General features: G+C 41.1%; 10 protein-coding genes across 18 annotated transcripts in view; 5 read left to right on the top strand and 5 right to left on the bottom strand.

Moving 5' to 3' along the window:
• The window catches only part of sertad2b (SERTA domain containing 2b), a 42,847-nt gene extending 22,629 nt beyond the window's left edge, over nt 1–20,218 (bottom strand). Inside the window, exon 1 of the mRNA XM_085297633.1 lies at nt 20,035–20,218. The gene's annotated coding sequence lies outside the window, so the exon portion shown is untranslated. The remainder of the gene's footprint in view (nt 1–20,034) is intronic.
• Nucleotides 20,219–27,879: 7,661 nt separating this feature from the next.
• On the top strand, nt 27,880–33,048 carry LOC146561500 (alpha-internexin-like). The gene is made up of 5 exons (XM_085297630.1): nt 27,880–28,215; nt 29,093–29,323; nt 29,628–30,155; nt 31,897–32,021; nt 32,421–33,048. Exons 1-5 carry the CDS (start codon nt 27,922–27,924, stop codon nt 32,593–32,595), a joined length of 1,353 nt encoding a protein of 450 aa, XP_085153756.1. The 5' UTR covers nt 27,880–27,921; the 3' UTR covers nt 32,596–33,048.
• A 1,210-nt stretch (nt 33,049–34,258) lies between these two features.
• Nucleotides 34,259–43,308, bottom strand: pcgf6 (polycomb group ring finger 6). Its single transcript, XM_085297631.1, has 10 exons — nt 42,820–43,308; nt 42,477–42,576; nt 42,121–42,217; nt 39,427–39,482; nt 39,273–39,332; nt 38,583–38,700; nt 37,829–37,856; nt 37,313–37,411; nt 35,264–35,350; nt 34,259–35,145 (listed from the first exon to the last, which is right to left on the bottom strand). The coding sequence occupies exons 1-10, from the start codon at nt 42,892–42,894 to the stop codon at nt 35,095–35,097; spliced, it is 771 nt and encodes a 256-aa protein (XP_085153757.1). The 5' UTR covers nt 42,895–43,308; the 3' UTR covers nt 34,259–35,094.
• Nucleotides 43,309–47,666: 4,358 nt separating this feature from the next.
• LOC146561498 (uncharacterized) lies at nt 47,667–49,038 on the top strand. Of its 2 annotated transcripts, XM_085295849.1 has the most exons (5): nt 47,667–47,912; nt 47,998–48,083; nt 48,161–48,415; nt 48,531–48,623; nt 48,745–49,038. In XM_085295849.1, the coding sequence occupies exons 3-5, from the start codon at nt 48,191–48,193 to the stop codon at nt 48,916–48,918; spliced, it is 492 nt and encodes a 163-aa protein (XP_085151975.1). In that variant the 5' UTR covers nt 47,667–47,912; nt 47,998–48,083; nt 48,161–48,190; the 3' UTR covers nt 48,919–49,038. The 2 variants fall into 2 exon arrangements, with proteins under 2 accessions (XP_085151975.1, XP_085151976.1); XM_085295850.1 differs by having other exon boundaries at nt 47,667–48,083.
• A 3,839-nt stretch (nt 49,039–52,877) lies between these two features.
• Nucleotides 52,878–64,616, top strand: LOC146561497 (RING finger protein 122-like). Its single transcript, XM_085297629.1, has 6 exons — nt 52,878–53,845; nt 57,629–57,785; nt 58,934–58,976; nt 59,101–59,142; nt 61,026–61,108; nt 61,975–64,616. Exons 1-6 carry the CDS (start codon nt 53,821–53,823, stop codon nt 62,087–62,089), a joined length of 465 nt encoding a protein of 154 aa, XP_085153755.1. The 5' UTR covers nt 52,878–53,820; the 3' UTR covers nt 62,090–64,616.
• Nucleotides 64,617–67,365: 2,749 nt separating this feature from the next.
• LOC146561496 (uncharacterized) lies at nt 67,366–81,147 on the bottom strand. Of its 2 annotated transcripts, none has more exons than XM_085297628.1 (6): nt 80,959–81,147; nt 69,674–69,789; nt 69,496–69,588; nt 69,164–69,418; nt 68,956–69,048; nt 67,366–68,834 (listed from the first exon to the last, which is right to left on the bottom strand). In XM_085297628.1, the coding sequence occupies exons 2-6, from the start codon at nt 69,764–69,766 to the stop codon at nt 68,661–68,663; spliced, it is 708 nt and encodes a 235-aa protein (XP_085153754.1). In that variant the 5' UTR covers nt 69,767–69,789; nt 80,959–81,147; the 3' UTR covers nt 67,366–68,660. The 2 variants fall into 2 exon arrangements, with proteins under 2 accessions (XP_085153754.1, XP_085153753.1); XM_085297627.1 differs by having other exon boundaries at nt 69,674–69,838; nt 80,959–81,145.
• Nucleotides 80,264–105,064, top strand: xpo1b (exportin 1 (CRM1 homolog, yeast) b). Of its 4 annotated transcripts, none has more exons than XM_085297617.1 (25): nt 80,264–80,666; nt 82,110–82,241; nt 82,466–82,567; nt 86,578–86,650; nt 88,001–88,062; nt 90,192–90,236; nt 91,905–92,086; nt 95,155–95,203; nt 95,313–95,432; nt 95,561–95,689; nt 95,779–95,937; nt 96,057–96,254; nt 96,744–96,882; nt 97,987–98,168; nt 98,301–98,457; nt 98,573–98,736; nt 98,849–98,983; nt 99,071–99,254; nt 99,942–100,048; nt 100,477–100,671; nt 101,286–101,454; nt 101,721–101,855; nt 102,344–102,503; nt 102,583–102,679; nt 103,618–105,064. In XM_085297617.1, the coding sequence occupies exons 2-25, from the start codon at nt 82,116–82,118 to the stop codon at nt 103,762–103,764; spliced, it is 3,216 nt and encodes a 1,071-aa protein (XP_085153743.1). In that variant the 5' UTR covers nt 80,264–80,666; nt 82,110–82,115; the 3' UTR covers nt 103,765–105,064. The 4 variants fall into 4 exon arrangements, with proteins under 4 accessions (XP_085153743.1, XP_085153744.1, XP_085153745.1 ...); XM_085297618.1 differs by lacking the exon at nt 80,264–80,666 and adding an exon at nt 81,091–81,936; XM_085297619.1 differs by lacking the exon at nt 80,264–80,666 and adding an exon at nt 87,473–87,521 and having other exon boundaries at nt 82,203–82,241.
• Nucleotides 105,065–106,712: 1,648 nt separating this feature from the next.
• sanbr (SANT and BTB domain regulator of CSR) lies at nt 106,713–129,832 on the bottom strand. Of its 4 annotated transcripts, none has more exons than XR_014894889.1 (21): nt 129,141–129,832; nt 128,043–128,194; nt 127,716–127,890; nt 126,402–126,498; nt 125,983–126,221; nt 125,731–125,789; nt 125,148–125,308; nt 124,009–124,095; nt 123,775–123,885; nt 123,485–123,608; nt 123,205–123,357; nt 121,536–121,678; nt 121,350–121,446; nt 121,222–121,254; nt 120,989–121,088; nt 113,564–113,649; nt 113,136–113,164; nt 108,712–108,785; nt 108,525–108,613; nt 108,231–108,377; nt 106,713–108,154 (listed from the first exon to the last, which is right to left on the bottom strand). XR_014894889.1 is itself a non-coding variant. In XM_085297624.1 (21 exons), exons 2-21 carry the CDS (start codon nt 128,190–128,192, stop codon nt 108,118–108,120), a joined length of 2,127 nt encoding a protein of 708 aa, XP_085153750.1. In that variant the 5' UTR covers nt 128,193–128,194; nt 129,141–129,832; the 3' UTR covers nt 106,713–108,117. The 4 variants fall into 4 exon arrangements, 3 of the variants coding, with proteins under 3 accessions (XP_085153750.1, XP_085153749.1, XP_085153751.1); XM_085297624.1 differs by having other exon boundaries at nt 108,231–108,313; XM_085297623.1 differs by having other exon boundaries at nt 106,713–108,313.
• On the top strand, nt 117,180–120,442 carry LOC146561494 (uncharacterized). Its single transcript, XM_085297621.1, has one exon. The coding sequence runs from the start codon at nt 117,229–117,231 to the stop codon at nt 119,824–119,826; it is 2,598 nt and encodes an 865-aa protein (XP_085153747.1). The 5' UTR covers nt 117,180–117,228; the 3' UTR covers nt 119,827–120,442.
• Nucleotides 129,833–129,955: 123 nt separating the features above from the next.
• Nucleotides 129,956–135,771, bottom strand: pex13 (peroxisomal biogenesis factor 13). Its single transcript, XM_085297626.1, has 4 exons — nt 135,415–135,771; nt 131,446–132,164; nt 131,058–131,180; nt 129,956–130,889 (listed from the first exon to the last, which is right to left on the bottom strand). Exons 1-4 carry the CDS (start codon nt 135,486–135,488, stop codon nt 130,504–130,506), a joined length of 1,302 nt encoding a protein of 433 aa, XP_085153752.1. The 5' UTR covers nt 135,489–135,771; the 3' UTR covers nt 129,956–130,503.
• Nucleotides 135,772–141,698: the final 5,927 nt, after the last annotated feature.

Genomic DNA, 141,698 nt, shown 5'->3' with positions numbered 1-141,698 from the left:
TTGTTCTGTGTAGAACGCCTCATTCAATAAGTTTATGCTTCATTCTTGTGGTTTGAATTCTATTATTAAAAAAACAAACTACAAAACTCATGGATTGATTCATTGGCTACTCCATCATGCATATCAGAGTATCTGAGGACAAAATACTGATCCTTGAGTTTCTGCCAATGTGTGTACATAAATGGGTGGATACTAGTAAGCAGTGATGGGAATAACGGCGTTACAAGTAACAGCGTTACAATTAACGAGTAATCTAATTACTATTCCTATCATTACAACGCCGTTATCGGCGCAGTCGCGTTACTATTTTTCAACAAACAGACGGTTGAAGCTGTGTTCAGCTTACCGCATCTTATATCAGTTGCACGGAAGTAGCTGTAAGTAATCTGGGCGCTACAGCTTTAAGCAGCTGTGCGCTCCCGACAGCGGCAATCACTTTCTGGCAGACGATCACTTTTTGGCAGACGATCACTTTCTGGCAGACGATCACTTTTTGGCAGACGATCACTTTTTGGCACAACACCTGGAGCTAATGGGGCAAAACAGTCGCATGAGTGCTGCTGTTTGACTGAGGAAGAATAAAGTAGTCGTGGTAAGCCAATCACATGACCACTTCAAGATGACAAAGCAACAAGGTGATATATACCAGTTTTTAAATTGTGTTGATAGGCCACGTAAAACCAGAGTCATGATAAACAATATATATGCAGAGTTTTGCTTATGAGCAACCAAAAAGCAGCCCGTTCGTGTTGGTGGAAAAATGCACCGTGTTGACCAATCAAAAATGATATGGCAACATGACATTTGGTTGTTTAGGAAGAGGGGAAAGTTTTAGGAGTGACGGTGAGAGAGAGAGAGAGAGAGACAGCAGAAAAAGAGAGAGAGCGAGTTTTGAGATGTGAGAGATTTGTGACGTTTAGCATGTTTTCTTGTGTAGTTAGTGTGCAGTGTTGTGGATAGTTTTGTGTTGTGTGTTAGAACAATGAGGCGACTGCTGTCTCCAGGTAGAAACAGGCGCAGTGATACACCTGCTGCTGTCAGACCTGCAGGTATCAGGCTGTGATGTTCTCCTTTATAGTGGACAGAAATTAATTTTTTGGAGCGGCAGAAATAATTTGTGTGGCGTCTTATTGAACAGCTGGTTGTTGTGTAAATAGTTTGAAATGGTTATTTTAAAAAAAAGGTAAAAGGTATATGGCTGCAAATAACTTTGTTGTTTGCAAAACTTGTGCATAGGATTTTAAAATTGGCAACTGCATTTAAAGTTATGAAAGTTATGAAATATGATTCATTAAACATGTTTGTGGTTGTTACAGTAAAAAAATTAACTTTTTCTACTCTGATTTTATGTTTTCTGTCTGATTTTAGATCAATTGTGTTAATACAGTGTGTCAAAATAAAAACATAACTGTTAATTCAGACACGTGAGGTTGTGCTGAAAAGAATGATGCCAAACAAGACAAAGTAAATAGTTTTTAAAGGTGAAATGTGGAGGGAAAATCAAAAGTAGTCAGAAATGGCCAATTATACCCTGGACCCCAGAGGGTTAAACTTTTGTTTTTTAAGTAACACAATAGTTACTTTTCAAGTAATTAATTACTTTTAGAATATTGTAACTCAGTTACTAACTCAGTTACATTTTTGAAGCAGTAACTAGTAACTATAATTAATTACTTTTTCAAAGTAACTTGCCCAACACTGCTAGCAAGCAGCTATTTTGATAGAGTCCAGTTAAGGAAATCCGAAGAAGTTGATTCTGTTCATCTGGACGTAGCGTTTCACTCCTGCTCCAAAATTCAACACGGCAGTGACCAAAACACAGACAGCAGACAGATGCATCCATCTTTTATATACAGTATTTAGAGCAACAGAGACACCATCTAGAAGAAGTTACTCTTCACGTTATACTTTTACATTTGTTCTCGTTCAGCTGTGATTGGATAATTCAGGCTATTTCAACCGGATGGTTTCACATCCCGCCCATTAGTCATGCAGTGAGATCAAATCCGCACACCTCAGACTGCTGTGAATGCAAACATCTGCTCATAACCGTCTGATTTCTTCCTTCTCTTCATATTGCCATTCTTAAAAGTCAAGTTAGTCATGTTCTATTACTGTATGCACTCTCTATACTGTATACCACGTTTTGGCTGGAAATTGGTATTTTTATTGGCAAATCAAGATAATCCTCCAGTTTTTATGAGCGTTGTGATGGAAGGGTCAACCAGACTATATTTAATATATTTCTTATCGTCATATTTCCATCACCAAAACAATCAAACGTTTCCTGCTAATAGGCATGTCTAATATATCTCTTACCTCTGTGCCATAAAGCTCTACTGTTATTCCAAAAATTGTAAAAATTAATTTTTATTACAATGGTTTATTACAGTAGACTTAAATTACTTAAATTAGACTCAATTACTGCTGTAAATATCTAACCAGCCTACAGCACGCAGTACTGTCAGCGTTAATCCACAGCAGAAAAAAGCCACATTGGTACAAACTGCAGTACCTCAGTTTCAGGAAACGATTTCTGCTTTTTTATTCCTTTTTCTTTAAAAATAAAAAATAAAAAATTCAGATCTTAAAATATTTTGAGGCTTTTTTTCAAAATTGCATTTGAGAGGAGTAAGCTCGAGGTTGAGATCCAAGAGCAAGGTGACCATTTCTTGTAAAACAGACACATTTTTTTTTACTTTTTCAAAACACAAAATGCAAAGTATGATCTTTAAATAAAAGACATTTCCGAGTTGCCATTTTTCCCAAACAAAATAACACCGCTTTTTTATTTTCTGTCCAGTGACTGAAGAATTCCGAGCGACAGCTCTATAAATAGAAAAGTTAGGTCGCTCTGCACAAAACTTTTCATCTTGCAAAGAGAGGGCTTGTGACTTGACTTGAGCATGGGTGAGAGAGCCATACAGAAAAACAGAGACAAAGAGAAAGAAAGGGAGGGAGGGAGGTATGTTTATTCACGACTGCTGTAACGCCTCCAGTGTCAGGTGACTTACAGGAAAGAAGTTGTTGTTCTCTCTCCCTCTCTCTCTCGTTCTTGCTCTGTTTCTCTTTCATTTGGGAACTTTTCTCTGTTTTCCTTGTTTCATAACTTCTGACATGAATTGTTTTTCTCTCTCAAGTCCCTGACTTTACTGCCCATGTTCTATAACGGATTAACAAATCAGAGTACGAATGCCAAAAACAGGCAAGAGGCAGATTACCAAAATTATATATGATAATGGCCTTAAAGCGAAGTTGAAAGGAAAATAAAGCCATTATTTGAGGCTAAAACAACTATTTTAGATGTATCTTAGACCGTACTCAGTTATGTGTTTAATGAGGAGTTTCCCCAAACCTTTAATGTGTATGTGTGTGTGTATACCCATCCATAGCAAACCAGTGAGTGTGTGAGTGTCACACATTCCAACAGAAAAGCTTACCATTAGTAGTTAGGACACAGAAACCTCTGTCCACCAACTGAAAACACTGAATTCAGTCAGGGGTTAGCTCTAGCATGACTAGTCTGAACAAAGTTCTAAGTACAGAAAATAGCAGCTGATGTGAGAAATACTGAAAGTGATGGCAGTCATAGCAGTAAATGTGTTAGTCATAGTAAAAAGAGGTGGAGTAGTAATAGTAAAAACTTGAGTGTTATTGCTTTTACCAACTCACTGCAGTGTCATTTCATGTGTGAGTGAATTCCTCCCACATGCATATCTTTGACGCTTTGCCTCCAACAGTAAATTCTGCAGCATTTTCTTTCTTTCCTTTCCTTTTTTTTTTTAATGCACTTCATGTCAAAGCAAACTGCACTGAAAACTCTGTGGGGGGATATTGTAGCTGAAAACAGGAAGGTCATTAATCTTCGAGAGAAAGCGAGCTGACACACAAGTCAGGGCACACAAGGAAGCAGCTTTAGAGACTAGCAGCTAGTAGCTATACGGCCTAGCTGGTTATCCATCTTTCTTTTTCTCCCGATTTTCTGCTACCAAGCAGCTTCATTTTATGCGCCCCTATTCCTTCCAGTCACGAGATCCACAGAGAGATATTCTTCCTCTCTGGTGTAGCTTTTGAAAAACCAGGATGCACTCGGAACAATGTACAAAAGTAACAAGCAAAACAACGGCGATAAATTTATCGCTTAACACCCACCAAATCGCCGGGGGACTTGCCTGGGGGTTAGGGTTTCGTTTTTGCCACATGCAAAAATGGGCACATTTTGACAAACCTTTCTGTTAAAACAGGGGTGAAACATAAGGCCTAGGGAGCCAGAATTGGTCCTGCAAAGACTCCAATCAGGCCCACTGGACAACTTTGGAAAATGAGAAGGAGGGCATCAATTTTGGACTTTTTAACTGTATGTTAACAAATTTTACACCTAGTTAACAAAGACCTCCCCCACAGCCATTCATATAACAGCAATGAAGTGATAGACAAACATTTAAATTACACAAAAAAATCATGTGTTTTCACTATATAAGTATACAACAAAAATGCTGTACTATAGAATAATATGTAAAACAGTAACAGTAAAGTATCGCATTTTATGTGGATCATCTATTTTATTTAACAAAAAAATTCTGCTTTGTGATTACAGGAAAGTCCTTGCAGTGAGCTGCATTTAGACATTTATTTCTTACAACTTAAGACCAGTGAGTCATGCTGACAGGTTTCTTTCAGTAACTACTTCAGCATTTCTGTATTGTGTAAAAAAAATTGAGATACCTCCAGGATTAAATGAGCAGTTAAACTTCTTTACACTGACAGAAAGAGGAGTTTCACTGGTCCGGCTCGGCTAAGATCAAAGTGGGCCGTATTTGATTCATGAGGTAAAATGAGCTCCCTCTGACATCTGTCTGTTAAAGGATTTTCCATTTGGGTGTTCCAAAGAGACAAAATTATTGGAGACAGATGGAGATTAGCCTAACCCTACCTCTAATCCTAGATGAGTTGCTGGTGACTCGTTCAGTGCTAAGACATTGGAAAAAAAAGAAATTTCTGCCTTACACTTGTTTGCCACTGTCATCCAGACAAGTGTCAGTTTACTTCCATGTCCGCCTGAACTCACATGAAAACTTTGAAGTGAAAGCTGAAGGACAAAAGTCACGTCCACAACATCAAGATGTTACCAGTTCAGTGTTCCTGGGTGTTCCTGGGTTATCGCATTAAATAACAGCCAGAAACTTAACAGAGTTCCTTCTACTAATATGAATGTGATGGACGGCCATGGTTATGAAAAACAAAAATCACACACTTTCACATCTCCTTAACAGAACCACCCCTCACACCGCTTTGATTAAAATGTGCTTCTTTGGTTTTCAGTTCACACGATACACTTCCATCAGCAAAAATGCCGTCATATTTAGATGTTATAACAAAGTCTTTCACTTCAATTCAATTCAATTTTATTTATAGAACACTAAGTCACAACAGCAGTCGCCTCAAGGCACCTTATATTGTAAGGTAGACCCTACAATAATACATTCAGAGAAAAAAAAACCAACAATCATATGACCCCCTATGAACAAGCACTTTGGCGACAGTGGGAAGAAAAAACTCCCTTTTAACAGGATGAAACCTCCAGCAGAACCAAGCTCAGGGAGGGGCGGGGCCATCTGCTGCGACCGGTCGGGGTGAGAGAAGAAGAAGAAGACTTGTACACTTTTGTACACTTGTACAATACTGTCTTATTTTGTTTTTGGTCACACAGCACTGCAGTTGCAAGCCTGGTGAAAACCCTCACCGAGCCAACGGAAGCATCTTAAAATCACCGCTGTACACTCGTTTCCGTGACACCTGTGTGACACTGACAGAGAACAAAACAGAAAGTCACAGGGTGAGCTCGAGGTGTCAGAATATGAGTTTCATCTCTTACAACCAAGTGGACTGACGGCGTTTAGGGAGACAAAAGGTGGATTCTTGTACTGTTCACTCCGAACAGTGCTGCTTTCTGAAAGTCCAAATTTCCCAAATCTCTCCAGGGATCATTTATTAATCGGTTTACTGGAATAATCTGGCAATAGGAAAATGTTTGCTGTGTCGACAAGAAAAAAAGTGCATCAGAATTGTGGTTATAGTAATCCATCCTCAGTAATCTATTACTTCTTTCCGTACTGCTGCCCTCCTACACCAGACCAGACTGGCTGAGTCAGCTCCACTGCTCTATCACGATTCAGCCTGACACACTTTCCCTCCCTCCGTCTCTCCCCCCCAACTTTCCTTCATGAATCTCTTCATTCATCCTGAGCTGGTTCAAAACTTCCTCGCCTCTCCACTATTGCTGCGAGCCTCTTTCTGTTTCGCCTGATTGCGTTTGCTCCTTTTAAATCTCATGCAGAGATCCTGCGTCCACATACTCTACGGTTCTCTCCTCTTTTTCTTCCCCCCCAAACCTCACCATCTCTCTCCATCCCTCCCTCCCTGCTGGCTGCCTTCAGGGTAGCAGAAGGGAAGTGAATGGCTTCAGCCCTCCCAGCTGGTCCCATCACCCAGCAACCCAGAGCAAAACAAAAGAACACACACACAGAAACACACACACACACTTGCACACAAGCCTCCAAACAGACAGGCAGTGTACACACGCGCACGGGTTCACCGGCAGATGAGTCTGCATGTTCTTAGACACATGCAGACAGATATGCAGATGTATGCACACACCCACACACACCCACCTTTGCCCTCACAAACTCACATCTATAAACATAGCCAGCCAGCCAGCCAGCCGTCCCCTGCAGACTCCCACCCATCATCCTTTCGTCCAGTCCCCCACCCATCACCCATCGTCCCCTTCTCCCCTCCCCGGCACCTTCTCCAGACACCCAGTCCTTTGTCCACATTCTGCTCGGCACATACACACAAAAAAGACATATTTGGGGGAAAACAGATGAACATGTGTTGACCCCCCTGCTCCCCTCCCACAAAAAAGAAGTCGACACAAAGCACATTCACACACATGCATAAAAATTGCGTTTGAGCAACAAAACAGAGCTCAGTTGTTATCTCAAACTCTGTAAGTAGTCTTGTAGCAAATCACAGCTCCAGAAACCTGCATGATCATGATGTGTGTGTGTGCACTTTAAGCCAAACTGCCAGACATCCTCTGCAATATATCATAAGTGTGCAGGTCGGCGCATTCCAGCAGATATGTTGTGATTACGTCTCTGACTACTCTGTTTGTTTTTCCACTGCCTGATTCTTCTGCCTGGCCTTTCATAGTTTCACCGGATGACTTCTTACAAACCCCAGAGAAGAACTAGCAACTTAAATGTGCCTCTGTTAGAAATGAATATGATGCAAGCAGAATACAACTCAATGGGAAATCAGCTTTTATCATCAGTGAGATTTTTGTTGTCATGATCAAAGTTAACGACAAAGTCAGGGTCACTTAATATCTGATCGTGGCCATGTTAACCCACCAGGGGGCCCTGAGTAAAATGTTCTTTTCAGAGTTTTAATGTAAAAAAGTGTTTTATATGTGTAGTCGTCGTAAATATATGGATCTACAAGGTTAGTGCATGTTTATAACTGTACTACAGCACACCATCTACAACTGTACTGATGCTGAGGTGGGATCACAGTTGAACTGTGTTTTACACACAAGCCAAAACTTAAGGTGAACAGATGAAGTGAACAACAATAATTACACAATAAAACTGGTCCAGGATACCCATGTGATGGCGTGTGAATAGTTGTTCCCTGTGCTGGATGTGGTAGAAAACAGGCACATATAAAGGACCTGAGTCACAAGAGCCGTGTCATCATGACCATCTGATCTGAGCAACTCTGAAGCCCAACTTGGTAAGCAGTAGTCACAATCCACCGACAGAACAAAACATAACATAATAATGACAGGGAGGGTTTTGCTACTTGAAGACTTTACCGTTTCCTTTGAGTTAAATGAAAGGAATTTCATGCATGATCTGCAAGTTTCATTCTGAATCTGCGTGCTATGTCAGCAGCATGGCGGTGCTCAGGTCAGCACTGTTGCCTCACGGCAAGAAGGCTGTTGGTGCAAACTCGCCTTGGTTCTCCCCTGATATAGCTGCGAGCTTTTAGGAAACACAAAGGACCGACATTCAAGCTGAAACATTTCCCTGACTATTTCGCATCTACACCGGGCGTGGAAGTAGATTAAGTACGGCTGGGAATTTTACCCAGGTGTTGATCCACCCTTTAGTGTGGATGGCTGTAAACTTGCACCTTCATAAAGCTGAGGACTAATGGTGTCAATGAATCATGTGACACTGATAATAATGGAAAGATGTTCCTGGCTCCTATACATTTTTGGTTGCTGAGCTGGTTAGCAGTTGACACAGAAAGCCCCTTGCTGTACTGACTTGTATCTGCAACAATAATTCGAAAGTACCGATAAACATTTAGTGAAGATGGGAAATTGTTCTGACCTTCAGGGTGACGCTTTACAAATCAATGCAAGCTCCATGGTCCATTAATGGAGATGTCTTGAACTTCATGCAACTGATAGGTGTCTAGGTCACAATGAAACCCATGCCCAGTATTTCAGGTGGACTCCATATATGGGCAGACTGTCAAAACAGGTAGTAGTCTTTCACAATGAGTCAGCAGTCAACACAACTCATTTACCGCCCTATGATCTGTATGAGCACACCCTAAAAAAACCCCAAGAGGAAAACTGGGGTGATGTGCGACATCAGATGTGATTCAGTCATTTACTTAATGAGGCTGAATGAAAAGAAACACATGCACACTCACTCAGCTGTCTGGTAACACCAAACCAGAAGCAGACACAGCATTGAGGACGTAGACGATAATATTTACATGAGATGGAGCTAAAAGTTGGATGTTGACCTTGAAAAGAAAGGTTTGACCAGATAAATCGGACTCAGACTATTTCATGGCATATGAAAGTTATTTTCAGAGCTTTGAGAGTTTCCTTGTCTTTCCCAGTGGATCTCATTGTGCTTGGTTTTCATGACTCATCATCGCTCAATATGAATACGAATGAATATTGAATATGGAACTAGTAATTACAAATGTTTATATAAGAACTGAAAAAAAAATGTCCTCCATATTTTTCTACAAACCTCTACAAACCTTTAAAAAGGCTCAATCAGGACAGGATCTTATCGTATATCCCATTTTTTTCCATTTTCTCTTTTGTCCAAAACATGAGCACACAAACACATTAGCTGCAGAAAGCCAAAGCAGCTAATTATAGTGGACAGGTCTAGCAGGGGGACTAGAATAGAGCCGTTTGTGCAACAAAATAAAATCTGTCTTCATAAAATCAGGGGGAATGCAGTCAAAGCAATGACTGGAGGGGGGAAAAACACACACACGCACAAAGAACGGCCTGCTAAATATTTAGTTTAACTTTCTCCTTCACCATAGCAATTGTGAGCCAAACCAAACCTGTAAGAAAAATGCTTTGCTTCCAACCTTCTTCAGCCTAAACCGCTGAAACAAACAAACTACCACAGAAATGAAATGAAGTGAGATGTTTTGGAAGCACCACAACATGGAAAATCTGAGAATGTGAGCTGCTTCTTGAGGCATGGGAATGTTAAATAGGAAGGGAAACTGGGGAAAATGACTTGACTGAATAAAACCAAGACTAATCTGGTTCAATCCTGTCCGAGCACACTGTTCATGCACAGTTCTGGCAGCAACTCTATAGATAGATAGATGTAAGGAGGACTCTTCCATCTCTAGTACTGTACAGTTGGCTGGACAGCTCTGTTCACCCTGCACACAACAGAGCAAAAAATGTAAAAGAAAAAAGGGTGGAGGTGGGTTGCAAAGTGGCTTGCAGAAGGAAAGCAGGATAAAGCAGCTTAAAACAGCACCCCCTATATGCCAAATATAAGTGTTGCTGATTGTGACTGAGCTTGATTTCATGGCCTAGCTGAATTAACCACCAGTTTACCACCAGTCAGGCTCAATCCAGTCCACCGGAGACCAATCCAATCGGTTGGGGTTGGGCTAATCAGTGTGGTTTGACTCATCTTTAAAGTGTCCACTTCAGCCCAGTCCAAACCAGTATGTCCCAGTCTTGTCTACAACAGTCTTAATCAAATCCCTTTGTGGCAATCTGGCCCAGTAAACTGGCCCAGCACCAGTTCCAGCAGTAAACACGAGGAAACACAATACAAGCCAGAACAAACACCTGATCACACACAAACGCACACACACACAAACTGTCCTTATTCAGCAGAGGGATGTGTTTGCTTTCCTCCTCATTAATTATTGAAAAGAAAAATCCATCCAATAGCTACGAGTCATGAAAACCAGCTTCTGCCACACAGACACAAAAACACACAAACACACACAAGCAAACCTAAAACACGATATGGCTGCGGCCCAAGCTGAATGTTGATATTAATTGCAGGCACAATTCCACAGTCAACACAGTTTAAAATCAGGTGATTATTGTGACCTGTCGTGATGCAGGTGTCCATTTAAAACCAACCACATGGTTAATTATCCAAACAGTAACGCAGTTTCAGTTTTACTATTAGCAGAGAAATATTGGACAGCTTAGAAAAGCAGGGAGAGCTCATGTGAAATTCTTTGCAGCAGATACCGTCCATCCACGCAGTCACTGATTGGTTTTATCACACTAAAGCACGTCTTACAGCGCTCCCAGATATTTTTAGACATCTAAATTGAGAGATGTGAGGCTAGGATGCTGCATGGGGTCGAACCGACAGGTGCATACTCATGATCAGAAACAAAAACAACGGGATTTTAGTTATTGTAGTTCGGCCAACTTATCACGGTCAGCAGTTGGAGCTGCAGCAGTGGCTGTGACACACAACACACAGAGGCATTAAGCAACATAAAAAAGGATAACAAAATTTTTAAAAAGCTGGCTGAGAATCATCAAGTTTTGAAGTTTTCTTCAGTTTGTCAGTAACTTAGCGACAACCAGCTTTGTTTCTCCAGGAACAACTACCAGCTGGTGCCAAAAAATGTGAAAGGATAAAAAAATAATACCAGTAACAAAAACAGATATGAGAAAAGCATTAAGTGGCCAACTAGCAGGTAAGGACCTTAATCCACTAAACAATGTGAGACATGCTGCAGAATAAGACCGCTTTCCTGCTTTTCACTTGTTTAAAGCGTTCGCCTGACCAGCTGCGTGAGTTTGCTACCCAAAGGATACTCTACTGGCTTCCACACGAGTTTTAAATTATGGCGTTACACACATCATCATTCAGTCAAATGCCCAAACAGTAATCTCTCCAAATGCTACTCTGCACCACTGACACAGATATCAGCCTCCTGAATGGCAGCCAAGCTGACACAGCACTGTATAACAAAGTATATAATCATTAGGCCGTAATCATACAGTGACTGGAAGCCAAATATCCCAGTATCAGGGCTGGCATGTTAATGCTCCCTAACTGATTCGACTCATTTGCCATGCTGATTTGTTGTCCAGTTCCAGCTCAAAGCTTTCTGCAACCCTGTGTTACTGATCGTCCTGTAGGCTAGTGAGAGGAGGCTATAACAATACAGAGTTTGTACGCACTTTTAAAGAGAGTGTATATACTTAGCATACCCTTGTAATATCTTATGTTTCAGGAGGCAACGTGCTTTTAATGTCTCAGCAAACACTTTGAGTGAACACATAACATCTCAGCACACACCTTTGCAGATGGAGACTGAATGATTAACGAAATGTTTAAAGTACGACTGAACAATGAACACAGTCCTGCTCAACAGACATATTCATCTGCCAGACTCTCACAAAAACACAAATAATATAAATTGTAATTTAACTTGTTTGAAGATAGGATTCAAAATCTTAAAAGGTGTGTTTTGATATCACACAACTGTGTAGGTTTCACATTTTGGTGGAAGAAGATATGTGAACCTATATACATTTGAATTAAGGTTCATATAATTATTTATCATGGCGCTGATTATCGTTTTAAAATACTCTTACCTGGAGCCAATAAAATTCAGCTTACATACATCAAGTTCCTTAAAGGTCAGCTCACTGATTCATTGGCCAAAAACTGACAAAAAGTCTTATACCTGCAAATTTCTTAAAGCACTTTTAAAAAGAAAATACAGCAGTCTTTCTTTAAAAGTAAATACCCAGAGAGTGAGCTGCCTGGGTGGAGGTGTCCGCCCTCTGAGACCTTCTTGTTGCTATAATGCATCGTCCTTCACTGGACCATCTTTGATTAATTTGATTCAAGCCCATCATGTTTTCTTCCTCTTCTTCTCATTTCCTAGTGTATACGTAAATGTCAACAATACAGTACTTCTGTGTGCTCAACCCTAACAGCCACCATCGCATGATCATGGTCAGAAAGTCCAACGTGGGCACATGGAACTTATTTCTCTCATCATTGCTGTCATCATCGACACGTATCACACACTCACAGAAGAAGCGCCCCCAACCCCACTCCCCTCATGACTCCCCTCTATGGTCTCTGCAGTTTCCCCAGGAGAATAATGCAGCTGACACAGAGCCCAACACACTCAGTCTCACTCCACAGCCTACAAAGTCCAAATCTGCTGCTAACAACTTGGTGCTACAACCCTCAGGCAGAGCCTTTGGACATAACTTACACCTATTCAATGTGGCTGATCTCTCTCGCTCTGACTTTGAACAGTTAGTCTTCGTTAAACAGCTGACTCCAGTCATTCCTATCGTGTTTTTCTTGCTATTAGCTTACTGGCCAGGTCATTGCAGTCCTCAATAACTTTCAGCTACAGCGAGTCTCTCGTACTGCAGATGAATCAACTTCAACTCCAGCATCATAACCTGCAACTTTATGGCTTTGGTTCTGTTCTTGAGCTCCACTGTGAGCAACAGCACTGCTCTAAGCAGAACCGGCAGCAGGTGGAGACCTGCTTTATGTTAACAGCAATGACTACAGAGACCAGCTGCTGTCCAAAATGTTGGCTTTGTTGTCCATAAGAAACACACTTGGGAGACAGAATACTAATAATTTATCACTTGTCCCGAGTTCTTGGTTAATAAATTACTTCTATCTGAGAACCTCAAAGGTCCGCTGCTGTGGCTGTAGGAGAGTCTTGAAATCTATTATGATGTAACTGGAAATGGAACTGGCGATCTTAATCCTAGACCAACGGTCACCAACCTTTTTTGCGCCACGGACTGGTTTATGTCCGACAATATTTTCATGGACCAGCCTTTAAGGTGTCACGGATAAATGCAACAAAATAAAACCAGTACAAGTACCAAAAAAAGAAGATTTATTCATAACACACGGGAAAAGACCCAGAGAAACCGAGTTAATTATAAAACCGATTAAAAAATGATGCTAAAAACTGATTTAAAAAAAAACCCTGAAGACCATGAATTTCACACCCCAGCCTCAATTCTTGCTGCCCGGTACCAAACGACTCATGGACTGGTACCGGTCTGTGGCCCAGGGGTTGGGGACTGCTGCCCTAGACCATAACCTTCTAATCCAGTAAGAGTCGCGGAGTGAGTCGTGCATTCAGGAAACAATGTGTGCTCAAAAGCGGGACCTGTTCGGATATTAGGTTATTTTTGCACTCTACTAGAGCAGCTCTGAAAAATAATAATTTACAATATCGAGGAGAAAGCCCTTCAGTTCATCCCCCAGCTAAAATAATCAGTTTTTAGCTCCTCCTCCCTTTAAGCTCCCTTTATTCTGCCCAGCAAAAGATTTGAACAGGAAATGGGCGGAGCTGTGTGCCAGAGATCACCATATTAGGGATATCCCTTTTTTGTGACATCACACAGACCATAAGTTTAAAAAAGCTGTCTGAAATACAACATTTAGAGCAATCTCAAGTATGAGCTTCTGGCTAACAGGGATTACCTGCACTTACACTAACCTCATTATCTGAAACCTTAGGCATATCTAACATGAGCGGCCACAAACAGCACAATAGGTCCCCTTTAAAAAGAATATATTTATAGGACACTTGACTAAGGTGTTTACTGTACAACATTTTCTGATCATAATCTTTTCATTTCAGACGATCATCGCACCAAAAAAATTGTAGAACAGTAAACTAGTTCTGAAAAACATGCTGGTATTCATGCAGCATGATGAACCGAGTGTGTCAGAGTCGACCGCATTACGTTAGCATCGAGCAGCATTCTCGCTGTCTTACAGAGTAGGAGGAAGAGTGTGTGTGGGAGGGGGTATTCCAACTGAGTACATGATGTAACTCAGCGTAGTATACAGGTAGTGGAGCAATGAGTCAGTGTGCTAGGGGATGCAACATGATAACCTCCCAACGAGTCAACATCTGTGCAAGCGGCTCAGTTAGGAGCTCCTTATTTTCTCAATGGACACTGGAAATCTGCTCTTTACATCTGTCTGTCTTTCTCTGAATGCAGTTGTTGCTCCTGTTAAGAGGCCTGCTCTGCAAATGCTCCTTCTCTGACATCTGATCCCCTCAGTCGTGTGTGTGTGTGCGTGTACAGTATGTGTCTCCGATCTCTGCTTGTTGCGTCTTGTTTCCTGAGGATCTCTGAATCCAGCACAATGCTCCCTCAGTTATTAGATCCTAAGTGCATTGCGGTGCACGTCGTAAACATGCTGTAAGCGTAGCAGAAAACAACACCGACGCTGGTGTAATGCTGTAACACAACGTGCTTTTACCACGAGGTCTGTTCTGGGAGTTAAAATACCGCCTCGAGTTACAGTATTTTGTCTCACGACATTTCAACGCTAACTCTTGCACACAGACAAGCCCCAACGTTAAACCACCCCCTGATTTTTAAAATTCTCCTCCCATGCTGCTAAAACAGCTCTGACCCATCAGCACATGGACAAGAGACCAGTGGGCACGTTCTGTGGCGTCTAGCACACAGACGTTCCCTGGTGCCTGTGACATTGGCAGGAGTTAAAAACACAGGAATGGGGGGTGTTTTGAGGTTCAGGGAACATCTGCGGCTGTCCTGTTGGTGGATGGTGGATGGATGGTGGATTCAAACCCAGGGCCTTATTGCACCACCATGTTGCCCCTGCTCTGTTTGGCAAATATGAAATTATTCCACCACTGAAATTCTTGTCCGGTTTTCTTTCCTGAACATTTCCTGACTTTACAAGATCTCAAAAGATAAGAAAAAAAGGCATGCAGCATTCACACAATGAAGCCTTTATCGCAGCTTTACACATTCCCACACTACAAACTTGAAAAGCACATCCATGCCAATAAAAGCCTCTTAAACACATCAAAGTATCAAATATCTAAAATAAAATCTCCTACGATTGCCACTCTTTCTCCCTGTAATGTTGCACAGTTGATCTGTTGGTTTAAAAACATTAAAAATAAAGTTGTATCCGCGTCAACATGTGAGAAAGAAAGAAGGAATGAAACAAGAAAAAGTTGCTGTTTGTTTGAATAATGAAAAAGAGGTCAGTGCCTGAAGGGGCGGGGCGATGGTGAGCGCTCTGTTCAAAGTAAAAGCACTAAAAACAAAAATGCAGAGCTGCTACACAAACACACACACGACTGCTGACTGTGGCGATGGAATGAATGGTAAGGCAGCAAAATGCAAGTGTGTGTCTGTGTGTGAGTGTGCGTGGACAGCAGTCAAACACTTACATCACACACAAGCGCTGCCACCATGAAACGCAGCAACAAAAGAGAGACGTTTTCATTACAGCTTGACAATCTGTGTCGAGCATGTTTATATCTGTGTGTATATAAAGGGTGTTGAAGGTCCTAAAGCGTGCACTGGCCCTTTAAGATGATCTTCACTACATCTGCTGAAGGTCATTAAGCTTAACACCAGAAATATTATGGAACAGCTTGAGATTAGTTCTTAAGATTGAGACTTTCAAATTAGTAAATCACAGGAAAAGCACGGATGGGCATTTTCATCAGTGTCATGACCACATTATGACTTCCTTAAAAAAACAGCAGCCACTGATTTGCCTTTTAGATATAGCTAATATCTGTTTGCATGAAGATTAGGCTTCTAATAGTCTCCAAATGTTTATATTGCTGCATAGCTACACCTCAAACAAAGACATTACAGGGACACTAAAGGACTGAGCTGCAGCTTCCCCCACTATTGAAAAACATGCTCGGTTAATACTATAATGACTGTGACAAAGCATTTACAGAGAACTATGTTAGCAGAGATATTTGCTATCTGCAGAGTTTGTCAGATTGATGGTTTTTATGCCTTTTGTGCAAAAGTACATCAGTCTAAATCAGGGGTGTCGAACTCCAGGCCTTGAGGGCCGGTGTCCTGCAGGTTTTAGATCTCACCCTGGGTCAACACACCTGAATCAAATGATTAGTTCATTACCAGGCCTCTGAGAACAAGACATGTTGAGGAGGTAGTTTAGCCATTTAAATCAGCTGTGTTGGATCAAGGACACATCTAAAACCTGCAGGTCACCGTCACACGAGGCCTGGAGTTCGACACCTGTGGTCTAAATACTACAATACCCATGACCTCTAGGAGCCAGTGCTGTGGAGAGGGAGCCAATTACAGCTGCTTAATTTTATCGCATGAGATTAAAAAAAATTCAAACTGATTTTGATACACAGACTTAATTTCCTGACAGAATCTGAAGAACCCAGTTGTTCTTGTGGAAATGCAAATAAGGATTTAAGTTAACTTTCTTACCAGGAAGTTTTATTTGCACAACCTTACACTGTTGACTTTTTTTAATTAAAAAAAATTTATAAATACTTTGTAACACCATTGTTAATGGTTTGATGATTGAATCAGATGATTTTGATGGTAATCCAAGCTGTAGAGGCGCTCCAGCTATGAGTCACCTTACATTTTCTGTGGGAGAAATGAATGGGACTTTACTGCTGGATCAGGATTGCCCAAAATAGCAGCCACCACTTTGCAACTCTATAGCAACAGTGAGGCAGATCAAGATAAGCAAACTTTAAGTTCTATGGTAACACTGCAATGAAAAGCACTCTGTGAGTGCCTTCATTGATCCATTTCATTTGTAATTTTTGCAGTTAGAGCTTATAGTTAGCTTTCCAAGACAAGGAAATGATCTGTGGGTGCTGAAACTGATCATAGCCAATATTTGCTTGCTGAGACGTAGCTGATATGAGCGGGAGTCCAGGATGGCATTCAACAAATGGCAGTTTATGCCCACAACTGCAGGAACATGATCTGCCCCCCTGCCTGTTGTCTGACTGACCAGTGAGCTCCATCCACCCTCCAACCTGTTCAGGCTGAGTGAAACACGTTCCATATTACCAAGCTTAATACAGCATTTATGCACACAGACTTTTGGCATAAGGTCAAGGGTTCACAGGATAACCCTGCTTACTGTATAGGGGGAAAGTAGAGGGGATACCTGCTCCCTGTTAGAGCCAGCACAGTGCAGTGGAGCAACGCCAGTCTTGCTGAGGGATTATTGTGTGGTGATGCTATCATCACAACCACTCTCCCACTGTCTATTTATAGTTCACAGAGCTCTCCCTCCCTCTCTCTCTCTCTCTCTCTCTCAGTCTCTGTCACATTCTCCATACTGAATGCCAAATGCATTAAAAGCAGAAGGTCAGGAAAAACAGAACCACTAACCAGTACTTAGCGGTTTGAGCCTCAGAAACAAGTACAACACCTGTCCTCTGTCTTACACAGATTTGTACCCTGAGGTTTGCAGACTTCTTATGTTCACTTCTATGAGGCCAAGAATGCAACTTTCACCACTGGAGATTATGACACATTTGTAGGTCAAGATTTCTGCAGCTGGGAGCCAGTTTAGCTCACAGGGTGAGCAGGTGATGCTGCAAGGCTAAACGTAGCAGCCTGAGTCTGACTCCGACCTGTGGCCCTTTGCTGCTCGTTTTCCCAGGTCTCTGCCTCTTCCTGTCTACTCTTCTACTCTTGACATGAGGACAGTCAAAGAATCCTAAGTTTGAAGTGTATGGAAGAATTACAGTTGACCAGATCTGACTAGTGATTATATCCTTTTCTGATCTACCTGTTAACATATACCAGGTCATTAGTTACCCATGTTGTGTTGCAAGTAAGGGGTAGAATTTGTGTTTGGATACCATACAACCCCAAGAAAGAATTGTTTGCCTGCTTGGACAGCAGGAACATCTTTTAGTTTCTTAACATCCACAGAGTCACCGCTGACCTGTTTAGGGTTAGAGGTAGGTTCACACCTTCCTCTTTAAATGGAACTTTACCCCAGTAGAAATGCATATCATTTTTTATGTAGCATGTGGCTTAAAGGGAACCCTGACCTCATCCCTGAGTGGCTTGCTGGATATAAAGAGGCAAAGTTCATTTCCATAATGACTTAAAACACCTGAACAGATAAGTGTCCAGAGGACTTTCAAGGTAGCCGCTCAGTGGTGAGACTTGCTTCTGGAAGGGCTTTGCATCTGTTCAGTGTGGCTACTGAAACGTTTTTGGCCCAAAGCGACTCCAGATTTGATCATCAAGGTAGCTTTTAGCAACATGGTGTTATCTTTACTGTGACGGTCAGGTTCATGATTATACTAGATCAGGTATTTCTGCTTTTTAGTGTACTGCAGGATTGTAAGTACAGCAGAGTCTTGAAAGTAGGGAAAGCGACAGCTCATGCTGGACGGTTTGCTGATTTTGCCTGCCAGACGGGCCACAGTGTCTGAGACCCAGGCTGGGAACACTGAAGAACCACAGCACCTTAATCTGGATTAGCTGCTGAGTTAGAGGCCTGGATGCTTGTGTAATCCCTTTGCCAAAGTTCCACCAGCCAGCCCCGCATTGGCCATTTGACGGCAGGAGTGTTCATTCAGGCCGGTCAGCCCGGGCTGCACTCAGATATGAAGGTCTATGCTCCTAGTGAGCAATGATGATTTAAAAAACCCAATAAACACGATCCTAAACACGCGTTTCTTCCTTCGGTTTGACATCGACGGCACATAAATTATAAGTACATGTGTGTATGAAGTCCAGGCACGAGGGAATACTGTGCCGCACTGGAGCAGCGCAGCAGCGCAGCGCGATCTGCCTGTCAGTCAGTCAGTGCTGGTGTGTGAGAGCTTAAAGACAACTCGGTTATATAATGAAGGCAGTAGCAGAACAGCAAATGAGCGCTGATTCTGTGTGAGCGTCAACTGAGAACACCGCGGTGAGTTCCTCCAACTCCAGAAGAATCAGATCTCCCTGAAAGCCCTTTAAAACTATACCCCCCCCCCCCCCCCCCCCAAAAAAAAAAAAAAAAGTTCCTGTGCTCCCTTCATGATTAAGAACTTGAAGTGACGAAGTGACGCCTTTTAATTATGGTAAATGGTAAATGGCCTGTATTTATATAGCGCTTTACTAGTCCCTAAGGACCCCAAAGCGCTTTACATATCCAGTCACCCACCCATTCACACACACATTCACACACTGGTGATGGCAAGCTACATTGTAGCCACAGCCACCCTGGGGCGCACTGACAGAGGCGAGGCTGCCGGACACTGGCGCCACCGGGCCCTCTGACCACCACCAGTAGGCAACGGGTGAAGTGTCTTGCCCAAGGACACAACGACCGAGACTGTCCAAGCCGGGGCTCGAACCGGCAACCTTCCGATTACAAGGCGAACTCCCAACTCTTAAGCCACGATCGCCCGTTAAACTTTTTAAACACGCAAAAATTACAATGAGCGATGTTTCATTTGTCAAACATAGGCCGATTTCAAGAGCATCGTTATTTCACACGTAAAACACATCTGCGCGCTTGACCTGTTATGCATTATCGTTCAGCAGCATGTTCGCTCCATAAATCGCTATTTTTCCAGTGAAGTTTGGCGCTGAACTGTCTACGCGCGTTATGATCGTGCGTAACGGGAATTCCACGCTGCGCTTTTCCACTTCTGACAGCCTCTGCTGATGTACACAGGCAACGTACTTGCTCCTTCTTTGAACCAGTTTATGATGGGTTATTGTTTTTTTTCTTACAATGCTGAAAGCTACTTGTGGAGATGTTTAAGGTGTTAACGATAAGAAGACTCATAGAGATGGAAACATAAACACAAAAATACATCACTTACGATCACAACCAAGAGGAGCCCCAGACAGCGAGTGTCTGTACAAGAGTTCATGATGCAGTTTCAGACACTCACCCTGTATGGCAGATCCGTCCAGCACGGTGCTGAAGTAGAAAAATGGATTTGAAAAAATGGACTCTGAAGCTTCTGTGATGGGAGAAAGGTCACACGGCCAATGCCGGGATGTCTAATTTCTGTTCTACCTAAAATCTGGTGGACTACGTACGGGCTCAGTCCAACGTCTCCAATGTCACACAGACCGCCGCCAATGCGAAGTCTTGTAATATCAGCCAGCCTCGTGCTGCATTCAAGTGTCATGGGACAAATAATATTCTTTGAATTCTGCTCCTGAACGAAAAGAAATCACTCAGTGTGGAGGTTCAGTTGCCTACGAAAGCCTATTAAACATATTATACATGTGGTTCATAACACGGAGATGTGTTTTGTAAAATTCGCCATGTTTCAGTCTGACTTTGAGTCTGTTTATCAGTCGTTTGTTCCTGAAGTCCGTGAACGCGTCACACTTCGCTCTGTGACAGACATGTCGTGCAGTGACTCAGAGCTGAGTCACTGTTTCGTGTCCCGCCCACACAGCGGTGGCGGCCAATCGCGCCTGTGCGGAAGCGGGTACGGCGGCGAGGAGTCACGCAGCCCTCAACAGTAACTCAGTGTGCAGTTTAAAGGGACGCCAGCCCCGTACACACACCCACCCTCACTCCAAGCTCCCGCTCCGTCCACGGAAATCGTTCCCATTGACCATTAAAGGCAGGTGGGTGGGAGCGCAGGGGACACATTCACATAAATATAAAGAAACATGAAGGATGATTTCTGAGTCAGTGAATTCAGACCAAAGACTGACTTGCATTGGCCACAGTCTGTGAAATCTATGGATGACATGTATCCTCCCAGTTTGGGGGGGGAAACAGATCTTGTTGGTCCAGATGAAACTTAATGCTTAACGTGCCCTGTGGAGCACCTTTTTCATTTTTTATTCCTAAATTCTGACCTGAGCAGGTAGCTCCTGTCCATTTATGCAGCTCTTGGTGGAAACCCTCTAAAAGAAAAGTGTCAGTGTGTAGAGAAGACTGTAAGCTAAGAACCAAACCCTCAGAATATAGTTGGATTTGAGCATTTAAATGGGGCTTTCACAGTTGACGGGTCGTGGTCAGTCTTCATTCTGCCTGGCTACAGGTTGGGGAAGGTGCAGGCGTCCTGCAGACTAGAGATGATACTTTGTGTGTCATAGGTAGGAAGACATATCACGGCCATCTGATGGTCGAGGTATAAAACCACTGTCACCTCTATTTCTTATATGAAATAGCTCTTTCACGCAGGCGCTACTTTGGAGAATGGACTTCATTTTTGCTGTCGTTACTGAGCTGCTTCTCCTAGAGTGTTGAAAGATATCCGTGGACATGCCTGATTGCACTCCACCCTGCTGGATCCCTTACGGGGCCTCATGCAGCTGGCTTTGGCTGGGAGATAATATCCTACTGTGTGCTGGCAGCATCACTGAGAGGTTAATCTTCCAAAACTGGAGTTTTACCCCATAAGATTGTTGTAATTCTCTTTTTCTTCCCATGTCCATCTCTTTTGTATCTACCTGATATTTCTGTCTGATGTCATAGAGTTTGTAGCGGCTCAGTTCTTCTGATGCTTGCCTGTTTCTGGGCTTCTTCCGCATAACAATCGGGGACTTTTACCTGACAGTCTTTGTCGTAACCCTGCAGAGGTCTTAGGGAGAAGCATTTAGTCCTGGGAGTTGTTCTGCATGGTGCACTTTGGTTGTGTGCCGAATGTTTTTGCTGGTCTGCAGCAGTTTGGGAGCTGTCAAGGATCTTCTGAAGCTACACTAATATATTTTTCTACAAGGACTTCTTCATCATTAACGCCCCTGTGTTAGCGCTCTCAGCACTGCTTAGTAAGGCTCTGAGGACAAGTATGAGTGGCCGACCATAGCAGGTAGTTTCTGGAGCAGCGTTTAGTTTCACTTTCCCACTGTAGAGTGATGATTTGTAGACAGCAATGAAGCTGGAGGCAGTTTTACAAATATGTCTGTGGAATAAAAACTGAACTGTAAGCTAACTGGGCCACACAGTGGCACAGCGATTAGCACTGTTGCCTCACAGCAAGAAGGTCCTCAGTTTGATTCCACCATCTGGCTGGTTCCTTGTGTTAGGTTAGGCTGCTTAGGTTAACTAGAGATTCTAAATTACCCATGAGTGCAAATGGTTTTAGCCCTTCGATAGACTGGTGACCTGACCAGGGTGTACCCTGCCTAGTCCTATGGTAGCTGGGACAGGCTCCAGCACCCCCACGACCCTAGTAAGGATAAGTGGAAGAAAATGGACGGATCTAAACTGTGGTCTGACCAGCAACCATAGTTATCTGACTGTTAGTGAGCTGAAAAATGGTTAAAAAAAAAAAAAAGCTTTGCCACTCAGTAACTGGTGCTCCAACGAGTTTCTGACTTCACCTATTTCACTTCCTATAAAACTGACAAGAAACAGAAATAGCAGTGGGATGCAGTTCAAGTAATACACGATCATTTTGAACTCTCAAATTCAAGTCAGCGCTTCATTTTTAGATTTGTCTGAATGAAAACACACACACACACACACACACACACACACACACACACACACACACACACACACACAATTGGACAGTATTAGCGTTGAACTTCTAAAGTGTGAGATGTGTGGAAAATAACTCTGGATTTCTGTGACATCTACTGGAAATGTGAAGGAACTGCATTATAAATTTCTTTTTGTTTTTATTGCCCCAGACCAGTATAAGTAATCATCAACCACAACAGTGTAGCTGTTATTGTTTTCACGTTGTCAGTGTGTGTATGTGTGTGACATTAAAAAAAGCCCTCTGAAAGTCCTCAAATGTGCCTTTGGAGTGTTTAATGCAGCAGTACCCAGGAGACAAACACGTGAAAAAGCCCCAAACTCTTTAGGGAGAGCTTCTGAAACTAATAAGAATCGTTATGGTTGACAAAAATCCACCTATGCTGGAATTTCCATTGAGTGGACAAAGTAAAAACATCCTTAGAGATAGGATCTTCGTAAGGATTACAAAAATAAAAACATTTACAAGCAGACACCAAGTTCCCCATGAAATGCATAATAACTGAGACATTTTACAATTTAATGAGGAATAGCCCACCTTGATTTTGTTGGCAGCAACATAACTCAAAAAAGGCCCTGACATTAACCACATCAGCCCTCCCTGTGTTGTCAGTAAGCTATGACACATTAAAGGACATCAGCTGAGCATTTGCGCACTGGTTGCAGTCTCCGTGCACGAAAATAAGAAAACTTGTGAGAAACTCACAACAAGAAACTGTGTTGATGTGATGTGCTGGAAGTGAGACGGATGAAAGAGTTAGTTTAGGTAAGCTGATATGTAGCAGGATTTATCCAGACGATTAAAATTTGGCGTTTACGTGGAGATCCACGATAAATATTTGTTTGGACTTTTTTGGGTTACCGCTTTCTGATTCGTGTCCTGCTGCGCCCTCAGGCGGTGGGGGCGTGCACAACCGCAAATACTCCTGGGAAATGTTGGCGTTCAGTCACACTGATTGTATTAATGTGACATAGCTTCAGTTTGCATGTGAATTCATTTAGAGGAAGTCTCTTTTACGGCACTGATGTTCATGTGTTTGCAGACACACGCCGGTTCGGTGAGCTACAGGCGACGAATGAAAAGATGTAAGAGCTGAACCACCACAATGGAGCAGCAACGGCTAGAGTTAGTGTATCGATCCATTTATGGTCCAGTAATATTTGTTTTCATCGCTGTTGTCATATCGCGTTGTTATCCTTAATGATGTAACAGGCGTTCATCACATCAAGCCCTCATTGTGCGCCTTTTTGCCTCTGAGACGCTCTGATCTGAAGCGGCAGACCTTTAAACTCAGACAGAAGGATGTTTGATCGTCCGAAGGAAATGCTCTTTGGATTCAGCTGAAAATAAACGTGCCCACAGCGGTGACAGAGCTGGACTCGTCATGGAGACGCGGCTGTGTTCCAGATGTTGTTTTAGACTTCAGATCTGCGCGTAAAAGCTGTCCGTGAGTAACAAATCACTGCACGTGAACACTGTGGGATTAATCTCGTGTTAGGAGATCTAAATATATCCTTCTGAATGAAGTTGCGGCTGCTGCGCCACGTGCGTAAAATGCGCCCCGAGAATGTGGAAACGTCATGCTTTGATTTTCATTTGGCTGAAAATAAACAAGACCAGGAAACGCTGCTGCAAAGACACGCGCAGATACAGCCATCCACTTAACTAACTGTCCACAGACTGAGAACAGAGTCAGGGCAGAAGCTGTGTGGAAACTTTCTTCCTCACTTGATAGGAAAAGGCGTCATTAAATCATCATCACCGTTTACACTCACTGTGTTTATACACCACTCTCCATTCATTTATTGGTTATTTTTAATTTATGGCTCTTTTCCACAGCATGTCTTTGTCTTGTCTTCCTCCCCTCATCCCAACCGGCCAAGGCAGATGGCTCAGCCAAACCTGCTGGCGGTTTCTTTCTGCTAAAAGGGAGTTTTTCCTTCCCACTGTCACCCAAGCGCTTGTTTACAGGGGGGGTCGTATTGTTGGGTTGTTCTCTGTATTACTGTAGGATCTTTACCTTACAACATAAAGCGCATTGAGGCAACTGTTTTTGTGGCTAATAAAGTGTCTGCTTATTTTTATTTGTTCTCTAAATCGCGTGAAAATCATTTGCTAATGTTGCCTATATCACTAGAGATTATTAGCGTTGACCTTCTGATCCACTAGTTTGCTGATATATCTTGAGTTGCCAGCCAAGGAGCTGATGAACTTTATTATTTTAGTTTGTTAAAATTTTTTGTTCCTATTCTGGTCGAATTGGGCGTCAGTGTTTGTTTAGCAGTTCCACATCCAGGAAGTCAAAATGACCTGTCTATGTCCAAATATTCAAACTGTATTCAGTTTGAATGTTGTTATAGATTGATAAGGATCAGTTTATGACTTTTATTCACTGTTATTTAACTTTTGGATGATGGCATAAAGTCTGAGAGAGGAGGACAGAGGGATATGAAAGAGTGGAGATCTAGTCAAAATCACCAAAAATTATGAAAATTCTCACATTCATTTATGATGATTTTACATAATTAAGCCGTGTGCTGTACTGTAATCAGTCATGGACCCCCAACTTGATACTATAGTAATTTTTATGAGATGATATTTTTGTCTTTTTGTAGTTTCTAGTTGAGTAATGAGGAGAGAGAGGGGAGGGGAGGGGGGAGAGAACAGATAATGAAGTTTGCTGGAAAAACAAAAGTTACTTTTCACAGATACTCATTATTACTATTTTCATGGATACTTTGCATCTTCTTCAGAAGCACACTTACAAAATGCCAGTGCAAATTCTATACAGAGTATATTGAATGGTGGCATTTTCCAGGATTCGTACTCTGTCACTCTAAACGTGGCTGAACACGATGGTGCCACTACGTTCATGTGACGGAGTACAAATCTGTTCTCCACTCGTGAAATTGGGGTACATGATGCTTTATGCTGAGTCTGCATAATAAAGGGAGGGTTTGTATGAATTCAAAAACTTTAATATGAAACATAATATTACCAGTTAATATTTAATATTACCAGTTAGCTTGGCTTACAGGTCTGTGAGCAGCAGGGTGATTTTCCATTGTCTGTACAGAATGATGCTACTTTAAGTGCTTGATGATTTGGTGGACTGCCTCTATGTGATTAGCAGTCTGAAATAATGTTTCTCATTTTGTCTTCTTTGCCACAAATAGTTCTTTAACTTCTTTAATGACTGAGCCTTTGCCTCTGGTTTGATAAGGAAAAGCTCCACCCTACAAGAGGTGGATTAGATTGAAATCTCTGATTATTCACTCTGATTATTCTTAAACACTATAATTGGTCATCCAACTAATTAGATTAACATTGTGATGTTTATCCAACTGAATTGAGGCTTACAAATGTGAAAATAGTTGATTACATTTGCAAACAGCATATTCCATTAATATTAATTACAAGGCACTGCATGCAGTCCCCCTAAAAGTTTGAACCTAGAATGGCATAGAAAGTACAAAGATATAAATAAATAAAAAAAGTTACATTTGACCTCTGACCTCTCCTTCAAGGTGAATAGATTGATCTAAAGTGATTATAATGTTATACAGAGCTATTAAAAGCTATTTTTCGTACTGGCATTGTTGTATTAACAACATATGTGAATATAGGACTGATACATGGGGATTTTAAATATCGCGTTACTTTGGACTTCTGGCGTCTTCTTCCATATAATATCAAACTTTCATTAAATGTGAAAGTTATAACTTTAAACATATTATTTAATGTTTCATTTAGTTCAGTTGTTAATAGCTTTAACATCTGACCAGCTCTGTCGGGTTCTTGGAAAGCTTTAACAACGGACACGGAGACAAGAACCGCGGAAGCAGTGTTCAAAGTGGCAGAGAGGAGGAGCTGTTAGGGTGAGGATGCCAGTTTGGCATATTTTTTATTCTTCTTCTTTTTTGTTGTTGAGCCTTTAAAAATGCGACCATGCACAATATTTGTGACTTGAAATCTGTAAAGTTTGGGACTGAGAGTCACAACGAGAGTGAGGAAGTTTAAACACGGTTTTAGGTTTGGCTGGGGTCCAACATGCACAATTAGGTGGGTGTTACAGCCCTGCACAGTGAAAAGAAACATCTAAAAACATACATACAAGTCAAAAATGGAAACCAGGAAACATGGAGCACTTTTTGGGTCTGGAAGAACTCCAGTGATTTTGACCATGAGCCGTTGTTGTGCCAAAAACTGATTTCCAATGTTTCCGTGTGTTTTTTATGTGTAATATCGTTACGTATGTTGCTAAACAGACTTTGGTGAACAGGTATTACAAAGGGGTATATATAAAATTAAAAAATTACCTGTTTTTCAAGTATCTTTGTGACTGTGTTATTGTACTTACGTTATAATTTCTGTAACTGTGAGACATCTGCTGCTGCCTATCTTGGCCAGGTCTCCCTTGAAAAAGAGGTTTTTAATCTCAATGGGATCTTCCTGGTTAAATAAAGGTTAATAAATAAATAAATTATAATCAATCAGCTCCCTTTTGTCCACTTTATATATTTACAGAACTATTTTTGCATTTGTTGCAATTTCAGCTGTCCTCTTGGCCAGATTACTCTTAAAAGAGACATTTTTAAAGTCAACAATTTTTTTTTTAACTGCATACATAAAGGATACATAAAACTCACTGCCAAAAACTGATTGCGGCTTCTACCTTGTTACAGGAATGTTGTTTGTTGCTCAAGATGACGTGATATCATTCATGATACATTTGACATATGTTTCACATATTATACACCAACAAGTTATTTATAGCAGTTTAAATACAAGCAATCCGTTTTTGGCAGAACACCATCATTTGATTTGGGCCCGAGGAAGACAGGAAGACTCATGTTCGTCTCTTTCTGTCAGACAATTTTTTTCACGTCTCTGAATTTAAGCGACTTTTGCTTGGCTCATACTACAAACTTTTCTTCTTTCTCCCCTCAACCACAGAGCTTGATCTGCGCTAATAACAAGTATCCATCAAACAAGACACACACACACGCACAAACACGCGCGCGCGCGCACACACACACGCACAGATAAGGAGAGGTGAAGTCTTCGTGGCTAATTCCATCTGTTCCTTCATGTTTTGTTTTCTCAGTGCACACAAAATAAAACACAGACGAAGTTGAAATATGGGAAAAAGTTATCAGCTTGATTTTTCTTTTCTTGAATGGCTAAACTTCGTTCAGCGTGTTCGTTCCGCTGGGCAATTATTACCATTCCCGCTGTGCGTAAATGGTTCGCTCCACCCGCAGTTTTATAAGCTCCTGAAAATCTCTTTACGCGTCACGGTGTTATCTCTGAGTCACAGCAAAGATGAGCTACGGAGACCGCTACACGTCGTCCTCCTATCGGAAGATTTTCGGGGATTCTCCGAGATTCCCCGTCTCTTCCTCTCGCATGAGCGGTGGGTCTCCGCGGGGCTCCCCGAGCCTTCGATCCATGGCAGCGTCGCGCAACAGCGCGTCCTCTGTGACCCTGTACAGACGGGGAGGACGGACCTCCACCTCTTTCTCTACGGTGCCTACCGCCTCCCTAGACTTGTCCCAGACCTCCGTGGTCAGCAATGAGTTCAAAGTGATCAGAACCAACGAGAAGGAGCAGCTGCAGGTAGGTGTGATCACAGCCCGAGAAACGAAGAGGAGTTGCAGGAAAGAATGCGCAGCAGTGTAAAGGGGCCACCCCTGACGACGAGCTCACCGTGGACCGTTACACCTTACTGTTTACTTACCTGCGTAGTTCAGACAAGGTTGCAAGACTTAATGACAAAGAAGCAGATACTTCCCTCCGAGTTAGATGAAGACCAAAATAGAGCCCAAAGGAAAGTGACAGATTAATTCTGAAGGGCAGCAGACACATTCTGGACATGGATACAACAACTGCTAACACGAGAGCCAACTTTGTTGGCCAGTAAATAAATAAATAAATAAATAAATAGATAAATGCGCCTGTTTCTAAAGGACTTTGGGTCAGCTTCTGTTGTTTAAATGTGTTATTAACAAAATAGATGTGACAGTCAACAAAAAAGCTTCTGACATTTTTTACAGTGCATGTTTAAGGTATAATTATTCATTTATTATCAAAAAAATTATTTAACATTATAGAGTGGGCTACATACTGAAGTTAGAGGACAGAAACAAAGTAACAAAGTGGACTGATTCTTATATAGCGCTTCTACTCTCCCAGAGCACTAAGCGCTTTATACAACATGCCACATTCACACAGGCACTTTCTTCTATTCTTTTAAGTGATTTCTAACTAACATTCACACTCCGATCTATGCATTGGAGAGTAACTTGGGTTAGTATCTTGCCCAAGGATATTGGGCATGCAGACGGGGGGAGCCAGGAATCGAACCACCGATCAGCAGATGATCTGCTCTACTTCTTAAGCTACAGCCACAGGCAGCTTCCGGTTTGCTGCCTGTCATGTATTGAATATGCCAAATATTTTTTGGTAGTAAAAAAGTGTTTATTCTGTTGCACAGGGTCTCAATGACCGCTTTGCCATGTTCATCGATAAAGTCAGACACCTGGAGCAGCAGAATAAAGTGTTGGAGACAGAGCTGGTGACCCTGCGGCAGAAGCAGAGCGAGCGGCCCCACGTCGCTCATCTCTACCAGCAGGAGATGAGGGACCTGCGCTCGCAGCTGGAGGAGCTGAACAGGGAAAAGAACCGAGTGCTGATCGAGAGGAACAACATGGAGGACGAGCTGCAGGTGAGAGAAAAGGGCAGGTTTGAAGAGGCAAAAGGAAGAAGTTTCTCCTCTGTTCGAATTTGAGTTAAAACAAACAAAAACATAGACTGTACTTAAAAATGGACACAAACATTTAAATGGATGGTATTAAAGAGATCATCTCCAGCACAGTTGTTACAAAGGGGGGAAATAAGAGGAACTGCAGTTTTTAGCTTGATTCTTTCAGGCATGAAGGGGGCAGCTTATTTCAGAGCTAGAATCCACATTAGAATCAAACTTCTAGCACTTTCTCACTTCTTAACCCTGCTGTTTTGTCTCATTTTAGAAGCTAAGTGCAAAGTATGATGAGGAGGTGAGAGCGAGGGAAGAAGCTGAACAGACCCTGAGGTCCTTCAGAAAAGACGTGGACGATGCCGCCGCTGTCCGCCTGGACCTGGAGCGCAGGGTGGAGTCCCTGATGGACGAAATCGCCTTCCTCAAGAAAGTCCACGAGGAAGAAATTGAGGAGCTGAGCAGCATGATGGAGGCGCAGCAGGTCTCTGTGGAGGTTGAGCTCGCCAAACCAGACCTCACCTCAGCGCTGAAGGAGATCCGCAACCAGTACGAGTCCATTGCCTCCAAGAACTTGCAGTCGGCTGAGGAGTGGTACAAGAGCAAGTTTGCGAGCCTCAGCGAGCAGGCCACGAGGAGCAACGAGGCCATGAGGGCCAGCAGGGAGGAGATCAGTGAGTTCAGGAGGCAGCTCCAGTCCAAGACCATTGAGATAGAGACCCTAAGGGGTGCCAACGAGTCTCTGGAGAGGCAGATCTCAGAGATGGAGGATACACACAATGCTGAAGTCACAGCAATGCAGGCAAGCAAACAGTACCTTTAAAGCAGTCTTTTGTACATTATGTTATGATTCATGCATAAACCTACAGTTAAAGCAGAACTAGAACCACAAATTCCATGCAGTTTTTGTGAGACATAAACAGCAACCATAAGAGGCAGAAATACTGTGCTACTCATATACGCTCACTGGATGAAGGATTATTCGATCAAATCTGAGTAAGAACTGAAACTGTAAAAAGCCAAAGTTGAGACAACTTTTTTTTTAAATCGTTTGGGAGAAATCCTGGAAGGAGGTCATAATTATCTGTAAACCTGTAGAATAATAGGATTGAAAGGCTGCAGATATCAAGGTCAAGTTAATCATCAATTATGTCACAGCTTGAGTAAAGCTTTTGGCTAACATCACACACCCCGGTGTCCCCATGGTGTCAAGGATTTAGTAGAAGGAATCCAGCATACAGATAATCCTACAGAATAATTGTGATCAAAGACTCTCTGAAAGCTATTTTTTAAATACTCTCAGGGTTTACCGTGACATTCATTCAATAATTAGATCAGATTGATGGTGTGCCTGTTAATTAGAACCCATTTCTTATTTTTTATGTATCTCAACTAAAACCCAATCTGAACAACTCAACTGTAAACATAATGGAAAAAATTTACAGCCACACTCAAAGTTTTAGCTAAAGATAGGCTTAGCCTTGGTTGTTTAAACCCATAACTTCCTTACACTTCATGTAACTATTGCAAATTAACAGCCCTCAGCATCTTAGTGGTGTTCGCTTTATTAAATATTTTTCAGGCATACCTGAACATGACATGCACATCTGATTATCTCTTTCTCTAACTGAAATTTGGGGGCTTGGGTTTTATTTTTGTGTCTGCCACTACCAAACCCACCACTGACCACTGGAAATTGACCACTCATCTTTATTTGAGAAGATGCAATATTCACTACAATATAGTTCAATGAAGAAGAAAACTACCACTTTCATGTTTGTACTATTAAAAACGATGCTATGGCGGTGAGATTGTTAGCTTAGTTTAGCATAAATTAGATCATAAAGAAACAGGGGGACTCTGAGAGCCTCCTTATGAATCAGAAAAAAGGCATATTATTCAGTGAGCTTTAGAGATGCTAATAAAAGCATTTATTACATTTGGAAAGGTCCATGCTAGTTGGGGTTTTTTTTTTCATGTGCTAGGCTATGCAAGCTACTTGCTAGCTTTAGCTTCAGAATTAGCAACATTTTTTCCTCTAACAACAAAAAATTTAAAAACAAATTCACAAAATTATGTATTGAGGCTAAAATAGGGGGACACTTGACTATCTGTAAAAAGTTCTGGCTCTGTTTTTTGGGGAAATGAATATTTAAAACATGTGTAAACTGTGGCACAGAGTTGACCTTTGGCAGTCTAATCAGCCTCTGTGGCTGTAGCAGTTCTAGTGAATTAAGTCTGAATGTCTATTAGCTTAACATCTGACCTGCTCAGTCGGATACCGGAAGGCCATCTGGCTTTCACTGGCTTTTTACGGGCAGTAAAGCTTAGTCCAAAGGTTGTTGAGACAAAAAGGAAATCCCTTAATAAGCTTTAGAGGCGTCTTTATTACAGGAAACTACAGGAAAAAGAAATATCACAGAAAATGACTCAGAAAACAGAAAAAGTACGGCTACTGATTTAAAAAAAACAACTCTGTTTTGGTGTCATTCATTTGACAGTGCTGATATTCTACATCTATTGTCTCATTTCCATTGTAACAGGACACTATTAGCCAATTGGATACTGAGTTGAGGAACCTGAAGAGCGAGATGGCTCATCATCTGAGAGAGTATCAAGACCTGCTCAATGTCAAGATGGCCCTGGACATCGAGATCGCTGCTTATAGGTGCTAAGTGGATTCAAGAAAATGCAACCCTATCTTTTAGCTTAAAGAGCAAATAACATATGTATTGATTAAAGGTATTGCTTTAGTTCAAAGACCACGCAGAATAGCACTGTCTGATGAGGTTTTCCCAAAATAAAGTTCAAATAAACCCTCTTCAAGTTACATGTACTCCCTCAGTCTCATTGAAACTATAACTACGAATACATAAATATCGTTCCTAACAATTAATTGGCATGTCCATACAGTAGGGAGGCTTTAATTTACCCTCATACCAGTTGCAGAAAAGTAAATGTCAGTGTGTTAACCTTTTATTGAAGTTCCTCTGAAAATCAAACTGGCTATCTCTTGATGTACTCTATTTGTGTGCAGCTTGACATTTGTTTCCTATGATCCTATAAGGAAACTGCTGGAAGGGGAGGAGACCCACTTTAACTCAGGGATGTCCTTCAACTACACCTACCAACCTCGAGCCTCAACCAGCTCCTCCAGGAGGGAGAAAGAAGGAGGCGCGAAGGAAAGCTTCAAAGACGTCAGCGAGGATAAAGACGAGGCGGACATCAACTCCAACAACTGAAGATATACGGGGAAATCTGACATCATAGTTGTTAAGTCTGAAACAGACGTTTTGGAAGTAGTCTCTAAAGTCAGTGTTTTGAGTCATAGTCAGCATCCTGTATTTGACATTTTTGTTGTAGTTTTAAATATCTCCATTAACAACTGAAGAGAGCTAACATGACACTCCAAACATTAACCTTAGTACTAAATGTTAATGGGGAATCTTTCATTTTGCTGCTGCAGTTTCATGCACTCAAACCTGTATGAAATGAGGAAACAGACATTGCTTAGACTTGAAGGCATGGAGTTTATTTACCCACAAATTAAGGTTGTCAGTTCCACTTGGATATCACTAAAATGATAAGCAAATAAAATTACATGACTGGAACTGTAGTTTCTTATGATGACTCGAGGTGGCAGACAGATGTTATACTTTAATGAATGGAACAATAAATCTAGCTTCTCCAACTTCTTTCGTGAGTTTCTAACAATTATCAACAAGCTCCTAATCATGTGTTAAGCAAATAACTGTCGCCACATGCTTTCTATAATCTAATGCAGGGGTGGTGATCATAAGGCTTGGCTTTGCTTGGAAAAGACTCCAATCTGGCTCACTGCATGGCTTTGGAAAAATAGTTAATAGAAAATCAAATGATGGAAAGTTCATGTTTTTTTCACTACCTACCATAGAAAAAATATTTGTGAATGATTTTACAAGGTAATCTGGGCAACCAGAACCTTTTCTACAATTGTACACATTTATTTCTTACAATGAAAACCCAAAAAGTCGTGCTGGCATATTTCTTTCATTTACTATAGCTGCTTTGGTTTTTTTTTTTTTTTAAACATGTAGAAACACAGATGCAAGGTTAAAATTGTCCCTTTTCTTATATTAACCTCCTAGGACCTGGCGTCCACAAATGTTGACATCACACTTTGGGTTATTTAGACCAAAATACTCAATTTTGCTGTACAAGGGCCTGATATCCACTTACGAGGACATTATACTGCTACTGTTCTAGCAAAATTTTAAACGAATATCCTCATATGTGGCTCTTATTTTTGTTAGAAACAAAAATTGGGCAAAAAAAAAAATCTGCTTCTTTGTTTTTACATTCATCAGGACCCAATCAGCCCAAATATCAAATAGAAATTAAAAATGCATGCCGGGAAGAGTTCGGGTCTTAGGAGGTTAAAACATTTCAGAGACTAAATGAGCAGTTAAACCTCTTTACACTGACAAAGAGGAGAGTTTGACTTTGAGACAACAGTTGTGATTTGCCACTTTATATATGACTGACTTGAACTGGAACGGTCCACTTTAAATGCAAAATGAGTTTGACGTCCCTGATCTACAGGCTTTTATTGCACAGTATGTAGTGGCAGCATGTGCGTCACTGGTGGAACATTGACACTAGTGTCATTTCCCCCATAGGAACCATGTAGGTTAGGTGTACTGTTTATGGACAAGTGGATCCATAGTGTAACGCTTTACACGTTTGCCTAACGACAAGCAATTTCACAGATTTGAGCCCAGAAGGAGACAAATGCTTTTGGATTTTTCATAGGAAACTACTTAATACGATAAATTATAAAATCTGAACAATTTAAAATGCTTTAGTCCATCCATTCATTTCTTTCTAAATCTCTAAAAACAGAGACCAAGGATGAATCAGGAAATATTTCTCAGTTGTGCTTTTATTAATTCAACCTGACAAAAGCAAGTACAAACATTTTTTTTACCAAACCATATCAAAGACTTTATACAAACTCCCTTTAAATAACTGTTTTTGTACTCAAAGTATTTTTGAGCTGATCAGTTTTTTCTATTAACAGCAGAAGGAAGTCAACAGCTCTTAAAAAACTATCAAGCTCTAAGAAGCAAGCGTTAACATACATAAATCTTTGGTAGTGGCAGTCCTTTTCTTGCAGCCCTTTAAATCACAGCTTTGTAGTCAACATAAATCATTAAAGACAATCCCTGGGTTGCAAAAAGTTGGGTAAACTAGACAGATGCTGCCTATACTGCTATAGCAGCTTTAAGAGTTTCAGATCCAGTCACAGTGGTTCAGTCCAGTTTCCGCTACAGAAACAGTAGCAAACAGTTTTAAACAAATCTTCAAACAACAGCCTAGCAGGAACAGAAATGTGTCATCTTCATTTATCAGGTCAAATTCATGTTATACACGTGGGTACCAAGTAGTTCAGATGGATGTCATCTGTGTCCAGCAGATTTGTGGTAACTATGAACTAAAGATAATCATCTCGTTTGTTAAAAATTCAATCAAAACAGTTCATTTTCCAGTCTGCTCAATGAAGAAGTAATACATTAAAGTTTGCCAGGTGCCAAATGTGGCTATGTTCAGGTTTGAATTTTATATGTTTTGTAATCAGCTAGCAACAATTCATTAGAGTCTAAAATCCAAGACCTTTATGAAGACACGAGTCTTATAAAGAGAAACAAAGACCAAAATGTCAGTTCAGCAGTTCAGATCATGGCTAAATCCACGCCTCATATTTAAGACTGGGAGGGCAGCACCAAGCCAAAGTGTAGCACCAACAAACCGTCCTGGAGGAAAGACAAACAAAAGCAAAGTGATTACTCACAGGATGATAACCCCCAGCCTTCTGTAAAACTTCCAATGTTATTACAGGTTAGTCCTACTACGTGCTTTTCTGGTTCTAACCTGTAGTGCATCTTCGCCCACAAAGTTCTGTACTTCTTTGAGTGACTGGTAGTGATCTAGGAGGTGATCTCCACAAACCACATCTACCTGCCGGACACACACAGACAGCATTACAGACCATCACAGTGATTCCAAGCGAGAACATTTGGGTAAAAATCAAGGCATTCAATCCAGACCCCCAAGCTGAGGTACAAAATTCTGGATTCGCAGTTTGTAACAGATCCTGACAAAGAAAAAGACCTTCAGGAGGAGTGTGGCCATATTTATCAGGAGGAAAGGTAAAGTCTTTAATTTCAAGAAATCTGTACCAACTGTTAAACACGATGGCGAAAACAGCTTCAGTGGTTTAGATCTAAAAAAAAAGTTCAGGAAGCCTTGAGAAGGCTGAAGTTGGGACCTCAAACCTACTCACAATACAAAGCCTGTATATAAGTCCCAGCTGTGCTAGCAAAGCAAGCATTTTAATACAAATCCACAAATCCTGCGCAGAAGACAGGTCAAACATCCTACCAGTTATCTTACCACAAGTATAATTTGGACACTTCTCAGTAAACGCAAAATAAAGAAAACTTTGCATCAAATTCATGAGTTTTTCCCCCCCTCAAAGACATAAACATACTTCAAAGAAATGATTCTAATAGCGACATCGCCTTGACATTTCTCAGTGTGTAAACTTTGGAAGCAGGACGTAGACACCTGGCAGTTATAAATTAAAGCGCAACAAGATGTAAAAGCTAAGGTTGAACCTCAGATTGTTGGAACATCTCCTTCATTAAAAAGTGACCTGCAGGTTTGTCCAGACAGGAAACCTTAGTGTCACACCGAGACCAGGAAATCAGTGTAAGCTGCTAATCCTCTCCCCTGTGTTACGAAATACAAAACGCACAAATACCTTAAAACTCTGATCACACTTAATGTTTCTCTTCTGGAAATGAGGACAATTCTGATATTAAGTTTATATATTTGCAGCACAAATCATCTCCTACTGCAGGTTCACTACTCTGAGACAGAAATATGGTATCACTGTTCTAATAACTAGACTCTAATCAGATTACAGTTGTATTTAAGGACTCTCTGTTGTCCTTTAGAAGCCGGCAGCCTGCTGAGTTTTGACCTGAGCTGCTGAGTCGTCAATGTTCAGCTTGTATTCCCTGACGTGTACACGTGCACTCCTCATTCCTCTTATATTTTGATGTCTGGATAACTTTTCCACTTGTCTCCCATCAAGATGAACCGTTGGGAAGTTCTCATCAGCCAGTGAAACTGAAGAAGCCTCATAGAAGAAATGGGAAACATCCTCCAGACAATCCTGATAAACACTCAATAATTCTCATCATACGGCTTTTAGCAGAGCTCAGACAGACAATGTGTGATGGTAGTTACCGGGTTACAACAAGGACCCTACAGCGCCACCAGACACCACTCCTCTCTCTTGCTTGGGCATTGTTTACCTGTGCTCAGTTTTCAATGTTCTCCAATGAGTTTCTGTATTTTAAACTACTCGACTGGTCTTCTCTCTTGTTTAATCCACAATGTATGAGTATAACATTATACATGTTATACTCATGTATAACAAACAAACGTATAACAAATGAGTCACCCTCGACATCCCTACTTACTATCAAGATATGCAGAAATGCATCTCTTGCCCCACTGCAGCTAATAAAGGGTCCGGTGAGTTTATGTCAACCAAATATCATTAAAATAAACTGCAGGAACAAATCAGAGCGTTAAAAAGCCTTAATGCTGTAACATTCCTGGAGTGCAGGTTTCCATGCAAAACAAACCGATTCAATGTGCATCATCCTCCACAGGTGTATGCTGCCCTGAAGTGTGCAAAATGATTGAGAATACATTTCTTTATTGGATCATGCATTTCCTGTCTGCACGCCCTTTGACAGCCCTGTGGGCTCATAGATTGTTCCTACTTTAGAATAATATCCACACACTTGTTGTTCTCTTTAGTGTAGCGCTAAATTCTATTACTGTCCTGCTTCCAAGTCTGTAAGTGTGCAGTCTTGCACCGAGCTGTAAGCCTGGCAGATTCACCTGGCAAGATGGGCTCAGCTCCATCTTCCTCCTGATGAAGAGCTCCACGTGGCGAACGGTGGCCTCACCTGACACACGGACGTACCGCCTCTCCAACGGCTAAACGGAAAAAACAGAAACTGTATAAGACACATTTATAAAACCAAGACAACATTTTCACCCTCTCAAACTCTGACACCGATTTCTTGTTGTTAAATGTTACACTGAAACTGTAAGTGAGGTACTTTTTGCTCACTGTTTCTTGTAGCCTAGCTATGTCAATGCCCCCTCCCACCCACATAAAACCCCAAACTAATGTTACAGTAAGCAGGCTTGAAGTTAGTGAGGAACGCGCTGCAGCTGCCAGCATTGAGTCCTAAAACACGGGAAAAGATTGAACCATTTAAACTTTGCAGCCTATAGATATATGAGAACCACAAAGGAAAACATGAGACACAACTAGCCTTTAACAGGTCCTGAAATCAACGGCACATAAGTGTTATAATCATCTAAAAGCCTTCATATTAAAGACTTTACCTTGTAGTTGCAGATGCCCTCTTCAGCCCTGAAAACAAAGAAGAGATTCAAGAGATGTTCAAGTTTTTGGCTGTAAAGAAGCTGTCAGTTTGAGACAGTGGAACCACCTGCTGGTATTTCTATGTAACTGCACAATAAACCTGAAAAACCCATGTTTAACTTCATTCATCTCAATCGTTTTTCAAATCAGATCTTTAATGTAGGTCAGATTTGAGTATCTGGATGTCAACTTATCTATAAAACAAAAACATTAAAATCGCGTTCTGCTTGACCTGGCTGCAACTGACGCCGCCACCAGATTTAAGCAGCAGGGCTGAAGCACTGTCCAAATATGACTGAAGCACAGTTCAAACCACCTCCAATTGGTTTGGATTTTTCTAAAAATAGTATTTCATTTATTTTTTGTTTTTTCCCACCAGTACAGCCTTTTTCAATTCAATCAGGGAGCAATCTATAAATCTGCCCCCCAAAAAAGATTTGGACAGAGTGTCTAAAGAAAGCCTTGCGATGTGGAGCCAAAAACTAAAGGCACCCATCCTTTTACGAGTCTCTCATAAAAGCATAAAAAGATCGTCCACCATCCTGCTGACAGCAGTAACTGCTCTAATCAGGAACCACAAAGCAGTGACTGAACTCTCAAAACAAGAGCTAGAAAGACTGACCACAAGTAAATTGATTGGGAACAGTGTTATTCTCACTAATGATTAACAAATAATAAAATAAAAACAAACAACCATACAGTACAAATGTTTACCCAACAAATTCCAGGAGCAGAGACACATCCAGCTCTGGAGGAACGGTAAACACAGACTGAGGAACGTTGTCCTTCTTCTGCCTCTTTGTAACAGCAGGACATGGAGGGGAGACGATCACTGCAAGAGAGGAAGGAGAACCCTCAGCACTGCTGTGCTCCATCTTTACACTTACAGTTCTTGATCTGTAAATCTAAAAAGCATTTTTACTCGTTTCTAGTCTGACATTACTACGTTTAAGGAGTAACACAGGCTGCACAATTATAGCACAGCTCTAAAAATGTCAACCCTTAGCACTCCGTCTATCTTAAAGTAGCCCTTTAACGAATTCAAATCAGGATATGAGAGCTGACAGAGCAAACATCCACAGCAACAGAAATTACAGCGATACATCAAATTTGGATTTTGCATTTCAATCATAAGGCATCAGCAGCAGAAGAGAAAAATGCTTGAAAATGAGCGAGAGGGGGGAGCGCTGAGGCTTCGGGCTTCTCTTGGAAATGTGTCTGTGTTTAACATGACAACCCAGTGCTGTCAAATTATAAGAGAGAAAAGAAGAAGAGCACAGCAGCTCCTCGTTAAACACTAAACTGTCAAAGGTCATGTGGTCAGTTATTACTTTAGCTGGTACTTACATACTGTATATTACAATGTATTGGCCTTACTACACTTCAACAGTTGAAACATGTTACCTGGTTTTGGTACATCCAGTCCTCTCTCTTTGTAAAAGCTGCACATTTGTTCTCTTTCAACTGCATTTTTGGGGGGAGAAAGAGAGAGATCACATTAAAATGTGGACTGGAAAATGCAGCACATCAGTTATGCTTCATATGCCTGCATACTCACGCTCTTCCAAGAAGGGAACCATTTTATAAACTATATCCTGAAGTTGTCTGTCAGGCCTGCAGGGAAACGAGACAGACCTGTGAATCTCATATCTCAATGCATACTCGTATTAAACATGGCTAAAGTTTCCATTGGGGAGGTCAATGCGTGTTCAAGTAGTCCCTGGAAAAAGGCGAGCATCCCTTACAGCATTTTTTCACTAGTACCTACTCAGCTTGAATCGGTTTTAGGGTTTTTCATTAGGTGGTAGCACCTGGTATCAGGTAGAGCAGGGCGAGATGACCAAAAATATTTATCACGATATACATTTGAAAATTTGCGATAACGATATAACTGATGATATAATTGACACTAGACAAAATACTTTACAACTCCACAACTTTATTAGTGCAAAAAAACAAAACAAAACAAAAAAAAAAAACAGCTGTTTTTTTATGTGCATTAAAGTTATATAAAAATGTAACAGTGCAAATTTCTTGCTGACAGTTTAACCAAAAGCCATTTCCAGTGGAAATTGGCCAACATATCCTCAGCATAACCATGTATAATATCCACAAAACTTAAAGAGGTTATACACACACAATACGGTAATATTATGTTGAAGCACAGTACGTATCACTCCGCGAGGCTCCTGCCTACGATAGCCGTAATGCTCCGACAATCCATCAAGCATTGCGGCTTCGTAGCTCAGCAAAGTCGTACTAAAACATTTGACAGATTTTCGAGCGCCGTGTACATAAAATCGTTTCGAGGTCAGTAAACACAACCAGAACTCATACATAAGGTACACGGGATTATAAGGGGCGCTGTCGATATTCAGAAAAATCAAAGGATTGATTTTAAGTGTGCCGTATTTTGCAAGAAAAACACGGTAATAACGACGGCCTGCTAGCATGCGCTACCAAAAATAGTGCTTTGTTGTGTATCTGACGGTCGAAAGCTAAACCAGTTCCACACTGAAGTTGCAGCATTTTTACAAACCACTTCTGCTTCATCCGTTTCATTCAACGATCCGCTTTCGCCCTCATTCTCTGTCGCCGCCATGCTTTTTCCACCATGTGCGTATGAAAACAAAGGCACTGCGCATGTGCGTTTTACCCATTTTCTATCGCGATATTTCTTTTTTTTTTTCGTTGCCCAACATTATACAGGTATTACCGCCAACGGTATGATATGGCCCAGCCCTAGTATCAGGTACCTTTTTAGTGCCTACTCAGCCAGGGTTCCACGTGATTTGAATGTTCTGAAATGTGACATCAAAAGACTGACTGGGTAGCCAGTGGCATCATTCAAGTCATGAGAGCGACTCCATTTTTGGAGACATTTTTGAAACCCGGCTACACAAAAGCCAACACTGTGCTCCCAGAGTCTGATAAAAGTCATAGACAGAGCAGCAGGTATTCCATCACCTCGATGTCCTCCATTGTTGTGTTGTGTTTGTGTTATGTACAAATGACGTAATAAGACTTTTAGCCGCGTTGCTATAACAACCCCATGCACATTTAGGAGGTACTCAATTTTAATGGAAAACAACCAAAACTGAGTTAAGTTGACACTAATGGAAAAGAGACATTAGTTACACGTCTCTAGGCTCAGGCTGCTGGGGTCACTGTGATAGACTAAAGCACTCATTTCTTCTCCACTCCCCTGATTTCAGTCCTGTCCCAAAGTCTTGAGCCACCCTTATTTCATCATATTCTGCTATGAAAATATGAAATCGTTCCATTTTTTAAAAAAAATGTGCACATAATGGTTATTCAGCATATTAAGCACTTTACAGATGGAACTGCATGGCAGATCAGCCTCATACGATACAAGACAAATCAACATGATTGGCTGAAACGCAGCACCAAACCATGACAGGCTGTAAGAACTCACTGCTGTACCTCTCTCCTCACCTGCTCCATACTCTGTACAACCATCTGAACCAAAACTGTCTACTGATAGTACTGATCTGGCATAAAAATCTGCCAAATCACAACATGAAGAGCTACTCTACTACTGACATCTGACCCACGTTAAACTCATGGACTGAACATACACACACCCACAATGGACAACTGTACCCTCAAACACACAATAATAACATGGACTGAACCACCACTCACAACCACCAGCACTTTATATAGCCTCTGTAGAAACTATCTACACCCTCACTTATCTTAACTGCACTACTGTATAGCTCTGTGTAAATAATCATTCTGTACATTCAATAATCTTTAATCCTACAACTGTTTACAACTTGCATAGTTCCCATTTCTGTATAGCTGTATATCTCAGATTTCTGTAAAGTTATTTATTTCATATTCTGTATAGTTTTTCATATTTATATCCTGTTCATAGCCTGTACATAGCTTGTACTCACTACAGCCTTTACATACTTAGTTATAGAATATTCACAACATACTTCATACCGTGTACATTATAACATACCATAATAGACCCATTTCTGTAGTATACTTACATATCTATACTATTGCTAATATATATTGTAATATATCTATATCACTAAAGCACTTCTGGATGGATGCAAACTGCATTTCGTTGCCCTGTACCTGTGCATGTGCAATGACAATAAAGTTGAATTCTATTCTAATTCTAATTCTATTCTACTCGCTGTGCTGACCCCTTTTGAAAAAAAGCACCTGAAAGTTGCTTAGATGATTCCTATATGACCAAAATAGTCAGACTCACCTGATGTTGTAAAGAGGTTGTGTCTGATGGACAACAATGCTGCATGTGGGACACTTGTTGCTGTAGAAGAAGTGCTTCACAATGCAGCTTTTGCAAACTTGGGGAGGAAAGAAAAAGCACAAAAAATACTTTTCAGACATCAAATACCCATTTCTCACATGCCCACAAAAATTTTTAAGTATCATTTAAATAAATCATTTACAATGCAAACTATGCAAACAGACACTGCTTCATATACATATTTCATGTATTTGTGGCAGTTACAAGAGTTTTGCACAGCACTGCATAAATGCTGATACCACCATTATTCCCACCACATTAAATCATTAAACGCAGCAGATAAAGATGTAACTCACATGTGTGCAGACACTCTGTGATGGTGGTGGCATCTATGAGGAACCCACAGCAAAGGGCACAGCGGATGTATGGATAGAACTGATTAAGGGGGAGCGTGGGCTGTGGAAATATAAACAAACCAACGTAAATGATTACATGATTTAAAAAAAAAATCACTATAACCTTATAATTACTTTGCGTCAGCTACTATTTATATTAACGTGTACATTCCGTGTAGTGCATTGTTCTGCTAAGTTCAGTGGGCAGGACAGCTCTTGAACAGTAGATATAACTGTCAGAACAGCATGAAAAGCCGCCTCCATTATGAATAAACAGCAGGAAAAAAAAAACAGGTAAACGCACCTCGTCCTCGGAGTCGCTGTCTGATGCGTTCGCTGACCCTTCATGACTCGTGCGACCTAACGGAGGCGATGACATTCCCGCTTCAAAACCCTTCACTCGTCTCTTTTAGTTACGGCCAAAATGGAAACTTAAACAGCTTCCTCTGGCTAAATTTCAACTTTGCACTAACGAGCGACGTTTTCTTTAAGGCTGGCTAAACTTGTTTTTAAGTTAGCCACGCTCGGCTAGGCGGCTAACGTTAGCTGGCTTATTACATGCAACACCAGAAAAAAAACGCACGTGAAAGCGGCAACCGTCTAGCAGCTAACGTTACTGAAAATGACTAAGTAAAAAACATCCTTCAGACGTACTAATGCCTAAAAGTTACATTTAACATAAAACGATATCACGTCCTAACTTAATGCACTTTGTTGCTTTCTTCATGCTCATATAAACAACTCAATTTCCCTCGCTCGTGTTCGGCGAATGGCGACTACATTACAACTTCCGGTCTGGGTACTTCAAAATAAATGTCATCTGACCCTAGACTTGAGCATAAATTATACATAAAACCTACTATTTTCTTTATCACTAATATATAATTAATATACTGTATTGAATATATAGTGGCTCCCAAGTGTTCTTTAAAGAAACTTTCAACAAACAATTGTATGCCTGTCTTTATGTGTTTAAGTAGCTGCTGTTGTTAGAAAGCAATTGAACCTTCACAGACTCTGACTCGTTAGGCAGGTTGACATGTGCCCGTGAATGACTCTGAAAGTGTTGTACCGAAGGGTTGACTGCGCTGTATGAGATACTTATGGCTCATGGAAATGGACACTTTGTAATGAATCAGTGAAATTCCTGTTAATCCTCCTGCACAGAAATTGGCTGTAATTCAATAGGCGAACAGCAGAGGGTGCTTCTGAGACAGTCTTCAATGAATAGCTAGTAAAGGAGCTGAACGGCTAAACTAATTACCAGAGCTCCATCCACACGAAATAAAGTCCAGGCAATGTAGTGACCAGAGATCATAGATAGAAAGTTAACTATAGGCTGCTGCTTGACTGAAACGTGGCAACAGCCTATTGATTTTGTTTCACTTAATGGCTCTACTCCATCTGAGTTTGTTTACATCTGTCAACCTCGCAACTCCGGGCGGCCTCGCGATAATTCACCACAAGCACTGGAAAGTTCTCCCTGTCACCCTTCCACTCATTTGATAACGTCGCTACTTGGATCTACTCCCACTATTATATGTACTGTGTACCGGCCACCTAAGCCAAATAAGGATCTGATCATAAGTTTATTTCTTTTACTGTAAATACAACAGCCTCAAAAACCTGTACTCCCCGTGACATCACATTTAGGAAAATTAATAATATTAACCCTGCTGATCTTTCATCTGCCATTTATGATTTTCCATTTGTTCACAGCACCTCATCCCCAGATGAACTTGTTTCTCACTATAATGTCAACCTCCACAACCTTCTTAACATATTTGCTCCATTTAAACACCAAACTGTCTCATTTTCCCGTTCAGCACCATGGTTTACTCTTAACCTGCGCCATCGCAAAGCTAAAGGACGCCAAATGGAACATCTGTTCAAGAAAACTGGACTTACCATACACAAAGAAATGTATAACGATCATATCTGCATTGCTTCAGCCAAATCTGCATACTATTCTGGTTCAATCAGCTCTAGTAAAGGTAACTCCAGGTCTCCCTTTTCATTGTTTAGTAAAATTACAAAACCTCCGGACTGATTCCCCTCTCATATAGACTCTGCTGACTTTCGCAACTCTCTTATATAGTTTTTCACTCATAAACTGTGAGGTAGACTTTCTGTTTTCCTCACTGTCTTCCTCCCAGTCATTTTCATTTTTACTCTTCCCTCCATAGCTGATGTATCAAATCTTATTCAAAAATCTAAATCATCCACTTGTCAGCTTGACCCTCTTCCCACTGTGTTAGTTAAAGCTTGTCTTCCCTCACTGGCTCCTCTCATAACTAGTATTATCCACTCTTCCCTTAACACTGGAATTATTCCTCTCTCCCTGAAAACTGCTCCTGTCACTCCAATTCTCAAAAAGCCTGCTGCAGATCCCAATAATTCTGATAACCTTCACCCTATATCAAACCTCCCCTTTATTTTGAAAATCCTTGAGAAAGTTGTTGCCTCCCAGCTTCACTCATACCTCAATGACCATAATCTCTACAAACAATTTCAGTCTGGTTTCCGCCGCATTCATAGTACAAAAACTGCTTTGTTAAAGATTACGAATGACCTTCTGATGGCAGCTGATTCTGGTCTTTTAACCATTCTCATCCTTCTTAATCTTAGTGCGGCATTTGACACAGTTTCTAATAATATCCTCCTGAACAGATTAGCATCCATTGGCATTAGTCACACCTCCCTTGCCTGGTTCACCTCATATCTCTCAGACCACACTCAGTTTATCCAATTTAATTCCTACTCTTCAAGTCTCTATCCTGTTTCTGCTGGTGTGCCCCAGGGTTCAGTATTAGGGCCTCTTTTATTCATTATCTACATGCTCCCTCTTGGCCAAATATTCCAAAAATATAATATAAATTTTCATTGTTATGCTGACGACACCCAGCTCTATATTTCCTCCAAACTTAATTCATCCCTTCCACCTACCTCCCTCTTGAAGTGTCTTATGGAGATCAGATCTTGGTTCTCCTCCAATTTTCTCAAACTTAACAGTTGGCGTGTGTCGTTGGCACAGCCACTACCTTAACCAAATCTCACAGTTTCCCCATTAATATTGAAAATTTCCCCATCCTTCCATCCCCGCAGGTAAAGAGTTTGGGTGTCATACTTGACAGTACTCTCTCATTTCAGCCTCACATTAATTACATAACCCAGTCTGCATACTTTCACTTACGTAACATTAACCGACTTCATCCCTTCCTTACTCCCTGGGATGTTGCCATCCTTGTCCATAGTCTTATTACTTCCCAAATCAATTATTGCAACTCCCTCCTATTTGGTCTCCCCAGGAAGTCCCTCCATAAACTTCAACTTCTTCAGAATTCTGCAGCTCTGGTCATAACTCGTACTCCCTTTAGAGCACAGGTGTCGAACTCCAGGCCTCAAGGGCCGGTGTCCTGGAGGTTTTAGATGTTTCCTTGATCCAACACCGCTGATTTAAATGGCTAAATTACCTCCTCAACATGTCTTGATGTTCTCCAGAGGCCTGGTAATGAACTAATCATGTGATTCAGGTGTGTTGACCCAGGGTGAGATCTAAAACCTGCAGGACACCCCTGATTTAGAGACTATATCACCCCACTTCTTCAACAGCTTCACTGGTTGCCCATAGAAGCCAGGATAAACTTTAAAATATTAGTTCTCACGTTTAAGTGTATTCATAACCTTGCCCCTCATCTCTGTGATCTGCTTCATATCACCACAGTTTTCCGCTCTCTCATCTGCTACACACAGCCTCCTGCGTTAAGTCACCTTTGTTTCCATGGTAACATAGAGATAAGCAGTCCTAATGGAGTTACACGTTGCACTGATATGACCATCACAGTTAAGACATGCTGTTATAGATAAACCAAAGCAGCATTTAGAACAGACCTTACATCAGTGTTAGGGGGCCTTGTGTTAATGTAGCACCTCTCTGAGGAACATGAACCGGAAGGAACCACTGAACAGGAAAGTAAACATCACACGATCAGAAATAAATCTGTAGACTTACAGAAAGTACTCTCAGCTTACTTGGACTTTATCCTGTAATTTTTTAAAAAACAAAACAACAAACAGAGCTCGTCAGCTAATTCACAAGAAAGGTTTTTTCTGTCATTTTATGAAATACCAACAGTAAAAACATATTTTTCTATTTTTTAACGGCTGAGCTCAATGAGCTCTCAAAACAGGAATTGTTTTCAGTTATGTCGTCGTTTACCTGTAGGAAGTGTATTTCAGCAGAGATGGGAACTGATAAGAATTCAACCATCCTGATTCTTTATCAGTTCCCCAGGTTCTCATTGGCTCCACTCTCAGAGTCACCGTCGTCACTAAGCAGTATATCAGGCATTCATGCAAATTAATTGCTTGCTGTGGATGTTGTCTGTGCACATTGGAGCTGTTTCTGCTCTTATCAGTGTTGTTGTTGTTACTAAAAAGTAACGCAGTATGTTAAGTACCAACTCAAGGAGAAAGTAATTCATTACAGTACTCATGACATTACTTTCACACTTCTCCATAAGAGAAGTGAAACACACTGTGTCATAACTAGCATTTAACAAAGTAAACTTATAGGCCATAGGCTAAGCCTACAAAAATCCCAATCCTAATGAGAACACAGATACGATCTTTCTCCTGGTATTTAGATATGAAAACAACAATAAAAACCAGCAAAAAGAGAATTTAAAGTGCCAGCAGCCTCGGTGCGTAGCTGCATATTAAAACGTTGGAAAAAGAAGTTGCAGAATTCAGTTTTCCAAGGACACAAATCATACTGTTCTGACAGCCACCTTTCTGCAAACAACAACAACAAACAAAAGGCATTCCCAGCTGTACTTTGTATGTCTACAGTCAAATATGTGAAAACCACTTTTCTTTTCATGTCATGACTTTAAGTAACAGTAAGGCATTTTTACATTCACGCGTCACTTGAGTCCAGAATTGCTGTTAAATAGTTGAACAAAACTCATCACTCGCCCTGGACGTGTGAGTCCATGTTTTCTATTTCACAACATGAAATATTATTTAGAATATGAATGGGGTCTGAATGCCAAAATTAAGTTAGTTCTGCTGTAAGGTGCAGATTTGCATCATGTTGCTAGGAAACAAACTGGTTTGAATCAAATTTATTTTCAAAGCTGTAACGGTGTCTTACTTTTAGGATTTCTGTCACAGGCCTACACTTGGTTACAACTCTGCTTATTTTACAAATTTGTTTTTGTTTTTCTTCAGTTGACATGTGACCAAATCTGCACTCAAAAGCTGTATTCTGAAATTACAGTTAAGTTTTGATGCATAATTGCAATGGACGCCATCAGATATGAAAACTGCTATGCACCCAGTGAGGTTTCCAAACAGACGGTTCCTTCAGACTGGAGAAATGTTGAGTGGACCGACGTACGTTTCCCTTCTGCTTTCTGAGGATCATAACAGGACGTCAGCTCTGTGCTTTGCTGTCTGACTCTGTGCTTTACTCTGACAGAAAATGAAAGTCTATCTGAATTCTGACCAAGCTGTTACTGCCAAGGATCTGCTCAGCATGTTTTTGGATGTGTCATCTCTGTTCAGGTAACTGTCTTACAAACGTGCTTTAGAAATGCAAAATTCACTTTCATTTGCTTCACGATTTTCCTCTCGTACTTCAGACGATTGTGAAAAACAATCACAGATACGGGATGGTGCATTACCGCAGTGCCGATGAAGCTGCCGTGGCTTTGAGGGAAATGAAGAGCAGCACCAAAGTCTTCTTCGTAGCTCAAGTAGGCATCAGGGAGGTCAGAGAGGGCCCCAAGGATAAAAGATCCGAACGTCCCCATCGAGCACCACCAGGCAGCTGTAGTTACCGCCCACTGCACAGACGTCCCATTCTGTGGGAACCACTGTTTCCAGCTTACAGACAGGTAATGAAACATTTGGACTCCCACAAAAAAGAAAAAAAATCTAAAGGTTTGTTTTTTATGGCTGATGATGGATGTTTTGATAATTTTATGAAATCTTTTGTTTTTCTCTCGTCAGACTGTGTCTATTGAAATTGATAACCTCCCACGATCTTGGTATGAAAGAGACCTGCTGCTCAGCCTCCTCCCTCCGACCACCATTGATGTAAAGGTGCTTACTCTCCAGCATTTAAAAGCACTGATTCAGAGAAATACATATGTACACAGCACTGAAAGTTTTAAATACTGTTTCTATTGTTTTAACATGTATGCTCTGTATTATGACCGTGCAGATATTTAAGAGAAAAGCCTGTGTGGTCTTGCCGGACTTCTCCAGTGCCTTGAGGCTCAGAGATTTGTTAAACAGTGCCCTTCACCACCTCCGCTTTATCTTTTCACCTCGTGGAAGACGGAGGTGCCCCACAGTGAAGATATCAGCAGCCGGCACCGTGCTCTGCTCTCGGTGACCTGTGACCTCTGCATGCTGTTACATATACAGATCAACACAAAAGCAACAATAACACAACTTCAGTATAATAATAAATGTAAATGCTGCTGTAGAGCTGGACCCATTATTTCTGCATTACATGTGTTACATGATTAAAACCAGAGAAAACAGGAGCTTAAAAGATGGGAAACAATAACACAACCAACATGCACAGTGATCATGGAACCTGAGTGGGATATATTAGAGAGCAAGTGGCCATTTTTTCCTCAAAGTTGCTGTGCTAGAGTCAGTAAAAAGCACAAGGTCCAAAATGTGATGGCTGGATGGCTGGGTCAGCTTTGGGCATCTCCAGATCTCCAGTTCTTGTGGGGTGTTCCTGGTCTGCAGTGGTCAGTATCTATCAAAAGTGATCCAAGGAGGTAACAGTGGTGAACCAATGATCATGGGCCAAGACACTGATACACATGGTGAGTGAAGGCTGGTGGTCCAATCCAGCAGACAAGCTACTGTGGCTCAAACTGCACAAAAAGTTAATGCTGGTTCTGATAGGAAGATGTCACAATACACAGTGTATCGGTTTGCTGTGAATGGGGCTGCATAGCCACAGACAAGTAAGGCAAAACTGGTAGTAAGCAAAAATGCTTCAGGAACGGTTTGAGGAGCACAACAACGAGTTTGAGGTGTTGACTTGGCCTCCAAATCCTCCAGGTCTCAATCCAATCGAGCATCTGTGTACCGGGCAAACAAGTCAGATGCATGGAGGCCCCGCCTCACAAGTTACAAGACTTAAAGAATCTGTTGCTAACATCTTGGTGCCAGCACAAGGTCTTTGTTAGCAACACAACACAGTTTTAGGCAGGTGATCATAATGTTATGACTGATCAATGTATAATCAGGATGCATTGTGTAATACAGGAATTAGAAACACACCTTGCCACTGAACAGTTGACAGAATAATTATAATAATTTTGTTTTCTTTTGGCCCCTGTTACATTTTATTTAAAGCCAAGGGACAAGTTGCTGTTTTTAATCAACTGAGCAGCTTTTTGGAATTAAACAACTGCTTTGATGTCTTACAATTAGCAGTTTAACCACGTTTAACCTAAACATAGTGAATGGCAGATTTTAGTATCACAGGATCTTAGTTCTGCAACTGAGACCATCGACCACAAAGCAATAACAGATCAGATGGCAAACTGTGTGGGACTTCCTGGGACAATGCTAAAGGAGTTTGAGTCCTACTTAAAGGACTGAGATGGCTTTGTGTCTGGATAATTATTAGAGTCTCGAGTTTAATGTGAATGGGTTTTCTGTGAACTCAATTCTACTTTCAGGAGCTGCACTGAGCCCGTGCTGCACTTCTGCACAACAACCACTAGATGGACCATTGGATTCTCCGAAGCAGCCGCACAGACTGAACATGGAATACGTATACTTTACATTATTGTTTCTTTTAATGTTAACTGGATATTTTTCTCAGTTATAAATATTTCTGACATACAAAAACAAAAAAATCACTTTTACCTCATTCTATTTCCATTTTAATTTTATATTATAGCACTTATATCACACATCAACTGAGCAGGAAATTGATTTTGCTAGACTCACTCAGCTTAAAAGGTACAATAAGTAATTTTTTCAGGTTATGTAAAGAAAAAAAGGAATGTTGTACTCATAAATATACACTGATTAGTGTTTAATTACATCATCCATCAAATTCATGCATTGTCATAAACTTAGAATGAAACCATTAAAAATACATGGGGGCAGGCACTGGTTTGCATGTTATGCTGACTTCATGTATACAGTGACTGAGGTGGATATTGCTGTTATGCCCAGTTGTGTTTTTTTGTCTGTGGCTTGAGACCAGTAACACATGTAGTATGTCTTAAAAGTTACTTTTAATTTAAAGACCACAAATACTTCTTTCAAACTATATGTGACCATTTAATATTTTTATGTGTATATTTTCATCGTCCTTCTCATTATTCCTCCTCAACTCAAGCGTCATCTCCTTAACTGAAGTTGAAATCGTGAATGAATATGTTTGGTTATTCTCAATACTGTCGCAATTACTTTGTCAGATGATAAACAGTTTGATTATCAGATCGTGTAAGAGTTTATTCACTAAGTGGCCGAGTCCATTGATGTTAGATCAACAAGACAGTTTCAAGTTTCTTACATTGGCTAACAGCAGCTAACAGCAGCTAACAGCAGCGCTTACTGACAGAATATTCTGGAATATTCTCCATAACTCACCTTGGTATCGCTGAAACGGACACGTGAGCTTCACTGATTCATTGATGTCACAACGAACGAGTGAACTCAGGCGCAGGACTCTGTTGATGTTGAGAATAAACAGTTTATTTACACGATCACCGAGTGCTATATACAAAGTGCGTGGGGAATAGGGCTCCAGGGAATCCAGGGAAGGAGGGGGAAAGCCACACACTTCTTTGGCCACACACACCACTCACCAAAACAATCAAGATTGCAACTCCAGGGGTGGAAACGGGGATGGGTCCAAGAAGATCTATGTACAGGGGAAGACAATTAGAAGCCAGGGAAACACGAGAAACGACGATACACAGGAAAGAGTCGGGGCTACATTGGTGAGTGTCGTACAACGATCCAGTGATGAGAAACGCTGAGCTGTCGCCTAAATAGTGGCTGAAGTTCAGGACAATGAGCTGCAGGTGCGTGATTACTTGCAAGGGCATGGGCCAGAGGTGGGAACCCCAGCAGAGGCGAGCGAGAGAGAAAGGCCAGAGAGAGAAAGCAACAACAGCAACACCGAGATCGCTGGGGAGACACAGGGAACCATGACAATCAAGGCATATCGGAGTCTTTTCGGAAAGTTTTACAGCCTCCTTCGGAGAAATAGATGTGGCATAAACAGCTAACTGACAGCAAACACTCGCTACAATTGTACTGTTGGCCGAGTTGTTTGTCCTACAGTGGCCACCATAGACAGGATTATGCACTTAAATTGGGAGGAGTAAGAAAAAAGCATTCAGTTAACCGTAATCTGCCATGTACTGACATCTAGTGGTTAGATTTTACACGTTGTACCGTTAAGAAATCACAGAAGTCCCATAACCAGTTTTTTTTATAGCTACTTAAATAACTTTTTTCTTTTTAATGTGATTCTTCGTGAGATGAAACATTTATTATTCACTCCTGAACAAAAGTATTTACTGGCCAAAAGCTGAAGTCATAAGGCGGGTTGTAATTTTTCTTCTATAAAAGCAGGTCTGAGGGTAGAAACTCATTGAACCCGTTAATCCTCACTTAGCAGAGCTCTACATTTCTTCCTTTTTTTTCCTGGCCCATAACCTCAGGCTGCATTTACAGTGGTTTTTCTGGACTGTTTACCTTTGGCTAGGTTCATTTGTACAGGTGAAAGCACTGGAAAGGTGAAAGCAACAACCAGCAAACACAGTGACACACCCATCCATCTGTCTGTCAATAACAGCTGTACTGAACCTTCTGTCTTTCTGTGTCATATTCCTTCCATGTTTACCTATCATGATTAGCTATCTGCTAACATCTCTCTTCCTGTCTTATCGCCTGCAATTGACACTTATCTTTACGATTATTGAGCTTATTGAAGCTATTTTTATACATGGGCAAGGGCCCAGAGGCAGTTACATTTTTAGTTCAGTTGGAAGTTGGCTTATGGAAGTTTTGAGGGATTCAAAATTCCCCTTTGGTTCGGGTTACGAGTTTTGCATAAACAAAGCGAGTTGCTGTTTATCAGTGGAAAACACTGCATCTAATTAATCAAACTATCTTTCAACTGTCATATCGCTGACTTTCCCCTCATCTGCCTGTCTGCCATCTGCTCTGCAGCTACTTCAATAATAGCTTGCAGCTGCATAGGAAGGTGGGGATGGGGTGGGGGAGAGAGTGGGTGGAAGGAAAACCCAGAGGGGTAAAAGGAGGGCACGCAGGCGAGCTGGGAAGGAGGGAGGAAGGAGGGGGCGGTGAAAGCAGAGCTATGATGCAGACAGCAAATCACATGAGCAGGGATCTGTTTACAAACTGAGACCTTTAGACAGAGAACGTGGGGAAGAGAGACGAGGAAGGAGAGTGAATGTGAGAAGAAAAGAGAAAAAAAAGAAACCACAGGCGGAGAGAGGAGACCCTAGGTTTGAGTTACCATTGGCTGCATTGTCTTCCTGCATTGACATACCTCCCCGTGTTCTGTGTTCACAGCAGGAAGCCGGGGGAAGAGATGAGTTGCTGCTTTCCACGGGAACACTGAGAGGCTGCCTGCCTGCTTGGCTGGCTGTGCTGCCGGGAGAACCCGTCCACGTCCCTCCCTTTGTCTCTCCATAATTGGCAACGGCAGGTTTTCACAGCCAGAGAGGACGAAAGCGGCGTGGAGATCTAAAAGGAGCGGACAGAGGAGTGAGAAGAAAGGGAAAAGAGAACAGAAGAAGAGGAAGGGAAGGACAGCCTTGTCACAGTGTTTTGAAGGGGGAAACAAAGCCAGAGGCTCATAACAAAAGTGCTGTATGGGATTTGGAATACATTTCCTTGTCTTGTCAGTGACATTGGTGTCTTCTCATCAGCACAACTCGGATTCTTTGTCATTTGTGGGGAATGCACAAAGGAGCACTTTAGTTTCTACCTCTGATACATTCGCAGCCGTCTGGGAGTCAAAATCTCACATAAGTGGATGTTTTTTATGACATTCATGGGGTAAAATCATCCCAGCAGACTGAAACATTGTGTTCAAGGTCCTAGGTGTCTCTGATCAGGTGTACTGACTCTAGACCACAAGGATTTAACACAGGTATAAGAGGAACCTGGAGGCGGACATCATTTTCAGTGCTGGAAACAATCCCAGAAAAGTTGTGCAAATCATAGTTTGTGATACTGGAACGGCTTACTGGGTTTGCTATATGAACATTTGATGCATCCTGTCCACTGGTGTAACGGTAAGTGACCTGGAGCCAGTTTGCCCTCCTAAAAGAGTTATATTAAGCTGTTCCACCACGATTTCCTTATACATAGTCAACTGATTTTGATTGGATAATGCTACTGGTGTTTTCTAGCAACTGATTTATACATTATTAAGCTGTTTGTAGGTAAGACATGTTTATATATAATTGTTACTATGAGGTGAGGAAGGACTTTCCAGTCACTAGATTAGTGAAGAGCTGACCCAACCCTATCCTGATGTCATGAAGTTATGACAACAGTAACAACTAGGCCACAACATGTTTTACTATTTTTATAATTTTAAAAAAATGACTGCAAAAAAGTTTTTCCTACTTAATCATCTTAAAGATTTTTATGCTACACATTTCTACAAATTTTCCATCCAAAACACATCAAAATAAAACTAGTCATGTTTAACAATGATATAAGCCTATCCCCAACTAATGCATGTGCACAGTAGCCTAGCCTTTAGTGCTCCACTATCAATGATTTACTAGCATCGTGCTAAGATTACCTCCTTCGTCCAGACGTCCTCCTTAACCCTCCTCCTAAAACCCCCTGAGACTGTCACCTGCTGCAGTGACCCTTGTCCATTAGAGAGTGACTTCTGAACCAGACTTCCTCCACTGTAGCTTAACTTCTTGCACTTTAGTCTTGTGAAAACATTAATTACTGTGGTTTAAACCTGACGTTTGTTGCATGGAATGAAAAGTGCCTTGCTCAAACCCCTCAGGCTAAGAACTTGTTTCTCCCCAAGCTAAACTAAGGGGTGTTGGGCCAAAAAGCAAGTAGAACACATTCCTTTGTGATGCAAGGAGAGATATAAAAGTTCATATTAAAGTCGGTCTATTTTAGGGTGTGGAAAGCTGCTTGTTTTCTCTGTCTTCATCATGAGGATAGCAAACATCACCAGAAACAAAAATCTGACCCCAAAATCCCACAATACTTTCCCACAACTTTCCCCTGAATTCAAACACTCTAAGAATGCTAACAGGGTAAGCAGTTTGCAATTTGAGACAAGAGGCTACACAGATGTCGTGTGCAGCTCGTGTGCCAGGCTTTACAGACTGCACAGACACAAGAGTGCACCCCCTAAAACCCAACCCTACATCCACTGTGGAGTAGTGATGGGTCGGTCGCGAACGAAATGGCTCTTAGAGCCGGGTGTTTGACATGAACGACGCGAGCCGGCTCCTTATCGCTAGCCGTGGGTTTTTTGTTGTTTTGTTTTTTCTCTCTCACCCTCTCTCGCACTTTTTTCCCGCTTCACTCAACATGCGAGCCTTGTGCTTTATGCTGGGCAGAGGGGGGGAGGGGCGGTAGTTATGCTCAGTAGCACAGGAACAGAGCGGGAGGGAAAGACAGAAAGAGCCAGGGACAAAGGATTCAGAAAGTTTATTCATGCAGGTCCATATGACAGAGAATATACATGTTCTTTTTATTTTCATATTATAATTTATATTTAATTGTGTTATGGTTTGCAGTGTTTTGTGTTGTTTCACTTTAAATTTGTAAAAGGAAAAAGCTGAAAATTTAAATAGTTAAAAGTTGAAATGTGAATAGTTTATTTTTGTATTATATGATTTATTTATTACATTTTATGTGGAGTGAATAAATAAAAGTATATTTACGGTGGCCCCTAGAGACAAAGCACATACAAACTTCAAATCACATACGAACTCTGAAACACGTACAAACTCCAAAGCATGTAAAAACTCAGAAGCACATAAAAACTCAAAACACGTACAAAAGACAACAGAAGTGCTCCAGGATGTTAGGGGCAGTGTTGAGCTTTTGTTACCTAGTGGCTACACAAGCCAGCAAGTACCAACCACCGGATTTGGTGTGTGGTAATAACAGGTAAATTAACATTTTTTTTTAAAAATTATTTGACTATATATGAATGCTTGTGTATAAATACATAAACAACACACATATGCTTTCATGCTTTCAATTGTGTAATTTAAGTGATCTAGGTAGCTCTGTTTTGGAAGTTCAGTTCATGCTAGAAATGTGTTTTGGAGTTTGTACGTGTTTTGTCTCTAGGGGCCACCGCATATATTTATATATAAACATATATAAATAAAACCACTTTTTTTTGTACATTAGTAATTCCTTTTGTGCATAATTTTATATTATTGTTAATAATAAATTAATTAAAGCAACAAAACAACCTGAAGAGCCGGTTCGGAGCCGAAAGAGCCGGCTCTTTTTAGTGAGCCCAACCGAAACCTCTGGTGGAGCTGGGTGGTCTAATACTCACATAAAAATGTGTTTATACACACAGGTGTTAAACTTATGTTGTTGACCTTCATTCCCTTGATCTAAAATAGCAACGTGACACACATGGGAAGTCCAGACTAGTATATTTTTTGAAACAAGTTTAACAGCCTGGTTTTAAAGGCTAAAATGTTTGCTAATGCAGGCAACATTAACAACTGATAACAACTCTAGGCTACTTGTTGTCCAACAACTGCCGAGGAAAGTTCTGGTTGTAGCTGCTAAATGTTACACGTTGATCAGTCCTTAGCTCTTAGCTACTACTCTGGTCAAGCTAATGGCTACATAGCCTTTAGCTAAGGCTACATAGCCTTTAGCTAAGTAGCTAATGGCAACGTTTTGATATGAAGATAATAGCTAGTGTTGTGTCTTCACTGCTTATGAAGAAATCGCCTCGGAGTCTTCATACTGATTCTTTTATTCCGTATATATAGAACAAGCATCCACGCAACTGTAAACTGCTAAGCTAGCACATGAACACACAGCCGGCGTACCTATCTACATCCGGTGATTTCAAAATAAAAGTTCGAACATTACAGCTAGGTAAATGGGCATTAGCTTCCTAGCAAAGGGATAAATTTATCTGCCACTTGATGCCGGGCAAGTAGGGTACATCTGGTTCATCAGAGTTTTCTAGTGACAAGTCTGAAGAGAACAAAAAGAACCTGTTAAACAGTATAGTTATGAAGCATTGCAAAAAATTGTTTAAAAAAATTAAAAAACAATTGTGTATATTAGCTTTTCCTTTCCTTTTGTGCACATATATATATGTCTCTATAACATATTGGGCTATTAGGGTCATTTCAGAACTACAGACAAAGGACATAAATTGTTCAGAATAAAATTAAATAGAAGCTTTCCCACATCTTTATGAATTTTGCAAACTATTTAGGTCATAAATATTCTGTGCAGAAAAAGCAAGCATGCTTTCTTTCTTTCCTAATGATTTCTGTTGGCATTTTAATTCCACAGCTGAATTAGCTGACTAATAGCTTTGTTTATTGTGTTGCCATACAATCAGGCATGAGAAACCATGAATCCGTATTTGCATTATCACCAACACTATATTCATGAGTGGCTTGTTCTTTGTGTCAAGATATATGAACAGTGAGCCTTACATACAGGCCACTACCAACGTATTATGGAAATATTATACACTGATATTATAAAATGATCCAGTTTAATAATTAACTGTATTTTAATTTGAAACTATTCATAAATGATTGCTGCTATAGGTATTTATTATATAGCTCAAAATACCTTTTCATAAATCTGAACAACTAAAATGTTTATTATGTCATTAAAGCAAATTTCCTTAGTATAAAAAATCAGCTGTGTTAAGCTATTGTGGTGGGACTGGTTTACACTAACGTGCAAGTAGTTATGGAAGTAGTTTTCTTGTGAGCCAAACTGTGTTGCTCTAGCTGTTTTAATACAGGTTGAGGTAGTTTATACACTGGGTGCAGTCTTTTTCCTCTGTGTGTATCCTATTCTCTTAGGGTGTCTATGTAACCTCGGACTGCAGAACTCTGATCCTTACTGCAAGATGACATCAGAAACATTGCACGAACTGCCGCTCAACGTCTACATAATCATCCTGGGCATCGGCCTCTTCATCCTCATGCTCAGCCTCATCTTCTGCTGCTACCTGTTCAGGTACAGGACAAAAGGCAGTGCAGCTTTAGAGCTCCTGCATCAGATAGCTCTACAAAACTCTTATATTTGTGTGTTTCTATGAACTAGTCACCATTTAGTCATGTGCATTAATTCATTCTAAGTCTGTCAGACTCTCAGCGGAATTGGTCTCTAATTCCAAATAGTAAATGGGTCTTTCTCTTTTAATAAACATCATAAAATCTGTTGTTAAGTAGACAGAATTGTACACCTAACTTACAAATACAAATAACAAAAGAATCAAAAATAGTTCCAAGACATATTTAATCCTCCATTCACTTATACAGGATTTTTTTTTTTACCTATATTGGAGTGTGTTACAAAACAAAACATCTTATTTCTCAGTTTCTTGCAACTGTGTTTCATCCACAGCCAGACTCATTTCTTCGTATCATCTTTTATCATTTGGCATTCATATGGGAGTTGAAATGAGTCACATGAAACTATCAGTCCAGCTGAAACAAGCTAAATTATATTATGGGGTGGGTTCACATGAGCAGATCTTAATGGCTGACTCTGAACATTAGGAGATAGTATTTTCCGCTGTCATTGCATTATGTGGAAATACATGGAACATTGTTGTTTGACAAAATGAAGTGCTGACAGAACAGGTTTAGGACAGGGTGCTGCTTTCAAGCACTAGCATTCCTGGAAAAAGTCAGTGTAAATGGATTGATGAAGTCATGTTTCATCAGTCATATTGTGGTTTCACTAGCAAAGGTGTAGCGAAGATACCCTGGAGACAAAGGTGCTTTTACTTATCCTTCAAATTTAGTAAGGGATTGGTGAACTAGCTATTTGCTTGTTCCCCAAACCCAAAATAATGCTAATCTATTTATGCTTTACACAGCTTGTGATCAGTGCAGTAAAACTGAATTTCAGCCAGATTTTTTTCCTACAAGCGCACATTCCTGACAGAGTTACAGTTCTGCTCAGTACAAGAGTGGATGGACAGGCTGATACATGAATTTCACGTTGTGTGAATTCCAGGCCTGCTCAAAGTACTATCCCAGCTGATTCCTACAGCATGACAAGACTTGTAATGGTGAAGACAGATGTGGAAGCATCAGACATAGTTTAGAGCTTTCATGTATCTAAATAATAATATGTTTCTTATTTGTGCTTCACAGACTGAGGCGACGAGGTGCTAGAGGGCAGTACGGCTACAACGAGGTAATATATTGATATTGTGACCAATATGACAAGTGCCAAATTGTAATCCAGTTACACTTGCGCTTTTTCTAGAGAACTGCCATTTATATGTATATATTTTACACAAATCCCTTCTTCTCAACAGGTTGTTTTAAAAGGAGCGGAGAAGAAACTGAGCCTACTTGGTGTAAGTTAAAGGGGCAAACTGGGCTGAGATGAACAGGAACCAGAGCCAGTGTTAACTATTTAAAAGATATTTGTTATACATCCTTTTTGTTAAGTGATTTAAACTGTGAAAAGCAAAACTAAATAAAGGGATTAAATGGAAGCCTAATTTACTGCTGAGCTGTAGTAAATCTATAATTCAACCAAAGAAATAGGGAACCATTGTTTGGTGTGACTGCAGCGTAAATATAGGATAGGATCAGATAAGTGTAAACTTCATCCTACTCCTTTGACTCTTATGACAAAATGCCATCATATTTTTAAAGGTCAAATAAGAGGAGACCATGTAAAAGCATTATACATTATGTAAAACCTGCCAGTTACTTTTAGAACTACTTTTTTAACCATTAGCTGCTGGTTTTGAGGTTTAGCTAGCTACAGCAATTACAGTCATGTGAAAGTTTTCACTCAGAGTAATCTAGGCAGTCCTGTGAAAAACTAAGTACACCTGTACTGCTTCATTGAAATTATGACAGTAAATAACAGCCACATTTTAAATAGACTCTAAAGTCTAGCATTTACCCAGTATATATGAAGGGAAGGTTTTTTATGATAGTCAGATAGTCACCTGTCCGATGCCATACTCTTCAGCAAATATTACAAGTCATCAGATGTAACTAGCAGATTTTGTTGAATATGATGCAAACTTCTACAACAAAAATGAAGTGGCAGTATGTTCTTAGAAAGAATTTTTGTCTTCTTTGCTAGAGTTATTTTTCGTTTTCCCACAGGAGGGAACTATGGTGTGAACTAACACAATGATTTTTGGGGTCATAATTGGATAAAAATGGCAAAAATTGTCAGATATGGCTGAAAAAAGTATGCCAATCTATGGATTTGGCATCTAGATTTAGATTAATCAAAAGTGAAACATACAAACTGCTGAAATAGCAGTGAAATAAAACAGGTGCATAGTTGGCCCATACATAGTAATTTACAATCTGGTAACATGCACAATTGATTGGAGTTTTATTTTCAAGTTCGACGTGACAAATTTCAGTCTACTTTTCAGCGTTGTCATCCCGCTTTCTCCTACACAAAAACAGTTTTTGCCTCACATTTGGCTTTTAGTGATCTGGTCAGTCTACAGGGCCTGGGCACCTTGCAGTCACTGAGTCAGCCATTAACTCCTTTGTATACCAAAGTATTCTGAGTCAAATATGCCATCTGTCTGACAGATAAAGCTTGACCCAAACTGGGTCATAAAACAGGTCAGTGATCCCAGGTACAGATGCAAATCTACAACCCGCATGGGTAAAAAAAGAAAAGAATCAAAGTTACCCAGTCAAAGTCCAGACCTCAACCCAGCTGACACGCTGTGACAGGACCTTTGTGCATAAACAAATGCCCACAAAACTCAGTGAACTGAAGCCACATTGTGTAGGAGCCACTGATAAAGTCCTGCAGACTTTACTTTAAGTTATGGCTGTTACAGGTGCTCCACGGGCATGGCTTCATGACTGTAGCTACCACTTTGTGCTAGATGTTATGTATTTATAATTCATTATTTTAGCAGTTTGATACATCATAATAAGCGTAACTAGATTTTGGAAAAGTAAAGCAATCGAATAACTGATTAAATGCCAAAATTGGTATTGTGGTTATTCACCCAAGAGAAACAGGCGAGGTACTCACTGCTAGCAATAAATGTGTGCTTCAGGAGCTTCAGGAAGATCTCTGAAAAATTATAGTAACTGCTATATCTTAATGTAACTTTTAAGCTACCAATGAGCGAATGAAAAGATGGTCTCTATTGTGAAATCACACCCAGATGTTACACAATAAGTGTAAAAAAAAAGGTAGTCGTTTTGAATTTTGAATTAAACCGTCATTTGGCCTTTTCAGCAAACATGTGCGGTGTGCTTGGAAGAGTTTCGCAGCAGGGACGAGCTTGGAGTGTGCCCGTGTTCCCATGCTTTTCACAAAAAGTAAGTTGTTTAGTACATCATTCCATGGTAATTATCAAACCTTCATGAGAGCAAACAACTGACTCCATGTTACGAAAACTCCAAACTCAAAACATGTTTCATTTGTTTTAGTGGTTTCACAAACTTGTAATCATGCACCTAAGCTGACTGCCTGACCGTGGCTCCATTCGTCTTTTTTAAAGCTTAAAAGTTTTAGTGAAATGTGCAAGGATCTCGACCAGCTGGAGAAATGACATGTGCAAATTTCTTGCTGGTCTCTGCCTTCAATTAGCAGCTGACGCAGTCACCGAGGCCGTAGAATTTGGAAAAAGATGCCCAGCAACGCTCGCAGGAAATGACTACCAGATTTCTAAGAACTCTTGACCGTGCATGTTTGAACAGGAGGACCTTTGTAACTGAGCCTTGAATTTACCCTGCAGCTTAGGTGTGACAATAACAGCAGCAGTTTTAGACCAGCTTCTGGAATGTACATGCTGTTTACAAAGTGTGTGAGCTGTCACTGTTCCTGTATTTCTCTTTTGTTGTGTTTTTAACCACTAAACCATCACTGGGTCGCCAGGGATCTTTTTTGGGGCAGGGTAGGTTCAGTTCATATTGACCCTTTTATATAGACTTTTCACCTACTTGGTGTATTCAGGTTTAAATCTTAAAATAGGAAAGCTGAAAGGCCAAAATCCATGTAAAGGAGCTGAGTTAAAAGGTAACATGATCTTGCTTCTGGGACTGTGCTTGTTTAACATGTTGCTAAAATGGAACCTTAAGTATTTCTCTGGTGATCTGATGGATGCTACGTGGTTAAAACTGAACCTTTTCACATAACTTTGCAACTTTGTGTCTTTGCCTCATGTCTATCCACATTTATGCAGGTGTCTGCTAAAATGGTTAGAGATTCGCAGCGTGTGCCCCATGTGCAACAAGCCCATTTGTCGCCTCCAGCCTGACCACCAGCAACCAGTGCCTCAGAGTCTCCTGGAGGTCTGAGAGTGGAGCGTACGTCCAGCAGCACTCCACGGCTCTTCAGTCAATTGACCTGTCACTGTACAGAATCCTGTTCCACAATCTGACACACAGTACTTTTAGTAATGTGAGTATTTATGAGGCAGAGCTCTTCTGAAAGTGAAAATAAATATAGATATGAGAGTAAATAAGGAAAGCCAAAGAACATTCCCGGCAAACTGAATAAGGTGAGAGATTGGAATGGTAACCACATTTAATCTGTATGTACACGGCATTCATGATAGAGTTGCAGTAGGTTGAAATCAACCAAAGGCAGAAAAAAGGAGAAAGTTCAAAAATAACCAGCCATCTCATATGGCTTTCCCATCATTGAATTCACAGAACTCAAACCTCTCTCTCCCACCTGAAGGTCCTGCATGTTCCTGCTTGGAATTCATTTCTTTAGATAAAAGGTGTACACTTGTAATTTAGAGTCTATTAATTTAGTTTGGTGTTATTCTCCCTTTGTGCAGCCATGCACAGCTCCAAGTGCTCTGGGTATGTTTGGATCACCCACTCATGACTAGCTTTGCAGACACAAAACAGACTTTTTTTAAAGTCAAACTAACACAACCATGATAGCGATGATCATCACTATCGACCATAGCTGGGAATGGCCCAGAGACCAGAAAGCAGTTTCTAGTGGAGGACTTGTTTAAGGCCAAAAAGGCATATGAGGTCAGAAGGTAGCACTAAGTTTTTCAGTTTTGGCTCTCTTCAAGTTTGTCCTCTTTTCCCAGCTGGCATCAAGTGAGGTTTGACTGTTTTGAACAGAGGTGGAAGAGATTCAGTGAGCATGGGCACACCAAGAGTTAGCAATCCAAGTGGAGCAGACGTGGAGGGAGAGGTGCAGCACTTCACAGTGGGATAATCTGGAGTCAGATTTAAATAAAGCTACTTTTTAATGGTGTGGTCACAGAATTATTATTTCACCTCTTGGCGATCAGCTATTCCAGTCTGTGTGGATTGCCTCGCCGATCATGAGCTAGCTTTTTAAAGCCTGAAAACAAAACCCAGAGAAAGTGCAGCAGTCCACTTTCCTCTGCAACTGCTGGATTACAGCGTGCTGGGAGGTTATCGATTTTCTTTTTTTTCATTGTTGCCAAAACGATTTTGTCCACTGTAGCTTTAACACAGTCAAGCCAGATGTGTAAACTAATGGACAAGTGCCTTCAAGATGCATACAATGCAAAGCCCACTAAAAACAGATGAAGTATTTAAGAGACTTTGTAATATAAAAGAGAAAAAGAAACTGGATTTGAAGTGAAAAATGTAGCATCCATGTAGTTTTGTCAAAAAAACAAACAAACAACAAAAACAACAATAACTCAGACCACAAATCATGCTTCCCTTCATCAACCTGTGATGACAAAGTTGTTACGATTCGTGTTTGAAATTCAGTTTGCTGGTTATGGTGGAAGAGTCGGTGCTACATGTGAACAGTGAAAGTGAAACTTGTCAGACATAAGTCTAAACTTCAGACTTCAAAAGGCTCCAGTTTAATATAGACACAAGTTTTGCTTCAGGTTGTTGATCAAGTGGGGTCAGATAATATAGCTTTACTATAACTGAACTAATGAGATTATTTCTGCCTTCAGAGCAGCTCTGCCTCTGAGAAATGTTTGTATGACAAACTCCAGTCTGCTTGTTTTTTTTGTTCTTTTACTTTACCCAAAAATGACATGCAGCTCCTTGTGAACATGATTTGCTTTGATCGTTTGCTACATTTTCATAGAGCCTGAGAAAAAAAGTGCAGTCTCTTGACAATGTTATGAAGAGATCTGAACCTCCTTTGTCTCTGTGTGATGAGACGACAACGATGATGATGATGATGATGATGATGATGATGAATGCAGAGACTGTAAAGAAAGTGCAAAATGACCCACGGGGCTGATTTAACTTAAGGAAATGGGATTATTTTGAACTAACAAGAGGAAGAGGTGTATTTATTCAGGTGTATCTACTATTTCTCAGTCAGCTCTGTACTATACTGGGTTGCCAAGCTGAGTGAAGGTAGCCATGTCCCAAATGTCTCGAGTGACTCACCCACTAAAATATACCTGATTTTGATATTTGTTTCTTCTTCTTCTTCTTTAAAAAAAAAAATCATAACAAGGTTTCAGTAAAATATACTGTGAGTCTGTGATGACACAGCACTTTTGCAGGAGTGCTAACATGAACTAATTCATCTTTAAGGCAATCTTAGCTCCCCATGTGTGAAGAGCTACACTTGCTAAAGTAAGAAGGGACTGCAGTGACATGAAAGAGCCTGTCCGAGAACAAGTGAGGTACATCATAATTATAATTCTCTGTGTTCACCATGTTATACAGGTTAAGTACTGTGTAAACTGTAACTATAACAGTTTCTGACTTCTAAAATATATTCAGTACAATCAGCTTTTTGATAAGGTTGTCTGGACCCACGTCTTTTTTTTTTGTCTAGATTTGTTACATGTACACAATTAAAACTGTTTATTTCTATGTTGTCATTTTAATATATGAAAGAAAAGCCTGTTGGTACTCTCGCTATATTTTAGCAACTCTGATCTTTTACAATGTGTCCTCATACAGAATAATCACAGTGTTATAACCAATGAGGTGCCACCTTATCGGTGCTATATAAATGTACCCACCAATAATTCTGTGTAAGTTTAAATGCAGTTTGTTGTTATCTTTTTAGCAGTGTCTTTGGTGTTGACAACCTCAGCCTGTTGGTTCGTCTCTCCATCAAACACTTTGAGCTTTGAAGAAACCAGACAATTATTGTACCGCTATGGGATGCTGTAAAAACCATAACTGGTCCCCAGTGGGGATCCAGATTACTTTAAAATTAAAGTATTCACATATCTGTTGACGTTTATCCAGCACCTTCATTCAGTCAAAAAATTTAATCTGTGTTACATTTTATGGTTTGTGCCTAAATGTCTGTGTAGGTTCTCAGTCATAAAGTTCATGGTAGACTTAAATGCTTGAAATGAAAGCAGCTGGACCTCTTTTTGGTTTCACCTTTCATCCAAGAGGCTTCTTTGGTTTAATCCAGCAAACTGAAGAAGCCTTAATGGTTTGCAGCCACATATCAAAAGAATTACAGGCTATTTTCATCAGCGTACCTGCTAATCCACTGACATGCTAAACTAAAATAGCAAACATTACTTTTGAAACATTAGTAATGTTAGCATTATTACTGTTAGTTTGCTAGCATACTGACCTCAGCATTCAGCTTCAAAGTTCTGGTGTGCCTGTAATAACAATCTGATTATTTCATATCACCATTTCTGCCTGTATTTATTACAGGAAGTCACGATATACTGAACTCTCAGACAGTCGATTCTGTTCATCTGTAATGTTTTCAGAGGGAGAAACATTTCCTCTCTCATCCAAGTGACTTCTTCTGACTGCAAGCTTCATCAACCTGTCTCAACCCCAACCTAACAGAAACTAGCACCACTGACTAGCATTGGGCCATGAGGTCAGTTTAATGATCAATAATATGAAAACTGTCACGACCATTGATCAAACGTCATGAGTGCCTTACAGAGAGAGTTGGAAAATGGCTGCATATGTACACTTGGGCGCCCTCCTCAGTTCAGAAGTGTGTGTTTCCTTTTTTCATGTAAATGGTCTCACTGACGTCCCGCTCAAACCAGCGTTCCTCCCTGTCTAGGATGTGTACAAGTGAACAAGTGCCCACTGGCCTGTAGGTGTAACAGACTGTGGAGTCCTGACCCAACGAGGTAGTTCTTCTGTGTTGTGCCATCCACTTAGCCGGAGGTTGTTTGGTTTCCAGGAGTTAGAAATCACAGGTCCTCCTGGCTCTTCACCGCATACATTATAATCTGCTTGTGCCGGGGGATCGATCCTTGGGGTGGACCAGTTTATAATGTTTACATCTAAGTCTTCTTAACTCATAAACAGAATTTCTGGTCTACTACAGGGTCTTTACAGGGACAAATAAGCGACCGTACAGGTACAAAGATGCACGTCTTACTGCATAAATATGCACAACACAAAAGCAGAGACAAAAGAAAGCTGTTGCACAGAGTCAGCAAATGTCTGGAAATTCCCTGCTCAGGTATGACATCAGGGTATTTGTGCAAGAACACATCAATTGTGTCACGAAAAGGTTTTCAAAGATGCTAACTATTGATTGTTGACACTGATTAACCGGATTACCTGCAGACACTTGAAAAGGCAGAAATTTCATTTGAGTCCCCAAAACACCACACTACAAATGTTCTAACATCTATATTCCCACATGCCCTGAAAGTAGTCCACAGTTCCTCATAAAGTAAATATTTAACTTCAAGAAGTCTCAGATATCAGCATGCATTCAGTGTTCTGCAGACAAATTACCTCATTACAGCAAGTGGAGAGAATGATTAGAAGATAGAGAGGATAATCGCAAAGGGAGGGGATAAGCTGGTTCACAGGTTCTCTCAGTACATGACTTGTTGCCTTAATTATAAATAGATATCAAAGAGCATATGGTTCTATTTATGTTTTCGTCTTTGTCTGGAATGGTTGTTTTTGTTTCCTTGGCATCCATGCGTGTATAAGCAATCAAATCTCTGGGCTTAGTGACTCACCTAATGTCTCTTTCCTCTTTCTGGGTGCACAACTCTAAGTGGCTGTAGTCTCTCAGTCAGCAAATGGGCTGATTGTTATCCTCCTGCAAGATGATGCCACATCTGGCATAACCTGACTCGAAGAAAACAAAACAAATAAACCAGGAGGATGAAGAAAAACTTTATCGTATTTGAGAGTGTAATAAAGGATAATACATCCATCTACTCATGATACATATTGTACTTTATGGTTCACATAAAATGAACATGTGTCACATGATCTCAGATATACAATACACAAGCTAGTCACTGTTATTCCTGCCTCTTCATTCCCAGGAACTGACTGTTGTATTCCATCATCAGCACAGGGATGTACCAGAAGTCACTTCCCTAAACAAAAAAACACAGAGGCAACCCGATGTCACACAACTCAACAACAACTCACTGTTGTTGCTATTTTGACTTTGTGGATTATAAAGAAGATGTGATTGAAGTTCAGCTTTAGTTTAATGTTTTTAACAAAAATAAAATGGCAAAATTATTTTTTTACTCGGATGAAAATCCCTTGCAGCTGAAGACTGCAATACCTTAAGCTGCAGCTTGTTTGTGAGTCTTTTCGTTAACTGAAAAGTATACTAAAAAAAACAAGTTGGGTTTTTTCCATTTTTAATAAAACAAAGAGTGGAAATACCTCCAACACACAAACATTTGACAACCCAGCATGCAATTAATTTGCACAAATGTAATGTCTTTGATATGCTGCTCAGAGATGGTCGTGACTCTCAAATCGGAGCCAGTGATAACTCTTCCTCTATGCTGTTGCATGCTGGGGCGGCAGGTGGGGTGTTGCAGATGCCAACGGTCACAGGAGCACGCTCAGTGAGAGACTGAGATTACACAAATGCACCACAGAACGACACAGGAAGTCATCCATGCCTGTACAACTCCTCCATCTAATGCACAGTACACAGAGCAATAGTTACTTTTGCACATGCTCTTCAGTGAAATTAAGAAATAATAAAGTTTGACAGGTTAGAGTAAAATGTCAGTCATATGTATCTCATCTCTGTAATATTCTGGATATTTATAATTGAGCTATTTATATATATCACAGCTATTTCTTATATATTGTAAACTTTATAATATATTTTATTATTTAATTTAGTTCAGTCGGTTACTGTTCTAATTGTCTTGGATTAATAAAGATTCCGATTCTCTCCCCTGTGGAACAGAAACTAAATTAGAGTTCCTAGGCTCATTTAAACTTAGGTGGCATTGTTGCAAGGTAGCCAGAATTCTGTCACTAGTGGGGCATTGTTTTGTAAGCTTTCTGTTTACTCAGATCAGTGACTGCCAACTTCCCCCTCATGCCACATCAATCATTAACCCCAGTTTTACAGCAGGACCCAAGTTTTCCCAGCACAGCACTGCCTCCGCTGGTTTGTGTTGTTCCCGCGGTGCATCCTGGTACCAGGCAGTCGCCACCTACACACAGGCTCATGCACCGAGGCATGTATGTGATGTAAAAGAGGACGTGATTCATCCGACCAGGACACCTTCTTCTATTGCTCTGTGGTCCAGTTCTGATGGTCAAGTGCCCATTGTTGGTGCTCATAGTGGTGGATAGGGGTCAGCATGGGCAGCCTGACTGGTCTGCAGCTATGCAGCCCAGTACACAGCAAACTGTGACGTTCTGTGTATTCTGAAACCTTGCTTTTTACTGACTCTAGCACAGCAACTTTGAGGAAAAAATGGCCACTTGCTCTCTAATATATCCCACTCAGGTTCCATGATCACTGTGCATGTTGGTTGTGTTATTGTTTCCCATCTTTTAAGCTCCTGTTTTCTCGGGTTTTAATCATGTAACACATGTAATGCAGAAATAATGGGTCCAGCTCTACAGCAGCATTTACATTTATTATTATACTGAAGTTGTGTTATTGTTGCTTTTGTGTTGATCTGTATATGTAACAGCATGCAGAGGTCACAGGTCACCGAGAGCAGAGCACGGTGCCGGCTGCTGATATCTTCACTGTGGGGCACCTCCGTCTTCCACGAGGTGAAAAGATAAAGCGGAGGTGGTGAAGGGCACTGTTTAACAAATCTCTGAGCCTCAAGGCACTGGAGAAGTCCGGCAAGACCACACAGGCTTTTCTCTTAAATATCTGCACGGTCATAATACAGAGCATACATGTTAAAACAATAGAAACAGTATTTAAAACTTTCAGTGCTGTGTACATATGTATTTCTCTGAATCAGTGCTTTTAAATGCTGGAGAGTAAGCACCTTTACATCAATGGTGGTCGGAGGGAGGAGGCTGAGCAGCAGGTCTCTTTCATACCAAGATCGTGGGAGGTTATCAATTTCAATAGACACAGTCTGACGAGAGAAAAACAAAAGATTTCATAAAATTATCAAAACATCCATCATCAGCCATAAAAAACAAACCTTAAGATTTTTTTTCTTTTTTGTGGGAGTCCAAATGTTTCATTACCTGTCTGTAAGCTGGAAACAGTGGTTCCCACAGAATGGGACGTCTGTGCAGTGGGCGGTAACTACAGCTGCCTGGTGGTGCTCGATGGGGACGTTCGGATCTTTTATCCTTGGGGCCCTCTCTGACCTCCCTGATGCCTACTTGAGCTACGAAGAAGACTTTGGTGCTGCTCTTCATTTCCCTCAAAGCCACGGCAGCTTCATCGGCACTGCGGTAATGCACCATCCCGTATCTGTGATTGTTTTTCACAATCGTCTGAAGTACGAGAGGAAAATCGTGAAGCAAATGAAAGTGAATTTTGCATTTCTAAAGCACGTTTGTAAGACAGTTACCTGAACAGAGATGACACATCCAAAAGATGAGAACATGCTGAGCAGATCCTTGGCAGTAACAGCTTGGTCAGAATTCAGATAGACTTTCATTTTCTGTCAGAGTAAAGCACAGAGTCAGACAGCAAAGCACAGAGCTGACGTCCTGTTATGATCCTCAGAAAGCAGAAGGGAAACGTACGTCGGTCCACTCAACATTTCTCCAGTCTGAAGGAACCGTCTGTTTGGAAACCTCACTGGGTGCATAGCAGTTTTCATATCTGATGGCGTCCATTGCAATTATGCATCAAAACTTAACTGTAATTTCAGAATACAGCTTTTGAGTGCAGATTTGGTCACATGTCAACTGAAGAAAAACAAAAACAAATTTGTAAAATAAGCAGAGTTGTAACCAAGTGTAGGCCTGTGACAGAAATCCTAAAAGTAAGACACCGTTACAGCTTTGAAAATAAATTTGATTCAAACCAGTTTGTTTCCTAGCAACATGATGCAAATCTGCACCTTACAGCAGAACTAACTTAATTTTGGCATTCAGACCCCATTCATATTCTAAATAATATTTCATGTTGTGAAATAGAAAACATGGACTCACACGTCCAGGGCGAGTGATGAGTTTTGTTCAACTATTTAACAGCAATTCTGGACTCAAGTGACGCGTGAATGTAAAAATGCCTTACTGTTACTTAAAGTCATGACATGAAAAGAAAAGTGGTTTTCACATATTTGACTGTAGACATACAAAGTACAGCTGGGAATGCCTTTTGTTTGTTGTTGTTGTTGTTGTTGTTGTTTGCAGAAAGGTGGCTGAATACTGTGTTTCCACAAATTAAAATGTCCTCGTGGTGATGACCAGAGGGAAATGATGACAGACAAAGTCAATATCAGCAGATTAGTGCCACATTCATTCTGCAGTAGAAACAGGAGTTCTTTAAAAGATTGTGATTATTTCTGTATTTTCACAGATTAAAAGAAAACACTGAGCATTGATTCATTGTTGCCTTCAGGATCCCATCTGAACCCTTTCTTAGAGAGCATTACAATGGCTTCATTGTAGCTGCCTAACTTCCTTCAAAACTCCTTCATCACTTTAGTTTGCTGGCTTACGTCACATAAACCCTTTTCTCTAAACACCCCAAATTACTAAATACTTAAAATAACTTACAGCTGTACAGTGTAGGAATGTTTTTTTTAAAAGTACTTACAGTATAATGTGTTTCTCCTCCCCCCTAAAACCCTCTTGTTCCACTGTACCTATCAAAACAGCGTGATTTGCCGGGAGTGTCTCCTCACAAAGGTGAATTCTACTTCTTTTTTAAACTTTTTCATTTGCAGCTATGCATCAAGGCTGCCGTCTGCGACATCCTGCAATTGTGAAACTGAAAAAATTTGTTGGCTTTGCAAGCAATGTTGGAGCTGCTGTGAATGGCTGATAGAGACACACTCAGGAGAGTCACACTCGTGTATAAGAAGATCAGCCTTTATACCATTTTTTAAACGAGATTAATGAGCCTCGTCTTGGAACACTTCTTTGCTTCTGCTGTTCCACTGCACCCGACTACATTTACTTCCTTTACTCACCTCTTTTCAATGTATATTCAGTTGGTCCAGCTGTCCTTTGTCGCTGATCTTAGATCTTTTTCACCCATTAATTAGATTTCACAATAAAAAAAATCTACTAACATATGATCCTGTGTAAAATTGTTGATGCATAGTGACCTTCTTATCACTTCCACAGATGGTCTCATGTGTTGTTTTGCATTTAGAAGCTGTTCTTGAGCACATGAGCTGCTGAAGGTTTGAAACTCAAGTCATTATTTTATTCAACAGTGCCACCTGCTGTTGAATTCATGAACTACCAGATGAGTTTAACTTTTCCCTAGGCGTCAGGGGTCAGATCATCCTCCCCTACATCCACAAATCTTCTCTGTGATCTTCTTTTCCTCCTGCCTGGAAGCTCCATCTTCAATATCCTTTGTCAAATATATCCACTATCCATCTTCTCAACATGTCCAAATCTCAGTCTTGCCTCTCTACCTTTATCTCCAAAACACTAACTCTGGATTCATCAGGTCATCAAAGTGCCTCTTCTATCATCTCAACATACTCTCTTCAATAGTTGAATTGTCTGTGTCCATGTTTTTAAATCCCTCCAGGCCCTGTTTGCACAAGGAAGCAGTGACAGAGCTGAGGCAGAAAACAAGTGCCAATCAAACCGAACTCGAAGGTAAAGAGACTGACATTAAGAAAAAAACATGTAATCTTAGTATTGTGCTAGTAAAACGTACCAGCACTTAAAGGAAAATACTAAAAACTGAACTTATTTAACAATTCTTAAACACACAGCTGTGTTTCGGCAGCTTTACTTTGAAAATCACAGTGGCTACTTAGGCTCTGCTCCTGCTGTACAACATCCAAATGCATTTACTGTGCGCAGATCAAAGTGTAAGAACTACACTTTCTATCAGCTACCATCCAAATGGAGTTGAATATTCAGTGTGTGTGCCGTATGACGTAGGCTGGCTGCCTGGGCAGACAGTTAATTTTTTTTTCTTTTTGACTGGCTAAACTTGACTAAACAGACAGTTGTGGCTAGAATCTGATTTGTTACATCTTATACCTCTATGGCAGGTATAAGTCAGACTCAGATCATTATAAGGCCCATTGCTTTCATCCTCTTTGCAACTGCCAAACCCAGATGTTCATTGGATTGTCAGACTGAGAAGCGTGATTTGTCACTCCAGAGAACACGTCTGCACTCTACAGTCCAGTGGCAGTGTGCTTTACACCACTACATCCAGCATTGCACTTGGAGATGTAAGGCTTAGATGCCATGAAAACCCATTTCATGAAGCTCTCTGTGCACTGTTCTTGAGCTAATCTGAAGGTCACATGACGTTTGGAGGTCTGTAGTAATTGAATCTGCAGAAAGTTGGTGACCTCGGTGCAGCACGTGCCTCGGCATCCACTGACCCCGCTCTGTGATTTTAAGCGGCCTAACACTTCATGCCTGAGCTGCTGATCATCTAACATTCATAAATTCCAGCTCCTCAGGGTACTGAATTTGGGCTAAAAAACCCAAACAAACAATCTTCAGTGTAAGCTTTCAACAGGTAACCTCTGTCGCTAGTAACACTATGTGACACTTGGATTTTAGCACTGAGCTTTTGCACAACATTTGCCTGTAACTGATGTGTTATGTGCCTATACAGGGAGTGCAGAATTATTAGGCAAGTTGTATTTTTGAGGAATAATTTTATTATTGAACAACAACCATGTTCTCAATGAACCCAAAAAACTCATTAATATCAAAGCTGAATGTTTTTGGAAGTCGTTTTTAGTTTGTTTTTAGTTTTAGCTATTTTAGGGGGATATCTGTGTGTGCAGGTGACTATTACTGTGCATAATTATTAGGCAACTTAACAAAAAACAAATATATACCCATTTCAATTACTTATTTTTACCAGTGACACCAATATAACATCTCCACATTCACAAATATACATTTCTGACATTCAAAAACAAAACAAAAACAAATCAGCGACCAATATAGCCACCTTTCTTTGCAAGGACACTCAAAAGCCTGCCATCCATGGATTCTGTCAGTGTTTTGATCTGTTCACCATCAACATTGCGTGCAGCAGCAACCACAGCCTCCCAGACACTGTTCAGAGAGGTGTACTGTTTTCCCTCCTTGTAAATCTCACATTTGATGATGGACCACAGGTTCTCAATGGGGTTCAGATCAGGTGAACAAGGAGGCCATGTCATTAGTTTTTCTTCTTTTATACCCTTTCTTGCCAGCCACGCTGTGGAGTACTTGGACGCGTGTGATGGAGCATTGTCCTGCATGAAAATCATGTTTTTCTTGAAGGATGCAGACTTCTTCCTGTACCACTGCTTGAAGAAGGTGTCTTCCAGAAACTGGCAGTAGGACTGGGAGTTGAGCTTGACTCCATCCTCAACCCGAAAAGGCCCCACAAGCTCATCTTTGATGATACCAGCCCAAACCAGTACTCCACCTCCACCTTGCTGGCGTCTGAGTCGGACTGGAGCTCTCTGCCCTTTACCAATCCAGCCACGGGCCCATCCATCTGGCCCATCAAGACTCACTCTCATTTCATCAGTCCATAAAACCTTAGAAAAATCAGTCTTGAGATATTTCTTGGCCCAGTCTTGACGTTTCAGCTTGTGTGTCTTGTTCAGTGGTGGTCGTCTTTCAGCCTTTCTTACCTTGGCCATGTCTCTGAGTATTGCACACCTTGTGCTTTTGGGCACTCCAGTGATGTTGCAGCTCTGAAATATGGCCAAACTGGTGGCAAGTGGCATCTTGGCAGCTGCACGCTTGACTTTTCTCAGTTCATGGGCAGTTATTTTGCACCTTGGTTTTTCCACACGCTTCTTGCGACCCTGTTGACTATTTTGAATGAAACGCTTGATTGTTCGATGATCACGCTTCAGAAGCTTTGCAATTTTGAGACTGCTGCATCCCTCTGCAAGATATCTCACTATTTTTGACTTTTCTGAGCCTGTCAAGTCCTTCTTTTGACCCATTTTGCCAAAGGAAAGGACGTTGCCTAATAATTATGCACACCTGATATAGGGTGTTGATGTCATTAGACCACACCCCTTCTCATTACAGAGATGCACATCACCTAATATGCTTAATTGGTAGTAGGCTTTCGAGCCTATACAGCTTGGAGTAAGACAACATGCATGAAGAGGATGATGTGGACAAAATACTCATTTGCCTAATAATTCTGCACTCCCTGTATATTTTGTTGCCAAAATAGGTGCAGCTTTTTACTGAGACATGTCCAAACAAAACTGGAAACACAGTGTATAAGACTATTCTAATAAGCTTGAAAGTCTTGAAACTTGAACTCCATCAAGTTTAACAAGCTCTCAAACACCACTGGTTGACAGAGCCTGTACTGTGTTTTACAGATGGCAGTAGATACTCCCTGCTGTACCTCTAAGACCTATTTCCACTGATTTTCAGTCCAATTCTTGTGCAGTTTAGCATGCCTCAGCCTTTGACATGACTTTTGGAAAATGTCCATCTGATGTAGATAGGCCTGACATTTCTTTCTTTTTTTTGACCTCCACTTTCCTAAAAAACAATTTAAGCAAAAAATGCACATCGTGCCCAGATAGACCAGGTTTTTGACTAACAGCTCTTTGGGAAGCACCTTATCACTTGATCATTAACAGAAATATCTAATCAGCCAATCACGGCAGCAACTCAAGGGGGGGTAAGTTTTCGGACATTGCTCACTTACTGGAATTTTTCCACACGACCACAGAGAATGGTAAGAAAAAGAGAAAATATCCAGTGAGCAGCAGTTGTTGTCGAAGGTCAGAGGAAAATGGCAACATTGCTTTGAGTTACTAGGATGGTAAAAGTAACTGAAATAACTGCTTGTTACACCCAAGGTATGAAGACAGAATCTTGAACACAACATGCTGAACCTTGAAGCAGATGAGCACACTGGGTGCTATGCATGTCAGCTAAAATCAGAAAACTGAGGCTACACAGGCTCACCAGACCTGGACAACAGAAGATGGGAAAATCATCGCTTGTTCTGATGACTCTCGATTTCTGCTGCAACATTCAGATATTAGAGTCAGAATTTGGCATGAAAAATGGAAACATGGATCCATCCTACCTTGTATCAAGAGTTCAGGCTGGTGGTGGTTGTGTAAAGTTGTTGGGGAATTTTTTTAACACATTTTTGGTCTCTTAGTACCCACTGAACATAACTTGAATTCCAGAGCCTGTCTGATTGTTTTTGCTTACGATGTATGTTCTTTTATGTTCTCATCTTCTGACGGCTGCTTCCAACAGGATAACACACTCAAATAATCTCAAACAGCTCTCATACAGCAAGTGTCATTCAGGTCAGCGGGTGTGTTCAAGTTTTCATGAAATGCTTCAACTTTTCATTCACATCTGGAAAGCCAAATAAGATAAAGGTCAAGCTGTCTGGAATACCCTATTACCCGTCCTCAGACTGAGTTTAAACACGACTTATAAGTGGTGATGAAATATTGTCTTTTAACAGTGAAGTTTAAAACATATGAAACGTGCTCTAACATCTACAGGGAGTGCAGAATTATTAGGCAAATGAGTATTTTGTCCACATCATCCTCTTCATGCATGTTGTCTTACTCCAAGCTGTATAGGCTCGAAAGCCTACTACCAATTAAGCATATTAGGTGATGTGCATCTCTGTAATGAGAAGGGGTGTGGTCTAATGACATCAACACCCTATATCAGGTGTGCATAATTATTAGGCAACGTCCTCTCCTTTGGCAAAATGGGTCAAAAGAAGGACTTGACAGGCTCAGAAAAGTCAAAAATAGTGAGATATCTTGCAGAGGGATGCAGCAGTCTCAAAATTGCAAAGCTTCTGAAGCGTGATCATCGAACAATCAAGCGTTTCATTCAAAATAGTCAACAGGGTCGCAAGAAGCGTGTGGAAAAACCAAGGCGCAAAATAACTGCCCATGAACTGAGAAAAGTCAAGCGTGCAGCTGCCAAGATGCCACTTGCCACCAGTTTGGCCATATTTCAGAGCTGCAACATCACTGGAGTGCCCAAAAGCACAAGGTGTGCAATACTCAGAGACATGGCCAAGGTAAGAAAGGCTGAAAGACGACCACCACTGAACAAGACGCACAAGCTGAAACGTCAAGACTGGGCCAAGAAATATCTCAAGACTGATTTTTCTAAGGTTTTATGGACTGATGAAATGAGAGTGAGTCTTGATGGGCCAGATGGATGGGCCCGTGGCTGGATTGGTAAAGGGCAGAGAGCTCCAGTCCGACTCAGACGCCAGCAAGGTGGAGGTGGAGTACTGGTTTGGGCTGGTATCATCAAAGATGAGCTTGTGGGGCCTTTTCGGGTTGAGGATGGAGTCAAGCTCAACTCCCAGTCCTACTGCCAGTTTCTGGAAGACACCTTCTTCAAGCAGTGGTACAGGAAGAAGTCTGCATCCTTCAAGAAAAACATGATTTTCATGCAGGACAATGCTCCATCACACGCGTCCAAGTACTCCACAGCGTGGCTGGCAAGAAAGGGTATAAAAGAAGAAAAACTAATGACATGGCCTCCTTGTTCACCTGATCTGAACCCCATTGAGAACCTGTGGTCCATCATCAAATGTGAGATTTACAAGGAGGGAAAACAGTACACCTCTCTGAACAGTGTCTGGGAGGCTGTGGTTGCTGCTGCACGCAATGTTGATGGTGAACAGATCAAAACACTGACAGAATCCATGGATGGCAGGCTTTTGAGTGTCCTTGCAAAGAAAGGTGGCTATATTGGTCGCTGATTTGTTTTTGTTTTGTTTTTGAATGTCAGAAATGTATATTTGTGAATGTGGAGATGTTATATTGGTGTCACTGGTAAAAATAAGTAATTGAAATGGGTATATATTTGTTTTTTGTTAAGTTGCCTAATAATTATGCACAGTAATAGTCACCTGCACACACAGATATCCCCCTAAAATAGCTAAAACTAAAACCTACTTCCAAAAACATTCAGCTTTGATATTAATGAGTTTTTGGGTTCATTGAGAACATGGTTGTTGTTCAATAATATTCCTCAAAAATACAACTTGCCTAATAATTCTGCACTCCCTGTAAAGAAATGAGGGGTTCTTCATCCTCTGTTATGTGCTTTAGAGATGTTAAATCTTTGTTTTTTGCATTTAAAACTAAAAACTTAAGCATAGATTTAGAAACAAAATATCTATGTGTATTGCCTACAGCAAAGGTCTCCATATGAGCACTGATTTAAGCTTCAATTTGATAAGTTAACTTTGGTTTGGAACCCAGAATTTTTTGGTAACCCAGATAACCAACACACACTTTAAGAGACCATTAGACTTTCTACAGCTCATTAAAATGACACCCAAGATCCAAATTTGTAAGACTGTGGACAAAGCTCAGAAAATTATAATACCTCAATATTGCAAATACAATGGAAATAGAAATACTGCTTTGAGATTTGATCTCAGCGATAGCAAAAAAAGAAGCCATTTCTCCAGCAGATGGCACTCCAAAATCACATCTTAGACGCAGGAGTGTGAAACACTTCTACAGCAGGAGATGGCGCTATTAATTGTTTATAAGGTCCTGACTTTAACATGGGCTAGAGTCAGAGGCTAATCAAAAAACAATGAGTGTTTTTATTCTCTGTAGCACAGATTAGTTTCCTGTACCGACCAGCAGCTGGTACAAGCAAGTAAAACGTATTGTTTAAACAGCCCACAGAGTTGACAACAAGTTGACTTTTTCTGTCACACTGGAATCAGTGCGCAATAATACCCTGAAATTATGCACCACTTTTCATTTCTCCTTTTCCTATCATAGACCTGCATGCCAAAGCTGACCATTCGGGCACTGGGACAAGAGGAGTATGAGCCAGCACAACAACTTTCAATATGTTTTTTTTTTTAAGTTGATTGCCACATAGAGGTCAGCCCACTAGTGTGGTGCAACGATAATATATGTAAATGGCCTACTAGGCTCCAGCCAGAGAGAACAAGCTTTAACCAGCCTGTGCCTGATCGAGCTTGGTTACCTCCAAACTTCACACATGTTTGAAAATAAATTCCAGCACCGCTCTACCAGAGAACCTCATTTGTGTGGACAGTGAGGCCCTGCGGGCAGCTGGGCTCGTGTAGGGTGGGAAAATGAATGACACGATGAGGATTTTCATAGTACTACATCTATTTTTAATGATATCAGAGTGACATAAACTTTAAACAGTGTGGCCTACTTTCTATGATAAGGGCACTGGTGGACCCTACAGTGAAGACACGGCTGATGTTTAAAAAAAGCTTTTCTGGCTTTATGGGAAAAAAAAAAAAAAAAAAAATCAGCCTTCAGCTGTGGTATGGGTTTAGATCCATTTTTCAATATCTGAGGCTTCGCTATAAATTGTACCTGACACTTTTTCCTGCAGAGGTCACACACCTACTTGGAGGTTTGTTGATTTGCACTTACACTTTCCTGTTGGGCATTAAAAATAGCAGTCTATCATACTTACTTATTTGTTTGCATATATATATTACAACTGTCAAACTCACAAGGGTGGACAACTATGTGCATGCACTATATGTAAATGATAAGCCACCACAGTTAAAGCATATCCCAATGTTAATATGTCTTACCTTACACATAATATAAATTGGACTTCAGATAGCTTTGCCTAGTCTATTACATTCCCAAAAAGCAGGATGACCTGTTTGTATCTAGAAATGTGCACATCCTGTCCTCCTGAGGGTCAGGCACTCTGTGACAGGACGGAGGGCAAAGCAAATGGCGTGCATGACTCCACACATAGATAATAGGCTTTGAAATCTTGTTTGTTAATAACAAAGGCTCGGATATAGGCCAACTGTCTGAGGTGTGAGGCTGATCCAAGGACACTGGGACGCCATTGGCACACTGGCAGAACAGGTGAAATAACACAACTTATTTTCGACATGGAAAATATGCAAAAAGAAAAAAAACTTTTCATTAATACGAATAGCTTTGACATTACACTGCAAGTTGTGTGCAGTCAGTTCCCCTTGTAGTGTATCATCATGACATGCACTATAACATAACACGTACGCTTCTCATGAGCAGCGTGCAACTCTGAAACAACCCGACTGGTAATGGATTTTCTTGCAGTTTGCGCAATTTCACTGACTGACGTGCATCTCAGTCCGACTTGGACTTTAAAAATAGATATTACTTCCCACCTCTGACTACTTTGACATCATCATCATAATAATAATAATAAAAAGCGAGTCTTACAGGTTTCTAAGAAACATAAAGAATGAGCGGTAGATAGTGTTGCTGGGTAAACATTCAAAACGCCCTTCGAAATATCCTCTCAGAATGACTTTACTGGGCTGTGTACTGTCTCCGCTACACACCAAATCCAGTATTTTTCCATCAAGTAGCGCGCTGGACCACGTGACCACAGAGGAGGGAAAAAAAACGCTGTCACGTTTGCGTCCTCCATTGACAGCGGTGCATTGAATATATGGCGCTCAAATAGGAAAATACAAGACAGCGTTTCTGCATTTACCGTCCGGCTGCTGCTGACACTATATATATATATATATATATACACATAATGTCCCCCGTTCACTTTGGTAGCGTTACCCATTCGGGGAAACAAATTCTGCTCCAGGTCGTTTTTCTAACCCCGTGCGTTCATGATCATGTAACCACGCCCACTCGTGGCTGGTGGAAAATTACCAGCTTACGAGCAACAGGCAAAATGAATGGTAGTTGCGGTTTATCACATCATTCAAACCAACAGGCTACCTGCATGAACTAGGCACTCTGCCTTCTGGCTATATTTGGCTTCAAAATAGCAAAACTTCCACAGAGAGGCTTAAATGGATAACAAACATCAAACGCCATTACTTTTGCTCCGCGTGCTGCACGCTCGCGCTCCAGTTATTTCTTGTAATTGCTCAAATAATTGAAATGTTTATGTTAAAGCTCAGTTTTGACACAAAAGTCGGGTCGAGAAGTTATTCGCCATTCTGTAAAACGGAGTCGTGTAGAAGTCCATTCTGCAAGGGAGTCTGCCCTCTTTTTCTCTCCGGGCGGAGTAGTCGCGTGGGCGCTTGTGCGAATTGAAATAAACTGACAGGCCGATCCTTCAATGGGACGCCAAGTAGGAAGTCTTCGCCAGAGACACAGCCAATCACAGCGCGGCCTGGGCGTAACCTAAGTCCAAACTTTACGCGGCGCCATCGGCTGAAAACTAAACCGAGATGGAATCTCCCAGTCTGAACCGGTTTCAACCGGTTGCGAGTTAGTTGCTTGAGAGGAGAGAAGAGAGGAGGCGCAGGCACACAACCTCTATACCACCCTGCTGGAAAATTATTAGAGTAAAGAATAAATTAGTGAATCAAGGTTTACTTAGTTTCGTAAAATGTATCGGAGTAACAGATTGTTAGGTCTACTGTGATAGTAGTTTTGGAATCCACATCAGTGGTTCTTACCAGCCAGACATCATTCACTACTGGAGCTGGAGATAGTCAACGCTGCAGAGATAGGAAATCTTTTGTAATCATCAGATACTCTGAAGTACTCAAAGTACCTAGTAGCTTTTTTTTTTGGCAAACGCCACTCTTTTCAGTCAGAGCCTCGGATATTAGGTAGGTAACTGGGGTGAAGTACGAACCTGCCATGCTGTGATTAACGTGTCTTGGCTTTACCCTTTATAGAGAATAAAATGCATCTTGGTGTGCACATTAACCTGTGTTATCTTGTAATTTGCCTTTAAGCTCATGTAACGACATGCTAATTCAGAATGCAATGGCATCAGTGGGGATAACCAAATAGCCATCGGCTGTCCGCTTGCTAGCATTTGCCACTTAAAAATAAGCTAACGCTGGCTGTCAGAGAAAGTGTTGTAACTTTACTGAACTAAACGCATAATCAGACTACCTCTTTTGACGTTACGTGCGACGCTGCAGACGAGCACCAAACTGCGTGAGATTAAATCCGCGCCTCTCCCACCGAGGCAGCATCACTCGTGTACGTGATGCGAGCGGATGTCGAGTTGATGTTGCTAGGTGCTAAACGGCGTCAGTATTAACTTTACCGTACTGTACCGGAAAATGGCCCATAATCGTTTCTAGTCTTTGGAGTAGAGTCGCAGCAAGAAGCGCTAACTTCTCTAAACAGCGGTGACGACACAGCGAGTAAAATTTATTTATGAGCACCCTCCGTCCCTGGTATCCTCGGTGGGAGTGGTTGGAGTGAGAAGTGAGGGAGCACATGTGTGGGGTGAATCCTAGTGGCTGGTTAATGTGTGCGGGAGACGCGCTTGTGCTCTCTCTCTCTCTTTTTTTTTTAAAATTAGCGGGTGATGCTACTAGGTAGACGTGGTTGTAAGATGCGTTTGTTGTTTTTTTAACTGTTGCTGCCAGTCATTCGCGGTGTGCTCGGTGTTTTACAGACGTAAACAACGTGACGTCGGATAGTATATGCGGCACGTGGCTCATTTAATGATACTAATGCAGTTGTAGAAATGAGTGCTTGGTTAGTGAAACAACGCAGGCACCACGGACGGATTAAAAGCCTGCTTGTAACTGTGTCTGAGTCAGCTGTTAAGTTGTTTGTTTAAAGCAAAAGCGCAGTGTCATTGACTTCGGCTTTCTGAATAGTGCACTCATCTGTTTACGGATCAATACTGGCCTGTTTTTTTAAAGATAACGTGGCGCTGTAACTCTCTTTCTCTAATAAAAGGTTTGGAATTATACTGAGATTGATTTTAAGTTATTTTGGCTTTTGCTGCTCGAGTCCCTGGGCTCCTGGTGTAAACCAGAGTACTATGTCCAGCATTTTCAGCCAGTTTGAAGTTTCCTAAACGGAGTCCAGCAAAGGAACCAGGAGCTTTCCTGTACTTTTTGAACATGACAGGCATGTGACACCATGAGCCTAATATCTTAAAATGACATCTCAGTGGTTGGTCTAGCAGATGTTTGTTACACGGTCAGCTGTTAAGAATGGTTTCTAAACACACAGTTCACATGACTTTGTCTGTTAAATGCGTTCTGTGCACTCATGACCCCCGCCCCCTGTCCTTGTTGCAGAGCTCTATGCCAGCAGTTATGACAATGTTAGCAGACCATGCAGCACAGCAGCTGCTGGACTTCAACCAGAAACTGGATATCAATCTGCTGGATAATGTGGTGAACTGTCTGTATCATGGGGTAGGACCACAGGTATGTTATCCTTTTCTCTCTCTCTCACTCTCTATCTCTACACCATATCTGAAAGAAGCTGCTTGTAAATTTCTTCTTTTAAGTTCCACTTTACATTCACCTGAGAGTAACACATTGACTTTTTGTAAGACAGACAATGTTGACTTTACTGTTGCATTTTCCTTGCAATTCTTTTCATATCACCTCAGTGTTAATTCTAAAGTGTTATCCTCATCGATTTACAGCAAAGAATGGCACAAGAAGTGTTGACACACTTAAAAGAGCACCCAGATGCCTGGACGAGAGTGGATACCATCCTTGAGTTCTCCCAGAACATGAACACCAAAGTAAGTTAACTCTTACCTGCAAAATGCTGTTGAAAGGAAACTTGCATGTACTTTGAGGAAGAAGTATTTTTAGCCAGCACACAAAACAACATAAAAGCTTCACCCTACGTCACAGTGGTTAGCCTATACCATGCTTTCATTTATATAAAAGATACTTTGTAGTGGATCTTTTTGTTGGAAGCAGCCTTTATGCACTTGCAGTGTTTGTCTCATGCCCTAACTGCTGAGCTATGCAGGACCCCTGTCCTTCTGAATTCTGTTGGATCTGAACCTAGCAGACAAACAATGGAGGCTTTCTGTCATCTTACTGTTGTATTATTAAAACGTACTTCTCTAAATACAACTATCATAAAACTCCATGCATGCCAATCCTGTTTGTGTGGTAATATAAAGGGTTATGAAAGATGGTTAAAGTAACTTTCCACACCTGCTAATAATTAACATTTACATAGATGTAAAGTGTATTTGGCATTTCTGCTTATGTGGTTGTATGTTTTTTTGATTTAAGAAAACCGAATGAATCTTGGTAACTATTTAAAGATTTGGGTCTTGTGTGTTTCTAGGACATCTGTTTGCAAGTGTATGTTGTGCTGCTTCTGCATGGTGGTACCGCTAGTTAAGCAACCAGTTGTGAATGGTAAACGTTTGACTTTGTAACCATTCAGATGTCAAAGATTTACAGATGAATTGTGCTGTTAAAGCCAGTACATATCCATAATCAAAGAATAATATTTACATGGTATGAATTAATTGAAGTGCAAATCATACACAACTTCCTCAAAGTAATGTTGATACTTGTTTTTCATTTGTATTTTATTTATTTTTGCTTGCTTGTAAGACTGCTTTTAATACTGACATTCAATACTAATCTGAGTTCTTGATGTATCAATATCACTTTAAAATTCATAAATTTGCCAAATAAATAGGGATAATTGAGGAAACAAGGTAAACACCTCTCGAATCCTGCATTCTATCTTCAGTGATAAGTTTGAAAAATGCCCAGTTTCAAAGCACTTTGGGTGTCTGCCTTTTTTTGTTTGTTTGTTTGTTTTTTAATTAACTACAGTAGCTATATTTGAAATTGTCATGATTTCAAGTTGTGACTTTTTGATATTAATCACAATGTTCCATTATGTTTATGGCTTGTAATAGGAAGAGAAGGGGTGTGTCATCCTGTGCATCATGACACAGCTAGGCTTTGACGGCAGGCCTCCACAAGGTCTACCCTTTTTAAATTCCCTTTGACTGAATTCTGTTCATCCGTTTTTATTGCATCTGTTTCATTGGACAGAGGGTGGGTGCAGGCTGCAGTCAGTAGGATCTATTGTAAAGAGACACGAAAAGATTTAATTTCAACTGTAGGGATCATGGCACTGTTCCCACCTCGCTCTCATGCTTTTCCTTTTTTCTTTTCCTTTTTTCTTTCTTTTTTTTTTTTTAAACGGTACAGCTGAGTTCTCTCGTCATGGCCTCTTCTTAAGATGCACCTCTGTGAGCTGAAATGTTGCAAGGCATTTCGCAGTTTCCTACTTGTAATTTCTCTCTTCTTACCTTGCGCGGTGGTTTGTGTAGTCCAGTAATTAAAGGTGAAATAAAACACGGCAGAATTTAATGCAGCGCTCCAGGTGACACCTGCGAGTGGTGTACAGTCAGCTTGTTATAAGGAGCTTTCACCTTTAATCTTCCAGCATCCATTGTCCGTAGCACACTGTTAATCTTGCTTTAATAACATCCTGTAATACAAGTCATTTCTTACTATTTTTTTCTTCTTCTTCTTCTTCTTCTTCTTCTTCTTCTTCTTCTTCTTCTTCTTTTTCTTTTTTTTTTTTTTTTTTTTAATTTATTGACTCATGGTCTCAAGTGATGATCCCTACAGTTGAAACAGTCAGCTGAAGTAACATCAGATCATAAACTAACTTGGATTAACAAATTATATTTTTATTTCTTTATGCTTCACAAGTAAGTGATTTAAATTAGTGTAATCTGTGGTGGTCCTGCTGTTCTTTATGACACACCAGGTAAAGTTGAATTTAAGTTAGAAATGAAGCATTGTAAAGAAAATGGACTAGAGTTTAGGGTTGGGTATCGACAACATGATACTGTTGTTATTTTCTTTTCTTTTTTTGTAGCTAGGTTGGTGCTTCACTTCCTTAAATTCTGGTTATTATAAAGAAACGACCTTTAAAGGCAAAGTTTTGTGATTTGTCAGTGGGGATAACAATTTTGAATTTCATAGCGATCTGTGGCTTTAGCTTTTTGTGAACATGCTGCGTCTGGGGAAAAAAAAAAATTCAGATGTTGAAAATACTGCAATTTTAAAGGGCTTTCAGTCCCAAAAAAAATCTCTGCTTTAAAATAAGCGAAAAAATGTATGTCTCTGTTGGAGGGCCACAGTGAAATTTGATCCACGAGATACAGTTTGAAAAATGCAACTGAGTTTGATGGATTGTCAGTCTGAAGGAACTTACAATGTTATGAGGTAGTTCTGGCAAGTTATTGCATGAGCTGTAATTATATTTTTCATAGGAACAGAGACAAACCTTTGGTATTACAAAAAGTGTCAAATAAATGTGTGTCTGTATATATTTGATATCTGCAGCATTTTCAGCTAAAACTGCTTATTTGTTGGTTGGGTTTTGTTCCTTTTGTCTTTTTTTAATTGCAGGAACTAGAGAAAAAACAGATTGACTTCATACAAGTAATGACAGAGTTGTGAACCTGAGAAAATGGCATGCCTTTAGTGAAAGAGTGGTTATGTAGAATTGTGAGCAACCTAGACAGTCACTGTGTTTACACAGACTGTTAGTATCGAGGAGTTCTCAAGGTTTGATGGTTGTTAATGTTGGCATTGTTGTGACACTTTTAACAGGTATGAAAAATAGCCACAAAGTATATATCCATAAATTCTTCCTCAGTATGTATGAGCTTATATTGAACCTCTGTTTTATTTCACTGTAGCGATTGGCTGATATGACCCATTTTCCGATGTGTCAGTATCCTTTGATGAATGAAAATGTAAAAACTAAAAGAAAATGAGGTGAGAGAAACACCCTTCAAACATGTTGCCCACCAGTGGGTGCGCTGCAGCCTCCCTGTTGGCAAACACAACAACCAGCTGATCTGAGCAGAAAATAAATTTGATTTTTATATTTTGTGTGTCTGAGGTGGAGAAAAGAGGGCTATTGTCCAATATCTAATTTTTTGGTCAGGCTCTAACTAAAATGTTGCTCTTGCTAGTTGGCAGCAGAAACGCTGGTTATATTTTTAGGATATCCGGTCCTATCGACCCCACAGCGGGTTTTCCTCCCTGAAAAGAACAACAGTCAGAAAGGTAATATGAGTTCTGCAGTGGAAACCTGTACAGTTGTCCAGTTGCCCCAGAACATCCCACAGACTCCTGTGGTGGGTACTTGTATGATGCATGCTCCACCTTTAATGTAGACTGAAGCACAGTGGGCTCAGAATTTGCTTTAAGGGGTCTTAAAGCACAATCAGTTTAAGGGACAAAAGAAACCTGTAGCAATATTGCACTTGAACAAATTGTCCTTTAAAAACAGTTCTCGATGCCCAACCCTACAAAGGTCCATGTAGCCTAGATAGAGGCGTTTAAACCTTGTTGTGTCTTCTAGGCCATTTGACTCCCTTTTGAAGCAATCTGTGACAAAGCTGGTTAATGGGTTGCCTTTTTTCTTTCTTTCTTTTTTCTCCTTTTTTTTGTGTCTGGTGTGATGCTGAGAATAACAGCAGGGCTTCTGCAGTGTTCCAGCATAATGCTGCTTGTACAAATATATATATATATCTATATTTTTAAAAAAAAAAAAGAAAGTTGAAAGTGTTGCACACTACAAAATCTGCATGAAATGTGGTTCAGTGCAATCTAGTTTAGAAATGCAAGTTATTGCAGACTGGTCCACTTCATACTGTTTTTGGATTAAAGGTGGGCACTTCTTATTGTTGGATGCTGTCATAACAGCTTTGTCCTAATGCTGCTTCTTCCTTGCGTGTTACAGTACTATGCTCTCCAAATTCTGGAAACGGTTATCAAAACCAGATGGAAGATTCTTCCCAGGAATCAGTGTGAAGGTAAAAGTTTCTTTTGTGGAAAAATTCCTGAAACATTTATTCCCATGGTGTTAGTGTGTTTTGTTTTTGTTTAGTTTTTTTCTTTGTAAATGTGACGTGTGGTTGCCATGTTGAGGAGTATTCCCCCACTAAGCATGCTGGTTTGTTTTCTGCTCGACTGACTCGAACTGGCTACTCAGAAAGGTTGGATTCTGCATTTGAGCAGTAGTTTTAGAGAGGAAACAAGGAAAACACCCCAGCACTATTTTGTTTTTAATGCTTTGTGAGGGAAATTTTTTGAGAGGAAACAAAGTAGATACGTTGTTACTGTTGTCTAGCCTTACATTATTCTGATGGGATATGTTGTTGTTTCTAAAATCAATGACACATTGTGTGTGTTGCTTTGAGCCAGTTTTTCCACATTGTACCCAGGGAGGAATGAGGGATGGGTTAATGGAGTGCGGTAATTGCTGTCAGTTATATTTTCAAAATGTTTATTGATAATTTTAAACGTTACACGAAGTTGTTGACAAGGTAAATGTGCGTATGAACCTATATAAAGTGTTGCAGTGTTATCAGTATATGGCTATAGGTTCTTAATGTTCAGCCTTTAATTATTGCCTAATTGTCAATTGGACACATCAGCATTAGCACATAGCAGAGGTCTCAACACAGTGGAACAGAATTTATTTAGAAAAACATTTCAGAGGAAAAAGCAGTGATAATGAAATAAATTTGATAATCATGTGCAAATCAGATGATTCTGCCTCCCTCCATTCTTCTATAATTTTGCTCAAAATTAATTTTTTCATTGACCTAAGACTTACCTGCTTCTGACCGTAGATGCCTGAATTTTGTTCAAGTGGCAAACCCAGTGCAGGGCGACTGGCAAGTATGTCTTTTCCCCCCTTGTGTCAGAGTATTGCCTTGTTTTCGGCTCCTCTCACCACACCAAAACACACATTTTCGTAGTCAGCTGCAGTCTAGAGAGAAATGCGAGGGAGCTGAAAACGCATTTTAAAGATGCTCTGCTCACTTTGACAATCTTGAATGTCTGTGAAAACACGTGGGGGAAAATGGAACTTCCACTGAACCGACCAAAGGGTTTTGTCCTGTGAAAGTTCAGTGGCAGTTGCTGCTCACGTCCACGTGTTTATAAACTGGCTTTGCAACAGTGTGTGTATATGGAGAACCACACCTTTTTTTTTTCTACAGTACAAATGTGGGATATGATTGGCAGATTCAGCTAGTTATGAGCCCGCAGATTGTGTTAGGGTTACTGACTAATGTGCTCCAGGCAACTGCTGATGAACACATTTTTATTGGTGCATGCTAACGGACATCTTCTGATATTCTCTGTGTATTTGCCAGGTATAAAAAAGTATGTTGTTGGGCTCATTATCAAGACTTCATCTGATGCATCAAGTGTAGAGGTGAGTAAACTTTATATTTTATAAATAGGTTGTATTCTTGGGGTAATAGTACGAGATGGAACAACAAAAACAGTTCCTACTTTGTTGCAAAACCTCTTCTGTTAGAAACACCCCGTAAGAGTTGGAGAATTTGGTTTCCCATTCTCGTGACTGGATTTCAAATAGTCAGTAGTTCAGGACTGCCCGTGTCACATCTTTGTGTCCATAACGCCCCAGATGTTTTGAGTGGGTCACAGGTCTGGGATGTGCCCATGTGTCCACGAACAATTTCCCATTTTGATTCAGATCACAGGATAATTTTCCACTTCCCATCAGTCTGCCTTAAACGAGCTCAGGTCTGGAGAAGAGCTTTTTGTTCTTCTTTAAATAACATTTTATTTGTGTTTGTGAATGCATTGATGAACTGTATTCATAGTAATTTCTACAGCAGTGCAGTGCTGTCTGAGGACCCAAAGTCCATGGCTGTTAAACATTGGAGTCTTATCGCTTATGTGCAGAGATTTGTCTGGATTCTGTGAATCTTTTAATTGCTCCCGGGTTCTTTACAATTGGGCAATTTGCCCATTCAGTCAAGAACAAGGTGGTGAGACCCTCCCCATCGTAAAGTTGGAGAGATCCTGCCTGCGGTGCGTTTTTTGTACTCAGTAATGTTACAAATTAGCTTAAAGGCAAAGAAGTTCCACCAGATTCTTGTTTGATTGTTTGAGTTTCTTTTGTAAAGAGTTTAGTCCACGTTTCCAGGATTTTGGAAGCATGTCACTGGGAAATTTTAAATGGGTATATATTATAAATCATAATAAAACATAAAATGCTGGTGTTTAATATGGCTCTTATTATTTGCAGTTCAGCAAAGGGTTTAAATGATTAAAGTGTACATTTTACACAACCTCCCTGTGGTTCAAGGAAAAGTCAGACATATTAGAAGATTCACTTTAAAAACAATTTATAACAATTTATAACCTCGTCGATGTTAAAAAAATTTTGCACAAACAGCCTCTTGTTCCCTCTCTCGTTATTTGTGTCCATGTTTTATTGCAGCAGCACTTTAAACAGGCAGGTTAGTAGGGCAGCCATGACTTAAGCTGCTAAGAGTGCTGTGTAATTCAGAACAACTATGGTGACTTCAGCAGCTTTTCTCACTGTTTCAGCCATTGTGAGCACTCAAGCAGTTAAAAGGCTGGAGTTGTAAAATGTTTTAAATTTAAACTGACAGCAAGCTTTTCTGGTGTTCATTAGGAGAATGCAGTGTTTTTCTCATAAGTACAGAGATTGATACATGAAAATATGACATGCTGGCCTAGCTTTAAGGTTTTTAAGTCCAATGAAGCTTGATTTTTCTTGGTGGTTGTATTGCTGTTATAAAAACAGCAAGAAAGGGGGGTAAATTGAAAGGTAAAGGAAAATGTAAAATTTTGTTTTAGATTTGATTAATGGAAAGGATTTGTGCTTTGTAAATGTTCCTTAAATGATTTTAAATGTGAAGTCAGAAGAGCCAGACGGTGAACACTGTTAAATACTTGTTTGCTTTAACAAGAGGTTAGCTGAGGAGAAGAAGACAACATAAAAATGAAGGAGTGCAGATGCCACCTACAACAAAATGATGTCTAGTTAGTATTTAACTTCCTGCTGAGCAAGCAACTTTCCAGCCGTGTTTCAGGTGTTTGCATCATTCTCAAGTATGTAACTCTACAAAACATGATATATTTACCAAGTTTATTAAGGTTATTAAACCAACCAGATACACCAGACTAGAGGTTTTGTGAGGGGATTTTCCAAAAGAGCACTCAAAAAGAATAATTTCAGTGAGCTTTAAAAACCATAACTCTCCATTATAGAAATGACTATTTGTGTCTGGCTTACTTTACTGCAGGTTATAATTGTAGGATAAATTCAATTCTTGGTGTTTACTTTCAAATACACATGACCAGCCTCGACATTTCTGTTACAAACACCTGTGACTTTATCTCGTGGGTGAAACCCAGCCTTTACTAATTTTATATAAAATGTCAAACATCAACATGTTCATACATTTTCTCTTGTTATACCTTACCTTTTCATGATGTGTTTAAAGGATATGGTTGTGTAACTGAAACGTGTTCCTTGACTTACTTCTTTTTATTTCTTTTTAGAAAGAGAAGGTGTACATTGGCAAGCTGAACATGATCCTTGTTCAGGTAAGAGTTGCTTGGGTTCGTTTTTGGACCTACTCAGTCCTTTGTGGGGGATGTTTTCTCTTCATTTTGCGTTGTTACTGTTAGTTTACTGAATGAAAAATGTGGCCTGTCTATTGTCTGTGTGCGTGCGTGCGTGCGCTTAGATGTGTCTGAGCTGCATGTGGTAAATGTTTTCTATTTGCAAAACAATATCAGAGAATCCAAGAATTGTTAAAACAAAGGATTTGATTGTGCACTTTCAGCCACAGATTTTGTTTTCATTTCAGACCTGTTAAATATCTAACTATATCAAACATATAGTATTGGTTACACTGTAAATAATAAAGTGTGCGTTACTTTTCTTTTAAATCTATCAGTATTATCTTTACAGAGCCTCAGTAACACTGAGAAACACTTCATTGTGTTTATAACTGTGATGTTTTCCTAACCCTCAGCGTTCATGTGGGTGAATAGTGGAGAGGGATAAAGAAAGTGTCAGCAAACAGTTTCCAAGAAGCTATTCACTCTGACAGCAGTAGCGTACATCAGAGCAGAGATTCACTTAGCTAGCTACGTGTGTTGTACTCATTGCCTGGAGCATGGTAGAGCCACTGAGTCACAGAGTACTATGATATGTACTATACAGCCTGATTCAGAGCAGTATATACAGTAAAGATAACACAGCAAATGTCATAATTTTCACTGGAGACCAGGTTACAGGTCCATGAGCAAAGTGGTTCTTGCTACCAAAGACACAGTGCTTTGTTAATGTCTAATAAACAAGTGGGTGTGTATTATTGACCATTATCGACTCCTAAATGGTAAAATTCTGGGTGTCGTCATATGAAGCAGTAAATCTAAAAACGCTGGGTTTGAACCTTATGTTGTTGTTGCCTCAGTGCTTCTCTTTTGCAGTGGTTCTTTTTAACCTGAAGATGTCACTCTTAATTGGTAGATCTGGCTCAAAAAACATCAGTGTCATTAAAAAGGGACATCAGTACTACTTGAATGTCTCAGCTGAGGCAAACGATGCTTAGAAAGTGACTGTGATCTTGTGATAATAAAGGATATCATCTCGAAGAGTGTGGCAGAAAAATGGATGTATGTGTCTGTATGGAAACATACAAATTAGTTAAAAACTGGCAAAGTGGAAATCATCATGGAGCTGTTGATGGCAGTATCCTTAATTCAGCAAGGCACTGAAATCTGTAAATGCAGTTGTAGAAATATCAGGACCATGAGACCAACAACTTAGACCTTAGTGCTTCTAAATGTGCAACGTGACATTTTTCCCATGTTTTTGCGTTTGATGAATGTGTGAGTGAGGGAGCGAGAGGCAGAGATTGGTTCACTGACTTTACAAGTGACTTTGCATTAATGCCAGTGAGAATGAGTCACCGTTTACGTCATTTGAGCTAACGTTGTTTTGGCCTGGAGGGGCTGAAGAGCTCCAGATTCCACGTTCATCGTCAGGAGGCTGGTTAAAATGGTTATGTTCAATATGGACAATTAAGTATGGAGTTTAACAAAAATGGCATTTTCTTCACTACGGGATGCTTGTAAAAGAAATGTTTTTGACTTGAGACTGATGGGGAGTTGCAGTTTGATCTCGTTTTTTTCTTCAGATTACACATTCTTCTCAGTGTGTGCCATCTCTCACTAACATGTCTGTGTCCTCTACGTCTGCAGATCCTGAAGCAGGAGTGGCCCAAGCACTGGCCCACCTTCATCAGTGACATTGTGGGGGCGAGTCGTACCAGCGAGAGCCTCTGTCAGAACAACATGGTCATTCTGAAGCTGCTCAGCGAGGAGGTGTTTGACTTCTCTAGTGGCCAAATGACCCAGGTCAAGGCCAAACACCTAAAAGACAGGTCAGTTTTGAGAGCATGGATGCCAAAATGTCTTTGATCATTACCCCCAACATACCTTAGCATAGGAAAGCTTTTCTATAGAAGGTTCACACCGAAATCAATCAAATCAACTTTTTAAAGAGTTCAGTCCTGCAACTTTGTGTTGCCACATTATTTCAGAGGCTCATGAAACACGATGTCTTTGTGCTGGCATTTGAAAATGGATTTCACTTTAAGATGAAATGTGGCTCCATGTTATCAATCAGTAATGTCAGGGCAATAAGGTTGTTATACAGTTTCTTTTATATTATTAATATGCAGTTGTGTACTTGCCTGAAAATTCTGCTATGGGGGGAAAAAAAACACAGATCAAATAAACATAGATATTTTTTTTTTATGAATATTCCTCATATCTAAAGATGTGGGTTGATTGTTTAGCACAGTTGACTGTTGTTGATGTTTAATAGCCATCCATCCATCCATCCATCTTCTTCTGCTGCCTCCGGGGCCCGGCCCCGGAGGCAGCAGCTTGAGCAGAGAAGCCCAGACCTCCCTCTCCCCAGCCACCTCCTCTAGCTTATCCGGGGGAACACCAAGGCGTTCCCAGGCCAGCCGAGAGATATAATCTCTCCAGCGTGTCTTGGGTCTGCCCCGGGCCTCCTCCCGCTGGGACATGTCCGGAACACCTCACCCAGGTGGCTTCCTTGTCAAATATCCGAACCACCTCAGCTGGCTCCTTTCAATGTGGAGGAGCAGCGGTTCTACTCTGAGCCTCTCCCGGATGGCTGAACTTCTCACCTTATCTCTAAGGGAGACGCCAGCCACCCTTCGGAGGAAGCTCATTTCCGCTGCTTGTATCCGCAATCTCGTTCTTTCGGTCACTACCCACGGCTCGTGGCCGTAGGTGAGGATAGGGACGTAGATCGACCAGTAAATTGAGAGCTTTGCTTTTACGTTCAGCTCTCTCTTCACCACGACGGACCGGTGCAGCGTCCGCATCACTGTCGCCGCAGCACCAATCCGCCTGTCGATCTCTGGCTCCCATCACATCAACAAGACCCCGAGATACTTTAACTCCTCCATTTGGGGCAGGAACTCATCCCCAACCCGGAGTGGGCACTCCACCCTTTTCCGGCTGAGAATCATGGCCTCAGATTTGGAGGTGCTGATCCTCATTCCTGCTGCTTCACACTCGGCTGCGAAACGTTCCAGTGCGGGCTGGAGGCCACCACCTGATGAAGCCAACAGAACCACATCATCCGCGAAAAGCAGAGATGAGATTCTGAGGCCACCGAAGTGAAAGCCCTCCGCCACTTGGCTGCGCCTAGAAATCCTGTCCATAAAAATTATGAACAGAATCGGTGACAAAGGGCAGCCCTGGCGGAGCCCATCACCCACCGGGAACGAGTCCGACTTATTGCTGGCAATAATCGTATAAGGATCGAATGGCCCGTAGCAATGGGCCAGACACCCCATACTCCCGTAGTACCTCCCACAGGAGGTATTCCTTCTCCAAGTCCACAAAACACATGTAGACTGGTTGGACAAACTTCCATGCGCCTCAAGTATCCTTGAGAGGATAAAGAGCTGGTCCAGTGTTCCGCGACCAGGACGAAAACCGCATTGTTCCTCCTGTATCTGAGGTTCGACTAGCAGACGAACTCTCCTCTCCAGCACCCTGGTATAGATTTTCCCAGGGAGGCTGAGGAGTGTGATCCCCCTGTAGTTGGAACACACCCTCCGGTCCCCCTTCTTAAAAATGGGGACCACCACCCTGGTCTGCCAGTCCAGTGGTACTGCCCCTGATCTCCACGCAACATTGTAGAGGCGTGTCAACCAGGACAGACCTACAAAGTCCAGAGCCTTCAGGAACTCTGGGCGGACCTCATCAACACCAGGGGCTCTGCCACCAAGGAGTTGTTTAACTGCCTCAGTGACCTCGTGTGCCACATGCACTTATGGACACTCTTATGTTCGAACAAGGTGTTTGTTATGGGCAAACTGTGATTTGCACAGAAGTCCAATAACAAAACACCACTCGGGTTCAGATCAGGGAGGCCGTTCCTGAAACATGAAGCTCGCGTGATTGGGAGCTTCATGTTTTATTGTTTCCTCATCCAAAGAATCCGAAATATGTCCACTGGGGCTGAAGTCATTTTAGATTTTAGATGTTTTGGGGGTTTTTTTTCTCTTCAGATGACTAAAGAAGGTCATCCCGATTGACTGTTTGGAACTACATTCAATGACAAATGAGGCTTATTATGTTTAGACTCGGTGCAGTTGAATTTACCAAGTCTAGTATAACTAAACAAGCTGTAAACTACTAAATCTGACTAAACATTTAATACACTGCTACCCAGGAATACCGTGTCATATGATACACACAAACGCCAAAGGAAAAGACATTGATAGAATATTAAAACCATCTTTTATTTCCTTCCTTTTATATGCTCTCACTTTATTTTAATGCCATCTTAAAGCCTGTAATGTATTTTCTCAAAACGTCCCTGTTCTGCTGTCACCAGACGTCAGAGTGTAGCCATTTTCTTACATGGTCTGGTTCCCTGAGTTTTTCTGGAAGTCACCCAACATCACCCAGTGCATTTACTATTGGCCAGTTGGGCATCGTGTGTGGTACCTCCTACACAGTCTGTCTAGGCAGCACCCTCCACTAAACTACAGTGTTTTTCCAGTGGTGCAACTGTGTCTGAAGCAGACCATGTCCCATTGTGTGCTACATGTGAGGAAGGACAAATGTGAGAAATATTAACTAGACTCTCCTGAACTGGCCCAAAGTTCATGTGTGAAAACTGCTGCATGAGATGGGTGGAGTGTAACACTGGAGAGAGCGGGATAAGAGAGGGCGGTGTTACTTGAGTAGGTGTCAACTTGTTAGCTGCTGTCAGTGCAGCAAAACCTTTGAAACGATGTTGGTTTGAAACCAAACATGAACAGACATAAAGTGATCAAAAGAAACGAACCACGGTTATTTACATTGTTTCAGGGCACAGGTTGTACATGAAACTTTCAGATTTGTCTTTCATTATCAGTGTCAGATGCTGTTTAACATGTTGTTTGTTTTCTTTCAGCATGTGCAATGAATTCTCCCAGATATTCCAGCTGTGTCAGTTTGTTATGGTATGCATTCATTTTTTTCCTTGTATCGTACATTCTTTTTATCATCGGTTACACACCAGTGTTTGTTCTTCAGCTGATTTTACTGATTGTGTTGCTGTGTGCACCTCAGGAGAATTCCCAGAATGCCCCCCTGGTCCATGCCACCCTGGAGACACTTCTGCGTTTTCTCAACTGGATTCCTCTGGGATACATCTTTGAAACCAAACTGATCAGCACATTGGTGTATAAGGTGCGGCCGCAAAGACGCACACAACACACAAAGATGCAGATTTGTGTGATTATTTAAAATATTCGATGATGTGCATAAAATCGATTTATAATGGATATTTAACATATATATATTTTTATTTTAAACAGTTCTTGAACGTGCCAATGTTTCGCAACGTGACGTTGAAGTGCCTGACAGAGATTGCGGGCGTGAGTGTCAGCCAGTACGAGGAGCAGTTTGTTACCCTCTTCACGCTGACCATGTGTCAGCTCAAACAGGTGGGTTACCCGGTGACATCTGACAAAGCCACACTGACACGTTGCTCGGTTTGAGACTCTAAGATGAATTTTAACTCTAATCTGTTCAGATGCTGCCTCTGAACACCAACATTCGGCTGGCCTACGCCAACGGGAAAGATGACGAGCAAAACTTCATCCAGAACCTCAGTCTGTTCCTGTGTACTTTCCTTAAAGAGCACGGGCAACTCATTGAGAAGAGGCTCAACCTCAGAGAGACATTAATGGAGGTAAGGGAAGCACGGTATTCTGTATTTTGTTGTTGCTCTACATAGGCTGCACAGGAGAAGATTATGGTAATTAGCTAACATGTTCACGTTACATTGCAACTCCCCTGGTTCTCCTTCAGGCCCTCCACTACATGCTGCTGGTGTCAGAGGTGGAAGAGACTGAGATCTTCAAAATCTGCCTGGAGTATTGGAATCACTTGGCCGCTGAGCTCTACAGAGAGAGTCCCTTTTCCACATCCACGTCCCCTCTGCTGTCTGGCAACCAGCACTTTGATGTGCCTCCACGCAGACAGCTCTATCTACCCGTTCTCTCCAAGGTACCTCTTAGAACAAGATGGTATTTATTCATACCACATACATGATCGCAGAGCCCCATGATTGAAGTTGAGTTTATAAATGCAGACTCTTCTTTAAGAAGCATGTCTTACGTTTATAGTGAAGATGACACAGAGGTTGCTGAAGTGTTTCCAGTTTGTGGAACCTGAAGCGTCTCAGCTCGCAGTCATACTAGAAAGACTTGGCTCAGGCCAGCGACAGGTGGCTGCTTCAGAGCTGCCAAAAGAGATGCTGGTTACAGTATTACTAAAAATCAGCAGCTACTAAAGTAATACAAACATTTTTTTTCTACTTAATGATATTTTACATTCCATATGTGTGAAATGTGACTATAACCAGGAGACAAACCACTTGTATCGTCCTTTTACATTTATGAGAACACAAGCTAAGCTATATTTTCCTGTGTGTGTGAAAGGCAGGTGTTTTGATTTGTGTACTTGCTGACAGGTTTTTTTTATCTGGAGTAACAGGTGCGTCTGCTGATGGTAAGTCGGATGGCCAAGCCAGAGGAGGTCCTGGTGGTGGAGAATGATCAGGGGGAGGTGGTCAGGGAGTTCATGAAGGACACAGATTCCATCAATCTCTACAAGAATATGAGGGAGACCCTTGGTATGACTTAATGATAGCTTCTAATATTTTATATCCTTAAGCTTGATTTATAGTACTGTGTTAAATCTGCAGCATAATCTACGCTGCAGCAGTTGTGTCTCCGCTTGCTAGTAAAATCCTGTGTAAACGAGGTATAATGATTAGCAAAATAAGATTTTGCTAATGCAGGTACATGCTGGTTTCTTGTTTTAAAGCTCGAATAATCTGTGTAAAGGCTCGATCGCTTCTGAATTCTTTTTTGGGGGGGGGGGGGTTCTTTTTCTTGCATTTCGATGTAGCAGTGGTATGATACTATTAGCTTGAAGTGAATGTGATTGTCTCAGTTTACCCTGGTGATAGCAGACCAGTGCAACTCAGCAGCGCTCAAGTACAAATGCAAATGATGACGATGCTACTGCAGCGTAGGCTCTGCAGGGATTCAACACAGGACTGTAAATCAAGCTTTAAACTCTCTTTTTTTCTAGGCCACTTGTCTTAAGAAGCAGTGTTTAACTGATCATAACCACAAGAAGTCATATTTTTGAATAGATCTTAATTAATGCATCCATCCAGTGGCTTCAGCAGCTGGATTTGTATTTACTGATCAGACACATCCTCCAACAGGTTAGGCGAGTTGTTCTCAGCACCACTGTAATATTTAAATATTGTAGGAGAATCGGGCGGCACCATGGCTCAGTGGTTAGCACTGCCGGCTGGCTGGGGCCTTTCTGTGCGTCTGCGTGGATTTCGTCCGGGTGCTCTGGTTTTCCCCCACAGATCCAAAGAAATGCAGGTTAGATCGATTGGAAACTCGTAGACTGGCAGAAGGATAAGCTGTTTGAATAATGGATGGATGTAGGGAAAGCTTTAGCTTTGACTGTAGAACTGACTGACTATAAATTTACATTTGACTAAATTGGCTTGATCAGTGTCACTCATCACACAGGCGTCAGTGTTTTTTAGGGAAAATTCATTCCGCCATTTCTTCTCATATATGTTTCTTTCTTTTTTTGTTGTTTTTATCTCTCTCTCTGTCTTGGTTCTGAACTGTGTCTCTAGTTTTAACTCTTAATTTAGCAGAAACTGTACTGTACTCTGATACACATTTCCTCTACTGTCCTGCAGTGTACCTGACTCACTTGGATTATGCGGACACAGAACGCATAATGACAGAGAAGCTTCACAACCAGGTAAATGGTACTGAATGGTCCTGGAAGAACCTCAACACACTGTGCTGGGCCATTGGATCCATCAGTGGGGCTATGCACGAGGAGGATGAGAAGAGGTTCCTTGTTACTGTCATTAAGGTATTGATGTGTCTGTGTATTTAGGTTTAGGTGACAGCAGTCCCTCACTCATGCTTACGCCTCATATTAATTATTGTCTCACCCATAAGGTTTAACATTAAGCCTAAGTGAATCCTTTGGTGTTTGCTTCAGGATCTGCTGGGTCTCTGTGAGCAGAAGCGAGGAAAAGACAACAAGGCCATCATCGCCTCTAACATCATGTACATTGTTGGCCAGTACCCTCGTTTTCTTAGAGCCCACTGGAAGTTCCTCAAAACTGTTGTGAACAAGCTCTTTGAGTTCATGCATGGTGAGCTGGAGTATTTTTATTTGTTGAACTCCCTCTTTGCATCTATTTCAGGCAGATGGATGAATAGATGGATACAGCTCTAATGCATTTTTATTTTTCTGTCCTGCCCTCACAGAGACCCATGATGGAGTTCAGGACATGGCGTGCGACACCTTCATTAAGATTGCCCAGAAGTGTCGGCGCCACTTTATCCAGGTGCAGGTGGGAGAGGTGATGCCCTTCATCGATGAGATCCTCAACAACATTAACACGATCATCTGTGACCTTCAGCCTCAGCAGGTCATTAAGTGTTCTTACCCACAGAAATCCATCAGAGAGAGGCACAGCTGTCTCTTATTTGCCCAGTTGAGTGTCCGTGCTGACTGTTTTGTTTGTTTGTGTGTACGCACAGGTGCACACGTTTTATGAGGCAGTAGGGTACATGATCGGGGCACAGACCGACCAGGCTGTTCAGGAGCACCTGATAGAGAAATATATGCTGCTGCCCAATCAAGTGTGGGACAGTATCATCCAGCAGGCCACCAAGGTAAGATGGTGTATCACCGTTTATTCACATTTCAGAGACACACAAGCTGTTTGTTAATGGCTCTTCTGCTCCTCTTCCGTCCATGAGAACGTGGACATCTTGAAGGACCCAGAAACCGTCAAACAGCTGGGCAGCATTCTTAAGACCAATGTCAGGGCCTGCAAGGCAGTGGGACACCCCTTTGTTATCCAGCTGGGACGGATTTACCTTGACATGCTCAACGTGTACAAGTGCCTCAGCGAGAACATCTCTGCTGCCATTCAGACAAACGGTAAGACCGGCACATTTGTTTTCATCGTGCAGCAGACTGTCACAGTTGCATGGTGGTCACTGCAGACAGATGGTTGTAAACATGCTTACTGTCATGCTGCTGTCAGAGCAGTGAGGTTATAGCTGTTCTGTAAGCAGCACACAAACTGAGTTGATTTTCAGAGGTTTATACTGTTTGTTTTACTTTTATAGTGTTCATCACACTCCAATCAGGGTTAAGTCAGTGTGGTAGATGAGATGAATATCAGCCACTGTTTCAGATAATTGACGTCTTATTTGCTGATACCAGTCATCGAGAAGAATAGGGGCCAGTGTTTAGCTGATAAATGGGTGCAACGCTAGTATAATATTTAATGATCTGTAATTATATCATACTTCTTCATTCCAGCCATTTTTCTAGCAGACTTCTGTTCCAAGTGGGCTCTTAGTCAGCTACAAAGTCTTTTCTCTCGTTTTTTTTTTTTTGCATTACAGTAATTAAGGTAATTCCACGTGTGAGATATGTGTTATGTAACATGGGATGGGTTTCATTGGCACAAAAAGCTGAGATTTGAGAGGTGTGCAGTGCACATTAAGTTTAGCGAGAGCTACACATTTAGACCCAGCTGCTATGTGTGAGACTTTTGTTGTTTTGTTTTTTCCCATCCTCATTAAGAAGTCGCATGTTCTGCTAATGTCTGTGTTGCAGGTGAGATGGTGACAAAGCAGCCACTGATCCGGAGTATGAGAACAGTGAAACGGGAGACTCTGAAGCTGATCTCAGGCTGGGTCAGCCGATCAAACGACCCACAGATGGTGAGAAAGGCGCTCACATATGTCACTGCTGAAGGAGACAAACCCAGTTGGGGCTTTATGTTGACAAAGAATGAAGGAAGAAAGCTGCTGTACTAAAAATGCTGATGATATCAGAAGTGATATATTTACACTCTTGTGTCCTCCTGAGTTACTCCTACTGTAGCAGCCAGTGGAACAGCTGACTGTGGAACAGCTTTCGAACAATCCAATCGGTATTTTTAGATCAGACACAAAGATTGTGTTCCCCTGCGGCAGACTTTTCTGCCCCCCCCTGTGTTTGCATCTGCACAACCCTTTAATATTCACAGTTTGTCACTGTACTGAGGGGTTGGTCACCTTTCATAGTTTTATTTAAAGCATGTCTGCTCAGGTTTTTGTGCGTCACTCAAAGCTTTCTTTGCTGACGCCTCTTGTTGTTGTTGTTTCAGGTTGGTGAGAACTTTGTTCCCCCCCTGCTGGATGCCGTCCTCATTGACTACCAACGCAATGTCCCTGCCGCCCGTGAGCCTGAAGTCCTCAGCACCATGGCAACTATTGTCAACAAGCTGGGGGGGCACATCACCAGCGAGATACCCCAGATCTTTGATGCCGTCTTTGAGTGCACTCTAAACATGATCAACAAGGTACGACCCAGTGAGCCGCTGACGCATCATATGTGGATATTTGTTTTTAAATCTTTCCTGCACACGTGACCGAGACAGCAGTCTTTGTCTTTCTGTTTATCAAGTGGCCGGCCGTCTGTTCAACTGTTCGTAGTTATCAGCAGCTCTTTTATTACTGAGAGTAGTGAGTAAACACCTCAGTCATCAAATCAGCAGCTTTCATTTGCATTGGGATAAGCAATCTACCATGCGGCCTTCACTGCAGTGTGTAAATCACTGGGCGGATAATTACATTCATGCACGTCATCATTGTTGATAGAAAACAAAAAATCTATTTAACTGCAGCACTGCATTGGTTTTAGTCACTATCAGTTAAGTGCTTGTGTTCTGCAGGAAAAAAAATGAAAATCTTAAATTCAGTCGGCTTCAGCTGTTGTTTACTCTGACCTGAGCCTCTGTTTCCACTCCAAAATACAACTGGGACCCATCAGGTGCCTCTCAAAAACTAAAAACCTGCAGCAGTGTGAGGCCAGATTTAAGTTAGACTGCTGATACGTTATTTCATGTGTAGCATTATGATATAACTTGGTTTGTAGATTTAAATTTTTCATCATCTGTTTGTATGTTTGTACCAGAACTTTGAGGAGTATCCAGAGCACAGGACCCACTTCTTCTACCTGCTCCAAGCTGTAAACTCACACTGCTTCCCCGCATTCCTTGCCATCCCTCCAGCCCAGTTCAAACTAGTGCTGGACTCCATCATCTGGGCCTTTAAGCACACCATGAGGAACGTGGCTGACACTGGTAAGGGCTCAGAGATGAGTACACTAAGGTGTTTATGCTCTTATTGACCAACAACATCTTAAATACTGATAATGGGAAAACCCACTGTGGGATCCACAGGCAGAAACGTGACATGAAGGTGCACTGTGATCCTTTTCACACTGAAACAGACGTGCATCAGAACAGCGACATCACTGTGCAACCCGGCTGTTAACAATAAACTGCTGTGGTCTTCGAAGGATGTGCAACTATAATTTTGTGTTGTTTTGTGTCTTGTCGCTGCTCAGGTCTGCAGATTCTGTACACCTTGCTGCAGAATGTGGCCCAGGAGGAGGCAGCCGCTCAAAGTTTCTACCAGACGTATTTCTGCGATATCCTGCAGCACATTTTCTCTGTGGTCACTGACACATCGCACACTGCTGGTGAGCTCACACACAATTGATGCCGTTCAGTTGTTTGAATCTGCAGTCGTCCAAATGATATTTATACTTTCAAAAAATGTTGGCGTCTGCTGTGCAGGTCAGATGAACATGTTTATGTTAAAATCATTGGCTCAGATCACAGTAAGGCTGTAGTAGTTCAGTACAACCTTTTAAAGGCACTAGTTTGAAAAATGGAAGTGACTTCTTGCTTAAAAGATCACACATTACTCAGTACTGATTTATTTAGGAGTTGATTGTAGTGTTGAATCTTCCTGGTGATGGGATCAAAAACATTTTTAAAAAGACACATTCATTATCTGAACTGGATTAAAGTCACTAAACCAGGCCAGGTAATATTAACACCTCCCCCAGAGAACTAAATCAATTTGAACGTGGCTTTACAAAGACGAGGGAATTAGGGAAAGACGATGGATTCATTTTCTGTGTGTGTGTGTGTGTGTGTGTGTGTGTGTGTGTGTGCGCTGCAGGCCTGACGATGCACGCGTCCATCCTGGCCTACATGTTCAACCTGGTGGAGGAGGGGAAGATCACTGCAGCGCTGAACCCCGCCAGCCCCACCACCAACCAGGTGTTCATCCAGGAATATGTGGCCAACCTGCTTAAGACTGCCTTCCCCCACCTGCAGGAGTGAGTGTGAACATTACGCATATAAGTGAGTCTGTTTTTCAGTCGATGCTTACGTGTGTGTGTGTGTTTTGTCTGTCAGTGCTCAGGTGAAGGTGTTTGTGACAGGGCTGTTCAGCTTAAACCAGGACATTCCTGCCTTCAAGGAGCATCTGAGGGACTTCCTCGTCCAGATAAAGGTGAGCTCGTCAGACTGTAGCAACTTTGATTGGAGGTGTATTAAGTATTCCTTTCAGTGTTGAGGAGGTACACAAAGTGTAAGTTGTGAGACTGAGTGTATCTCAGTTGTGTATTTGAGCTGAAGCACATGGAGCCTGTCCCTCTATGGAAGCTTTGTCTCTCCTTATCACTGACTACATAGCTAACTGCTTAGCTGTTGTTTCCACAAATAACATTTTCCTGCCACTTCATGGTCAGGCGGCCATGACTTTATGGAAGCTTTGTGGGTGCTGTTGGAAACATTCAATGTTGTGTCATGTGTCCTGATTGGTCTGATTATTATTATTTATTTATTATTTATAATTATTTTTTGTTGTTTATTTTTGTGCACTGAAGTTGACATTTAGGTGGTAATTATGTCAGTAAATCAAATACTGTTAAACCAATTGCTGAGGTCAAGCATGTTGGGTTTTTTGTTTGTTTTTTGTCTAAGAGGGCGAAAAGAAATGAAAGGGAATATCTGAATGATGGGCATCCCAAGAAGCCCAACCAATCAGCCGATCAGATCTTTTGTTTGTGAGCAGCAGCCAATCAGAAGGAAGTTATCTCAAAGAAAGGGAACGTGAGCTGAACGGCTCATGCAAATTTCTAAGAATATAAAAATGTAGAAATGCTGGAAATGAGCCTAATACATGCTTTTAAATGACTTTTTATTAAAAAGCATGTGCATGCTAACCCTGTTACAAATAAAAGTCCATCATTTGGAAGAGTGAGTTCAATTACCAGCACCCATAGTGAGTATTTGATCCCTCACTCCCAAATGGGGGTTTAGTAGTGTTGCAGTTAATTGAGCAGTCTAACAGTAAAAATTAGGATCTCGGTCGCTGTGGTAGAAAAGCAGCATGGCTTTCAAACCTTGTAGCTAACAGCAGCTTTCTGTGATTGTGTCGCTGTTCAGGAGTTTGCAGGTGAGGACACCTCGGACCTTTTTCTGGAGGAGAGGGAGGCTTCACTCCGACAGGCCCAGGAGGAGAAACACAAGATCCAGATGTCGGTGCCCGGCATCCTGAATCCTCACGAGATCCCAGAGGAGATGTGTGACTGAGCGCCTGCTCAGTCTAACTGTACAGTACTCCAAACTTAACCCTAACCACAGCAAACACAACAAAACCCAAGAGAGGCACTTGAGTGTGGTGGGAGGCCGTGGGCCATCCCATTGGATGTTTGTTGACCAAAATAATGCCAATACTCTGTAAATGATTACCGCATCACCCTGTGGTCCTTTTTACATGATCTGCGTTTTCTATGGAGACTTTTTGTGTAATAACTTTCCAAAACTGTTAATCTAGCTTACGTTCTGTTGGTCTCTGGCCCTTCTCAGACCTGCAAGATGAAGTTATAACGATTAGGACAAGTTAACCATGTTGTTTTGGATCAGTTTCCGTCACTTCCCTGGTTCTGTTTCCTAGTTCTTCCCTCTTTCCCATCTCTTTGTTTATATATAGATCTATTCTACACCCGGTGTGGGCAGGGGAGGGCGGGGGTGTTGTGAAAATCGGCCCATGTGTTGAGTTGGCATAGAAGCTTCTAGACCCGTGTTGTGACAGAAAGTGGTCTTTTAGAGGCGCACGCACCGCTTGTTTGGTGCCCCACGGCATTGTGGGAGAATGTGAATCTAATGGAAAATGAATGAAGGCTGAGAGACGCTGCTCGTGCAGCAGCATCTTGTTGCTCATGACTTTCTGCTTCACCCAAAAAACTGAGCTGCTGCTGCCAGCGTGAGGTTTTTCAGGGAAAGCAAAAGCGAATATGTGCATATCATCCCAATTGTATAGCATCTTTAATACCATGGGAACATTTTTTTTTTTCCTCTTATTCTGTTATTTCTTTTTGTTGTGGGTGTGTGCGCGTGTGTGCTGTCGCCTAGTCGACATCAGCGTTTTGTTTTCCTCTAAGAGGATTGTTGCTCATTTGTGAGCCTTCATTAATGGGATGTTTTAAGGAAGTGGCGGAGGTATTTATGGGCTCTTTGGTTGGTTGCATCTTTATAACAACTCCTGTTTAACTCAGATGGCTTTTGATTTTGAATTGTACTAATTTAGATTGTTTACCATGCAGTAGTGCTTCAAGACACTACCTTTAGAGCAAAATGAGAAATAAACCTGGGTTTACATTTAATTTTGTATTTTTGCATTTTTCATTTGTAACTGTTTGAGTTTTGTCCAAATAAAGGCTTTTTTTTTTTTTTTTTTGTCCAGAGAGTAAATGAATTGCCAGTGAGTTTAATTAGGAAGAATGTATAAATCCAAATAAGCATCCAATCTCTAATGGCAGATTTCCCTTCTCAAGGTGTTACATTTGTTGTGAACTTTTTGAACTGATTAAAGGTGAGAATTTTATAATCCTGCCTTCGCTCAGATCTCTTCATTCCACAGCAGAGACTCGAGTTTTATATGAGCAGATATTGTTTGTGTGTCTGAAGACTTCAGTGTTGGCCTTGATCAATACTGAGTAAGAATGCAGTCTTTATCGTGTTACGATACAGCAGGCTTTTTCTGTTGAATTTTAAGTCATCGCTGCCATAGCTGACTAAACTCTAAACCTAACCTAACATTGTAACATACAGCCTTTGTTAGTGAGAGCTTTGCTCACTAGCTTTTTCTTGTGTCAACAGTTGAACAATGACACTGACGTTGTGCCGAATTCAGTTGTGAGCTGATTGAGTCATCAACTCTGAGAACTTGTGTTTACTTGTCCAACCCCACCTCCTACAGTGCAGGCTGCTTTCGCTTTCACTTACTATAAAAGACGATTTGCCACATGGCAGCTGGAGTAGAAGACATCTTGTGTCAGATTTGTTGTGTGAAACTAAAGCCAACCTAAACAGGTTTGTTGCGCTTTGACCTGATGCACTGTTAATCAACTCTGGAAAATGATTTCTGACCACATGGTCGTTAAGCATAGTGACTATTTTGTCCCATCTCCTGTTAGATGCATACATCTACGTGTGAAGAGGAGCGTGCTTTGAAAAGGTTTGAAAACACAAATCCGAAAAGGAAAGCTCAGTGATGACGGATGGCATCCGTCACGCAGGCAACGCGACATCCAACCGTTTCCGCCTGGGCATCTTTAGCCAAGGTTGCTGCTGTGTAAGTGGACTCCTCCACTAATCCCTGTTAACATACTGGTATTAGATTAAAGGTTATGCTGACGCCGTGCCATTGAAAGTTGAAACGCTCGTCTTACGCAATCCCAACAATCTTGTCAGCTCTGATGTAACCAGAGAGGGAGATGGAATTCTAATTTCACTCAACTTTTCATTTCCTTGTGTCCCAGAGCCAGGCTTCAGAGGAATCTGCAGCAGTAACATTTTAGTTCTGCAGGTCTTGGCACACTGAGCATCTCTGTCAGTTTGGCGTGTTTGCTTTGATGCTCTCGTGTCCAACCATCTCTTTATCTCTGTGGGACCATAATTCAGTCCAGTTGTAACAGGACTCCCCCACCCCCCCTTCCTGACCCAGATCCACATCCTCAGCCATTCTTGGCATCTGCTGTTGAGGAGAAGATAGAACAGCTGGGGTAGCGCCCGCCCACAGGGAGAAAAAAAAAAGCCCACATCACCTCCTCTACGCTTTATGCCCCGTTAAGCCCTGCTCTGGGTCTGTGTTGTGAGCAGCCAGGGTTATTAATACCCCTGTGAGTAAGTCTTACAGGAAGAGCCAGGTTAGCACGCCCATTGGTCAGTGCCTCTCATGCAGAGAGGAGCGGCGTGACCCCGAACCAAGTGGCACATACCAGCCCTCTCTGGGACTTTCAGTTTCCACAAACTGCTCTGGCTTCTTTTCATACAGGAAACAACACTAACACTCTTTGCTAAAGCTGAGAACCAATCAAGTGCGTATTTTTCACCTGGTAGATTGTTGGAGAGGTGAAAGGTCATGGTGAAACTGGGGCAAAGGTTGTGTCTTGGGAATCCATAGTTATTCCCCCAGTGTGATTTGCTGCCACCCAGTGGATATAAACCAGAAACAAAAGTTCACATAAGGCTCTGAATGGATTTAGCCACTTGTATTTTATTGGCCTAGGTGTGGTACATGGCACAGTCACGTTCCAGTAAACACAGGAAAGACTAGAACTACATCTCTACCAGAACTTGGTGGAACAAATGTGGCATCCTTCTCACCTACAGAATGAGCTTTACACAGAACGCAGGCAGAATTACAGTGTAAATGTAAGGCTGGGTGTAAATTTCAGTTGATGCAGTAAAATTTCCATGCGACACGTCTGACCTTCCACTATGGTGGAAATAAGATGTCAGTTTAAGAAGGTAACATCTTCAATTAGCCATCCAGGAAGATAATCAGTGCCAGTTTAAGAAAATGATTTTTCTTTTTTCATAAATTTTTCTCATGACATCTTTTTGACCGATTTTCATATAACATACAATACATTTATCTCAATTTTACTTCTTAACCTCAAAATTAAATTTGATCTCAATTTAGCATTTAAAAAAATGTCACTGGAGCTTTAGACACACATGTTTTCCAGTATCCTGATGTAGTTTTTTTCTTCAGTTCAAGTCAATTTGATTTATGCTTTTTTCCCCCCCTTTTTTTTTTTTTAATATCAAAACTTTTTTTCTGTTGTGGCATTTTTGTAATTTCTTTCTTTTTTAAATTTACCTTTACTACTACATCCCATGTCCTGCTCTACTACATAAATGTATTTTTATTCTGTTACCAGGTGGTTGCCAAGCAACACGATGATATTGCATATCAAAATATTCACAACTATAACATCTGATGTAAATGAGATGCTACTGTTGTGAAACTGAAATGATACAATGCTTGTATAAGGTGAGATAGGTGCATAAACACAAAGTGTGTCCTTTTAGTTGGTCAGTAGGTAGTTGTGTAATGTGATTACACCATAGTATCTGATATAGGTAAGAACTTATAGGGGCCTAAGATGTACCTGTGTGCCAAGTTTGGTTGATTAACTCCTGATTGTGTAGGAGTTGGTGGACAGACAGAAACTATGTATTTTACAATAAGATACATGTTTGTCATTGCTATGAAATATTTTCTGAAATACAAATGACTTTTTCTTTTCCCACTGGCATGAGTGGACTTCCATACATTTCTCCTGTTGCCTTCTGTAGAAATCCCCACCTGTCCGTCTTTAAAGAAACACTGAGGAAAGTCAAAGTGCATTTCTAATGAGCCGAGATGGGTCCACAGTTCTGCTGTTTTTGTGGACTGGATGCAGCTGAACAAACACACAGTGGGCCGAGTGAAAGGAGATGTGGTTGACGGTGATCCATACATAGTCACCTGAGTTAAGCAGGGGCAGGTGGGCTGACAAGTGCTGGGGTTGAGGAGCGAGTCTCTGTCCTCTTCATCGGGTTTAATGCTGGTCTATTTAGCAGCTCCACTGCCTTTTTCCCCCATTAGCTTCTTTATGTTGTTCGGATTTGAGCGTAGCGTGTTTTAGACCTGCAGAGGTAAAGAAAGAAAAAAGTGCTTAGTTATTGAGTGAGACACCAGGGTGTGTGTAACACTGTAAATGTACCTGGGTGTCTTTTCTGAACTCTGTCTGACTTGAGAGGAGCTCCTAAATTGCACTTCAAGTCTGGAGTAGATCCCCCCTGCAGGCTGTAACACACACACACACACACAGAGAGAGAGTCCGGAAGAAAAACAATCCAACATGAGGCAGCTGCAAAAACAAGGACAGCAGGTCTGACAGCTCAGCACCAATCTTGACCACATGATGTGAAGAAAGACAATAAATCCTGGTCAAAGTCACATTTCCTGCACCCTGACAATCAATCTCATTTTAGGTGTACAGTAAATAAACAGCCACCTCTTTAGTATCCTTGGATTTACTCTGTTCCTGGTCTCCAAACCTCATCTTTGTCAGGTAGCCAATGATCTCCACCATGCGGCGCTGGTCTGGTTAACATGCAAAGAAAGTGGTTAATGCAAGACTGAAAGAACGTAGTCTGACTCAGTGGCTTAAAATAGAAAAGCATCAATGAGTCCTCCTTTACCTTCCTCTCGCTGAGCGTCCTGGTTGTAGCGCATAGAGCGAGAGCTGTCCCACTTACTCTTCTGGACGCTTACTCTACAACACACACAAACACCCACAGAGCGAGCACCAGTTAACTTCAAACAGCAAACACGAGAAATAGATTATACGTTTTTTCAATCAATGTTATTGATCCAGATTTACAGCAGAGAAATTCGTTCAGATTATGTTGTTATATCAGGTTGGTGCCGTACACTTTCAGCCCCACATGGAACAAACAGGCACTGAAAAGGAGCAGCTTCCCCTTAACCACAGAGTATTTCCCAGGTTGAGTACCCAGCTTAAGGGGACTATCTCCAGTTAAGTGTGAGAACAGGCAGCCAAGGACAATGTCCTGACCTGATTCTCCACACCTTACCTGTAACTCCTAAGTCAAAATAACTTGTGCCTGTGACGACAACCAATCAGGACACAGAGCGCCTTCCCACATGCAGTAAACATGGCGCAAACGCAGACTGAAGGAGAAACATTTCAAAACAAAACACCGCAACACACCTCTGACCAGTTGCTGTTGACATTCTTGCTACCAGAAGTCAGATCCTGCTAACTTCCACATAAAGATGGCAAAATGATTACTGACTGGGACTAATGTGTCTCAGAACAGTCACTATATCAACTTAAAATTAAACTTTATTCATATAGTACCACATCCCAACAACAGTGGCCTCAGGACACTTTATACTGTAAGGCATATCCTACAATAATACAGAGAAAACTCCAACAATCAAATGACCCCCTTCAAGTAAGCACCTGGTGACAGTGGGAAGAAAGAAATTCCCTTTTAACAGGAAGAAAACTCCGGCAGAACCAGGCTCAGGGAGGGGCGGGGCCATCTGCCACCACCGGCTGGGCATGAGGCAGGAGAGAAGAAACTGTGGAGGACAGCTTAGATTGATAATAACTAAGAATTAAATGCAGAGGGGTGTATAAACACAGAGAGTGCAAAGAGGCGAGTAAAGTAGAAACAGTGCATCATGAGAAACCCCAAGAGCCTAAGCCTATTGCAGGGTAACTAAGGTAGGATTCTGGGTCACTTGATCCAGCCCTGACCATAAGCCTTATCAAAAAAGAAAGTTCTAATGTTAAAACCAGACTGGTTGGGCTGAAGGTCGGAGGTGGGTTTTGTGTCGCTATTTCCCTCACTGCCGGATTTCAAAAATGTCAGTTTTGATTTTTGTGAAGGAGTCTGAAGCCACTGACTGGCATGCAGTCTGTTGATGTCTGTTTTCAAATTGATTTGGATCACTTGGAAACTCGGCTGAGAAACTACAAAAACATTACCTGGTACCAAGTACGACCACTAGAGCAGGGCGATATGACCAAAAATATTTATCACGATATATATTTGAAAATTTGCAATAACGATATAACTGACGATATAATTGACACTAGACAAAATACTTTACAACTCCACAACTTTATTAGTGGAAAAAAAATCAATGTATTTTCACTTAAACAAGCAGCTGTTTTTTATGTGCATTAAAGTTATATAAAAATTTAACAGTGCAAAATTTCTTGCTGACAGTTTAACCAAAAGGTATTTCCAGTGGAAACTGGCCGACATATCCTCAGCATAACCATGTATAATATCCACAAAACTTAAAGAGGTTATACACACACAATACGGTAATATTATGTTGAAGCACAGTACGCATCACTCTGCGAGGCTCCGCCTACGACAGCCGTAATGCTCCGACAATCCATCAAGCGGTGCGGCGTCGTAGCTTAGCAAAGTCGTACTAAAACATTTGACAGATTTTCGAGCGCCATGTACATAAAATCGTTTCGAGGTCAGTAAACACAACCAGAAAAATCAAAGGATTGATTTTAAGTGTGCAGTATTTTCCAAAAAACACGGTAATAACGACGGCCCGCTAGCATGCGCTACCAAAAATAGTGCTTTGTTGTGTATCTGACGGACGAAAGCTAAACCAGTTCCACACTGAATTTGCAGCATTTTTACAAACAGTTCTGGTTCATCCGTTTCATTCAACGATCGCTTTCGCCCTCATTCTCCGTCGCTGCCATGCTTTTTCCGCCATGTGCGTATGAAAACAAAGGCACTGCGCATGTGCGTTTTACCCAAATTCTATCGCGGTATTCCATTTTCTTATCGTTGCCCAACATTATACCAGTATTACTGTGAACGGTATGATATGGCCTTAACTACCACCTAATGGAAAACCCTAAAAGCTGAGCTCAGGGGATCCACTGGTTTCTACCCAGGACTGGTTTACCTGTTGTAACTGTTTACCATCACCAGAGGGCACCAGCTGGTCTATGGGCTACTATCGTTCTCTGTGGCTCTTCTGCCACAGACAAGATCCGAGTCATGCTAGACAAAGAAATTTTTAATTGAAGTGAAGTCTGGATAGCTTGAATCAGAGGTGTGGACTCGAGTCACATGACTTGGACTCGAGTCAGACTCGAGTCATTAATTTTATGACTTTAGACTTGACTTGAAAAAATGTTCTAAGACTTGTGACTTGACTTGGACTTTTACACCAATGACTTGGGACTTGAATTGGACTTGAACCAGTTTACTTGAAAAGACTTGATATTTTACCCCAAATATAAAATTTAACATGCATATTATATAGAGATTGAAAATGTGACGTCATTCACGGGTAGAACCGCAAAGGATTCTGGGAACTCGTGGCAAGCGGTACTAGCGCACACAGACTTTCAATTGAAATCAGTTATACAGCGATAAAAAGAAACACAAAAATGTCAAGAAGCTGTTGTATTATTAACTGCAATAGCCGGTCGCATGACAGCCACGGGAAGCCGACGGGTAAAGAGATCGGTTGTTATCGGATTACGTCGTTGAAGAGAAATTGTTCGAGCCATGTTTCCGAAGTAACAAAGAGGCGACTGGATTGCAGCCATTCAAAGATCAAATATAACGTCCCAGAACACTCCAGCTCACAGGTTAGTCTGCTCCAAGCATTTACACGAAGGTCAGTGTTTTTTAGTAGTTAATACGTCATTTTCATAACATAATTAGTGATATAGGTTACAAGCAAGTCTGGCGCTGAACAGAAATTGTCGCGCTATGCTCCTGTGTTTATTGTGCATAAATAGTGAATTGTCCTGACACAATATTGCGTTTCGCTTCTGTTATTATGGTACATTGACAAAAACATATACTTTTATTCACAGGATAAAACAGGTTTTTTGTATCACTAATTGCCCAGTACGATTACAGCATACAATATTATTGTCACTGCTACATTTCTGTGATGCTACCAGAAATGATTTCCACTACTAATTAATTACCGTTGAGCTCAAAGGTCCTATTAATAAACGGTTAACGAATGTGTATTTATGACAACAATTTGTGAGACTGGTAAACTTATGATACGTACGATGGTCTTTACTTTCTACACGGTGCATTTCAAGGTCCTGCACCCATCCGGCGGTAAACTGTACCTGGGCTTGTTGCAGTGACCTGAAGTTACTAAACTTCATGAGTGTATGCACTCACTCCAAGAACCGTATGATTATAAATATGCATATAAATATGCTAAGATGAGATAGCTGACTTCATCTAACTAGCAAATGTTGTCCAGGCTACGTTGGTGATGCAGTTTTTTTTAATGTGTATGATATTTTTGTCATGCGATTTTAAAGCCGGTCCTACAACCGCATCCAAGAATAACATGCAGCTTATCTCAGAACTGTCGGTGAAAATTATTCTTGGAGCTAAGTTTAATTGAGCTGCATTTTAAAGAGGTGCAATTTCACAATTTGTGTATATTTTCTAAGTTCACTATTTTGTCATGTGTTGAGAAAAACACAGATTTTAAAATTACATGGTCTAATATTTACATTTAGCATAACTGCAACATTATTTTTTCGTTTTTTTTTTAAAGACTCGAAAGGACTTGAAATTCAAAGTTTCAGACTTGTGACTTGACTCGGACTTTTACACCAGTGACTTGAGACTCGACTCTGACTTGCCTGACATTACTTGAGACTTGACTTGAGACTTGAGGATAAAGACTTGAGACTTACTTGAGACTTGCAAAACAATGACTTGGTCCCACCTCTGGCTTGAATACCCATAATGCTTTATTCCTTCTAGCCAAATATGCAAACAAACACAGATGTGGCAACATGAATTCTGTTTCAGTCGGAGCCACGCCCAGTTTTAAAACACCAAGACTGTAAAGGCAATGACACACCCCTCACAACAGGACTTCAACAACAAGTTACTGAGAACATGGTGGCTTCATCCATCTTTTCTATACAGTCTATGAATGTGATTAATACAAAGTGCTGAACCCTTATATTAGCTCCAGCTACATTTTAAAGAATTAAACTTCAATGCACAGCTACTGCTTAGCAAATTTGTAAGTAGGATAAACATGTAGATCTACTCACGTGAAAGGCGTGTTGTCCCTGGTCTGTGACTGAGGGAGGAAAAAAAGCACATTCTGAAGACAAAATAATGAATGTTGTAAAATTGAAGTAAAAAAGATAAGCAACAATTATGACAGAATATCTAAAAGGAAGTATAAGTCAGTGTGTGAGATCTTTTTATGGACACACAATAAGATATTGTGGAGTATCAATAATAAATCCAGCTTTTTCCTGTAGGATGTCTACTAATATCAGATATGCACCAAAATGCTACAAAGTCAGTTCTGTATCCATATTTAGGGCATTTCAGTTATTTATAAGACCCAGCTAAAAACAATTCATCCTGTTGTAGGTTACAGATAAGATGTGTCAGATATTTGGGTTGAACTCTGCCGTGTTTGACTCCACTAAGGAGCCGCAGTGAAATATTCATGAAACTGCTGACTCACTTTCTCAGATTTTTCTTTGCGTTGGAAGTTTGGCGAGGACAGCTGTTTTTTCAGAGGTCTGTGAGCCTTTTTGGCCTTCTTAGCAGCTGGAAAACAGAAAAACAGGATGAGATGTAGTGAAGGACTGCAGCGCCATCTGCAGGCTGAAAAGAGAAATGCCTTCAGTTTCCATTCTTAAGCTGTGAGGACTGACAATGAAATGTTAAAAATAGATGAGGTGGTGGAGATGAGGGTGGAACAGCGGTGATGTGCTATGAATAGATCGTGTTTCGTCAAGTGTCCTCATTTTGCTTTAATCACTTAGAGGCGCTCGGTGACGAGAGGATTGCAGGACTGTCGGGTTAAAGGAAATGAGTAAGCATAACATTATGCGATCATTAGTCAGAGCACATGGTAACATGAAGCCATCACGTGATTAAAACCAGTCAGTGATGAAAATAGGATGACTTTGGGTTTTTCAGCTCTCACACTGCCAACATCAAAAGCTACTTCTGATAAGCTGCCAGTTCAGCCCAGTATGTAACAGCCATGTATGTAAAGTTTCAGCATCTTGTGTTCTAAGCTGTCAGTCAAACCTGTTTTGAAGACGAATAGGTGTGCCACTTTTTTCTGTCCAGCGATTCGTATTAAAAACTTAACGTCTGAATTGCTCCTCCTATTTCTAAGTTCTAACAATATCTCTTCTTAAGCTCTTTATTAAGACCAGAGTAAACTAAATGGATGAATGGACACTAGAAACAATGCTCAGAGAGTAAAGTATCTCTTATTTTATGATGAGCCTCATCTATTTGAACGACGCAGTGTCTGTTTTGTAAATCATCAGCCTTTTACATCTGAGAGGAAACAGTCAGCTTGAGGCTTCAGAAAGAGTCATCCCTACAGCTGCAACACCCAATACCAGTATACCTGGGACTTCTGATCCTCTCAGAAGTACTACCTGATGCAGCTAGTTTTGGGTACTATGATCACCAAGCATTTAAAAAAATCTATTAGAGGATAATAAAGTGTTTTCACTAACTTGGCCAAAAAGAAAAACATATTTTAGCATATAAATTAGCACTCTCTTCTAAACAAGTCCTTCAACATGCTGATGTTAAAAATATAATAAAAGGCATCTATCAAATTGTTAAAAGTACTAATTACAGTGTATTTTAATTGTTTCTAGTACTTTAATTCTAGCAGTGTTTTGTTTACGTAAAAGACAAAATATGTAAAACAATTAATAATGAATGAGTCTGTTTAATGAAAACACTTTACGAAAGAGAAAAAAATATCCAGCTGTAACTATAGCATGCATCAGCTCAGTAGTTGAGATCACAGCTCACTGCGAGGAAAGTCTTTATGCTGGTACACAAATGAGCCTCGAAACTGCAACTAAACTGTCACTGCGAGGCAGAGCTGTGGTGGTAATAAGGACAATGAAACCTCTGCACAAGCATTTTCCTGACAGGAACAGATCCATTATTACTATTAATATAAGATTATTTCATGTATCACAGATTATCATCACATATTATTGTTACTTCCTACATCCACCTATGAAAGTACTAAAGAAGAAGCTGAAGGCTCCAAGATAAGCTCTTTGTCTATAGAAAGGATGTAGCCCTGAATTTATGAGACAGGTAAAGATACCAAAATACAAAAAAAATGTTTTTTTAAAAAGCTACATGAAAATGTAAATGTAACACATGTATAAAATATATAGAATTAAAAAAAAACATAAGAATACAATAAAAAAAGTTAATAAACATAAAGATCTATAAAAATATGTACAAAAAACAAAATATGTACTGAACTCCTGCTTTAAACATGTTTCCCAATGAAGGTAAATCAGATGTTGTCCTGACTGTGTGACTAAATTTTGTGCTGAACGCATCAAAATCAGATTTTACTTCATACACCTTTTTCAGGGTGACATTCAAGCAATTTGTAAGCACTAACAATCTCCATTTTCAAGCTTTTCCAGCACATTACCAAAAAAGGATGACTATTTCACTTCGCATCACCTCAGTCAGATCATGAGAAAGGCCAAATTAATAAGTCTTCTCATCAGATATTTATGCTTCTTTCTTACGTGACACAAAAAAATAGGAGACAGATCTTGGCTTGTGTTGTTTTTTAAGTTGATTCATTCAAAACTAACTGTAAGATGCTTAACTACATTGCAGTCTGTGTTGCTGAAGTCCTAAATTATCACCTTTAAAGTGTTTGTGCTAATAACATCATGTACAGTAAGACAGGCACATAGAACAGCACTGACTGGGAGAAGCTTTGAACAGTTGACATACTCGGTTCAATTCAACATATAAGACTTGAATGCACAAGCATCTTTCAAAAACCTATTAAATCTATCATCTGTGATATTATTATATACAATTATAATGTATTGTTCATCTCCCTTAAACAAACAGGCAGCCTTAAGGTATGAAATATTCATTTGTCTACTGTTTCAGTGGCTGATAGTGTCCCACAGGCCTTAATGTGAGTTTGAGGCAATTATGTTTAAGTTGTTTAACGATAAACAGATTTTGAATGAAAGCGAGGGAACTTCGGTAGCATAAAAAAGTCTATATTCTTTGTGTCCATATGGATCAGCCATATTACCATTATTTCCCCGTAAGGTTGCCAAAAGCACCAAGTTAATACTTGAAAAAACTGCAGCAATACACAAAAATATAATCAATATTCTATTTATTCGGTGACAACGCCGCTTTTAGCCTTTAATCAGAAAGCCTTAAGTTGGCTAGTTAAGCATCGGGCTAACGTTTAAAGCGTTCACTTTGGGGAAGTAACTCGCAATACTGCTACTGCTGTGTAGTCTTGGTTAAATTCACAGCATATTACATAAATTACCCTGCAATAACTAATTGTTATAATAGCGGCACCGTATTGCATCACACTGAGTACATTTCAATCATTTATCCCGGAGTTTGCTAGCTAGCAAAATAATAAAAACAATTCCAAAATTAGCATGTGTAACGTACACACTCGAGAAAATTATTTACTAGCACTTACGCAAACTCCCCCATTGTGAAAACGTACAAATCCATCTTGCAGACTCCTTGTATTTTTCGTTTTCCAGCAAACACTCATTAAAACGGCAACACCGGACACGTTAGTGCACTCACCCCCGACTGTTCGGGGAGGGAGGGGGTCACACATTGAAGAGACAACGTGCAGAGCTACAAGGCAGCCCAGGCAGAGAAATGTTGGTTTTAGACTTCTGTATCTGATAAGAAAACTATTCAAAATCAGATAGTGATTTATGGTGAATGAAATACGGTTACAGTTTCACGAAGTTTTAAGCACCAAATCCAAGATTCTTCATTACTTTATACAGAAAAGCTGGACATGGTATGCAGAAAAAACAACAACAAAACAAATACAAATAAACGAAAAAAAGTTTTGTAACTGTCAGTTTCCTTTTAAAATTCTTAGTGTGAACAACATTACACAAACAACCACGTGTGTGCGCATGCGCGCATATATTAGAACGCTTTGATTCCTTGTGATGCGGCAACTTTGCTTTGATCCTTTCTGACGTGGCAACTTTGCTTTGATCCCAAAACACATAAATAGGAGCGCCCACCTATTGTACTTTATCGCTTAACGGACATTGACCTGACAGCAACAAAAACCCTTTCGAGAAGTTTTGAGAGCATTTTATGACAGAAACCAAACCAAGTTCAGTTTTGTTTCTCACCAATTCACAAAACAAGCAGACACGTTACACCATGTCAGCCAACCCATCCTTTGGCTCAGATGAGCTTGAAATAAGTCGTGGATCAGAAAAATTCAACTGCAGTTTCCAAAACTCAGTTGACTTTCCACAAAAAGAACATGTCAACACCTCAGCAAACCCATCTTCCTCTGAAATATCATCTTCCTCTGAAGATGATTCTGAAATATCATCTTCCTGTGAAGGTGATTCTGAAATATCATCTTCCTCAGAAGGTGATCTTGAAATACCTGAAGGGACCATTTTGGGAGATCACCACGTGGTAGAGGCTTTCCTTGGGGAAGGAGGCTTTGGTGTTGTGACCAAATGTCGCAATACAAAAAACAACCAAACTGTGGCTATCAAAGTCAACAAGGGTAACCCTAAAATTCAGCAACAGGCAAAACTGGAAATTTTCATCCTGGAGCAGCTGCGACGCTTGGATCCAGACAGGTGCAACATTGTTGAATGGAACGGCTATTTCCTCGATGGAGAGCGTATTTGCTTAAATTTCGAACTCCTCGACCAAAGCCTGTGGGACTACATAGGGGACCGGAAAAACCAGGGTCTCCCAATAAGAGAACTCAGTCCCATTTTGCATCAGCTCGCAAATGCTCTGTTCCACCTGGGTTCTGTGGGAATAGTGCATGCTGACCTCAAATCTGGAAACATAATGGTTGTGAATCGCCATGAGTCTCCCGTCAAAGTCAAAGTTATAGACTTTGGCCTCGCACATCCCGCTTCTGCACTGATTCCTGGTCACCGTCTGGGGACGGTTGGTTATTGTGCACCCGAGGTTATGCTTGGCATTCCATGTGATGAAGCAATTGACATGTGGGCTCTGGGGCTGGTAGCTGTGGAGCTTGCTACAGGGGTGCCTCTCTATCCTGGGGAAGACAATTATGATGTTTTGAGATTCATAACTGAAACCCAGGGTCAGCTACCAGATCATCTCCTAGATTCTGGCTTCTACACTGATTGGTATTTCATCGAAGATAACTACAACGAACAGCGCTGGACATTTAAGACCAAAGAACAATTTCAATACGAGACAGATTATCAATCCAAGGAAACTCGATATATAAAGCTTAAGTGTCTCGATGACCTCGAAAAACTAATGAAGGTTAGGCGAGGACCTGAAAATGGCCAACAATTACTTGTCAGGCTAATCAAACAGATGTTGGCCTTGGATGCAAATCAGCGCATAACACCCTCAGAGGTTCTGAAGCATCCCTTTTTCAACACTGGCCTCTCAGGGAGAGCCCCCTGCACTGACATGAATAGCACAGGGGGAGAAAACCTTGTGCTCTCTCAGCAGCCTTCAAACTGGGAAAGTCATGGATCGCAAAAATTCAACTGCAGTTTCCAAATCTCAGTTGAATTTCAGCAAAAAGGACACGTCAACACCTCAGCAAACCCATCTTCCTCTGAAGATGATTCTGAAATATCATCTTCCTCTGAAGATGATTCTGAAATATCATCTTCCTGTGAAGGTGATTCTGAAATATCATCTTCCTCAGAAGGTGATCTTGAAATACCTGAAGGGACCATTTTGGGAGATCACCACGTGGTAGAGGCTTTCCTTGGGGAAGGAGGCTTTGGTGTTGTGACCAAATGTCGCAATACAAAAAACAACCAAACTGTGGCTATCAAAGTCAACAAGGGTAACCCTAAAATTCAGCAACAGGCAAAACTGGAAATTTTCATCCTGGAGCAGCTGCGATGCTTGGATCCAGACAGGTGCAACATTGTTGAATGGAACGGCTATTTCCTCGATGGAGAGCGTATCTGCTTAAATTTCGAACTCCTCGACCAAAGCCTGTGGGACTACATAGGGGACCGGAAAAACCAGGGTCTCCCAATAAGAGAACTCAGTCCCATTTTGCATCAGCTCGCAAATGCTCTGTTCCACCTGGGTTCTGTGGGAATAGTGCATGCTGACCTCAAATCTGGAAACATAATGGTTGTGAATCGCCATGAGTCTCCCGTCAAAGTCAAAGTTATAGACTTTGGCCTCGCACGTCCCGCTTTTGCACTGATTCCTGGTCACAGTCTGGGGACGGTTGGTTATTGTGCACCCGAGGTTATGCTTGGCATTCCATGTGATGAAGCAATTGACATGTGGGCTCTGGGGCTGGTAGCTGTGGAGCTTGCTACAGGGGTGCCTCTCTATCCTGGGGAAGACAATTATGATGTTTTGAGATTCATAACTGAAACCCAGGGTCAGCTACCAGATCATCTCCTAGATTCTGGCTTCTACACTGATTGGTATTTCATCGAAGATAACTACAACAAACAGCGCTGGACATTTAAGACCAAAGAACAATTTCAATACGAGACAGATTATCAATCCAAGGAAACTCGATATATAAAACTTAAGTGTCTCGATGACCTCGAAAAACTAATGAAGGTTAGGCGAGGACCTGAAAATGGCCAACAATTACTTGTCAGGCTAATCAAACAGATGTTGGCCTTGGATGCAAATCAGCGCATAACACCCTCAGAGGTTCTGAAGCATCCCTTTTTTCAACCCTGGCCTCTCTAGGAGACCATCCTGCACCAACATGAATAGCACAGGGGTATAAAAACCTTGTGCTTTCTCAGCAATCATCTGATTGTCTGGGTGTCCAAAACTCTAGGGAAGCTAGCAATTCTTGTGAACAAAAGCCCAAAGTAATAACAACAACAAAAACAACCAATGAATATGGTCTTAAACTTAGGCACAATTGGGCTTAAAATCTATTCACTAATCACTCAATATTCAAAGCAGAGCAGCAGTCAACTTACCATCACATCAGTCCTTCGATCAGACCTACAACAAATGTCTTCCTTCTCTCACCCCAACCGGTCGCAGCAGATGGCCGCCCCTCCCTGAGCCTGGTTCTGCTGGAGGTTTCTTCCTTTTAAAAGGGAGTTTTTCCTCCCCACTGTCGCCAAAGTGCTTGCTCATAGGGGGTCATATGATTGTTGGGTTCTCTGTATGTATTATTGTACCATACAATAATACCATCTACCATCTACCATACAATAATACATACAGCCTTGAAGTGACTAATGGTGTGATTTGCTGCTATATCAATAAAATTGAATTGAATTCAAGATGAATTTGGAACTAATTGGAAATAAACTGGATATTAATTAATTAATTTGAGCATCAAATAATTGTTGTTTGTAATTCTTTATAAATATAGTGCTACTCTTTTACTGTTTAAATTGCTACTGTTTAAAACTGACTCGTTTATTCATTCACTTGAGCATAAAAACACACACACACAGACACACACACACACACATATACCAGTCAGTGCTTACATACTAGGTCTTTGCCCTACTTTTTCATGCTCACTGGTACAAATGCCTGTTACTAGAGCTAAATGCTCTCAGTGTACTCTCACAGTTATCGAACTGTACAAATGCATACAAAATAACGCTCACGTAAACATAATTGTGCACTAGTTTGCCCTTATTGCTGCAGTTTGTTTTAAATCACTTTGAATAAAGCTCAGCTTCTGTCAGTCTCTCTTTCTTACACACACACACACACACACACACACACACACACACACACACACACACACACACACACACACACACACACACACACACACACACACACACTTTTTAAGCACTTTCAAGGCTCCCCTTCAGCCGTATGAAATAGAGAATGAGATCCTGCTGATGCAAGAAAACAAGAATAAATTCTCCACCTTGCTTCTTAGAGAGTTCCTCTTCATCCCCAACCTCGTCTTCAGTGACCTCTGACCCTGTGGTGTACTCCTCATCCTCTGACAGAAGAGACTGCTGTCTCTGAAAGGGCAAAGGTCAAGGCTTTTAGACACACACTTCTTTCTCGTCTAAAGCAACATTTGCAGGTTCCTCATTTGTAATTTTCAATCATTTTAAAAAAGTAAGCAGATATCATGAAAAAAGAGTGTCCTACCAGCTGAAGACTCCAGTTTTTCAAAAGGGAAAACTGGTTAAAGACACAAAGTAGACACAGTAAGAACACAGAAAGGCTGAGGGCAGACAGACAGAAGCACACAGAGAAATGGGAAGTGTGCGACTTACGGTGCTGCCATCTCCTCTCAGAGATCTGAGGACTGTTGGCTCCAAGAGAACGTCACAGTCCTGAACTTTTTCTGCACTGGACTGGCTCTCCTCAGCACTGACACACACACAGGAACATTTGCAATTAGTGCATCGATAACACACACAATGAAAAAGAACATTGTGAAAGAATCCTCACACACTCACCCCTCTGCCGATGGAGAGTTTGACACACACACAGCATCTCTGTGCAGCAGCAGGTCATTGAGGACTCGGGTCTGGGCTGAAGTCTCCTCGTCACAGTTCTCCTCATCGGGCACATTCACTATGTGATCCCGCGTCTTACAGCCCTGCACACACACACAAACACGAGCAAACTGGATCAGGATTTCTTCTGCAGGGTAAATTTGGGTGTTTGTCAATTTTACCCACCAATCAGAGAGATGTCAAACAAACTCTGCTGCAGCCAGAATGAGACTGCTTGCACAGTGTTTAATTAACATGCACCACGTCACAGGTGCACGCAAATGAGACGAAAACTGTCTTTAGCCTGTAACCACAAAACTGTGGGGGCCAACATTGGAAACCTGAGGGATGTGGCCTTGGAAGTGTTTGCTGAGCTAATATCACATCTGTACACAGACTGAGTCTGCTTAATTTCTGTTCCATATTTAATCCTTACTCTCAGGTTATTCTCCAGATTTTGCATTAAAATTGTCTTGAAGTCCCAAGTTTTCACTGATTCTTCCAATGGTAATTTGGTAAATTGTAGAAATATTTTTATACTGTATTCTACTCTGCTGCTGAGACTCTTTCTACATTGGAAAACGCATCTACTAGCACACAGGACACACACCAAGCATTTCTGTTCAATCAATCAGACTAATTTCACTTTGATCTACCGACAAAATGAAGCAATTTCCACATTTTATTTATTAGGCTTTGGGGCAGTAACCTTTGAGCCTTTATAGGGCGCTATAGTTTAGATCTTTATATGACTTATGACAGGGTTAATGTTTAAATGGATCCAGTTTAAAGTTTCAGAGATCTGATGTGCAACCATGTGTAGCATTCTGCTACAAAGTTCTTAATAACATTCTGGGGAAAAGTCACATGACCTGTGAACCACCACTTTTAGATCAGTCAGATGCTACCAACACCACCAAGTCCAGATTATAGAACGATATCCTGGTCATGTTGAACCAGCTGTATGCTACAGCAATGCAGCAGAAGCAGCATCAGCTCAGTGTGAAAGAGTACTGCTCCACTTCATAGTGGTTTTAATATGAACTCAGAGGCTTAAGGGGGTAAATTATTTTCCACTAACATATACTACTACAGTGGTGGATGCTCGCATTAAGCATTTCATTTTCAAATAACTATGTCAACGCATGTACGAGAAATTCCCGTGAGCCAGAAGTTCAGGCTTAAGCCTGATCTACACACTCAATTCAAGTAGTCTTTCTCCTACTCTTGCTTCTGAATGATGTCAGTGCTGTTTTTGAGGGGCAGCCACTCAGAAGAAGGTTGCCGTAAAGGACAGAGGATGGCAGAACAGCTTGTTTTAGACGAAGATGAACTAAGGAGCTGTACAAGTATATCGGTATCGGATAAATATGGATTAAGTGAGATATGCCTATAACTGACTTATGCCTATCTATATGTCCTCACATTTACTTGTCCTGTTTTATCAATAAAATGTGTGTTAAATGAACTCCAAGTGTGAAGGTGCCCTAAGAAAGTAAAGGCAGTATTAATGCATTAAGCATTACCTTGCACCTAGAATAGGTAAGTGTGTGTGTGTGTGTGTGTGTGTGTGTGTGTGTGTGTGTGTGTGTGTGTGTGTGTGTGTGTGTGTGTGTGTGCACATGCATACCTTTGGTATCCCAGTGGGGTCAAAGCGGAGAACCCGCTGGTTGCAGCACGGATATATTCCTGCACCGTGCCAGCCTCTCTCTGTACCCATGCCAGGGTACAGGACGCTGTCTGGGTGGTACTTGCACTGCGTCAGCTCTGCACATACAAACACCTACACACACACACACACATACAAATGATTTTTAAAAGTATATCCTGCACGCACTCTTACTCTGTTCACTTTCTCTTTATTATTCATTTTGCTCATTTGTGCAACACACACACTATAACACTCCAACCTGCTGGCATCGGAAGCAGGTGAGGTAGTTGATGGTACCCCAGATTCTCCAGTAAACCAAGACCCAGGACTTGAGCTCCTCATACAGGCCTGTGATGTATTCGTGCACATCCCAACTCTTCTGTCTGCACACACACACACACACACACACACACACACACACACACACACACACACACACACACACACACACACACACGATCACTCACACACTGTGATCAGGAACTCAGCCAATCAAGTAAAAGGTTAAAGTAAAAGGTTTAAAACAGCCATTAAAACATGCTGCTATACCTGGTGTGTGTATAGATGATTTCTCCACGAGCGTCAATATTGATTTTGCCCGGAACACAAGAAATTTTCCTCTCTGTGTCTTTGGTCAACAGCTTAAGGCACAGACCACACCTGGGATGAAATGCAAGGATGACAAAGAATATAAATTAAATTAGCAGAGAATATTCACATGCTCGCTACACATGTCAGAGCATAAAAAGAAACACAATGCAAAAATAAAAAGCTTATACTCACCTGTACAGAGTTGAGGCATTTCCCGGTGAATCTCTGTTCTGGTAGTTTGGGTCAAAGAGACGCTCAATTTTTTTTTGAAACAGTTTGCTTTGAGGGTGAAAGACAAGAAAGGATCAAACTTGAGCTGATTTTGCATATATCTTAATAAAAGGTTATAAAAGTATAAGCCACTGTTGCTTTAGTAAAATTATACCAGGTGCTTTTGTGACAGTAGCCTTTGTGCTTGTGCTTCAGTTATTTAATGCAACACATGCAATATTTCTTTTATTGGTGTTATATGGAGAAACTGTAACCTGACAAAACTTCAGCGTAGGAATCATGTAAAAAAGTCTGACACTTCCTAGATCTTTAGACTGAACTGGCTAAAAAGAGAAGTCACTGCATTGTTCTCTACATCGAATCTGTGGAGCTTAAAAAGACCATCTGTCTGCAGCTGAACTGCTGCAGCCATCATAGTGTTACTGACAGAACTTTTAACTTCTCTGTGATCATTGAGAATTCAAGGAAATATACTATTACACTGGCAGATGCTCATACCAAAAGCTCAGGCTTCAGTCAGCGCTGAATGAGTTTAAGTTTTGGTTCGTGGTTATTTAATTAACATCTTTCTTTGCCTGTGGTCTTCATTTGTCTCAGCTATAGTTACTTTTTTACACTTCTCCCTGTGCATCTTTTGTAGATTTATTCCCAGTCTTTTCCTACTTTTTTCCTGTCCCACCTGTTCCTACCTGTGTCCCATTTCCCTACAAAGTCTCAGTGCATATATTTGTCTCCATCCCCTGTCTCCATGTTGTTCCTGGTGTTGCTTATCTGCATTTGAGTCCTCATTTTGAACTGAAACACAACTGCATTTAATGGCAGAAGAAGATGTTCTCTGCGGTTCGAACCTTCTGTTTGCTATGTGCAACAAATCAGAAGCAGTTAGCACAAATGGAGGGGTAAGAAGCTAAAATGGCTTGTTTTAGATTAAGACTAACCCTAACTGAGGGTCCACGCCGAGGCCCGGCGTTAAAAAAGGATTATTTTGAAATGCAAATGATGCAAAGCTGATTCACAGCTTTGTCCAAATATTTGTATTCACAGAGACCCAGAATACAAATACGGTGCCGAGAATAAGCAAAGCAGCTCGCCCCTCTTACCTTTTAAACTTGTCTTTTTTGTCCCTGATGTCGTCGGCCTCATTGTGGCTGAAGAGTTCAGCGATCCGTGTGGCCAGGTTGCTGTTTATGCAGTTCATGTTGCAGGGAGTAGCCACAATGGCACTCATGTGCTTGTGGCAGTACTGGATGCACTCCTCCACCTGAGCCAGACGCATATACAGAGCACTCATCAAACAAAAATGGGAAATGTCCTTTCAACAATGCTCCGTCCAAACCATGTCAACACTTCTTTAGCAGTTCTAGCTCTTCTGAGTAGTGGTGAGAAAACACTGCTACCGTAACTGCACGGGGGCAAAAGAACATCTGCACTTTCATGCAACACTAACTTAACAAAGCTCTGTGTGTAGGCCTCTTGTTTTTTTGTGGATTAGGAGCAATTACCCATTGTTACCTTTGAACTATCATTCTACACACTGCCTGCGCCTTACTGGGCAAATGTGAGACTTTTGCACCTTTGCTGTAACATTTTTTTTGGATATATCTAAGAAAATGTGTTCACAGCTGAAAAACAAAAGGCCCGATGCACATCACCACACCTTGCGTCACATGTCACAACACTTACTAACGTGTCCATCTTCAAGAACTCGGAGGAGATCAGGATTGAGATCACATTGCTGGGCTCTGTAACCGACAAATACCACATGACCAACCAAGCAAACCCCACGAACGACAAACAAGACAGAACACGCAGCCAGTGACGCACCAAACACACACCACGTTTAGTGACCAATAAATCAAGCGCCACAGGTGGTGTAAATGACAGCTCAGGGATGTGTAATAATGTTGATTGTTTTCTGTTCTTGTTTCTTTTTACCAAGTCGGGGTTTGTCCTTGTTTCCCTCTCCTGCTGAGTTCCTCCTGACGTAGTTCATAAGCCAGTCAAAGATCTGCACGTCACAGTGGACTGAGATGTCAACTTCCTCCCACCTCTGGGGGTCCACAGATAAATATTCAGCAAAGTAACGCATCTCCTTGACCAGAAGATCTCTGGGACAAGTGAAGTCCTGCTTCAGGTTCTTGGTCTCATCGCACACATGGATGACCATGTTGGGACTGTAGGGAAAAGCCAAAATAATATTCAATCATATTCATCCACAGGGTGTGTGTGATTAACGCTGAAAACATTTCCACTTTAAGATGGAGTCATGTTTATAGATTCGATTTTCAAAGGATGTGTGAGGAATCTCTCTTAGCTCGGTTCACTGTGGTATGAAAAGATATCTCCCAGCGTACTCTCGTGGTTTCTGAGGTTTTTCATCCTCCTCTGCTGACACTCCTTTCTCTTTCTTCTCCACAGCAGCACTTCTTTCTGTGGACTTCAACTTGGACCCTGTACACAAAAACGTTGGAAAAAACAAAACAAAAGTAAGGTTGTCATGCAGCATGAGAACAAAAATCATACTACACCCCTCTAATTTATTAGAGTCTTTCAATTATGTGTTTCATAGGGGCCTCGGAGCACTTCCGCAAGCTAAATAGCTGTACTGGAACTTACACCATCATGTAACCCATAAAAGAAATCTCTTATTCAAAAAATGTTTATGTGTTTGTGTTTATGTTAGTTGAAGTTTTCAATTTAGAGAAAAAAAGGATTAAACTTAAAATATAACCTGTGATTAGAGTAGAATGACATTTAAACTGCTTATAGTAATTCCAATCGATTATACTGTAACACATAAAATCACATCCAGAATAAGTATCTGGATGATTTTTGTATTTTTGACTCTATACACCATCTGATTGGTTCTGTAACTCAAGCTAGCAGGTATAATTAAAATGCAGACTTAAGTTACAGAGGGTTTAACAACAGGATCACATTCATTGTTTAGGAATTGGAGCTATTTTTATACATTTATACATTTTTGGTTACTTTTGAGAGACACTCAGAAGTAACTGGACAGCATTCCTCATTATTTGATGACAGTTCAAGAAAGATATATGGCTTCCCATGTCTTTGGACTGTGGAAGGAAGCCAGCATAAAATAGGAAAATATATAAAGACCAAAAGTGGTCAAATTATATAAATAGGTTTCATAATTTCATATTTACTCAGCACTTTCTAGTAGTATGTAACAAGACAATAAATTATGTTATTATTATACTTATGTTTGCCTATTACGCTCATTTCCTGTGGTGCGTTTTTATTCTTTAATTTCACGGTGCAGCCCCCGAGTTTATCCACTGTCTGAAAGATTATTGGTTGCCTCTTGCAAACAGAAGGTTTGAACAGCAGGTGGGTGGGGCTTCTGTGCTCACAGCCAGAACTGTGTGCCTGAGATGACCAAACTTAGTATATCCTCCCTCACTGACATCATGCAGAGCCAAAAGTGTAGGAAACTGTGTGAAACAGCATATTTCGAGCAGTCTGAAGCCTGAGCTTGTGGTTCCCAGGGTTTAAACGCACACATACAGCTCTTGCTCCCCATGTACAATGAACTGTGTACTGTCCACTGTGAAGTTTGAAAGACATGAGTAAAGCTATCGATAAAACCAGTTCCTGCTGATTAAACTTATTGAAGGTTTTATCTGTGGGTGAAAGCAACTGACCTGTAACTTTGCTGCTGCTGCTCTGGCCGCTTCCTCTCTCCACTATGTCCCGAGTGTCCAACAGTGTGGAGAGGAGGTCTGACGGGGAGCTGCTTCCTTCTATCAGGGCATTGCATTGGTTATCCACATGAGGAAACCCCCCCATGCTCTTCAGCTCCTCAAACCGACGGGCACACTGCAACACAATTGCATCAGAGCCACAGAATTATTTCTCATTAAAAATTCAGGTCTCTTGTTACTAAAGCATGGAACGAACTATGGGCGGGATGGGATGGATGGAGAGGCAGGATGGATGAAGGGGTTCTAGTTACCCAGTGATCCAGTTACCTCCTTAGGAGTAAAGCCTGGTACTAGCTTGGCCACATTGTCCCAGTTTATGGGCTGGGGCACACCCCACAGGGAGCCCAGCACCATGTCCAAAACCAGGACGTTGTTGTCGTAGGGAAAGTTGTTGTTATCCGAACAGAAGCGACTCATCTCTACACACACAGAGGGCAGGAAACAATAGGCAGCAAGTCAACAATAAATTCCTTCATCTGTTTGATCATCATAGCCAAATTAGAGCTGAAATCACTGTGCAGTTAGCACCCATTTTAATTGCCTTTAAGCATTCTGCGCATAGTCAGCACATAGATTAATACAAGAGTGGCGTGATTGGCATTTTTTTTGTAGCAGTATTCAGACGTGTTATTGCAGTTGGATAAAAGCTGTGTTTAAGTCTATTAGTCCTTACACTAATTGCTCTGTACCGTCTGTCTGAGGGCAACAGGTCAAACAGGGAGTAACCAGGATGTGAGTTATCTTTTATGATGTTTTGGGCCTTTTTAAGACAGCGGGTGTTGTGTAGATCTTCCAAAACTGAATGCTTTCAGGTTTTGGACTATTTGTGAGGTAAGTAGAGTGGGCCAATAGCGTCTGAGGGACCGTTTTGTAGCCCAGATAATAAATTGCTGGATAAAAGGAATGGACCAGTTGTGAAACTGTGCACCACTGCATAAAATAATAAATTTGGCCAACTACTGAGACAAATGTTGTTTCTTTCTTTAGTATGATTTGGTTGTTATGCCTCAGAAACACATTTTCATTGAGAAAAAAAATGAAGTTTATTGTAAAAGACTTTGCTTGGCGGCTGAACTTGCCATTCACTACTATTCAAAGTTCCTGTGTTTTGTTTTTCTGTTATTAAATGCATCACAGGTTAGAGCATACTGGTGACTATGTATGAGCTGAAAGAGGAGACTGATCATTCATGTACTGTACATGATACGGGTAGATGCTGTACGTTTATGGGATGCCGTAGAGGCACAGATTAGGGTAGGCCGAGTGCCTCTGCCCTCCTGCTGAATCAACATCAGATGCTTTCAGGTCACATTAAAATCCTCAGATTTCCTAGGACACACATCCAACAACAGAAATGACACTTACTGTTCTGGTCTGTGAGATAATCCTCACCGTCGTCTCGTACAATCTAATAAGCGGGTAAATGTTTCATCTCATTGTGCGTGTGGATGATGCTGATGCTGCGGTGTTCTCCTACCGGCTAATGCTAGCTAAGTTTGCGGGACGGGACAGATCTGCTGCCTTCAGGTACTCCCTGTAAATATCAAACGACGGTCACTAGTGATGTGGTCCGTCCTATTGCGTCATACCTTCTGGTGGGATTTACACCGACGTATTTAGCTCTCTCTCTCAACGCGTTTGAGCACGGTGGCTATGCGATGACATTTAAACCAAAGGCGAAAGTGAACTAGAACATCAAAAATGTGCCTTCAGGCTCAACTCTGCCTCAGTAATTCCGATAGCCATGGAAGGTAGCATTAGCTTCTAGCTAGCATACAGTTAGCTGAGCAAGTGGCTACTTAAATTGCCGTATGTATGTCATTAAGCCGACAACACAGAAAATGCTATCGGCAGGTTACACTATCAAAATACTACATAAAAATCTACCCCCAGAACACTTTCGATTAACAAAACGCGTTTATTCGGTCTGTATCTGCAACGGTGACTCGTCACTGTTGGCGCAGTGCAGCAGGCGTCCTGTTGCTTGGAGACAGTGGTCGCAAATCAAGTGCTTCTGCCATAAAGTCAGACTTAAAAACAAATTAAATGAAATTATATTATACTAATATGTCATTTAAATTAGCATAAACTAAACAGTTAGGTCCAAGTTTTGAAATTGAAAATCTTGACAAAATTTCTAACATTGTCACTTGATACCTTATAGCACAATGGACAAAAACGATTTTTAAATTATTTATTTTCATAATAATCATATTAAATATTCCAAAAATTTCTGAATGGTAACTGTTGAAAATGTGCAAAATTCGCCCCTTTCTTATTCTGAATAGATCAAATTAACGTCACAGAAAACTATACAGAAACCCAAACATGTGAGGGTCAAAACAAAATGTGATCACATGATCAAACAAAACACCTTAACTGTGTTCTTACACTGTCCTTGTACACATAATGTGCCAGTGCGCCTAAAAACACATTTTAGAATACTCATTTGTTTATTTTTGTAAAAGCTTTGAGTTTAAAAATAAAAATTCAGCTCAGATTTTCAGACGCAGTGAGCCTTGTGCATGGAAACAATTCTTGGCAAGTAATAAGAAGGTCCATACTGCGTTAAAAAAAATTGAATCGAAAATTACTTTAACAGTTCCTGATGAGGTCTGTGGATTGTCCACCACCCCAAAATATGAACTAACCGCAGATTATTAGTTAAGCTCCAGAGTTACACACTGAGCAAACCGCTGTTATGAATGAACATTTATGGACACAAAGATCATGGATCAGTCTTTTCAGGGATGTTAAGTGGTGTGTTGGAGGGCATGGTGGAGGTGGATGATCCCTGATTGAATGAAGCAGGTGTTTCCCTGTACGCTGACTCCAGAAGGTCCTCTGAGGAAGCCGAGGCAGAAGAAGAGGCTGAGGCAGAGGCAGAGGCGGGGTCCGGGGTAAAGCCTTGGGCTCCAGTTGTCTGCATTTGTGCAGCCAAGCTTGTTTGGGGTTCCTGTGTGTTCGCCCGCTGGGCCTGAGCGAGCCTCTCCATATCTGCGGCCCGGCGGCCTCTCCTCTTGCCGAGGATCTTAACGTAGTTGGCTGGGATGAGCCCTGTGGTCTCACCGTCCACACTGGCCAGGAGCCAGCCACGCACACGGGGCTGTAGCTCTACACACGAGGAAGAGGAAAACACTGTGATAGTTGTAAACATGGTGCACGCTCACACAAAAGAAGAGCCCTCATCTGTTATTCCCAAGATAAGGAAAACAAAAATAGAAGGTTTTTGGTCAAAGCACTCAGAATCAAATGTCCCGCAGCCAGTAAAAAGCTCATCACCTTTAGGAGCGAGGTTGAGCATCTCTCCAGCTTGCATAGAAAGCTCCTCCTGAGAAGCAGCTGTAAAATCATATTCTGCTCTGGCCACCACGTGGTCGTCCTCCCCACTTGCCCAGTTAGTGTCTAAATCAAGCAAGGAAACTGAATTAAAGACATTCATAATTTTAACTTGTTTTAATTAAAAACAAGTCCACTTGCTTTGTACTGTCAGTTGTAAAGTGACTAATGGCATATGGAGCTATGATACCCAATTTATTTGCCACAGAGTTACAAAAAGGCACATGATGTCATACAAGCAGACTCATCTTTACATGTGTATTGCAAACAACAAAACAAAATGTATCTTTATGAATATGTGAGTGCTTGCTGTTCCATCTGCAAGCCTTACCTTTGATTTCAGAGTCAGCAGTGGAGCTCAGCTTCCAGATAAGGTAGGGTACACCCAAGACTAGAGCAAAAAACATTAAGATGGGCCAGGATTTAACTGCCTGGTCCTCCATCTCTCTGGATGATCTCATACCAGTGGCCTCACTGGGGTTGGGCCACAGGGCTTCGACCTCAGGGTCTAGCCTCCGCCCAAGCAGCTTCTGCACCAAGCGGTACAAGTAGTGCAATGTGCGCACCAGAGCAAACTTTGACAAAACCCGGGTGAGGTGCACGCGCAGTCGTGTGACGTGGTTGACTACTTCCAGTACGGCACGGAAACCGTTATGTAGCGCAGAAAAGGTGGCGTCCATCATCATGCTTATTGAAGCAAACGCATGGACGATGCTCTCGATGGACTCAAAGGCACCGCGGCTACTTTCTTCTGCCTGCTGCACAAACCTGCTGGGGGGGACGTCTTCAAGGTGAGGTGTGTGTCTGTATCCTCCCAGGCTGTAGCCGCCACCATAGCCGCTACCATAGCCTCCACCATAGCCGTAGCTGTAAGGACTGTAGCCACCATAGATGGAGCTCCCATAGGGGCTGTAAGATTGGGAGAAGGAGCTGTAGGATGGACGGTAGGACTGCTGGACCTGACGAGGGGGCACCGGGGGCGCCATCCTGGGCAGGACAGAAGGGCCAGCAGAGGTGGAGGAGCCTCTAGCTAGTCCCAAATCTGTAGATCTGTTTGGTGACAACATAAAGATAGAATATCAGTAAAATCCACCCATAATTCATTGCAACATTAATTGAGCAAAGCATTAGTTCAGAAACGTCATGGAGTCAAGCTAAACCACAGTCCACAAACTGCTCAACAGCTCAAATATGTAAATATGTAAGAAAAATTGTGTACGTTTCTGTCCTGTGTACTGTTTGTTTGTATATGTGTCTTTCTGGCTGCTGTTACAACCAAATTACCCCTTGTGGGACAATTAAAGGATTATTCTATTCTATAGAGTGGCTCTCTTCCACAGCGTGTCCTTTGTCCTTTCTCCCTCCCCTCAACCCCAACCAGTCCTCAGAGGCTGCCCCTCCCTATACCTGGTTCTGCTGGAAGTTTCTTCCAGTTAAAATGGTGTTTTTCCTTCCCACAGTCACCAAGTGCTCGCTCAAAAGGGTTGTTTTGATCATTTAGTTTTCTCTGTATTACAATAGGGCCTCCACCTTGCCGTATAAAGTGTCTTGAGGTGACTGTTGTTGTGATTAATAGTGATGGGACGTTCTGTATCGAGGCTTCGGAGCGTGTGTCGAGTAATGGAGGGGGCGTTTCCGCGAAGCGCGTATCGAGGCTTGCTTCATTTATGGGAGGAGCTGAAAATGATGACGTCCGAAGCCTCGCTGCCCGGCTGTACCACGTGACTGGTTCATGAAGTGGTTCGAACTTTGCCGCGAGATATGACAGCGATATAAACCCCTCAGACTTCATTCAAAAATGTGGGTGTTTGATGGAGAGTTGCGGTTAGTGAGAGTTTGGAGACCGTTTGGAGGTTTATGAGAGTGAGGAGAGAAAGTCAGGAGAGAATGGAGCCAGCTAAGAAGAGGAGGATGTCCTCCCCTGTGTGGGAACATTTTGATCTTATTCCTCCCAACAAGGTATGTAAATTTCTACAGAAGATGTATTTTCATGATACTGATGGTGCAATACAATTTATGTTGAGCTGTCTTGACTTTTGTACAAGGTGAAGTGTTTGCTATGTGCCAGGGAGCTGGGATATAACAGCAACACCTCATCCATGCTTAGGCACTACAGAGCTTTGCATGAGAATAAGAGGAACACCGACTGTGGAGCAAGACCAGGTGAGCCATCAAATGCAATGATAATATAGGATGCAGTAATGTTACTAAATGATATAACAATATTATACAACTGTTATAAGTTACGTGTGTGATATTTATATTTGTGCTTTGTCTTTATTGTCTTTCCTCAGGAGAACAATCTCAAATAGATGAAGACCTGGTCAGCATGGTGATTGAGGACTCACAGCTATTTAGCATTGTGGAGGACAAAGGATTTAAAAGATTTGTTAAATCATTAAATCCCAGCTATGTTCTCCCCACTAAAAAGGTCATAAAAGCAGTGAAAATTTAGTTTTTACAGAATAAAATGTGAACAGGCAGGACTGAGCCTCAAAGCCTCAGTGTGTAGCTGTCCATACCTCAACGTTACAAAAGCACAACTACTGTCCACACCCCAACCACACCTCACCTCACAGTAAATGATCATTTCCATTTCAAGCATTTCCAAATAATCATTTTCCATACTGCCACTATAAATATACACAGTATACTGCCATCACTACAATATACATGTTTTACACACTCCTTTTGTTGTTGACATTTACAGGCTGTGTGCAAAAGGCCACACTCTTCAAATTCATGCCAGCTATTATTTTTACGTCCAGTAGGTGTCCTGCTAGAGCAAATGAAGCTTCATGAAGCTTCGCGTTGGGGTGAACCAATTGGATGAAAAGCTTCAGTGCTTCATGGGGCTTCATCTGCCCATCACTAGTGATTAATGCTATATACATAAACTGTAATTGAATTGAGTCAACTCTTCCTCCCGTCTCATCTCCAGCTCTGCTACTCTTCATCTGTACAGACTGTGGAAAATACACAGTAAATTCACAGTGCCGCTCACCATCAACCAGCAGCTACCGGCAACTTTTAGCATGGGATGTTTTCTCATGTGAGCTGACGTTATGAACCAGTCAACACACCTCAAATATCATTATCACAGCTCTGATTGTTCAGCTTCTCCAATCTGATGACCATATTCTCTTAACCTTAAAAGGATATGTTGATATGTCCAAAAAAGATAAAGATGTGTGCAGATTTAATTCCATTTCCCCCCTTAAAGTGGAAAAAAGTGTCAGGTGGGGGGGGACTGATTGAACTGTGATTGTGGAATTTGCCTCACACTGGTGCGTTCACTATTGCTTGTTTGAGAATACTGCTGTATATACACAAATGCCAGCGGACAGCATAAACAAACTGTTGTACATATATTTTTATAATTATCCGAATATAATAATAAGACAATTAAAAAAAATATGACTTGCAGCAGCAAGCGGAGGAGTTTAATCTTCTCTGGGTCTTGTTTACGAGTTTGGGGACAGGTGAGCAGAGGACTGACAAATGGAAAAAAACCAAAAAAAACAAGAGCTTCTCTAAGGGTGGCTGGCCTCTCCCTTAAAGACAGGGTGAAGAGTTCAGTTACTCGAAAGGGGCTCAGCGTAGAACTGCTATTCCTTCACACTGAAGAGAGGCAGATGAGACGATTTAGGTATCTGGCAAGGACGCCTCCTAGGTGAGGCGTTCCAAGCATGGACAACCAGGAGGCCCCGGGCCAGACCCTAGACGCTCTGCAGAGGCTATATCTCTATATGCATTTTCTGCAGGAAATTATCGGGCGAAGGAACTGAGTTTGTTGGCAAACAGCAACAGGAAGACAGCAGCTACATTTTCTTCTGAATTGACTGTTAACAACTACAGAACAAACAAAAATGCAATTCAAATATTTCTGGGGCTTTTATTAATTTCACTTGTTAACCAGAATTGCAACAAAACAAACAAACAAAAACGCTCAATCAACAGAAGAGAGAGAAATCTAGCGAGACGCACTGCCTAGGACACGGCCTCAGAGGACCAAACTAGCAGTTAGCCACTTATACGGCTGTGCAGATAAATAATTAGTTGCCGTTTTTGTTTTTGGGGCATTTTTAATGGCAACCAATTACTCTTACAATCGCAAACACGACTCATCGTTTTGCAATAATTTTCACCATCGTGTCAATTATTAAAACAAAATGTCAACTGTCGTCTAACAACTCCTGCACGAAGTGACAGCGACAACTTTAGCATTTCAACTGCGAGCAGCTGCAGCTGTAAACACGAGGGACTTCTCGCGACTGCGGCCCCTCCGAAATTCGCTCACCTGTAATTTAAAGGTGCACCAACTGAGCCAGGAATCCGCCTTTCCCATGGCCGTGTCGGGGGCTGTGAATCCATAGCAAAATATATGTGCACAGTACACAAATAATATAGAGCCCTCGCAGAATCTCCTTCCACTACTGCCTACCCGTATTTCCTCTTCTTCTTCTTCTTCTTCTTTCTTACAGTTATATTGGCGGTTGGCAAACAATTGAAAGGTGCATTACCGCCACCAACTGGTATGGAGTATGGTCTGGAACGACGACAAAAAAAAAAATCTCAAATCCTGCCAAACAGGTTCCCCTCTTTTAAAAACTGAAATAAGGCCTGATAACTTTTACTTCCTGATTCCATTCGCAACAACTCAACCAGATCCAGTTTGATTTTTAGGTTACTCCGTATTTCCACTTCTCCTTTGGGTTTTTTTTTTAATCGTTGTTTAAAAACATAGAATAGACGCTTTACCGCCACCATCTGGTGTGGAGTTACACTGCAGTAACTGAGCTCTCACTGTCAAAAAAGTAGCCCAAAATTGGTGTTTGCCCCCGCGTTCCACTCCACTGTTCCACAGAGGAACCTTTTGACAGTGATAGCTCAGTTACTGCAGTGTGAAGTACTCTGTGGACCTGTAGTGTAATGTTGACAAAATGCATCATTTAAGTAAATTTTCTATCTATTATGCCAAAATATGACTTTATGCGGTTAATTTTGTGAGTTCTCTGACATCTGTGAGGTTAGACTTAACTTTTATTTTCTGAAATAAAATAAACAGGAAATATCTGTTTAAGGAAAAGTCTTAGTCTTGTCCAAGTCTAAATATTAATGCTGAGGTCTTTCTTGTTTCTTCATGCACATTTCTAATGCTTTCCTTTAATTCTATGAAATCATTTTTGGTATTTGAAAGTCTTTTTACATTTTATTCAGAGCTATTTTCTCTGTTTCTTTCTCTGTGTTTGCTACCTTTCCTTTCATTTCTGCCTCAAAATGCTCCTGGACAAATCATTGTCCTTTGTGGCTTCATTTTAAATCTGGAATCTTAATTTTATTTCATTTTATTTTAATTTAAATCCAAATGCCATCCATATGATTAAAAACTTCCCCACTCTTTGTCCTTAATGTCTACAGTGTTGCCTTCTGGTAGTACATTCCCCTCCTGACTCCTTTCCCTCTCTTTGTTACCATTTACACTTCTTCCAACTACAGATCCCACACTTGATGGTGACTTGTGGTATTGGCTCAAAGTTGGCCTCTAGTGATCAACAAACTCCTGATGAAGGCTCTCAGGGTCCTGTTGATCTTGTTAAACTTTCTTGGATGTCTTCCACTGTGATGCTTACTGGTTCCTGTTCAGAGAGGTTGCTGTGGTCTGGTCTTAGCTCTGCTAGCCACTGAGCATTGTTGTTATGGGTCCCTTCTCCCACATGCTCTTCCAGTATTACTCTATCTCCAGTCTCGGTGGCACTGTTTTCATATTGTTCCCCTGCACTGAGTGTACACCTTGGATGGTATAAATTTCCCTCTCTCCCTGCAGGCGGTCTTTATCCTTCATCCTCCGGTCCTCTACCAGATGCTCAAGGCTCCTGCGCAGTATCTTTGCTGTTCCTAGGACTGCGTCTGATCTCCTAGAGTGACTTGCCCAGGTTGGGGGGGGTCACTGTACCGAGTAGTCAGATTACCTGATTACTGAGACCACTGTTGTCTTTATCCTCCACATCTTCTCAAGCTATTCTCCCAGCCCTTGGTACTTGTTGAGCTTCTCGACTTCCTTTTTCCTGATGTTGCTATCATTCGGTATAGCTACATCTGTCACTACAGCCATCTTCCACTACTTGTCCACCACCACTATGTCTAGTTGGTTAGCCATTACCAGTTTGTCTGTCTGTATCTGGAAGTTCAACAGGATGTTAGCCTGGTCATTCTCATCCACCTTAGGGGGCATCTCCCATTTTGACCTTGGGACTTCCAGGCCGTGCTTGGCACAGTATGACCTGTATGATACTATGCCAGCCACTTGGTCATGACATTCATGACATTCCATGTATGCCCTGACTGCTAGCACCTTACACCCTGCTGTTATGTGCTGAATTGTCTCAGGGGCATCTCTACAAAGCCTGCCCCTGGGGTCTTGTCTGGTGTGGTGTATATATTTATACACCACCATATATACCGTATATATATATACAGACCTGAGTCAAAAATTCAGTATTTACAGGTAAAACAGTCATTACACCCCTGAGAGGGGAAAAAAAGCAAAGGCAGACGAAATTGGGTGACGTGTGAGGTCATCTCAGAATGTCATCAACTTAAAAAACATTTGCACCTTGTGCTTTTGTCCAACAGAGGGTGCTGTGACTCATCAGATAAGACTGACGCAGTTCTGTGGGCTTTAATATTACAGATGAAAGGGAATTTCCCCTGTTTGTACTCTGTAATTAAACAAAGAACACGTTTTTGTTTAAAAACCATGGTTTTACTAACTAATATGCAGTCATTTTTAATATAATCTGACGAGAGTCATCAACACGTTGCTGATGTTTGGATTTTTATTACAAAACCTATAACAGGCAGTCAGAATGTGAAATGTGAGTGAACAGCTTTTGGTAACCAAAGAAAATACAACACTACAAAGTCTCCTGTCCCCACTCTAATGCACCCAAGATGACACAATTTCCTCTATCTAGACAGTAAAGTTGCTAAGACCTGATAACATCTCTGTGTTATCCTCTGTAACCTGCTTAGCAAAAAGAAACAACATGCCGCTGACACAGTTTCACACCTCTGACACTAACAGAAGATGGATACTTGTTTGCCGAGTAGAATATATATCTATATATATATGTCTATATCTATAGATATAGACATATATATATTAGCATTATAAGACTTCTGTTGTCAGAAATATTGCTGACAGCAGCTTCAAGATTTGACTTTTAACCTGTTGTGTGAGATTGGCTTGAGGATGCGTTCACTAGCTCTCGGTAACGTCAGTTAACTGAGGGGGTGATCTGTGACTCCGCTGCTGTGAGCGTGAGCAAAGGAGGTGTACAGTGTGGTTTAAAAAACCACTAAGAACCAGGAGGGAGTCCTGTGATGTCAAGCACTGTTGGTGCGTGTGGGTGGGTGGGGGTGGGGTGTGCGCAGCATTGTCACATTAGATTCCCTAGGGTGGGACTACAGAAAACACCAGTGTGATCTCACAGCGTAGGTGTACAATACCGAGGCTGCCTTTTTGTGGCGTGATGGTGTCAGAATCCAGGGCCAAAGGTGCGAATCCAAGTCTCTGCCTGTGGTGACATTGAGTGGGGGAAGACTGTTGAACTGATGATGCTTCTGATATTTAGGGGTTCGTGCCATGCAACTGTGACCTGTGACCTTTTCAGATTGTGATGATATTGGAAGAAGAATGATTTTTACACTTGAGTTAATTCACAGAACTAAAGATATTTAATTTATTACATGCTAAAAGGTTGTGGATTTGTAAGTGTGATTGTTGGTTGTAAAAATACTGCATCTGCCACTCTTCTGGGAAAAATCTAATCTGGAACTTTTTGTAAATCTTGTCCCACATGATGCCAAACATGTTGGGTTGTATCAAGCTTGCATTCTTTGGTAAACACTTTTTGATGATGCACAAAAATGCTGTAACACCGAAGCAGGACTGTGAAAGCAAATTGAAAGAATACTATTATCGAAAGACAGGTTTTTCAAAATAAGGGTTAGGTAACCTCTATGGCAGGGATGTCAGATTCATTTTACGTTGTGGGCCACAGGCAACTCACTTTGATCTTAAGTGAGCCGGACCAGTGAAACGCTCCTATCTGTCACATTAAATACACTTTAAACATGAAAGTAAAAACATTAAATACACTTTAACTACACATTTAATCCCTTAGATATTTTGATACAAGAAAAAGAAGAGCAGTTTTAATGATACTTCTCAGTATTTCTACATGATAAAGAAATGCTACTTTGGGCTTAAACTGTCAGAAACAAATGTATCAAATTATCAGTTGTATCTCAGCACGACCAACACATTTTAAAAGGCTCTATTTTTTTTTTACTGTAGATCAATATTCTCTGCTTCATTTTTGTCTCACACTTCTCACTGTTTCACTAGTACTTGGTTTAGTGTTTGCAGACAAGTTGGTGTCTTCAGTGCAAACTACAGGTGACTGCAACAATCTGCTAGTGACTAAAGCAATAAGATTGAGGTTTTTGCCAACCTAGTCAGGGAATACACATTTTTCCATCGTGAACAGTGGTATGTGACCAGTCTGTAGGCGTATGTCACTGGGCCCAAAGCATCACCAAAATTTCAGAAAAGTTAACATGTAGCGGTTACACGACTGCAAAACCACAATAGCTTAGCTTAGGCAGCTTAGCTTAGCATAAAACTTGGGAAAAAAAGCAACCTTTTGACAAAGCTAGATAAAAGTTTCTAGAGTTGCTTAGTTTAAAGAAAAAAACTAACCTATGAAGCGGATGCTGATTAAAGTTCAAAAGAAAAAAAACAAACCCTGACATCTGCTAGCTAACACACATTCCAAGCTCTGGTTATGTGTTGTACGCTATCACATTGTTGGTCAGCAGTTTCTTCTCTCCCACTGGATATCACTTCCACCTTTTTTTCAAAACTGAAAGAGTTTAGTTGAACTCAGTACCCACCCACAATTTTTAGCAATGACAGTAACAGTTACTGTAACTGTTCCCTTTATAAAGCTAAAAATTGCTATTTTTTGTTGATGTTCCAAGGGTTCTGGTTGCTTCATACTTCCTAGTCCCTTTTTGTTTGTTCTTCTCTTTGAGCACAAAGAACCCAGCAGTATAAACTTGGTTTGGGTCTTGGAGCTGTAAGACAGGCAATCTATTCCCCGCTAATGCTGAATGAGCAAGAAATCACCAAAATGAAGAGGAACCAAAAGAAAGTTTTTTGTAAGAGCCTCTGAGATGTACATTTAAATCAATTGGAAATAAATTTGGCGGGGCAGCCAGAAACTTGCCCTGTATATTCCTGTGTTTACACAACCGAAATAGGTGGTGATCATAGTAAAGATTAGTTCAAATAATCCCTAACCTTTCCCCAGTGCCGTATATCTGACATGTCAATTTCAGCACTCATTCTGAACTTCCAGGGTTCCTGCTGTATTTTTTATGGGCAGCACGCTGGAATGGCCTGAGAGTGTTGAGCGTACTTTTTTTACACACACAGCTTCACCCTTCCTCTTTGTGTCAACTACTTGGTATTGTACAAATATACATGACAGAGGGGAATAAACAAACTCTAACAAAAGTGGAACTGCCAAGAGAAAAATGTTGGTGGAACGTACAGAAGCTATTCGAAGTCCGTGTCCACTTAATGCGTCTGTCTGCCACATTGTGTTGACACAGTTGAGTGGCTGCTTGTCAAAAAAGGGAAATGCAGTAATGTCACGACTGTAGAGGCAAAGGAGTCAAACTAGGTAACTGTGTTGTAATGCAGGCAATTATTATTAAGTCATCTGATGCGAAGGCATCATGACACTGAATCCTTTTGTTCTGCAATCAAATAATCAACAGCTGAACCAGTATCAGTGCACCAGCCATTTGCAGTTCCATGTTGATGCAGTAGGCTAGTAAAGAGCTGCAATAGTTTCAGTGGGAGCAGGCATATCTCCTTATCACAAGTGCACTTAGGATTTTCTTGACTAACCATATTGATAAATTGAATCAGCATGACATTTTTTTCAGTGGTGAGACATGATTTGGGAACTCTGGAAAGAGCTAGAAATGAAACCACAATACTCAAAAAGCAGCTGTAGTAAAGTAAATAACCTATCGCAAAAAATATATCAGGCCATGGTCAGTAAGCTGCAATCATTCTAGTAATGAATGATGGCAGTTTTGGCTTGCTTCAAGAACTTTGTACTCTGTTTTAAAGGACTAAACTAGTAAGCTCTTAGTGCTGCATTTTTGTTTGTTTGTTTTTTCTATAATATATTTTTATAGCATATTCTATTTAAATTGTATTTTTAGTTTCCAGAATAAGCTTTAGTACAATAAGCTTAAACTTAAACCTGTCTATTGGAAAATTAGCAAATTAAACTTAGGTCCGGTATAAGCTAGCTTATTCAGTTCAGTTATGTCTGGACTGAATAAGCTAGCTTAAATACTGTCCTTTCTGTTTACATTTTACTGCTTGTTCTATTGGATTAACAAGGCTTAAAGTTAAAGCTGTAGCAGTGTAACAGTGTGGCTGTTTTGTTTTTTCAAGCAGGTTCATTTTAAGCCAGTTTTTGACTAGCCAAATTT

Source organism: Mchenga conophoros, linkage group LG13 (genome assembly GCF_057382185.1).
Source record: "Mchenga conophoros isolate Kocher_MC1m ecotype Shallow Benthic linkage group LG13, M_conophoros_male_GT1.1, whole genome shotgun sequence".
Classification (NCBI taxonomy): Eukaryota; Metazoa; Chordata; class Actinopteri; order Cichliformes; family Cichlidae; genus Mchenga; species Mchenga conophoros.
This window is presented reverse-complemented; position numbering and strand designations above follow the sequence as displayed.

Excerpts from the sequence above, each read along its gene's own strand:
- LOC146561500 (XM_085297630.1), top strand. The coding sequence starts at position 27,922 with ATGAGCTACGGAGACCGCTACACGTCGTCCTCCTATCGGAAGATTTTC. Across the intron at positions 28,216-29,092 it reads ACGAGAAGGAGCAGCTGCAG|GGTCTCAATGACCGCTTTGC; the intron begins GTAGGTGTGATC and ends TCTGTTGCACAG. Across the intron at positions 30,156-31,896 it reads CTGAAGTCACAGCAATGCAG|GACACTATTAGCCAATTGGA; the intron begins GCAAGCAAACAG and ends CCATTGTAACAG.
- pcgf6 (XM_085297631.1), bottom strand. The coding sequence starts at position 42,894 with ATGTCATCGCCTCCGTTAGGTCGCACGAGTCATGAAGGGTCAGCGAAC. Across the intron at positions 39,483-42,120 it reads CAACCTCTTTACAACATCAG|GCCTGACAGACAACTTCAGG; the intron begins GTGAGTCTGACT and ends GTTTCCCTGCAG. Across the intron at positions 37,857-38,582 it reads CTGCTCCTGGAATTTGTTGG|GGCTGAAGAGGGCATCTGCA; the intron begins GTAAACATTTGT and ends CTTTGTTTTCAG.
- LOC146561498 (XM_085295849.1), top strand. The coding sequence starts at position 48,191 with ATGGTGCATTACCGCAGTGCCGATGAAGCTGCCGTGGCTTTGAGGGAA. Across the intron at positions 48,416-48,530 it reads TGTTTCCAGCTTACAGACAG|ACTGTGTCTATTGAAATTGA; the intron begins GTAATGAAACAT and ends TTCTCTCGTCAG. Across the intron at positions 48,624-48,744 it reads CGACCACCATTGATGTAAAG|ATATTTAAGAGAAAAGCCTG; the intron begins GTGCTTACTCTC and ends ATGACCGTGCAG.
- LOC146561497 (XM_085297629.1), top strand. The coding sequence starts at position 53,821 with ATGCATCCTGTCCACTGGTGTAACG. Across the intron at positions 58,977-59,100 it reads GGCAGTACGGCTACAACGAG|GTTGTTTTAAAAGGAGCGGA; the intron begins GTAATATATTGA and ends TCTTCTCAACAG. Across the intron at positions 59,143-61,025 it reads AGAAACTGAGCCTACTTGGT|CAAACATGTGCGGTGTGCTT; the intron begins GTAAGTTAAAGG and ends TGGCCTTTTCAG.
- LOC146561496 (XM_085297628.1), bottom strand. The coding sequence starts at position 69,766 with ATGGACGCCATCAGATATGAAAACTGCTATGCACCCAGTGAGGTTTCC. Across the intron at positions 69,049-69,163 it reads TGTTTCCAGCTTACAGACAG|ACTGTGTCTATTGAAATTGA; the intron begins GTAATGAAACAT and ends TTCTCTCGTCAG. Across the intron at positions 68,835-68,955 it reads CGACCACCATTGATGTAAAG|ATATTTAAGAGAAAAGCCTG; the intron begins GTGCTTACTCTC and ends ATGACCGTGCAG.
- xpo1b (XM_085297617.1), top strand. The coding sequence starts at position 82,116 with ATGCCAGCAGTTATGACAATGTTAGCAGACCATGCAGCACAGCAGCTG. Across the intron at positions 98,458-98,572 it reads GCTCTTTGAGTTCATGCATG|AGACCCATGATGGAGTTCAG; the intron begins GTGAGCTGGAGT and ends CTGCCCTCACAG. Across the intron at positions 100,049-100,476 it reads GATCAAACGACCCACAGATG|GTTGGTGAGAACTTTGTTCC; the intron begins GTGAGAAAGGCG and ends TTGTTGTTTCAG.
- LOC146561494 (XM_085297621.1), top strand. The coding sequence starts at position 117,229 with ATGACAGAAACCAAACCAAGTTCAGTTTTGTTTCTCACCAATTCACAA.
- sanbr (XM_085297623.1), bottom strand. The coding sequence starts at position 128,192 with ATGAGTCGCTTCTGTTCGGATAACAACAACTTTCCCTACGACAACAAC. Across the intron at positions 123,358-123,484 it reads CCTGCTTCCGATGCCAGCAG|GTGTTTGTATGTGCAGAGCT; the intron begins GTTGGAGTGTTA and ends GTGTGTGTGTAG. Across the intron at positions 113,650-120,988 it reads GGAACTCTCTAAGAAGCAAG|CTGCTAAGAAGGCCAAAAAG; the intron begins GTGGAGAATTTA and ends TCTGTTTTCCAG.
- pex13 (XM_085297626.1), bottom strand. The coding sequence starts at position 135,488 with ATGGATTCACAGCCCCCGACACGGCCATGGGAAAGGCGGATTCCTGGC. Across the intron at positions 131,181-131,445 it reads TGCTGACTCTGAAATCAAAG|ACACTAACTGGGCAAGTGGG; the intron begins GTAAGGCTTGCA and ends TGCTTGATTTAG. Across the intron at positions 130,890-131,057 it reads GCTCAACCTCGCTCCTAAAG|AGCTACAGCCCCGTGTGCGT; the intron begins GTGATGAGCTTT and ends CCTCGTGTGTAG.